The 144179-nt window shown below is 41.7% G+C and overlaps 1 protein-coding gene across 1 annotated transcript; it reads right to left on the bottom strand.

Moving 5' to 3' along the window:
- Window positions 1-24597: 24597 nt before the first annotated feature.
- Window positions 24598-122702, bottom strand: LOC123770238 (cytochrome P450 2L1). Its single transcript, XM_045761902.2, has 11 exons — window positions 122670-122702; window positions 94944-95040; window positions 94411-94510; window positions 72425-72558; window positions 68464-68682; window positions 58427-58626; window positions 46149-46263; window positions 41523-41703; window positions 30836-30953; window positions 25673-25817; window positions 24598-25408 (listed from the first exon to the last, which is right to left on the bottom strand). Exons 2-11 carry the CDS (start codon window positions 95026-95028, stop codon window positions 25224-25226), a joined length of 1482 nt encoding a protein of 493 aa, XP_045617858.2. The 5' UTR covers window positions 95029-95040; window positions 122670-122702; the 3' UTR covers window positions 24598-25223.
- Between the last annotated feature and the right edge of the window lie 21477 nt (window positions 122703-144179).

Below are 144179 nucleotides of genomic sequence, written 5' to 3'. Positions count from 1 at the left end.
CGTGATGTAATCCATCATATCTTGGGCCGTCTTTCCCCTGAGCTCTGTTTCCCATGCTATATCTGTTAGGAATTTTCTTATCCCCTCATAGTTTCCCTTTCGGTATGCTAACCTTTTGGTTTCGGTATCCCTCCTCGAGTTCAATAACCCTTCTTCAATCAAGTACTCAAACACCAGTACACTGTGGTCGCTCATTCCTACTGGGTCCTCAAAACCGATTTCTCTTATGTCGGAGTCGTTCAGAGTGAAGACTAGGTCGAGTCTCGCTGGTTCGTCATTGCCTCGCATCCTTGTGGGTTCTCCGACATGCTGGGTTAAAAAGTTGCTTGTCACCACCTCCAATAGTTTGGCTCTCCACGTATCCTCGCCTCCATGCGGTTCCTTGTTCTCCCAGTCAATCTTTCCGTGATTGAAGTCGCCCATGATGAGCAGGTGGGATCTATTTCTACAGGCAGCAGAGGCTGCCCTCTCAATTATAGTGTTAACTGCCTTGTTGTTGTTTTCATACTCTTGACTGGGTCTCCTGTCATTTGGTGGAGGGTTGTATATTACTGCTACTACTATTCTTGGTCCTCCCATTGTTATGGTGCCTGCTATGCAGTCTCTGAACTCCTCACAGCCCGGGATGGCCATCTCCTTAAAACTCCATTCCCTTCTCATGAGTAGGGCCACTCCGCCTCCTCCCCTACCTTCCCTCTCTTTCCTTATTACTGTATACTCCTGGGGAAACACGGCATTCGTTATGATTCCAGAGAGTTTTGTTTCAGTGAGTCCGATTACATCTGGGTTAACTTCCTGTGCTCTTTCCCTTAGTTCACTTGTCTTGCTTGTGATCCCATCTATGTTCGAGTACATCACCCTGTGTGTGTGTGTGTGCGTGTGTGTGTGTGTGTGTGTGTGTGTGTGTGTGCGTGTGTGTGTGTGTGTGTGTGTGTGCATATCACGAAAATAAAAACGTGATTAAAAATGTGAGTGTCAGACCACGGAGGAAAATTGAAACAGGAATTTCCTTACGTACTTTCGTATAATTATATATTGCTTTCGTATATATATATATTGCTTTCGTTTATTGCTGACACCTTCACTCCTTCTGAAGATGTATTAATATACGAAAGTACTTAAGGAAATTCCTGTTTCAATTTTCCTCCGTGGTCAGACACGGAGGAAACAGGAAAAATCTCACAATAGGAAAATCTCTCTCACAAAATATATATATATATATATATATATATATATATATATATATATATATATATATATATATATATATATATATATATATATATATATATATATGTCGTACCTAGTAGCCAGAACGCACTTCTCAGCCTACTATGCAAGGCCCGATTTGCCTAATAAGCCAAGTTTTCATGAATTAATGTTTTTTCGACTTCCTAACCTACCTAACCTAAATTTTTCGGCTACCTAACCTAACCTATAGAGATAGGTTAGGTTAGGTTAGGTAGGGTTGGTTAGGTTCGGTCATATATCTACGTTAATTTTAACTTTAATAAAAAACAATTGACCTCATACATAATGAAATGGGTAGCTTTATCATTTCATAAGAAAAAAAATTGAGAAAATATATTAATTCAGTAAAGCTTGGCTTATTAGGCAAATCGGGTCTTGCATAGTAGGCTGAGAAGTGCGTTCTGGCTACTAGGTACGACATATATATATATACGGGTCACTAAACGGAATACAGAATTATATATATATATATATATATATATATATATATATATATATATATATATATATATATATATATATATATATATATATATATATATATATATGAATGGGAGTAGGGTGGTGGGGATGTTTGAGTAGGAACAGGATGGGGGATGTGGTGTTTGATAGTGGATAGTGGAGTTTGAAGGTTAAGTGTAGTCAAGTGCTCCAGTAATCAGATAATAATTATAACTGAGCATATCTCAAATCAGGAGGTCAAAAATATATCAGTATAAGGCTTTGATTGATTCTTATTATTGCTGCTTGAGGCAGCAAGTTTTTTGTGCACCCCATACTCATCCTGTGAGCGGTAGCGCAAAAAGCAATCCAGAGGGCACAAAAGGTCTTTATCAGACCTAAACGGAGATTATTACATAGAATATTTCATGTATCCTTCACACCTTATAATTACAATGTCAACTAGTTACAGAGAATGTTCTATTTTAGGAGCTATATATTTACAGCAAGTCATTATACATTAATGGTAGGTCTCTGTGATATCTCATTGGAGATATCACAGAGTCATAGTCAGAGTATTACAGAGATAAACAGGGGAGTTGCTGTTTATTATTAGTCTTCTCAATACACTACTTGTTTCTTAATCTCATATGTCGTTTATATACTGAGAGCAAAATATGGATTCAGTGCAAGGGTTTCAGGTTATCTTGAGGTTATCTTGAGATGATTTCGGGGCTTTTTAGTGTCCCCGCGGCCCGGTCCTCGACCAGGCCTCCACCCCCAGGAAGCAGCCCGTGACAGCTGACTAACACCCAGGTACCTATTTACTGCTAGGTAACAGGGGCATTCAGGGTGAAAGAAACTTTGCCCATTTGTTTCCGCCTCGTGCGGGAATCGAACCCGCGCCACAGAATTACGAGTCCTGCGCGCTATCCACCAGGCTACGAGGCCTAATAAGCCAAGTTTAGTAATAAGATAGGTTGCCATATCATACAACGTGAGTTTAGATTTATCTCTAAATGGCTCCATTTTACTAGTCGAAGATAGAGTGTTCGAGAGTGTGTCCAGTATAAGGTATGACGGGTCATCCTTGCATGCTGAGTCAGGGGTAGTCCTTGTATATAGTCCTTACGTCTCTCTGTCTCTCTCTCTCTCTGTCTCTCTCTCTCTCTCTCTCTCTCTCTCTCTCTCTCTCTCTCTCTCTCTCTCTCTCTCTCTCCCCCTCCCTCCCTCTAACCTCCCCCTCCCCCTCTCCCTCCCTCCCTCTCTCTCGTTGTATGTAATGAAATGCCATTTTCAGGGTGAGCCCCAGAGGCTCCCTGATTCCCTCCGGTTGACAGTTTTCATCGTTCAAAAGCTGGGGGTGGAGTGCTGCCGGCTCGCCCTTCCCTCCTGAGGTAGTGCTAACGAATGGGAGTGCTACTTGCAACAAAGGATGCAACCAGACAGTGGTCTGTTTCGATTCGTCTACCATTCTGGACCCTTCCCTCAGATGATGACAACTATGACATACTGTACTTTAAATGTAAAGTTCTCACAGGCCATTGCTCCCTGCGGCTCCCAGATTTCTGGCCCGTGGTCCGCGGTAGGCATAAGGACTTCTGTGACTAATGACCCAAACTAATATAGTACACATGAGCTCGGATAGCTTCAGGGAGCCTCCAGGGCTCACCCAGGAAATGGAGTTTCATCACATTCAATGCTGATTTTTCATTGGGGTAAGTTACGAACCTGGTAATTACCTGGTTCTCACAGAGAGTATGTGTAATATATATTATTCATCCCATCTCGGTTTATCAAGTATATATATATATATATATATATATATATATATATATATATATATATATATATATATATATATATATATATATATATATATAAACGTTTGTGAGGGTACCACCTCTGGTGCCAATGTGGGGACCCATAGCCTCGGAGAAGATAATAAAAAGTATTCAGAGGAGACCTTGTGGTTTCTCACTGAACACTAATATTATCTTCTCCTACCACCCCCATTCTTTTGTATGTACACATATATATTTACTTTATTTGAACTTTGTTACAAAAAATGAGTTACATATGGGTTACAAAGATGGTTATCATAGGTTGTCGAGTTCCTCCAGCTCCTCAGATGGCGGGCAGGAACCCTGGATGCAGTGCGCATTTCCCCTCTGTATCGCCACACTGAGGCGCTGGAAAAGAAAGCTTGCAGCTCTCGGGTCCCTTGTTGTTTCAATGAGCCTAGAACCCAGTTCCTTCAAAAAACTGGTAGCACTTTTACCCCAGGCGCCGTGTCTCAGAAGCAATGGGGACAAAATTGTAGTGGTGATCCAGTTCTCTATACTTACGGGATTTGGCTGCTTCCCTGTGGGTGGCAGCGCCACCTGGTTGTGCAACACTGAGGTTAATGTAGGTGTTAGCCAGGGTTGATATGCACGTGTAGTCCCATACCAACTGCTTGCCATTCTTCCAGGGGTTCACTGTGATACCATCCGGGCGACCAATAAGAGCATCAGAGTTACGGGGCGTTAGGTAACGGGGCTCTCTTTCAGCTGGGCATCCAGCTGTGGTGAGGCTCCTCTTGATGATGTCGTTAACTTCACTGTGCCTCGAGTGCCATCCCCCTGTGCTTTGGCAGAGTAGGCCATGGTGGCCGTACCTGTCAGCCACCACCTTGCCGTAAATACACCTATATCTGGTGTGGATTGGGGCAGCAAGGCGGAGGGCCAATGCAATTCGGAGGGCGTGTGGTGTGAGACGCGTGCCAGTTGCCGACATTGGGGTTGCTAACAGGAAATCCCCTGCATGTGGTGCTGCTACTGCTGTGAGGCGAGCAATGTCGTGTTGTGTTGTTGCAGCACCCAGGCACTCTGCAGCAACTTGGTCTACAATGGGGCCATCCCAGCTGGATTGCTTGTGGGCTTTTGGGGATGGTGGTTGAGGTGATTGGCCTGCACGAGAGGCCCACTCTGTGGCACAGCGTGTAAAATTGGGATCATGTACACCTGCCAGCTGATGTAAGTGGGCAGGTAGAATTTCCTTCACAAGGTCGTCGGATGCTGATAAGGAGGACAGGAAGGCTGGAACAGCGATTTGCGTTGCTGTTCGAACTCCGAGGCCCCCAAGTCTTACGGGAAGAGAGGCTTGTTTCCACTGTAGGTCATCGAGAGAGAGGTTAAGGGCTTTTTCTAGCATTGATTTCAGTAACCGGCATACTCACTTAGTTTTTGGCGACTGTAAGATGGTGAACACCTCAGAAAGTAGGTTAACCTGGGGAAGGACAGACATCTGGTGATGAGGTAGAGTGCATCATGAGCATCAATATCCTCAATCCTCCCATCCATCCTCTTAAGGTCGGCGATTTTCTTATCAAGGATCTCATCGATGGCTTTCAACCCCAGGGGAGCTCCTAGGAGTGTGCTGTCTTCAGGTTTAGTTTTATGGATATTTGGCAGAAGACCCTCTATTCTCTCTACGATGCCCTGGTTGGAACATATTATTTCACATTTAGAAGGGTTCAGGGTGAGGCCTAAAACTGCACCTTGCTCCTGGATTTTTCTGATGTCCTCCAGGATTGAGTCTTGGGAACCAGCTAGGGTATCATCATCCAAGAACCAGATGTTATGCTCGCTGGACAAGACCTCTGTGACTTGTTTGATGACTAAGCAGAAAAGGAGTGGAGCAAGGGGGTCACCCTGTTGGACGCCTTCTCGCGAGTCAATTTCATGTTCGCCAAAAAGTAGCTTAAGATCCATACTGTAGCATGAATGTACAAAAGGGTAGAGGGAAGGGAAATGACTATGAACCGCATGGAGTACAGCATCCCTCCGCACCAAATTGAAGGCATTTTTGAAATCTAGCTTGATAAGGGCCTTTTCGTCTGTGATATTGGCGATGAAGGCTCGAGCTGCATGGGCTGCCGCCTCACACCCTTGTGGAATGCCAAACCCGAGCTGTTTTGGCTTCAGCATGTTGGCCGCTGCATCACTAACTGTTCTTGCAGCTGCCTTTGCGACGAGACGCCGGAGAGAATTGCCCACAGCTATTGGCCTGATCCCTCCATTATTTTTCTTTAGAGCACAGAGAGATGCTCCAAAAAAGATAGGTCTTATGGATGCTGGTATGTTGCCAGCTAGACATGTGTTGGTGAATCTGGTTAGTTCCACCAAGAGGTTCTTTGCAATGTCACCCAGTGCAGGGTTGAGCATTTGCTTGAGGTGGTTGGGTTTTAGTCCTGTGAACCCACCTGCTGATCCTGTAGGGAAGGACATGGCTGCTTTATGGACCACAGATTCAGCCACCCAGAGAGGTTCTGCTCCGGTAACCCCCACTTGTACAATGTCGTCCTCACGCGGAGCCCTGGGTGGGTGTTTCTCCCTTAGGGCTTGAGCTGTTGCGGCATCTCTGTCGGCAATTGAGTCCTCACTGGTGATGACTCGTATTGCGCCAATAGTATTTCCTTCTTCTATTTTCTTGGTGACATGTTCTGATTTTTGATGTCTCGGATATGCCACTGTTGCTCTTCCTGCGGTACGACTATATATATATATATATATATATATATATATATATATATATATATATGTCGTACCTAGTAGCCAGAACTCACTTCTATGCCTACTATGCAAGGCCCGATTTGCCTAATAAGCAAAGTTTTCCTGAATTAATATATTTTCTCTATTTTTTTTCTTATGAAATGATAAAGCTACCCATTTCATTACGAATGAGGTGAATTTTTTTTTATTGGAGTTAAAATTAACGTAGATATATGACCGAACCTAACCAACCCTACCTAACCTAACCTAACCTATCTTTATAGGTTAGGTTAGGTTAGGTAGCGGAAAAAGTTAGGTTAGGTTAGGTTAGGTAGGTTAGGTAGTCGAAAAACAATTAATTCATGAAAACTTGGCTTATTAGGCAAATCGGGCCTTGCGTAGTAGGCATAGAAGTGAGTTCTGGCTACTAGGTACGACATATATATATATATATATATATATATATATATATATATATATATATATATATATATATATATATATATATATATATACATTATATATATATATATATATATATATGCAACAATGATCACAAAAACACTGATCCAAGTATGCAGAATAACCACATATGAAAAATAGAAAATGGGAAAGTAGAAAATTTGATTCTACTTTGCTCTGATGAAGGCGAATTAGCCGAAAACGCGTTAAGCATTTTCTATTTTTCATATGTGGTTATTCTGCATATATATATATATATATATATATATATATATATATATATATATATATATATATATATATATATACCCATTTCATTATGTATGAGGTCAATTTTTTTTTATCGGAGTTAAAATTAACGTAGATATATGACCGAACTTAACCAACCCTACCTAACCTAACCTAACCTATCTTTATAGGTTAGGTTAGGTTAGGTAGCCGAAAAAGTTAGGTTAGGTTAGGTTAGGTAGGTTAGGTAGTGGAAATACAATTAATTCATTAAAACTTGCCTTATTAGGCAAATCGGGCCTTGCATAGTAGGCTGAGGAGTGCGTTCTGGCTACTAGGTACGACATATATATATATATATATATATATATATATATATATATATATATATATATATATATATATATATGTCGTACCTAGTAGCCAGAACACACTTCTCTGCCTACTATGCAAGGCCCGATTTGCCTAATAAGCCAAGTTTTCATGAACTAATTGTTTTTCGACTACCTAACCTACCTAACCGAACCTAACCTAACTTTTTCGGCTACCTAACCTAACCTAACCTATAAAGATAGGTTAGGTTAGGTTAGGTAGGGTTGGTTAGGTTCGGTCATATATCTACGTTAATTTTAACTCCAATAAAAAAAAATGACCTCATACATAATGAAAAGAGTAGCTTTATCATTTCACAAGAAAAAAATTAGAGAAAATATATTAATTCAGGAAAACTTGGCTTATTAGGCAAATCGGGCCTTGCATAGTAGGCTGAGAAGTGAGTTCTGGCTACTAGGTACGACATATATATATATATATATATATATATATATATATATATATATATATATATATATATATATATATATATATATATATATATATATATATGTCGTCCCTAATAGCCAGAACGCACTTCTCTGCCTACTATGCAGTGCCCTATTTGCCTAATAAGCCAAGTTTTCATGAATTAATTGTTTTTCGACTACCTAACCTACCTAACCTAACCTAACCTAACTCTTTTGGCTACCTTGTGGGAAAAACCTGCTGGGATTGATATAACAGGAGACTACCAGGGACTTGTACTGAACTAAATTAAAAATTTACTGTCTGCAATTTAATTCAATTAAAATCTCTAGCTAGGGTTGTAAATCCTAGCTCCTCTTTTCCTAATGGCAGATTGTGGGCTGTAAGGGACTGGTGGGGTGAATGAATTAGTTGACAGAAGTTCCAGTCCACCTGTAGACAGGGATTCTCACATCAGCTTGTATTTTATACAAGGATAAGATTTTATAAATTCAGTTATATGACTGAACACTGGCTCTGTTTAAATCAGAGATTTAAACATGTACTTAGTCTAGCCTAGCACCATAACTATTAACAGCCAATATATTCTTATACTATAAACAACAAATTAAATTGTAAAAGTATAATAAATGACTTTAAATGTAGTCTAAATACTGTTAACAAAGTACTAGAAATCATTCAATTGAATGAACTTATATGATAACTTAAAAAATAACTAAGCAAGCAATTGATAACTTAATTTATATATTCAAGTATATATGCATTGTATTTATATTCAATTTATATGAATAAGGTACAGTTAGCTTGACTGAATCTCTTCCAACACAATGGACACTTATGAGGTTATTTACTTATTGCGGCTGAATTCTTTTCTGACACAATGGACACTCATGATGTCCAGTGTTTGGATAAGATTCACAGCTACACTACAATTTTAATAAACTTACTGAAAAATGAGGCGTTGCCTCGCTTTATTACAGACAGACAGATTTATAGAATATTAAAGTTATACAAGCATACAATTGGCCAATTAATATGCTACTGTAATAACCTTCAATATACTTATCTGAAGCCGGGTGCCTGTCTGACAAGTTTGCCAGACTGATTAACTCTCTTGTCGCGAGTTTAGGCACGTTATTTTATTTCACAGCGTTGCTGTTTGATGTACTAGTAGCGTTGCTACTTCGATTTTTCTTTAACTGTGTTGCAGAAGAAGGATAGTAGTGAAGGTGGAGCCAAGTCACTCTATGCTCCACTCTACACTTACAGATATAAATGTTCTAGGGATTTTCCTTGTAAATATTGTCCAGGTACTCCCCCAGTTTTAGAGAGTATTCACTGGTGATAAAGATAACTAGATAAGGTGTCCTAAGCCAAATAATGTTCGCTAAGGATCCGTCACTGTTCACTGTAAACAAGCGCGAAGAGCCGCAGGGTGGGTTGGTCAGTGCTTCTCTCCCAGCTATCGCCCCCTCCCCCCATGCTCCCTGAGCACGGTAGCCTTCTATGAATATTGATTGATTATTTCTACAGTCTAGACTTATGATTGAAATAAGATGTGATTATAATATAATTAGATATAGGATATAAAGATTATTAGTAGTACTTGATAGTACCACTGATTCTTATTAAGGATTCAATTTTATCCCTACCGGATATTGAATAAATGTTTCAATAGTTTTTTAATTAACAAATCCTTCTAGAAGCTTCTGGATCCTTGAGAGATCATGCACAAAGTCACATAGGCATCAATAGGGCCCTGTAGCGTACGTGATCATAGTGACATTGTCATCTAGGATCAAGCTTTATAATGAATCTATAAAGATTCTAATATGATTTAGATACGATTTAGATATGATTTTGATATGATATAGAAATGATATAGAAATTATACATTTCTTAGATGATTATTAGATATGGTGGGTAAAAATTTCCCACATCTTCCAGAGGGAGAGAACTGGCACAGAGTCCAATACTAAGGACAATAGTAACCATATGTATTTATCTACTCTCCATTGGATTGATAATACAAGTGCAAATTTTGCTTGCACTTTTGTGCTGCTGTCCGTTGTGGACGATTGTGTCTGTTAGAAGTCTGTGGGTCATGTGTAGTTAGAGTGTCTTGAGGTCTCCCAGGATCTAACTGCAGCTGGCTCACTGATTCCATGTGGATGAGTTTGTCCAATGTCTTCAGGGAAGTTGTTCCTTTAGACAGGATTTTGACTATTCTCAAAATCCCCTGACTATCTGGATGGACTGAGACAACTTTACCTAATGGCCAGTCAGCCCTAGGGCCATCACTGTCTACCAAGACAATATCGCCAGGTTGGAGATTAGATATATTATGTGGGACATTGGCCCCATAGTGATGTTCTCGTAGAGATGTAAGATATTCTTTTGTCCAAACATCATTCCATTTTTGGATTATGCTGGACAGATGCTTATACCCCTGAACCAACTCGCTCTGACCCACATATGAGGGATCTCTGATCTCATCATCCACTAGAGATGGTACTGGAGTCAGAAGTGTTCCATACATTAGGTGAGCAGGACTTAATGGCTCATGTTGAGTAGGATCCTCAGACAAGTAAGTCAACGGCCGGTTATTCACCCTTGATTCTATTTCCGTGATTACTGTCTGGAGTTCTTGAAGATTGATTTTCTGACGGTGTAGAGATTTTCTCAAGGATCTTTTTACAGTTCCTATTAACCGTTCATAAAATCCTCCGTGCCATGGGGCTCTCGGAGGGATAAATTTCCATCTGCAATGACGCTGTTCCAGTGTGTAAGTAACCGCAGGATGGGAACAGATTTCCCGTAGACATGCTACCAAGTTTGCTCCGTTATCTGAAATCATCAGCTTAGGGCATGATCGGCGTGCTGCGAATCTGCGGAAAGCTTGAATAAATGATTGAGCAGTCATATCGGTTGTTACCTCTAGATGTACTGCCCTGGTGGTAGCACAGGTGAACAGACAGGTGTATGCCTTGATAGGTTGCTTATCTGCAGTCCCTGTTAGATATATTGCTCCTGTATAATCTACTCCTGTCGTTTCGAAAGGTTGTAGATGGACCACTCGTTCCTTTGGTAGGGGTGGTGGTCCTGGATAAGAGCAAGTTCTTGCATCGTACCTTCGGCATATCATGCAATTCTTCAAGATTGATTTGACTGACTGTCTTCCATGAGGAATCCAGTACTGCTGTCTGATTTGTGTGAGTGTGTCTAACACTCCTCCATGTTTGATGATTTGTTGATGTGTATGCAACACAATCAACCTTGTGATCCAATGATTTTTTGGTAAAAGCCATGGATGCACAGTATCTAGATTGATATCTGCGTGTTTAAGTCTCCCTCCACAAAGTAGAATGTTGTGATTTTCTTGGTCTATCCACAGACCGAGATTGTGTTTTAACTTATGCGGAAGATTTTCATAGTTATTCCCATAAGTTTCTCTCTGGGCTTGTCTTACCCAATAGATAAGTGCATCTGGAAAAGTGTATTTTATACCTTTTTTCCTGAGATAATGAAACACGTTCTGTGTTACATTGATTAATTTGATGAGGGAGGAGTAACGAGTACAATCCAAGACTGATATTTGAGCTTGCTGCCTGGTGGTAGTTATGGTTTGTGTCGTTATGACGTGTGGATTTTGTTCAGGCAAACTACCATTCACTAACCATCGAGGCCCATGAAACCAAATATCTGCCTTTGCAACTGTTTAAATGTCATACCTCTTGATAAGAGATTAGCTGGATTATCTTTTGTTGGTACATGCAACAATTGAAAGCCTGCGGAAATTTCTTTAATTTCCGAGACGCGATTTTTTACATATGGAGTTGGACAGTTGTCGTTTTGTACCCATTGTAAGACAGCTTCATTGTCAGACCATATAATGACATCTTTAATGTTCATGGTAGACAAGACTTGTTTGATATGCACTGCTAAGCGTGTGCCAGTTAGCAGTGCTGTTAGTTCCATCTGAGGCAAAGTCCTCTTTTTTAATGGAGCGACTCTGGCCTTAGAGGTGATAAGATATGATTAATTAGAAGTCACTAAGTAAGCACAAGCTCCAAAAGCTTTGGCTGACGAGTCGATGAATACATGCAGTGATACTTCTTCATTTTCCTCAACTATGTGTCTCGGAAAGATTATCTTTTCAACTAAAGTTTGTTCTTGAGCCACTTCCATCCAAGCTTTTTGTAACTGGATTGGTAGTGGATCATCCCAACCAACCTTAGTCTTCCAGGCTTCTTGCACCAATAAACGCCACTTGATAGTCAAAGAATTTAGTAGACCAAGTGGGTCGAATACTTTGCTAACTTGTGAAAGCAAATCCCTTTTTGTAGCAATGTAATACTTTACCAGTCCGGCTCTGATCGAGATCGTGTCCGAGATTAAATCCCACTCCATACCTAACACCTTTTGTGATTCTGGTACGTGATATTCAGGGTATTCTCTTGCTATTTGATTATTCAATGTTGCATTATTAGAGGTCCAAGATTGTAGTGGCATGTTGGCACCTTGTAGCTCCTTGTTGGCCTATTAATATAATTGTAACAGTTCAGTAGTACTGTTAACTGTCCCTTAAAAATTATCTACATATAGATTTTGACTGATTTCAGTCTTACAGGGACTTGATGATTTCTTCAGATGAGTATCTAGAGTTGCTTGCAACAGAAATGGACTTGACGTCGCGCCGAAAAGAACTGATGAGAATCTGAAAGTCACTATAGGACTATTGATATCTTCTGGGTTCTCTACCTATAGATACTTAGTGAAGTCTCTATCTTCTTCCTGCAAGCCAACTCTGAGAAAGGCCTTACTTATATCTGCTGAATGCGCCTATTTGTTAAGTCTAAACTTCAACAGTATGTCACACAATTTCTGAGTTAGACTTGGACCCGTTTGCAAACAATCATTTAGACTGGTTCCTTGGGGTCCAGATTTAGAGCTATAATTAAAAACTATCTGTAAATGAGTCGTTTTTGATTCTCTCATTACAGCCATGTGAGGTAAAAAATGGCCTTCTTGCTTATTGTCGTGTTTCACGACTTCGATGAATTTATTCTTTAATTGTTGAGCAATAATCTCATGATAGAGTTTTAAATGCTCAGGCCTTTTTCTTAGCTTTGCTAATTGAAATTTAAATTGACTGTAAGCCATGTGATAATTGGTAGGTAAGGTTTTATGGTTGATTTTCCATGGTAGCCTTACCCAGTACTGTCCATCATGGTACTGTACAGTTTCTAAGTACTGATTGTATGCACAGACATCATCAGGACTTGGTTGTTCAGGAATTATTCCTATGGCATCAAGTTCCCACAATTGATGTACAGATTCCAATCCATCATCAATCATGTGGGGGATTTTAAGTGGTGACTGTTCTTTGCCTAGTCATGCCACTATTACAGTTTCTGTATGATGTGATTTTTCAGGAGTTAAAGGTTCAAGATCTAGTATAGGTCCTGTCATCAATATGCCTCCTGCTGATTTGAGTATATTCATACCCATAGATTCTTCTGATCCCAGAATGAATCGATGATAGTAGTCAGCTCCAGTCAGGATTCCGATATCCCCTATGTAGTCAGAATCAAGCAGAGGATCTGCTAATTGTATTCCTTTTTCTTTTAGGAATTTAATTGTGGCTGCCAGACCAGTCACTTCCATATCAGTAGGAATTTTATCAACTACTATGGCTTCTACTGTCCTTTGGGATGTACCTAGACAGACATTGACTTTTACTACTGGAAAGGTTCTACGACCAAAATTAGTAAAAAAACCTGATATGGAGGTAGATACTTGCTTTGAAGATTTAAGTTGTAAATCTTCTGCCATTTTTTTACTGATAAAGGTTTTCTGTGACCCTTGATCAAAAAAGCCTCAAGTTGGAATACAAATTCCTTGATTGCATAGTTCTAGCTGTGCAGTAGGCAATATGGCTGTTGTAACGATTTCTGTATCCAAGTCGTTGACATTACTTATTACTGTACAGAATTGTATGGCTGTGGTGGTATTATCATCTTTGGGCTTTGCCAGAGATGCAGGTTGATTATTGGAAGTCTGTGATCTTGATTGAATGTTAATATCACCACAGAGTGCTGTGTGATGTACACTTTTATGACAATATTGGCAGTTCTGCAATTGAGTGTTACACTCACTTGTATCGTGCTTCCATAGACAACGGATGCACCTGTTCAGAGATTTCAGTCGATCGATTCGACTGGCACGGCCTTCATAAACTGTGCATTGATAAATGCTATGTGCTTCTTGACAGAATAAACATTTTGGGGCACTTGTAGCTCCTTTTGTCTTATCTGTCTTAGGAGCTTGATTTCCTACAGTTCTGTTAACTGTGGGGGATATAGCATAAGAGCCAACATTATTCTGTTTCCACTTTGCAGAAGAGGAGTTTTGTTGCCTTGATTTTTGACTGCCATTTTGGACATTTTTGTTTTTGTCCGTGGATTCACCTTTGGGGATTTTTTCTTGAGATCAAAGTTTTCCTCGGCTTCGTAATCTTTGTACGTAAGCTCGAGGTCCATCAAAGATTTGGCTTTGTGATAAGATGTTGGTGTTATAATGAGTGCATAGGCTGTCTATGACCTCATTAGGAAGTTTCCTTTGAATGATTAACTTTGTAAGCCACTCTGCATTTCCTATAGGTACTTTTGTACTGAGGGGTTTGATGATTGATTCTATAGACAATCGAAATGATTGTAGTGACTCATAACTTTTATTTGGAGAGGGTAAATCCAATAATTTGTATGAGAGACGGGCAATTGCAGTCTCCTTATCACTGTAGTTATCTTGTAACAACTGTAAGGCATGGTTGTAATCATCATCTGTTAATGACAAATTAGCAATGACCTGCCTTGCCTCTCCCCGTAACTGGCCTTGCAAATATTGAAACTTTGTCGCCTTTTTGAGAGAGGTCTTGGAGTTTACTATAGAATCAAAGGCTCTCCAGAAGGTATCCCAATCGTCTTCATCCTTGCCCTCAAAATATGGCAAATGTACGTTTGGGAGCTCTGTGGCTATATGTGTGATAGTTGCATTGCTCTGTTGAGTGGATGAGCTCACATTGGATTGGGTTCCTGCTTGAGATATTTGTTTGATTAAAGGATCAAGTTGATCTTGGATTTTATCTTCATGCATTGTCATTTCAACGACGATTTCCTGAAGTTCCTTTCGGCTTAAATCTGCATTAGCCATTTCTGTTAGATAAATCTCTGCATGGCGTTTGATTTGTTCATACTTATCAGCAGATGCTTTTACTCTGTTATTCAGAATTATTAAATCAGGAGATGGTTGTCTAGCCAACTTTTGACATTTGTCAATCAGTTGAGTTAGATGATTTTGCAGATCATTAAGTGTCCTCCTATTTCCTGTTTCAGCTGCTGGTGGAATGCTGTTAGCCATTTTGACCTTTTCCGAGTTTCGGAGATTCCGAGATTTTTCTCTTTTTTTCTGATGAATATGTATGATGTTAATGTATTTTGATAAATGAGCTTTCCTGTCTACTTAGGTAATGATTCCAAAGATCGTCCTTCATTTCCTCCCCGGAATCTGGTTGTAGCAGGTGTTCAATTATCAAAAGTACTGTAATAATTTGATTTGTGACCCGAATGCACGAATGCACCAAGTTGGTAAATCCTGTAATAATTTTTTAAAAATAGTAAATGGCACTATTTTTGCAAAGTTATTACAAGATCTGTTACCATAATAATTGTTTGAAAAATACAGTAGAATGCCTACTGGTTTTACCTGTAATAGGGTTTGATACAGTTGATTATGGTCAGATTGTAATGAATGCTCTTACAGTGATAAAAACACTTTTTAAAGAATATTATGTAATGAGCAGCTCTGAAAATCAGTAGATTAGAGATAATGCTAGATAATACACTTAAATATGTATGTAATGTTACCACAAGTGAGGTAGGTAATGGTATGATTAAGATGCAGTGCAGTGTCTGTGACACTGATATACTTAAGTACTGTGGTTTTTTAACACTGAACAGTATCAGTATGCTATGAATGCTTACTAGTTAATGGATATGGTAGCTTAAGCCACTGCAAACTATTTGTTTACTTAGATGTATAGCTATGATAAATATTGGCTGATAGTTAGGTTAGGCTAGAATATGTAAGAATTATTCCAATGCAAAATCAAGAAGTTTCTTATGTATTTGGCATTGAAATATCCGGTTCGAAGGACCAAAAATGAGGAAAAAACCTGCTGAGATTGATATAAGAGGAGACTACCAGGGACTTGTACTGAACTAAATTAAAAATTTACTGTCTGCAAATTAATTCAATTAAAATCTCTAGCAAGGGTTGTAAATCCTAGCTCCTCTTTTCCTAATGACAGATTGTGGGCTGTAAGGGACAGGTGGAGTGAATGAATTAGTTGATAGAAGTTCCAGTCCACCTGTAGACAGGGATTCTCACATCAGCTTGTATTTTATACAAGGATAAGATTTTATAAATTCAGTTATATGACTGAACACTGGCTCTGTTTAAATCAGAGATTTAAACATGTACATAGTCTAGCCTAGCACCATAAATATTAACAGCCAATATATTCTTATACTATAAACAACAAATTAAATTGTAAAAGTATAATAAATGACTTTAAATGTAGTCTAAATGCTGTTAACTAAGTACTAGAAATCATTCAATTAAATGAACTTATATGATGACTTAAAAAATAACTAAGCAAGCAATTGATAACTTAATTTATATATTCAAGTATATATGCATTGTATTTATATTCAATTTATATGAATAAGGTACAGTCAGCTTGACTGAATCTCTTCCAACACAATGGACACTTATAAGGTTATTTACTTATTGCGGCTGAATTCTTTTCTGACGCAATGGACACTCATGATGCCCAGTGTTTGGATAAGATTCACAGCTACTACAATTTTAATAAACTTACTGAAAAATGAGGCGTTGCCTCGCTTTATTACCGACAGACAGATTTATAGAATATTAAAGTTATACAAGCATACAATTGGCCAATTAATACGCTATTGTAAAACCTTCAATATACTTATCTGAAGCCGGGTGCCTGTCTGACAAGTTTACCAGACAGATTAACAATCTTGTCACAAGTTAAGGTACGTTATTTTATTTCATAGCGTTGCTGTTTGATGTACTAGTACTGTTGCTACTTGGATTTTTCTTTAACTGCGTTGCAAAAGAAGGATAGTAGTGAAGGTGGAGCCAAGTCACTCTGTGCTCCACTCTACACTTACAGATATAAATGTTCTAGGGATTTTCCTTGTAAATATTGTCCAGGTACTCCCCCAGTTCTAGAGGGTATTCACTGGTGATAAAGATAACTAGATAAGGTGTCCTAAGCCAAATAATGTTCGCTAAGGATCCGTTACTGTTCACTGTAAACAAGCGCGAAGAGCCGCGGGGTGTGTTGGTCGGCGCTTCTCTCCCAGCCATCGGCCCCCCCCCCTCCCCCCATGCTCCCTGAGCACGGTAGCCTTCTGTGAATATTGATTGATTATTTCTACAGTCTAGACTTATGATTGAGATAAGATGTGATTATAATGTAATTAGATATAGGATATAAAGATTATTAGTAGTACTTGATAGTACCACTGATTCTTATTAAGGATTCGATTTTATCCCTACCGGATATTGAATAAATGTTCCAATAGTTTTTTAATTAACAAATCCTTCTAGAAGCATCTGGATCCTTGAGAGATCATGCACAAAGTCACGTAGGCATCAATAAGGCCCTGTAGCGTAAGTGGTCATAGTGACATTGTCATCTAGGATCAAGCTATATAATGAAACTATAATGATTCTAATATGATTTTGATGCGATTTAGATATGATTTTGATATGATATAGAAATGATATAGAAATTATACATTTCTTAGATGATTATTAGATATGGTGGGTAAAAATTTCCCACATACCTAACCTAACCTAACCAATAAAGATAGGTTATGTTAGGTAAGGTAGGGTTGGTTAGGTTTGGTCATATATCTATGTTAATTTTAACTCATAAAAAAATTGACTCTATACATAATGAAATGGGTTGCTTTATCATTTCATAAGAAAAAAAGTAGAGAAAATATATTAATTCAGGAAAACTTGGCATATTAGGCAAATCGGACCTTGCATAGCAGGCCGAGTACCACGTTCTGGCTACTAGGTTCAACATATATATACATATATATATATATATATATATATATATATATATATATATATATATATATATATATATATATATATGTCATACCTAGTAGCCAGAACACACTTCTCAGCCTACTATGCAAGGCCCGATTTGCCTAATAAGCCAAGTTTTCATGAATTATTATATTTTCTCTAATTTTTTTCTTACGAAATGATAAAGCTACCCATTTCATTATGTATGAGTTCAGTTTTTTTATTGGAGTTAAAATTAACGTAGATATATGACCGAACTTAACCAACCCTACCTAACCTAACCTAACCTATCTGTATAGGTTTATATATATATATGTATATATATATATATATACACAAAATACAATAAATACTTTACCACTCTACCTTACGTTAAACTCCTTGAATCCACATAGGAGACAAGGCTTACTACAGCAAACTAGGGTAAAGGCCCCTTTTCCTGAAGGGACACTAGAACACATATGAGTAACTGAAAACTTTAGCACACGTGGGTCTCTCTAGCCACCCTAGAGTACACTTAGGGTTCCAAAGCACTGGCTTAGAGAAAACAAATAAATACACTGAAAACCTAGCTACTGGCACGGTATTACTATGATAAGATACTCAACTTTGTCACAGAATAAGGAGAGAGAAGAGAGGAGGAGAAGGAAAAGAAGATGTAGGAAAAATAATCCCACAAGGTCGGGAGCAACCGCTCAGAGCGCAGACCAGATAAGAAGAGAGAGACTATCAATTCTCCTAGCCTTCCATGATTGTTGCCGGATGGATACTCAACTGATCGTACAGTAGCAATCATCACAAGTTTTCCCAGACACTCATTTCATTGTTACTTTAACAGTTCTAAGAATAGCTAACAACTAACTCTATTTTATATTTAATAATCAACAAGCACAGAGTCCGCCTGCTTTGTGAGTATCAAGATTCTTCTTACGTCTGGCAAGGGAGACGGAAACAAAAGCATAACCAGGATATAACAAACCTTGAATGTAAATATTATTGTTAATTAAATATCCCACTCACATAATCCAATCCTATCAATTAATAATCTAATATCTATTTAATTAGAAAGCAACACAAAATCCCTAAGTCAAGGCCTATCACTATCAGAATACTTGAGTGACTGATCCCTGCATGAACATAAAAAATCCAATTTGACCTCAAGCTTCCTGGCAAAGCCAATTAGGAATCCAGGGTCATAACAGGAGCTCCTGCGGATCAAGACGTTTGCCTGTCGCAGACAGGGGGACTGCCAAAAGGAAGTTCCCTGCATGGGGAGCCTGCACAGCTGTGAGGCGTGCACGGTCACTGGGGGTTGTTGCTGTCTCCAGCAAACCTGTGACTTCATTGTCTACAATGGAACTGTCCCAGCTGGATTGTTTCTCGGTTTTCGGCATGGTTGGTCTGAGTGCTGGGTCTGCCATGGTATCCCATTTTGTGTCGCATTCCGTGTAGTGGGAGTCCTGTATCCCTGCTGAGTCACAAAGGTTGTCCGATACAATTTCCTTAACCAGGTCATCTGATGCTGGGGAGGAAAACAGGAAAGCTGAGATAGCAATTTGGGTGGTAGTGCGGACATCCAAGTCGCCGAGCCTGACAGGAAGAGTGGCTCTTTTCCACTGGCATTCGTTGAGGGAAAGGTTAACAACTTTTTCTAGCATGGTCTTCAATAACAGTTCATACTCTTCAAGCTTTGGGCTGTCGTAGGATGGGGCGCACCTCAGAAAGTAGGTTAGCTTCGGAAGGGATAGGCATTTAGTGAGGAGATATAAAGCATCGAGGGGGGCGTCGATGTCACCTATCCTGTCTTCCATTCTCCTGAGGTCTGTAATTTTCTTATCAAGGATCTCTTCAATGGCGTTAGACCCGTGGGGGGCTCCAAGAAGAGTGCTGTTCTCAGCCCTAATGACATGAGCTCCAGGCAAGGCAGACCTTATTCAACTCATGATGTTTGGGTTGGAGGAGACTACTTGACACTTGGAAGGGTTCAGGACGAGACCCAGGCTTACTTCTTGCTCCTTTATTTTTCTGATATCTTCCAAGAGGTAGTCTAGGGGGCCAGTTATAGTGCCATCATCCAAAAACCAGATTATATATATATATATATATATATATATATATATATATATATATATGTCGTACCTAATAGCCAGAACGCACTTCTCAGCCTACTATTCAAGGCCCGATTTGCCTAATAAGCCAAGTTTTCATGAATTAATGTTTTTTCGTCTACCTAACCTACCTAACCTAACCTAACCTAGCTTTTTTTGGCTACCTAACCTAACCTTATCTATAAATATAGGTTAGGTTAGGTTAGGTAGGGTTGGTTAGGTTCGGTCATATATCTACGTTAATTTTAACTCCAATAAAAAAAAATTGACCTCATACATAGAGAAAAGGGTTGCTTTATCATTTCATAAGAAAAAAATTATAAAAAATATATTAATTCAGGAAAACTTGGCTTATTAGGCAAATCGGGCCTTGAATAGTAGGCTGAGAAGTGAGTTCTGGCTACTAGGTACGACATATATATATATATATATATGTCGTACCTAGTAGCCAGAACTCACTTTTCAGCCTACTATACAAGGCCCGATTTGCCTAATAAGCCAAGTTTTCCTGAATTAATATATTTACTATAATTTTTTTCTTATGAAATGATAAAGCAACCCTTTTCTCTATGTATGAGGTCAATTTTTTTTTATTGGAGTTAAAATTAACGTAGATATATGACCGAACCTAACCAACCCTACCTAACCTAACAAAACCTATATTTATAGGTAAGGTTAGGTTAGGTAGCCAAAAAAAGCTAGGTTAGGTTAGGTTAGGTAGGTTAGGTAGACGAAAAAACATTAATTCATGAAAACTTGGCTTATTAGGCAAATCGGGCCTTGAATAGTAGGCTGAGAAGTGCGTTCTGGCTATTAGGTACGACATATATATATATATATATATATATATATATATATATATATATATATATATATATGTCGTACCTAGTAGCCAGAACTCACTTTTTGGCCTACTATTCAAGGCCCGATTTGCCTAATAAGCCAAGTTTTCCTGAATTAATATATTTTTTCTAAGTTTTTTCTTATGAAATGATAAAGCTACCCATTTCATTATGTATGAGGTCAATTTTTTTTTATTGGAGTTAAAATTAACGTAGATATATGACCGAACCTAACCAACCCTACCTAACCTAACCTAACCTATCTTTATAGGTTAGGTTTGGTTTGGTAGCCGAAAAAGTTAGGTTAGGTTAGGTTAGGTAGGTTAGGTAGTCGAAAAACAATTAATTCATGAAAACTTGGCTTATTAGGCAAATCGGGCCTTGCATAGTAGGCTGAGAAGTGCGTTCTGGCTACTAGGTACGACATATGTATATATATATATATATATATATATATATATATATATATATATATATATATATATATATATATATATATATATATGTCGTACCTAGTAGCCAGAACGCACTTCTTAGCCTACTATGCAAGGCCCGATTTGCCTAATATGCCAAGTTTTCCTGAATTAATATATTTTCTCAATTTTTTTTCTTATGAAATGATAAAGCCACCCATTTCATTATGTATGAGGTAATTTTTTTTTATTGGAGTTAAAATTAACGTAGATATAAGACCGAACCTAACCAACCCTACCTAACCTAACCTAACCTATCTTTATAGGTTAGGTTAGGTTAGGTAACCGAAAAAGTTAGGTTAGGTTAGGTTAGGTAGGTTAGGTAATCGAAAAACAATTAATTCATGAAAACTTGGCTTGTTAGGCAAATCGGGCCTTGCATAGTAGGCTGAGAAGTGCGTTCTGGCTACTAGGTACGACATATATATATATATATATATATATATATATATATATATATATATATATATATATATATATGTCGTACCTAATAGCCAGAACGCACTTCTCAGCCTACTATTCAAGGCCCGATTTGCCTAATAAGCCAAGTTTTCATGAATTAATGTTTTTTCGTCTACCTAACCTACCTAACCTAACCTAACCTAGCTTTTTTGGCTTCCTAACCTAACCTTACCTATAAATATAGGTTAGGTTAGGTTAGGTAGGGTTGGTTAGGTTCGGTCATATATCTACGTTAATTTTAACTCCAATAAAAAAGAATTGACCTCATACATAGAGAAAATGGTTGCTTTATCATTTCATAAGAAAAAAATTATAGTAAATATATTAATTCAGGAAAACTTGGCTTATTAGGCAAATCGGGCCTTGAATAGTAGGCTGAGAAGTGAGTTCTGGCTACTAGGTACGACATATATATATATATATATATATATATATATATCCTATATACAACATATGTATATATATATATATATATATATATATATATATATATATATATATATATATATACATATGTTGTACCTAGTAGCCAGAATGCACTTCTCGGCCTACTATGCAAGGCCCGATTTGCCTAAGAAGCCAAGTTTTCCTGAATTAATATATTTTCTCAAATTTTTTTCTTAGGAAATGATAACGCTACCTATTTCATTATGTATGAGGTCAATTTTTTTTTATTGGAGTTAAAATTAACGAAGATATATGACCCAACCTAACCAACCCTACCTAACCTAACCTAACCTAACCTATCTTTATAGGTTAGGTTAGGTAGCCGAAAAAGTTAGGTTAGGTTAGGTTAGGTAGGTTAGGTAGTCGAAAAACAATTAATTCATGAAAACTTGGCTTATTAGGCAAATTTGGCCTTGCATAGTAGGCTGAAAAGTGCGTTCTGGCTACTAGGTACGACATATATATATATATGTCGTACCTAGTAGCCAGAACGCACTTCTCAGCCTACTATGCAAGGCCCGATTTGCCTAATAAGCCAAGTTTTCATGAATTATTATATTTTCTCTAATTTTTTTCTTATGAAATGATAAAGCTACCCATTTCATTATGTATGAGGTCAATTTTTTTTTATTGGAGTTAAAGTTAACGTAGATATATGACTGAACCTAACCAACCCTACCTAACCTAACCTAACCTATCTTTATAGGTTAGGTTTGGTTAGGTAGCCGAAAAAGTTAGGTTAGGTTAGGTTAGGTAGGTTAGGTAGTCGAAAAAACATTAATTCATGAAAACTTGGCTTATTAGGCAAATCGGGCCTTGCATAGTAGGCTGAGAAGTGCGTTCTGGCTACTAGGTACGACATATGTATATATATATATATATATATATATATATATATATATATATATATATATATATATATATATATATATATATATATATATATATATATATATATATATATATATATATGTCGTACCTAGTAGCCAGAACGCACTTCTCGGCCTACTATGCAAGGCCCGATTTGCCTAATAAGCCTAGTTTTCCTGAATTAATATATTTTCTCTAATTTTTTTCTTAAGAAATGATAAAGCTACCCATTTCTTCATGTATGAGGTCAATTTTTTTTTATTGGAGTTAAAATTAACGTAGATATATGACCGAACCTAACCAACCCTACCTAACCTAACCTAACCTATCTTTAGAGGTTAGGTTAGGTTAGGTAGCCGAAAAAAGTTAGGTTAGGTTAGGTTAGGTAGGTTAGGTAGTCGAAAAACAATTAATTCATGAAAACTTGGCTTATTAGGCAAATCGGGCCTTGCATAGTAGGCTGAGAAGTGCGTTCTGGCTACTAGGTACGACATATATATATATATATATATATATATATATATATATATATATATATATATATATATATATATATATATATATATATATATATTTATCTTAAGTTTAAATATTATAAGTTTATACTTGTTCCTTGTTGAACAAGGACACTTGTTGAATATTTGTTCCTAGTTGTTCATACTTGTATACTTGTTATGCCCGAAACGCTATGCATACTAGTGACTTTAGGTATTGTATGTACTGCTCTGTCTATAAATCCAACATTATGTTTGTAAATCAACTATGTATGTACTTTCCTGAATAAAATTTACTTTACTTTACTTACTTGTGTTTGTGTTCCTCCCTCACAAGTAACTGGTGCCTTGTTTGGCTAAAACAGGGTTTTTCGGAATCGGACCTTTAGGCATGTTTGATATATGTTAGGCCTGGGTGATAATTATCTCTGTGTAGAAGGAACAAGCAGACCTTACGAAGAGGAATGATTAACAGGGTGCTGTTGTCCTGCTCCTAGATAATAGGAAATGGTGTAATATTGTTATTTTCTACTAACATTTCCTATGTCATTGTAAATATATTATTTTTCGTATTACAGAAACGTACAAAATAATAAGGAAGTGCATCAGAGGCTTGTAATTAACACCAACAAACAAGAAATCGTTACCTTTTTCCTTCAGTTATTTTGTTGCCACACAACCATAACTTATACATACAGTACTCCAGTAAAATTCCTCTGCTCACAACGAAGGTAATTTGTCCATTTGCTTGTCAAAGCAACTTTTACTTTTATTAATATGTTGCTAAATAAAGGTCTTTTCCTGTTATTAGTAAACCGCAGAATTGTGCATCATTAAGTTAAGGCAACGCTTCATTATTGATTCATTGCTGTACAATTTCTATACCTATCATCCTCTGACTTGACTATTATTTAGCACATTGGCAGCAACTATAAAACTTTCACTAATTAAACAATGACATATCGTCTTTTTTTAATAAACAAGAGTAAGTTTTTATCATATAGTTTATTATCCTTTTACTCAACATTCAATTTATGGAAAATTTTTTACCAAAAACAAGAACAATTAAATTTTGGAAGATGCATACAAAGTTATTAGTTTTTAACCCTTTATCTGCACATAGTAACTAGGGTCGCTTCTTTGGAGGTGAGCACCGTGACCTTTTAGCGCTTTTAGGTCTGGCATAAGATTTCAAACACCTGCGGGTACACAGAGCTTATGCCCGAGGTCTCCAGTTAACAGATTGCATGATAGGAATAAAAATCCTGGGCACATCTCCAGGGAGTGAGTGCCTCTGTACTAACACAGCGGTCATGGGCAGCAGTCCTATTGATGTTGCCAAAGTGAAACAAACAGCCACACCATACAGCCTTGGTTTCTTGCCTCACCACATCATGCTATTGGACTCAGTGTTTGTTTAGAAAAAGAATGAGAAAAAGATTCATATTCAGGATTTAGTGATTATGATCATGACATCTTCATGGCTAGATTCGGGACAACGATATCATGGATCGATTTGAGACAAGGTCTTCATGGCTGGATTGTGGAGAAAAATGATTGTGACTTTCCAGATTTGGCACCTTTACTTGATAAATTGCCTGCTTACTCTGCATCATTTTCTGTTGTTGATGATGATGTTGAGAGGTTTGGGAAAATTAAACAATACAGTTTTGGGATCCTTCTTCAAGTCCAGCTCATCTCCTTCAGGAACTGAGAAGGTGAAGTTCTGTAGAAGTGCTGACAGAAAAAGGTAGAGGTTCATACGGGCCAAAGCCTCACCAGGGCACACTCGTCGACCTGGAAGAGCATTGTGTAAGTTACGTAACAGTCAATTTTCAGAGGATTTCATTCTTTAGAAGCTACTATACTTGAAGAAACAAATTAATATTTTAGACAGCCATTGCTTAGAACCCTTTATGAACGTATTATTTCTGGAAAGTTTCCATTCAATACCTGAGAATCTTAGACAACGAATCCTTTTGTTTTATTGTTTCATGTCTTGGTTATTGGATAAATACACGAGAAATAATATTTTTCTTGTAATAACATTTTTTCACTTACCAATGGAGAAAGGAATGTAACTCTTCTTCTTGGTATCAAATTTGCCTTCACTATCGAGAAAATGTTCTGGATAAAATTCGTTAGGCTTCTCCCAGTAGGCTGGATCATTGTGGCACATTTCGATGTTAGGAACGATTATTGTGCCCTAAGAAACAATGTTATTAAAAGTTACTTCGTGAAGAAGGCAAGATCAAATTAAATAATAAAGTGAAATTGTTTTGACAACTTGATTAATAATTATTATTGCATCCAAAAACTTACTGGTACACGATTTTGCAGCAACAATTTAATTTTCCCATGTTAAATCTCATGATAAGCTGCACAACATAACTTCCCTTAACAGTAAGTGCAACATTGCTTGTAGTGTTTTTTAGTAATGGAGAACACAAAGAAGAAATTAGCATTTATGTTAAGAGTTATGCAGAGATATTCCTAGTCTTATATCAAAGGGATATAATCAATCTTTCTGCATCTCTGTCCCACATGTACCAATTTCTGGAACAGAGGGAATACAGTGAACATATACAGCATGCATCGACATGATAAAGTATCTAAATTATTAAGACTGTCTCAAAGCTCACAAAATGTACTCTCTAGAAAGAAGGTGTGAAAGAAGCAGCACTTACACTGGAAGACACTGGAGGGCCAGGTCCTAAATGTGTACAGTTACATATCATATTAGAGTAAACAGTATGGTAGGAAATGCAGAGTAGAGGTGCCGTACACACTACCAGAGGGCACTGCGGGAACATCAGAGGTCCACGGCTATTCAGTATCTTTTTAACACCAAAAGAAATATTGTTGGAACAACAGTAGAAATGCTCAAGAAACAATTAGGCAAGTTTCTGCAAGAAGTGCCAGACCAACTGGGCTGTAGTAGATGCAGGCCGCTTCAAGCAACAGCATGTTGGACCAAGTTGTCAGAAGCCAATCCCCAGGCCGGGTTTGGGGAGTATAACTCCCAGAACCCACTCCTATACCAGAAACACTCAACTAATCGTTAACCTTACCTAGATGGTCTTGTGTATGTAGCCTTAATATAGTGTGTTCAGCCGAGCAGTACAGACAATTATAGCATACCTGGTTGATGGGGTTCTGGGAGTTCTTCTACTCCCCAAGCTCGGCCCGAGGCCAGACTTGACTTGTGAGAGTTTGGTCCACCAGGCTGTTGCTTGGAGTAGCCCTCAGGCCCACATACCCATCTCAGCCTGGTTGGTCCGGCACTCCTTGAAGAAAACAATCTAGTTTCCTCTTGAAGATGTCCACGGTTGTTCCTGCAATATATCTGATGCTCGCTGGTAGGACGTTGAACAACTGTGGACCTCTGATGTTTACCTGGTTGATACCTGGTTGATGGGGTTCTGGGAGTTCTTCTACTCCCCAAGCCCGGCCCGAGGCCAGGCTCGACTTGTGAGAGTTTGGTCCACCAGGCTGTTGCTTGGAGCGGCCCGCAGGCCCACATACCCACCACAGCCCGGTTGGTCCGGCACTCCTTGGAGGAATAAATCTAGTTTCCTCTTGAAAATGTCCACGGTTGTTCCGGCAATATTTCTTATGCTTGCTGGGAGGACGTTGAACAACCGCGGACCTCTGATGTTTATACAGTGTTCTCTGATTGTGCCTATGGCACCTCTGCTCTTCATTGGTTCTATTCTACATTTTCTTCCATGTCGTTCACTCCAGTACGTTGTTATTTTACTGTGTAGATTTGGTACTTGACCCTCCAGTATCTTCCAGGTGTATATTATTTGATATCTCTCTCGTCTTCTTTCTAGTGAGTACATTTGGAGGGCTTTGAGACGATCCCAATAATTTAGGTGCTTTATTGCGTCTATGCACTGTTTATACAGTGTTCTCTGATTGTGCCTATGGCACCTCTGCTCTTCACTGGTTCTATTCTGCATTTTCTTCCATGTCGTTCACTCCAGGACGTTGTTATTTTACTGTGCAGATTTGGGATCTGTCCCTCCAGTATTGTCCATGTGTATATTATTTGGTATCTCTCTCGTCTCCTTTCTATTGAGTACATTTGGAGAGCTTTGAGACGATCCCAATAATTTACGTGCTTTATCTAGTCTATGCGTGCCGTATATGTTCTCTGTATTCCCTCTATTTCAGCAATCTCTCCTGCTCTGAAGGGGGAAGTGAGTACTGAGCAGTACTCAACACGGGACAACACAAGTGATTTGAAGAGTACAACCATTGTGATGGGATCTCTGGACTTGAAGGTTCTCGTAATCCATCCTATCATTTTTCTGGCTGACGCAATACTTGCTTGGTTATGCTCCCTAAACGTTAGGTCGTCGAACATCATTATTCCCAAATCCTTGACATGCTGTTTTCCTACTATGGGCAGATTCGATTGTGTTTTGTACCCTATATTATGTTTAAGATCCACATTTTTGCCATATGTGAGTACCTGGAATTTATCACCGTTAAACATCATGTTATTTTCTGCTGCCCAATCGAAAACTTTGTTAATACCTGTTTGTAGTTTATCAATGTCTTCAGCAGAGGTAATTTTCATGCTGATTTTTGTATCATCTGCAAAGGATGACACGAAGCTGTGACTTGTGTTTTTGTCTATATCTGATATGAGAATAAGGAACAGCAGTGGTGTAAGGACTGTAACTTGAGGTACAGAGCTTTTAACTGCGCTCGGACTCGATTTTACTTGATTGACTGTTACTCTTTGTGTTCGGTTCGACAGGAAATTGAGTATCCAGCGTCCTACTTTACCAGTTATACCCATTGACCTCATTTTGTGTGCAATCACTCCATGGTCACATTTGTCGAATGCCTTTGCAAAATTTGTGTATACGACATCTGCATAATGTTTTTCTTCTAATGCCTCAGTGATTTTTGTCATAGTGGTCAAGTAGCTGTGAGAGGTATGATCTTCCTGCTCTAAATTCATGTTGGCCTGGATTGTGGAGGTCATTGGTTTCCATGAATCTAGTGACCTGACTCCTAATCACTCTCTCAAATACTTTTATTATGTGGGACGCTAGTGCAACTGGTCTATAATTCTTTGCCAATGCTTTGCTACCACCCTTGTGTAGAGGGGCAATGTCTGCTGCTTTAAGCGCATCTGGTATCTTCCCTGTGTCCAAGCTCCTCCTCTACACTATACTGAGTGCCTGTGCTACTGACACTTTGCATTTCTGTATAAATATTGAATTCCATGAGTCTGGACCCGGGGCTGAGTGCATGGGCATATTGTTAATTTCTCTTTCAAAATCTGCTATGCTCGTGTTGGTATCAGTTATATTTACAGGTGTTTGAATATCATTCATACAGAAATTGTCCGAATTTTCCACTTTCATGCTAAGTATCGGAGTGCTAAACATGTCCTCATGCTGGGTTTTTTTAGGATTTCACTAATTTTTTTGTCATCCTCCGTGTATGAACCTTCATTAATACGAATAGGTCCAACACTGGCAGTGGTTTTCGCTTTTGATTTAGCATATGTGAAGAAATATTTTGGGGTTTTCTTTATTTATTGAATTGCTTTCTGGTCTAGTTGCCTTTCTTCAGTCTGATAGGAATGCTTCAGTCTCTGTTCGATTTCTTCAATCTCCGTGTTTAAATTATTTCTTCTCTGTATTAAGAGTTGTGTCTGCTTAAGCATTTCCGTTAATTTCTTCCTTCTTTTGTAATGTCGTCTGCGTTCTCTTTCTACATTGGACCTCTTTCTGGCTTTCCTCAAAGGAACATGTTTCAGACAGACTTCATATGCTTCAGAAGTCAGTTATTCTATTCCTTGTGTAGGATTTTTATTTCTTAGAACATTTTCCCATTGAATGTTTGTAAGTTCCCTGTTTATTTTCTCCCAGTCTATCCTCTTATTATTAAAATTTAATTTATTGAATAACCCTTCTCGCTTGTGGTTTCTCTTGGGCCTACTACCATTATTAATGTTAGTTTGCACTTCAATGAGCTGAGCTTGTGGTCCGAGTACGTTGTGTCCGAGACAGTAATGTCTCTAATTAGCTCCTCATTGTTCGTGAATATCAGGTCCAGCGTGTTTTCGTTCCTAGTTGGTTCTGTAATCTGATGACTGAGCGAGAAATTGTCACTGAATCTCAGTAGTTCTCTGACCTGTGGTTGGTTATTTCCAGGTTGATTTCCTGCTATAATGTTATTGTTTACTATTCTCCATTTTAAACTGGGTAGATTGAAGTCTCCAAGGAAGATGATATCTGGTACTGGCTTTCCTAAGTTATCAAGAATATTCTCTATTTTGTGGATCTGTTCAGTGAATTCCTCAATTGTTGCATCTGGCGATTTGTATATTAAAATAATAAGTAGATTCATATTTTCTACCTTGATTCCAAGTACCTCTACCACCTCATTGGACCAGTTCAGGAGCTCTGTGCATGCCAGCTCCTCTTTAATATACAGACCTACTTCTCCACTTGACCTAATTACTCTGTCACATTTATATAGATTATAATTCGGAATCCAGATATCCATGTGGTCTTTTGTGTGGGTTTCTGTAAATGCACCAAATATTGAGTTCGATTCTATTAGGAGGCCATTTATGAACTTAACTTTATTTCTTGATTTTGGTTTCAAGCCTTGTATGTTTGCAAATATGAATGATTCTCCACATTGCGTGTCACTTCTGGTGGGCTTTGGTAGTTCTCGCCCGAATCTACCCAGGTTCAGGGTGTGTTGTTTTGGAAGTGGTTCGTCCAGTTTTGGTAGTAGGGAGGGTGTTGTGTGGTGTAGTATCTGTGTGCGTGTTGATAATTTGTATTCCAGTCTTGTTGGTATCTCCCTTCCGCTCTGTAATCCTGTAGTGGTTCCATCTGACTGTTCCTCTCTCTTATATTTTAAACTCTGTTTCTGCCTTCCTCTAAAAAATTTCCAGTAGTGTCATATTGATCTTCCCGTCTATAACACTGTACCTTTCACGTGGAGCATAACACAACAAGTTTTCTGTACATTTAGCATGGTGAAGCTGGCCACTCATTAAGCATAAAAATTGATATGGTGATACTTCGTGTGAGTGTGTGTGTCTGTGTAAATTTTGTATGATAGAACTGGTATTCTAAGAGTGCGTATTTTTAACATTGTGATGCTGTGTACCTGTGGTATAATGATGTCAGCAGTACTATTAGTGTGTATTTATCGATTAAATGCAGTGCGAGTGTTTACCTTTGGTATGGTGTAGCCAGCAAGTTGGGTGTCAGTAATTGCAGAGTGAGACACTCCCAAGGGTACTAAGGATACATGTCTGCTCACCTCATTGATCACAGCTTCAAGGTAGGCTAGTCTGAGGGGCAGAGATGTGTTAAAGATGGTAATAATAAGTTATCAGCAGCATTATGTTGGATTCTAGCTAGAAAAACGTTGGTTTAGAATATAATTTGGTAAACACTAATTAGGAAATAAGGTTTAAGATGTATGAATAAAAGCAGAGGCATTATATAAGCAAATTCACTGGAAATATCTCATCGTGGGATGGATAAATATACGAGTGAAAATAGGAGTGTATTAACAAAATCTCTTCTGCACAGTCTCACAGGGGCTAATAAACTAAAGCTGTTGGATATTTCCAACATAATACAACACTGTTGTATTATTATTAATTATTACTAAACCTACTAATCATTGTAGTAATTAAAATTAACCAAACGTAGAGTTCACATGTACTAATAATTACATCTGTACAATAAGGCTAGAATTCTTACGTCACCAGACGCCAGTATTGCGTCAGATTCCATTATAATAAACACAACTATATCCAGTGTGTCTGAGAATTGAGTTTGATTCTCTATAAAACAACGGTGTTCTGTGTGATAATTATTTACAGATAAACTGATCCCAAACTAATGCCAAATAGAGCGTTAATAGTTATAACTGTTATCTGGTAATAAATTTAACGTCACGAGTGAATGCCCTGGAGAGACTTTAATTCCTCTCCATTGCTTGTTTACCATCGTAAAACAGGCGAATAATAATATTTGACTCTTCTGAATAATAAACCCGTCCTTATCGGAGCATTTCAACCACAACTGCGAGAGATGATATTATTCGTAGTTAATAATTTGTGTAGCAAATGCGGGACGCGGAGCGAGGCAGGGGAAACGCCAGTACACGAGGGGACACCACCGAGAAGAGATGCCATTACCCAAGCCACTGGGGTAGACGCCACCAAGAGCGCGAGACGAAAGTCGCCACTGTGAGGTGTAAAGAACCTTAGCAGACAACAACTTAGCTGGTGTCAGTGTCACTTTATACGTCGTGTTGAATTGTCAAGAGATTTAATTTGACATTCAGCCAGGAACCTGTTAATTTGTTCCGTGTAGCACAACGTGAACGGCCAGAGAAGCGCGTCAACATCTAGGCAAGGCTCAACACCACATGTTCGTTACTACGACGCCTGAACCTAGGACGCGAACTTCGGCAAGCCTTAACTTACACAGTGCCCTATTAGCTAAGTACCTTTATTCCCATTTGATGCATCATTTTGGAGGGGGTTATAGCTGGGTAGCTTGTCGTGACGCAGAGCGACTATAAAAAACCACAGGTTATTATCAGTCTCCATTCTCTAATTTAATTTTCTTGAACATAGATGTCTAGCAGCTTAATATGTTGCTACTGAATATAATTTGATTTGCAGCGTGTGTGAAGAATTCCACTAGCTGTCATTTCCCGTGTTAATCATCTCCCAGTGTTCCATGATGAGTTCTGGAGATTCCGAGGATGAGGCATAATCGATGTCTTGGAAAAGTCTTCAAGCTAAGACCCTTTCCGTATTCCTTAAATTACATTATCTGTAGTATTATTCATGCGGAACACTGTTTTCTGGATTAACATGTGTTTATTATAATTATTAATTTCTCATGTTCATAATCTATGTTCTTATTGGTGACGAATACAATGATTCTATAATTGGTCATAGGATTAGATTATTGCATAATGAACTGGTGCACAAACCACACTAGTTCCTGGACATATATGAAGTTCCAGTAATAACCCCCCAATGTAGGTGTTTGAGGCTTTGATTCAGTTAATTATACAGCCCATTAATTATATAAGTGATCATATTCTCTAGTATTTTATCCATAGTTACTGGTTCATCTAGGAATTTTCTAATGATCATATTTTCTTAGTTTCCCTCTTTACTATAAAAGCGGGTGGTCCTTCGTAATAGAATTTCATTACATTAATATTTAAATAAATAGAGTCAAGCCCCAAATGTCCCACATTATGGTCCTTCAAACCGGATGAACATAAATTATAATTATAAATACTAATTATTAATAACTAATCCTTGTGTGATGTAATCAAGACTAACCATTTAATTAATTGTGTCTGCCAACAGCGTAACACATAAGTTAGTCTAAGTCACACCAATACATTGCTACTTTCACCTCATGTATAAGGTAGCCCAAGTGGGACACAGTCAATTACCCACAACACTTAGACCTATACCTCATACAGAAGTAAGAATCTTTAAGTCACCAGGAGCATCAGCTCATAACCATTATATGTTTTCACTTGTGTGTGCAAGTACACACTTATAAACTATAAAAACAAAAAAAACAAAAATACAGCACAATTATATTCACCTTACTGCACCACAATAATCTTTACCAATCTTATTAGGTAGAATTTAGGCTGAGATTGTGCTGAATTTGGTACAAGGCCAGACTAAATAAATTTATAGTTCTTAGTTAGGAATTATCACGACTAGACTTAAGCTAGTCAGTAGTGTAGGTATTATACTATTTATGCTGACCCTATCCAGGGTGGGATTAAATTTTGAGATAACTCTGATTGGAGTGTCTCCATAATATTTCTCTTGTACTCATTATTTGTGTATCTATTTTGTGTATTGCTGAATGATCCCCATTACCTCTAATGGTGATATAGAAGAGCTAACCGGACGAGAACTAATGGTGAAGTTCAGACAATGCTCAAAATATCTAGCTACTTGTTGTTAGGTAGGTACATTTAACCTCAAGTGAGGTAGAGTATAAATTAGCCACCTTAAATTAGGCTACATTTAATGTTACTTGTCAACTAATGAACAAGTACCCAAGCTTCATTAGTAATACATATACTAATCCCATGAAGTTTGGACCCAAGCCCAACATGGCTACTCCTGAGCAATTAAGGAGAACCTATATTGGCCTTAAAGGTCATTTGACCAGATTAATTAACAAGGCTGAGGGCTTATCTAAAGATACTCCCATTGACTCTTATCACTTAGAGACATCGGTAAGAGTAGCTGAACTGAAATTTGATCAAGTTAGATCTACCAGTCAGTCTTATATTACTCTACTGAATACCACAGAAACTGATCCTGATGAAGTAAGTCAAATTGTAGACGGTATCTCCCAGTATGAAGATGAGACTCAAGATATACTTTACATGCTATCTAAACTAGCAAAACAATCTAAATCCAATACCAGTAACACAGGGTCTCAATTCAGTAACCAACTACCAGAGGTTCGTTTACCTACTTTAGACTTACCTACATTTTCAGGATTAGATACAGAAAATTGGGATAATTTTTGGACTTCATTTGAAGTTCATATACATAAGAAACCGTCTCTTGACAAGGTTTCTAAATTCTCATACCTACTTAGTCTTCTCAAAGGAGAGGCTAAAAAGGTCATACATAACCTAACTCTCGATGAGAGTAATTATGAGGAAGCTATAAAACTGTTGAAGTTGAACTATTGCAACAAAGAGTTGAGTATAGCTACCCTCTATTACCAATTGCTAGATCTGAATGCACCAAATAGTAGACCAGTGTCACTTCAAAGCTTCAGACTAGAAGTAGAGTCTCTAGTAAAGGCCTTAGGTACTAAAGTTGATATACCAGCTTCAGAATGGTCAATCAAGTTACTTTTGCAGAGGAAATTACCTCGAAATGTCTTAACAGAGCTCTGCTCACACTATAACACCGAATTTCTCACTCTTGACCAATTATTCGAGGGATTGAGAATAACGGTTAACAGGTTGAAGACTCATGATATAATTAAACCTGAGTCTAAACCAATTAATACTGACACTTCAGTCAAACCCAAACCGACTTTGAATAAGTCTAGTAAATATAAATCCAAGACTACTCCATCCACTGGGAAAAGAAGTGGAAATGTAGGTACTTATTCGGTGTCTCCTTCTGAGATAACCAATGACTTGTCTACTAAAGAGAACAAGTCAAACAAAGAGAGAAGGTGTCTGTTCTGTAATCAAGGACATACCATCTACCAATGCTCTGTTTATCCTACTTATAATACTAGGATTAAAAGGTTGCAAGAGATACACAAGTGCACCAGGTGCATGGGCTCTCATGATCCCCAAAAATGTGTAGTGCAGCTACGTTCCTGCAACCGATGCAACCAAGGTGTACATCACTACGCCTTATGTTGAAAATCTTCTACACCAACCATGACCACTGGGGAGAATTCCACGAATTCTACCGCAGTACAATATTGCAAAGTGCATCAAGAAATAAATGTACTTGCTACTGAGTCAGGCAATAATACCACTCTGCCTACAGCTCAACTTAGACTAATAAACCGAAGATCTAGAGTTAACACTAGAGGTCTTTTTGATCAAGGATCACAGAAAACCTTCATTTCACAACAGTTAGTAGAGCAGTTAAATTTTAAACCTGCCAAAAGTGTGAGGTTAAATATTTCTGGTTTCTTGACTAATAGTGGACCTCGTGAATACCAAGTAGTTAAGGTATTAGTGAGACTTGGTTCTTCCACTAGTCCAATACAAGCGGTAATAGTAGATAAACTTCCTACAGACTTGCAGGTCACCGGGTTAGCTCGCACTGCGAGACATCTTAGACGAAACCGCATGAGGCTAGCAGATTATAAAATAAATTCTGACTGCCTCACAGATGTTGGAATACTTATAGGTGCGGATCATTATTACAAATTTATAACTGGATGCACCAGACAACACGGAATGAATTTGTTGTCGTCTGCTGGAGGCAAATTGCTTACGGGACCGGTGCTTTTCCGACAAAATCCAGCGTCAACAAACCAACAATCTAATAACATAATAGTGGCGTGACTAGGCTTGGAACAGTCACTCCTACGTTTCAGAGAAATATCTGAAGATATTGAGTCTTATCCACCTGTACATCGTTTGTGGGATTTAGACACTTTAGGTATTATCCCTGAACAACCAAGCCCTGATGATATGTGGACTTACCAGCAATATCTGGATACAGTTGTCTATGAAAATAAACAATACTGGGTAAGACTCCCATGGAAGTTGAACCATCCTCAACTTCCAGTTAATTATTTTATGGCAGCCTCGCAATTGCAGTCTCAATTAGCACGACTACAGAAGCAGCCAGACAAACTGAACATGTATCATCAACTCATCCAACAACAACTTAACAGTAAATTTATTGAAGTTGTTGATAACGATGACCGAAAAATAGGTCATTATTTACCTCATCACGCTTTGGTGAAAGACTCATTGACAACACCTATTCGTATTGTCTTTAACTGTAGTGCTAAAGTAAAGCCAAGCAGTGTGTCTTTAAATGAATGTCTCCAAACGGGACCTAGCCTAACACAAAGGCTACATGATGTGCTGTTACGATTTCGCACTGGTATTTTCGCCTATACTGCGGATATCAGCAAAGCTTTCCTCCAAGTAGGTTTGCAGGAGGAAGATCGTAACTACACAAAAGTTTCTCTGGATTAAGGACCCACTGGATCCTAACAGTGATATCATCACATATCGTTTTGCCTCAGTATTATTTGGAGCTACGTCCTCACCGTTTCTTTTGCAAGCAACATTAGACACACATTTGAGGAAATCAAATGGCCCTTATAAGGCAGACATTAGCGACAACTTGTATGTCGACAATTTCCAGGGAACAACTAATGATCAATCTAATTTGGTAGAAATCTACCATGAGGCTAACCGTGAGCTATTAGGAGCCAATATGCCACTACAGTCATGGGCCTCAAATAATGAATTACTCAACCAGGTAATCGAGAAAGAATTTCCAGGTTATCAGGTACCCAATCAATTAAAGGTTCTAGGCGTGGAATGGAACACCAGTACTGACGAGATGAATGTCAAGTCAGTACAAACCGATAACTCAACCCTTACCATGAGAACATTGCTCTCGTTTGTCAGTCAACCATTTGACCCTTTAGGCTTACTTAGTTCTATATTAATAAGGGGCAAACTCCTAATGCAGGAGTGCTGGCAGAAACATATGGGATGGGATGATCCGTTACCAAGTGAGTTACAAGCTAAATGGCAGATACTCTCAACGGATTTTAATCAGTTAGGTTTTTTGAAATTTCCTTGTAATGCTTCAGGAACAAACTTACCCACCAATTTGCACGTTTTCTGCGATGCCTCTGGCAAAGCATATGGCGCTGTAGCCTACTTAGTTAATAGTGCACAATCAATTTTGCTCACATCTAAAGCAAGAGTTGCTCCCATTAAGAAGAGATCTTTACCTCAAATGGAGTTGACTGCATTGCTGGTGGGAGTAAGATTGGCTCATTGCCTGACAAAGACACTCAATAATATCCACTTTGGTGAGATTGTCGTGTGGTCAGACAACGAGGCAGTCTTACAATGGGTAAGAAACAACAACAACAAGACTCCCTACGTCAGTAATCGTGTTAGGGAAATTCATGAGTTATCTGCTGGATATAAATTCAGACATGTTCCTACTAAGGACAATCCTGCAGATTATTTATCTCGAGGGTTAACGATAAAACAACTTATCAAGTCTTCGCTGTGGTTCAATGGACCTTCATGGCTTGTTGGTGGTCAGTGGCCCAAACAAAAGCCACAAGTCATAGTGACCAATATCACCACTCCCATGAAAGAACCAGAACCTCAACGAATCTTAGCCATTGATCCTCACAATTATTCTAACTTAAGTAAGTTATTAAGAGTGACTGCACATGTGTTTGATTTTCTTGCTAAGATAGGAATTCGACATAAGTTTCCCAATCCTATCCTCTACTGGATCAAACGTGCACAACAAGAGACATATGGAAGCGAATATGAAAATCTTCCAGATAAATTAACTAAGTCTCTAGGTATCTGGTATGATGCCAACACTCATAATATACTAAGATGTGGAGGACGTTTGCTTCATGCAAAAATTGATCTGGACACAAAGAATCCAATTCTTCTACCTCGTCACCACATCATCACTAAACTTCTTGTTTTACATCACCATCAATATGGTACTTTACATGGTGGAGTGTTAGATACTCTCACCGACCGTAGACAAAAGTACTGGCTTCCTCAAGGTCGTCAGACAGTCAAGTCAATAATTAAATTCTGTGTAATCTGTAAAAGGTACGATGCTAGAGTATGTCCTTACCCAGGACCTCCACCACTCCGTGAAGAAAGAGTGGTTCATCTTCGTCCCTTTGAAACCACTGGTGTTGATTACACAGGAGCCTTACTTCTCACTGGCAACCCAGACAAGATACCAGTGAAAGCATACATTTGTCTCTTTACGTGTGCTACAACCAGAGGTGTACATTTAGAAGTGACTTCTGATATGAGTGCTGAAGCCTTCATCCAGGCCTTCCGCAGATTTACTGCTCGCAGATCTTGTCCCAAATTAATGATATCGGACAATGGTTCCAATTTTGTGGCAGGAGAAGCTTGTCTGCGAGAAGTCTGGAATCACCCAGATGTACAGTCAGTCCTGCAGAGACGACAATGTCACTGGAAATTTATAGCACCAAGAGCCCCTTGGCAAGGTTGGTTCAATGAGCGAATGATAGGCACAGTCAAGAAGTGTTTAAGAAAAACCTTACACAGACAAAAGGTCAGTTACTCCGAACTCCAAACCATTGTTGTGGAAATCGAGGCGCGAGTCAATAACCGCCCATTAACATACCTGTCTGATGATTTCACCCAGAGAGAGCCTCTGAGTCCCTCACACTTGATCCATGGAGGTCTACTGAGCCCTCTCATCCCTTTAGCCGAAGAGGACCCCGTAGACCCGTCACATGTGACCAGAGGTGACTTGGTGGAAAGCTACCAGCATCTCTCAAGGGTTATTAACAGGTGGAATGAGGTGTGGACTCGAGAGTACCTCACAGCTCTACGAGAGTACCACTACGGAGCTTCGAGTCCTTACAATAAAGTACAGCTTAAATCAGGTGACCTAGTACTAGTAGACAGTGATGGACCAAGGTCAGAGTGGCCCATAGGCAAAATTGTTGCCATTCATCCAGATCATTAAGGTGTCCTGAGAGTAGTGAAAGTTTTATACCGAGGCAACACTACTCTAAAAACTTTAGAGAAGCTGGTTCCTCTCGAATTGGCTGAACGAGAGTATCAACCAGAACTAGCTTCCCTAGTAGTTTCCGAGGACAGTAATTCTGATCCTCCGAGCAACCGCCCCACTAGAGCTGCGGCTCAACAATGTAAGCGGAAACTGCAAGCCTATTACAGCTCTGACCAAGAGTAAATCCCTTTACATCCAGTTTAAGCAACCATGATGATACTGTGGTGTGGTGTCAAGTAACAAACCATTACAAGTCACTATGACCCAGGACATTCTCATCGCAGTAGATTCTCTGTTGTTTGAATTGTTTGATTTAAATCTTTAATTGTTGTATAGGCTATAAATAACATTATTTATCTAGAGTACCTGAAAGTTTGCAGACGTTGAGATTTTGTAACATACACATTACATGTCATAGCGACACCAGTCACAGAGTTTATTGTAAGCTTTCTTAATTGTCAACTTTATGTAATTTTTAATAACATGTTCCATTTAACATGAAATCAGCAAGACTTAAGTTTCTTGTATGTCCTTGACAAATACGGGACATTCGTTATGTGTGTATTAACATACTAACATACTAATACACTAATATTAATATTAACTTCGGGATGGGTGTGTCAGTACTCCACATTACACTGCGACCCTAGAATTCTCCCCCTGGAGTTATGTTGGAAATTTCCAACATAATACAACACTGTTGTATTATTATTAATTATTACTAAACCTACTAATCATTGTAGTAATTAAAATTAACCAAACGTAGAGTTCACATGTACTAATAATTACATCTGTACAATAAGGCTAGAATTCTTACGTCACCAGACGCCAGTATTGCGTCAGATTCCATTATAATAAACACAACTATATCCAGTGTGTCTGAGAATTGAGTTTGATTCTCTATAAAACAACGGTGTTCTGTGTGATAATTATTTACAGATAAACTGATCCCAAACTAATGCCAAATAGAGCGTTAATAGTTATAACTGTTATCTGGTAATAAATTTAACGTCACGAGTGAATGCCCTGGAGAGACTTTAATTCCTCTCCATTGCTTGTTTACCATCGTAAAACAGGCGAATAATAATATTTGACTCTTCTGAATAATAAACCCGTCCTTATCCGAGCATTTCAACCACAACTGCGAGATATGATATTATTCGTAGTTAATAATTTGTGTAGCAAATGCGGGACGCGGAGCAGGGCAGGGGAGACGCCAGTTCACGAGGCGACACCACCGAGAAGAGACGCCATTACCCAAGCCACCGAGGTAGACGCCACCAAGAGCGCGAGACGAAAGTCGCCACTGTGAGGTGTAAAGAACCTTAGCAGACAACAACTTAGCTGGTGTCAGTGTCACTTTATACGTCGTGTTGAATTGTCAAGAGATTTAATTTGACATTCAGCCAGGAACCTGTTAATTTGTTCCGTGTAGCACAACGTGAACGGCCAGAGAAGCGCGTCAACATCTAGGCAAGGCTCAACACCACATGTTCGTTACTACGACGCCTGAACCTAGGACGCGAACTTCGGCAAGCCTTAACTTACACAGTGCCCTATTAGCTAAGTACCTTTATTCCCATTTGATGCATCATTTTGGAGGGGGTTATAGCTGGGTAGCTTGTCGTGACGCAGAGCGACTATAAAAAACCACAGGTTATTATCAGTCTCCATTCTCTAATTTAATTTTCTTGAACATAGATGTCTAGCAGCTTAATATGTTGCTACTGAATATAATTTGATTTGCAGCGTGTGTGAAGAATTCCACTAGCTGTCATTTCCCGTGTTAATCATCTCCCAGTGTTCCATGATGAGTTCTGGAGATTCCGAGGATGAGGCATAATCGATGTCTTGGAAAAGTCTTCAAGCTAAGACCCTTTCCGTATTCCTTAAATTACATTATCTGTAGTATTATTCATGCGGAACACTGTTTTCTGGATTAACATGTGTTTATTATAATTATTAATTTCTCATGTTCATAATCTATGTTCTTATTGGTGACGAATACAATGATTCTATAATTGGTCATAGGATTAGATTATTGCATAATGAACTGGTGCACAAACCACACTAGTTCCTGGACATATATGAAGTTCCAGTAATAACCCCCCAATGTAGGTGTTTGAGGCTTTGATTCAGTTAATTATACAGCCCATTAATTATATAAGTGATCATATTCTCTAGTATTTTATCCATAGTTACTGGTTCATCTAGGAATTTTCTAATGATCATATTTTCTTAGTTTCCCTCTTTACTATAAAAGCGGGTGGTCCTTCGTAATAGAATTTCATTACATTAATATTTAAATAAATAGAGTCAAGCCCCAAATGTCCTACAAAAGCTGCTTCACTTAGGCCAAACAGTAATGTATTTTGAAGTAAGAAAGGTCTGACAGTATTTATACAGTAAAGTAGTGAAGGAGGGTTTTTGTGACCAGTTATACAGTCTTGTACTGTATTGTTTGCCATAATAATTTGCATTTGTCGGTTAGAATGGCAATAAATTTACCAACTAAATAACTTTGCATATTTTTGTTTGTTTTTGTTTTTACCTAATACAACATGCTAAACATACTTGGGCTTGTCTTGGAGGGAGGGAAGGTGTGTCCTGGGCACCACCTCATCAATCTGGTGTTGAAGTTTGGCCTGGATCTCAGGGTACTTGGCCATGTACATTAGGACCCAACGAAGTGTCTGGTTGGTTGTCTCACTCCCGGCTGTGAACAGATCTGCTACTTGCACCCACAGGTCCTCCTCTGTTAGGGTACAGTGGTCAGGGTAGAGGGTTTAGTTAGGATTGAATGGTTGATGAAGATTACGCCAGCCAAGAGGTGACACGTTCTTGAATTGTGTCGGAAAACCCCCGACACCACTTACTAGTACATATACATATATATATATATATATATATATATATATATATATATATATATATATATATATATATATATATATATATATATATATATGTGTATATATATATATATATATATATATATATATATGTGTATATATATATATATATATATATATATATATATATATATATATATATATATGTATATATATATATATATATATATATATATATATATGTATATATATATATATATATATATATATATATATATATATATATATATATATATATATATATTGGTGTATACTGGCAGCAGGTTTTCTTTCAAACATGTTTCATTGAATATGACCGCATATTCTGTATTTATTATTTTCTGGTTTAGGGCTTCTATCCCTCTAACTATTTTCTTAGCATCAGGGCTTATTTGAAATAGGAGTTCTCCAAAACTCATTTTCGTACTTTTAAGGTGAAGAAAAGAAGTGATTTACTATAGAGTGTATTACACTTATTTGTATAATTTGCACGACGTTTCGAACCTCCATGGTTCATTCTCAAGTGAACAGATCTTACAATACTAGTTGATTTTATACCCGCATTAGGTCAGGTGATAATATAATGAAGGTGAAAACATGGGGGGATACATAAGGGATAAACATAGGGGCTGCAGAAGGCTTATTGGCCCATACGAGGCATCTCCTATCTAAACACAAAGATTAATCCAGTGTAATTGGCCTGTTATGTTGGACATTGTCTTCTGTGTTGGCATCGATATGTTCTTGTCTTGTCCTTACTCTCATGGTGGGTAGAGTAAATAGTTCCGTAATTTGGGTGTTCATGGTAGGTCGCTCTATTCTTATGTGAATTGCCTCAAGAATTTGTAATCTTCTTGAATCTTGGGTTTTGTCTTTTATGCAAGTATTCTTGTTCAACATTTCTCTTGTTAGAGTAATGTCATGGGCTTGTCTCATGTGATTCCTAGGGGCACCAGGAATCTGGTGCCCCTAGGAATCACATGAGACAGTACGTCCGACATATTCGTCCAACGTCCGACATATTCGACCTCGAGACACAAAAGAAGGTCACTACCAAAGATACCTTACAAGCAGAACTTATTGCAGAAGGAGGAAAGAATCGAGGCAACTACAGAAGCACCATACTGTCCCCCGAGCTTAAAGCGGCAGCTAAAAGCCTTCGTGAGAACAAGGAGATAGTTGTCAGGAGAGGTGACAAGTCGCCAATATATGTCATTCTTAAAAAAGACGAATATCTGGCGAAAATGAACATCATACTCTCTGACCAAACTAAGTTCCAAAGGGTAACGAAGGACACTACAGCCGAATTAAAAGCAAAGGTCAACAAACTGATCGAAACTGTGAACGCCAAGAAATCCGGACTCCACCTGCCAAAGATCATTGGGGAATATAAACCTGGATATGCGTATGGAAATGTCAAGACGCACAAGCCTGGAAACCCACTTCGGCCAATCATTAGCCAGATACCCACACCCACGTACAGACTGACGAAGCGACTCAACGGCCTGCTGACTCCTTATGTTCCTTGCGCCTTCAGCCTGAAGTCTCCAAAGGAATTTGTGGACTTACTGCGGGGCACACGGGCCACAGGGATAAGAGCCTCGTTGGACGTAGAATCGCTGTTTACCAACGTACCTGTGGACGAGACAATCGGAATGATAGCCGACAGAGTGTATCGTGATCCAGCCTGTACTCCTCTTGACATGCCAGAAAGTATTCTGAGGAAACTACTCCAAGCTTGTACTAAAGAGGCACCCTTCTTGAGCCCGGATGGGCACATGTATAAGCAAGTAGATGGGGTCGCCATGGGTTCTCCCCTAGGTGTCCTGTTTGCAAACTTCTACATGGGTACCATCGAGCAAAAAGTCTTAGTCGACATGAACTTGAAACCGGCCATATACTGCAGGTATGTTGACGACATTTTTACACAGGTACCTGATGTCAGACATCTGCAGGAGCTGAAGGAGGCATTTGAGCAGAGTTCCGTGCTGCGTTTCACTTACGAGACGGAAAAGTATGGGAAGCTGCCTTTTCTAGATGTAACAGTCATGGAAAAGGGCGGAGGTTTCCACACTGCAGTCTACACTAAAGAAACAAACATAGGAATGTGCCTAAATGCCAACAGCGACTGCCCTGACAGGTACAAGAGGAGTGTTGTTAACGCATACGTCGACCGTGCTCTCAGCCACAGCTCAGAATGGAAGCAAGTCGACGAAGAACTCTGTAGGGTAAGGCAGGTCCTAGTCAATAACGGCTTCTCCAATGGTTTCATCGAAGACATCATAAGAAGGAAAGTGAAAAGCCATGCAACCTCTGAAGAGACAACTAACACAACACCTATACCCCCTATTAGACTATTTTACAGGAACTTCTTTTCCACAGCTCATAAAACGGAGGAAAGGGTCCTGAAAGATATTGTTAATAGAAACGTTATCCCTACAGACAAAAATCAGAGGATACAACTGACGATTTACTATAAAACCAGAAAAACGGCCAGCCTACTCATGAGAAACTCTCCAGACACAAAACAGAACGCTTTAAAAGAGACTAACGTCGTCTATGCCTTCAAATGCCCACTTGGGGACTGTAAGCTCCAAAAAACCCAGTATATAGGCAAGACAACAACATCTCTTTCTAGGCGTTTAACGATGCATTAGCAACAGGGCTCCATTAAGGAACATATAATCTCTTCCCATAACCAAACCATCGCCAGAGAAATCCTAGTAAACAACACAGAAATCATCGATAGATACAGCGATAGCAGGCGGCTTGACGTTTGCGAGGCACTACACATCAAGAAGTCAACACCAGCAATCAACAGCCAATTATTGCACAACTATATTCTACCCACCTCAAGACTCCGCTCCAATATAGAAGCATCAAGAAATATGGACCAATAGGCTTTCTACAAACACTTCTATTCAATACCCATTGTTTCTGTTCTGTCTTGTGTTGATACTTTTAATACCCTATTAATATCCCCTCTTGTTCTGTCTTGTGTTAATGCCACATCACCCCTCCCACCTCACTCAAATGTAGATATAAAATCAGAGATACGTAAGTTCTAATCAGTTGTGTATTTGTGAAGTCTTTGAAAATGTAATAAGTTTTACGCAACGCGCCCGTGTCGCGTCAGACTAGAAATAAAAATGAATTTTGGAGAAGTGATTTTTGATTTACCTCCAACAGTGAAGCGTAATGTACGAAAGATTGAGAAAATTCGTGTTAGAATTATTAATCTTACTTTTTCGGTCATATTTAATAATATATGTCTACAGGAAAGACTGCTACCAAAATATACTAATATATATATATATATATATATATATATATATATATATATATATATATATATATATATATATATATATATATATATATATATATATATATATATATGATTCCGGCTTTACAACAAATGCCCTGTGACAGGAACAATTGAAGAGGAAGCAAGAATTAATTCTAGTAAACCAGTAGATGGTATTGATGCCAGCCTCATCTTCGAGGATTATTTGGTGTCATCATCCTTGTTTATACCTGGTGGACTAGGCTTACCATACAAGACCTCAAAATTTCAATTACTAATATATGTAGTTTAATACTGTAGTTTGATTGGCTGCATATATAAATTTAATATAAACCTCCCCTAATGTGCAAGGAGTCGGTTTGTGAGAATATTGCTGAAATACAGTCCACTAAACATCATACAAATAGCTATCGAAATATATAAATTAACGTAAATATAAACACTATAAATTCATATAAATTAAATCAATATAAGTCTCACAGGTCAGTTCCCCACAAGTAGCCTATGTCGTAAATATTTGGAGTGAATGTGATCTTTGATCTTTCATTATGAAGTTTAGTTAGGATAAAGTAGTACTTCAGGACAGTTTGTTAAGTCAGGGTTTATATCAACACGTGTTGTCGAGTACTGTATATCAATATGTATATACTGTTCATGTAAATATATACATGGTGAAAATTATTGGAAAAATGTTTGAGAAATACTCCAATATTTCAGTTAGTGCTTTGAGACTCTTTCAACTAAGAGTCCCTCTTGGGACTCTTAGTTGAAACTCGTATGCAGGGAAGATATTCAGTGATACTTAATCCTTTATGACTCGATGGATCTCGCCTGCCCAGGCGAGATGCATACCATTAATACCACACTATTTATTTACAGTGAAGTACTGTACCTTATCTCTGGTACTGTTAGAATGGGGTTACTAGTGCTGGTAACAAGCCAGCCATCAAAGACACAGTTGGATTAAACAGTTAAACATTAAGGTAAAGTTTCTCCACTCACTGCTCATGGTAGACTCTGGGTTGCCTTGCTGTGCTGCCATCTCCACCAGGTACTTGTCTATGTAGTCCTTAGGATTGTTGGGGTCTAGTTTGGCCTCGTGCTCATCCACCACTCTCTGTACTCAGGACGAAGAGTGCACATATTAGAGGTGAGTGCATGTGTTGTATAGTCAAGAATAAGTTCTCCAGATTCATGATGGTAATGCAAGTTTTTGTGTGTGTTTACCACACAATTGGTGTGGTAAACTGTGACGAGTTGGTCGCATGCCTAACTTAATAAGTCATAATGCTAAAATGTTCAGCAAGACCTATGTCAAGTGAGAGCAACTGTGGGATAATATCCTACCAGGAATTTGTTTGATTGTTACTCAATATAATTAGTCCATAATTTAATTTGAATAATTAAATATTGATAAATGGACTGTAATTTAAGTTATTTAAGTGGACTGTACGTTTAAGCTATGTTCCTGCCAAGTGTTAAACACTTCACACTATTTGGGGGGGTGGGGGTGGATTTCGTAATCTATACCACCTGTGGTGGATAACAAGACTGAAAGGATTAGTCGTCTACAAGTTAGTAATTAAACAGTTGACTTTTTAGCTTCAACGTAGTAATGGCCTGATCTCAGGTCCTAGAATTCCTTCCGCCATAGACACGTAATCAGGCTAGAAGGCAAGGCAATAACATCTGGAGTAACCTCGTGACACTACATGTGATCTGGCAAATCTTTGTGATACTACAGGAGATCTGACCATCCATCTCTGGTATATTACCTACCGAATAAATGTTGAGTAGTGCGCTATTATCAATACGCGAATATATTGAAGAAAAATGAGTAAGCGTTAGTTTTATGGCTTACCCAGTTTGTTTATAGCACCTGTATTATAACCGGGCATTGTCTTACTAATCATGCAAATGGCCACTATATAATTTACGACTAATACTCGGGTAAGATACTTTCCTTAATGTAGAGCTCGACGGTTGGGCGGAATCTTGTTGTTCCTGTATCGTAAGACTCGGGAAAGTTGTAGGTGTTAATTATGCGGAAATACTAGTACTTGACGCGATAAGTTACTTGGAGCATAAGTATGGCGTCAATTTTTTAAGAGAGCTAGTACATCTGTGCTGACTGGTGTGGTGGGGTGTGTGCTGACTGGTGTGGTGGGGTGTGTGCTGACTGGTGTGGTGTGTGCTGACTGGTGTGGTGGGGTGTGTGCTGACTGGTGTGGTGGGGTGTGTGCTGACTGGTGTGGTGGGGTGTGTGCTGACTGGTGTGGTGGGGTGTGTGCTGACTGGTGGGGTGTGTGCTGACTGGTGTGGTGTGTGCTGACTGGTGTGGTGGGGTGTGTGCTGACTGGTGTGGTGGGGTGTGTGCTGACTGGTGTGGTGTGTGCTGACTGGTGTGGTGGGGTGTGTGCTGACTGGTGTGGTGGGGTGTGTGCTGACTGGTGTGGTGGGGTGTGTGCTGACTGGTGTGGTGTGTGCTGACTGGTGTGGTGGGGTGTGTGCTGACTGGTGTGGTGGGGTGTGTGCTGACTGGTGTGGTGGGGTGTGTGCTGACTGGTGTGGTGGGGTGTGTGCTGACTGGTGTGGTGTGTGCTGACTGGTGTGGTGGGGTGTGTGCTGACTGGTGTGGTGAGGTGTGTGCTCACTGGTGTGGTGGGGTGTGTGCTGACTGGTGTGGTGGGGTGTGTGCTGACTGGTGTGGTGGGGTGTGTGCTGACTGGTGTGGTGTGTGCTGACTGGTGTGGTGGGGTGTGTGCTGACTGGTGTGGTGGGGTGTGTGCTGACTGGTGTGGTGGGGTGTGTGCTGACTGGTGTGGTGGGGTGTGTGCTGACTGGTGTGGTGTGTGCTGACTGGTGTGGTGGGGTGTGTGCTGACTGGTGTGGTGGGGTGTGTGCTGACTGGTGTGGTGTGGTGTGTGCTGACTGGTGTGGTGGGGTGTGTGCTGACTGGTGTGGTGGGGTGTGTGCTGACTGGTGTGGTGGGGTGTGTGCTGACTGGTGTGGTGTGGTGTGTGCTGACTGGTGTGGTGGGGTGTGTGCTGACTGGTGTGGTGGGGTGTGTGCTGACTGGTGTGGTGGGGTGTGTGCTGACTGGTGTGGTGGGGTGTGTGCTGACTGGTGTGGTGTGGTGTGTGCTGACTGGTGTGGTGGGGTGTGTGCTGACTGGTGTGGTGGGGTGTGTGGTGGGGTGTGTGCTGACTGGTGTGGTGGGGTGTGTGCTGACTGGTGTGGTGTGGTGTGTGCTGACTGGTGTGGTGGGGTGTGTGCTGACTGGTGTGGTGTGGTGTGTGCTGACTGGTGTGGTGTGGTGTGTGCTGACTGGTGTGGTGGGGTGTGTGCTGACTGGACTGCTTGCGCCTGCAACATACGTCCTGGACGTGTCCAATTGCTTAGATTTATTTATCAGTTATAGGAGGAAGAGGCTTATTTACTCATAATTTATTGTTATATCGAGTCTTGATAAATACTTTTCTTCGTATTTTAATTCATAGACTAGAAACATTATATTTATTGGGAGAAACATTAAGTAATTTGCCCACTGTGCTGACGCAACACTTTTGCCAGGGTTGCGTGGGAAGCATTTGGTTCACTTCTCTTGATAGATTTAATAATGGTAGTATTATTAGTAAATACTTGACATAACCATTTTAACTGGGAATGTCAGGGGGTCAGTAATTGATGTCAGAATTTCCGACAGCAACACTGACACAAAACAAGATCAACAAGAGGCTGTGGGCTAAAGATCCAGAAACAACAACTTTGTGAAGCACTTCTAAGCATAGAGCTGAACACTAGAACCTCCTGAAAATTGGCGTGCAATGTTCGCGGAAATGGTAAATAATAAAAATAAACAGGTCATTGATGGTGTATGTGTTCTAATACCAGTTATGATGGTGCATGTGTTCTAATACCAGTTATGATGGTGCATGTGTTCTAATGCCAGTTATGATGGTGCATGTGTTCTAATGCCAGTTATGATGGTGCATGTGTTCTAATACCAGTTATGATGGTGCATGTGTTCTAATACCAGTTATGATGGTGCATGTGTTCTAATACCAGTTATGATGGTGCATGTGTTCTAATACCAGTTATGATGGTGCATGTGTTCTAATACCAGTTATGATGGTGCATGTGTTCACATACCAGTTATGATGGTGCATGTGTTCTAATACCAGTTATGATGGTGCATGTGTTCTAATGTCAGTTATGATGGTGCATGTGTTCTAATACCAGTTATGATGGTGCATGTGTTCTAATGTCAGTTATGATGGTGTATGTGTTCTAATGCCAGTTATGATGGTGCATGTGTTCACATACCAGTTATGATGGTGCATGTGTTCTAATACCAGTTATGATGGTGCATGTGTTCACATACCAGTTATGATGGTGCATGTGTTCTAATACCAGTTATGATGGTGCATGTGTTCTAATACCAGTTATGATGGTGCATGTGTTCTAATACCAGTTATGATGGTGCATGTGTTCTAATGTCAGTTATGATGGTGCATGTGTTCTAATACCAGTTATGATGGTGCATGTGTTCTAATGTCAGTTATGATGGTGCATGTGTTCTAATGCCAGTTATGATGGTGCATGTGTTCTAATGCCAGTTATGATGGTGCATGTGTTCTAATGTCAGTTATGATGGTGCATGTGTTCTAATGTCAGTTATGATGGTGCATGTGTTCTAATGTCAGTTATGATGGTGCATGTGTTCTAATGCCAGTTATGATGGTGCATGTGTTCTAATACCAGTTATGATGGTGCATGTGTTCTAATACCAGTTATGATGGTGCATGTGTTCTAATGCCAGTTATGATGGTGCATGTGTTCTAATGCCAGTTATGATGGTGCATGTGTTCTAATACCAGTTATGATGGTGCATGTGTTCTAATACCAGTTATGATGGTGCATGTGTTCTAATACCAGTTATGATGGTGCATGTGTTCTAATACGAGTTATGATGGTGCATGTGTTCTAATACCAGTTATGATGGTGCATGTGTTCTAATGCCAGTTATGATGGTGCATGTGTTCTAATGCCAGTTATGATGGTGCATGTGTTCTAATACCAGTTATGATGGTGCATGTGTTCTAATACCAGTTATGATGGTGCATGTGTTCTAATGCCAGTTATGATGGTGCATGTGTTCTAATGCCAGTTATGATGGTGCATGTGTTCTAATGCCAGTTATGATGGTGCATGTGTTCTAATACCAGTTATGATGGTGCATGTGTTCTAATGCCAGTTATGATGGTGCATGTGTTCTAATGCCAGTTATGATGGTGTATGTGTTCTAATGCCAGTTATGATGGTGCATGTGTTCTAATACCAGTTATGATGGTGCATGTGTTCTAATGCCAGTTATGATGGTGCATGTGTTCTAATACCAGTTATGATGGTGCATGTGTTCTAATAGCCAGTTATGATGGTGCATGTGTTCTAATGCCAGTTATGATGGTGCATGTGTTCTAATACCAGTTATGATGGTGCATGTGTTCTAATACCAGTTATGATGGTGCATGTGTTCTAATACCAGTTATGATGGTGCATGTGTTCTAATACCAGTTATGATGGTGCATGTGTTCTAATACCAGTTATGATGGTGCATGTGTTCTAATACCAGTTATGATGGTGCATGTGTTCTAATACCAGTTATGATGGTGCATGTGTTCTAATGCCAGTTATGATGGTGCATGTGTTCTAATGCCAGTTATGATGGTGCATGTGTTCTAATGCCAGTTATGATGGTGCATGTGTTCTAATACCAGATATGATGGTGCATGTGTTCTAATGCCAGTTATGATGGTGCATGTGTTCTAATACCAGTTATGATGGTGCATGTGTTCTAATACCAGTTATGATGGTGCATGTGTTCTAATGCCAGTTATGATGGTGCATGTGTTCTAATGCCAGTTATGATGGTGCATGTGTTCTAATACCAGTTATGATGGTGCATGTGTTCTAATGCCAGTTATGATGGTGCATGTGTTCTAATGCCAGTTATGATGGTGCATGTGTTCTAATGCCAGTTATGATGGTGCATGTGTTCTAATGCCAGTTATGATGGTGCATGTGTTCTAATGCCAGTTATGATGGTGCATGTGTTCTAATGCCAGTTATGATGGTGCATGTGTTCTAATGCCAGTTATGATGGTGCATGTGTTCTAATACCAGTTATGATGGTGCATGTGTTCTAATACCAGTTATGATGGTGCATGTGTTCTAATACCAGTTATGATGGTGCATGTGTTCTAATGCCAGTTATGATGGTGCATGTGTTCTAATACCAGTTATGATGGTGCATGTGTTCTAATACCAGTTATGATGGTGCATGTGTTCTAATACCAGTTATGATGGTGCATGTGTTCTAATGCCAGTTATGATGGTGCATGTGTTCTAATGCCAGTTATGATGGTGCATGTGTTCTAATGCCAGTTATGATGGTGCATGTGTTCTAATGCCAGTTATGATGGTGCATGTGTTCTAATACCAGTTATGATGGTGCATGTGTTCTAATGCCAGTTATGATGGTGCATGTGTTCTAATGTCAGTTATGATGGTGCATGTGTTCTAATACCAGTTATGATGGTGCATGTGTTCTAATGCCAGTTATGATGGTGCATGTGTTCTAATACCAGTTATGATGGTGCATGTGTTCTAATACCAGTTATGATGGTGCATGTGTTCTAATACCAGTTATGATGGTGCATGTGTTCTAATACCAGTTATGATGGTGCATGTGTTCTAATGCCAGTTATGATGGTGCATGTGTTCTAATACCAGTTATGATGGTGCATGTGTTCTAATACCAGTTATGATGGTGCATGTGTTCTAATACCAGTTATGATGGTGCATGTGTTCTAATGCCAGTTATGATGGTGCATGTGTTCTAATACCAGTTATGATGGTGCATGTGTTCTAATGCCAGTTATGATGGTGCATGTGTTCTAATACCAGTTATGATGGTGCATGTGTTCTAATACCAGTTATGATGGTGCATGTGTTCTAATGACCAGTTATGATGGTGCATGTGTTCTAATACCAGTTATGATGGTGCATGTGTTCTAATACCAGTTATGATGGTGTCATGTGTTCTAATACCAGTTATGATGGTGCATGTGTTCTAATGACAGTTATGATGGTGCATGTGTTCTAATGCCAGTTATGATGGTGCATGTGTTCTAATACCAGTTATGATGGTGCATGTGTTCTAATACCAGTTATGATGGTGCATGTGTTCTAATAGCCAGTTATGATGGTGCATGTGTTCTAATACCAGTTATGATGGTGCATGTGTTCTAATGCCAGTTATGATGGTGCATGTGTTCTAATGCCAGTTATGATGGTGCATGTGTTCTAATGCCAGTTATGATGGTGCATGTGTTCTAATACCAGTTATGATGGTGCATGTGTTCTAATACCAGTTATGATGGTGCATGTGTTCTAATGCCAGTTATGATGGTGCATGTGTTCTAATGCCAGTTATGATGGTGCAATGTGTTCTAATACCAGTTATGATGGTGCATGTGTTCTAATACCAGTATGATGGTGCATGTGTTCTAATACCAGTTATGATGGTGTATGTGTTCTAATGCCAGTTATGATGGTGCATGTGTTCTAATACCAGTTATGATGGTGCATGTGTTCTAATACCAGTTATGATGGTGCATGTGTTCTAATACCAGTTATGATGGTGCATGTGTTCTAATGCCAGTTATGATGGTGCATGTGTTCTAATACCAGTTATGATGGTGCATGTGTTCTAATACCAGTTATGATGGTGCATGTGTTCTAATGACCAGTTATGATGGTGCATGTGTTCTAATACCAGTTATGATGGTGCATGTGTTCTATAGCCAGTTATGATGGTGCATGTGTTCTAATACCAGTTATGATGGTGCATGTGTTCTAATGTACCAGTTATGATGGTGCATGTGTTCTAATACCAGTTATGATGGTGCATGTGTTCTAATGACCAGTTATGATGGTGCATGTGTTCTAATGCCAGTTATGATGGTGCATGTGTCTAATGCCCAGTTATGATGGTGCATGTGGTCTAATGCCAGTTATGATGGTGCATGTGTTCTAATACCAGTTATGATGGTGCATGTGTTCTTAATGCCAGATATGATGGTGCATGTGTTCTAATGCAGTTATGATGGTGGATGTGTTCTAATGCCAGTTATGATTGGTGCATGTGTTCTAATACCAGTTATGATGGTGCATGTGTTCTAATGCCAGTTATGATGGTGCATGTGTTCTAATACCAGTTATGATGGTGCATGTGTTCTAATACCAGTTATGATGGTGTATGTGTTCTAATGCCAGTTATGATGGTGCATGTGTTCTAATGCCAGTTATGATGGTGTATGTGTTTCTAATGCCAGTATGATGGTGCATGTGTTCTAATACCAAGTATGATGGTGCATGTGTGTTTCTAATGCCAGTTATGATGGTGCATGTGTTCTAATAGCCAGTTATGATGGTGCATGTGTTCTAATACCAGTTATGATGGTGTATGTGTTCTAATGCCAGTTATGATGGTGCATGTGTTCTAATGCCAGTTATGATGGTGCATGTGTTCTAATACCAGTTATGATGGTGCATGTGTTCTAATGCCAGTTATGATGGTGCATGTGTTTCTAATGCCAGTTATGATGGTGCATGTGTTCTAATGCCAGTTATGATGGTGCATGTGTTCTAATGCCAGTTATGATGGTGCATGTGTTCTAATGCCAGTTATGATGGTGCATGTGTTCTAATGCCAGTTATGATGGTGCATGTGTTCTAATGCCAGTTATGATGGTGCATGTGTTCTAATACCAGTTATGATGGTGCATGTGTTCTAATACCAGTTATGATGGTGCATGTGTTCTAATACCAGTTATGATGGTGCATGTGTTCTAATGTCAGTTATGATGGTGCATGTGTTCTAATACCAGTTATGATGGTGCATGTGTTCTAATACCAGTTATGATGGTGCATGTGTTCTAATACCAGTTATGATGGTGCATGTGTTCTAATGCCAGTTATGATGGTGCATGTGTTCTGATGCCAGTTATGATGGTGCATGTGTTCTAATACCAGTTATGATGGTGCATGTGTTCTAATGTCAGTTATGATGGTGCATGTGGTCTAATACCAGTTATGATGGTGCATGTGTTCTAATGCCAGTTATGATGGTGCATGTGTTCTAATGTCAGTTATGATGGTGCATGTGTTCTAATACCAGTTATGATGGTGCATGTGTTCTAATGCCAGTTATGATGGTTCATGTGTTCTAATACCAGTTATGATGGTGCATGTGTTCTAATGTCAGTTATGATGGTGCATGTGTTCTAATACCAGTTATGATGGTGCATGTGTTCTAATACCAGTTATGATGGTGCATGTGTTCTAATACCAGTTATGATGGTGCATGTGTTCTAATACCAGTTATGATGGTGCATGTGTTCTAATACCAGTTATGATGGTGCATGTGTTCTAATACCAGTTATGATGGTGCATGTGTTCTAATGCCAGTTATGATGGTTCATGTGTTCTAATACCAGTTGTGATGGTGCATGTGTTCTAATGCCAGTTATGATGGTGCATGTGTTCTAATACCAGTTATGATGGTGCATGTGTTCTAATACCAGTTATGATGGTTCATGTGTTCTAATACCAGTTGTGATGGTGCATGTGTTCTAATGCCAGTTATGATGGTGCATGTGTACTAATACCAGTTATGATGGTGCATGTGTTCTAACACCAGTTATGATGGTGCATGTGTTCTAATACCAGTTAGGATGGTGCATGTGTTCTAATACCAGTTATGATGGTGCATGTGTTCTAATGCCAGTTATGATGGTGCATGTGTTCTAATACCAGTTATGATGGTGCATGTGTTCTAATGCCAGTTATGATGGTGCATGTGTTCTAATACCAGTTATGATGGTGCATGTGTTCTAATGCCAGTTATGATGGTGCATGTGTTCTAATGCCAGTTATGATGGTGCATGTGTTCTAATACCAGTTATGATGGTGCATGTGTTCTAATACCAGTTATGATGGTGCATGTGTTCTAATGCCAGTTATGATGGTGCATGTGTTCTAATGCCAGTTATGATGGTGCAAGTGTTCTAATGCCAGTTATGATGGTGCATGTGTTCTAATACCAGTTATGATGGTTCATGTGTTCTAATGCCAGTTATGATGGTGCATGTGTTTTAATGCCAGTTATGATGGTGCATGTGTTCTAATGCCTCTTATGATGGTTCATGTGTTCTAATGCCAGTTATGATGGTGCATGTGTTCTAATGCCAGTTATGATCGTGCATGTGTTCTAATGCCAGTTATGATGGTGCATGTGTTCTAATGCCAGTTATGATGGTGCATGTGTTCTAATGTCAGTTATGATGGTGCATGTGTTCTAATACCAGTTATGATGGTGCATGTGTTCTAATACCAGTTATGATGGTGCATGTGTTCTAATACCAGTTATGATGGTGCATGTGTTCTAATACCAGTTATGATGGTGCATGTGTTCTAATGTCAGTTATGATGGTGCATGTGGTCTAATACCAGTTATGATGGTGCATGTGTTCTAATGTCAGTTATGATGGTGCATGTGTTCTAATGCCAGTTATGATGGTGCATGTGTTCTAATACCAGTTATGATGGTGTATGTGTTCTAATACAAGTTATGATGGTGCATGTGTTCTAATACCAGTTATGATGGTGCATGTGTTCTAATGCCAGTTATGATGGTGCATGTGTTCTAATGTCAGTTATGATGGTGCATGTGTTCTAATACCAGTTATGATGGTGCATGTGTTCTAATACCAGTTATGATGGTGCATGTGTTCTAATACCAGTTATGATGGTGCATGTGTTCTAATGTCAGTTATGATGGTGCATGTGGTCTAATACCAGTTATGATGGTGCATGTGTTCTAATGTCAGTTATGATGGTGCATGTGTTCTAATGCCAGGTATGATGGTGCATGTGTTCTAATACCAGTTATGATGGTGTATGTGTTCTAATACCAGTTATGATGGTGCATGTGTTCTAATACCAGTTATGATGGTGCATGTGTTCTAATGTCAGTTATGATGGTGCATGTGTTCTAATGCCAGTTATGATGGTGCATGTGTTCTAATGCCAGTTATGATGGTGCATGTGTTCTAATACCAGTTATGATGGTGCATGTGTTCTAATACCAGTTATGATGGTGCATGTGTTCTAATACCAGTTATGATGGTGCATGTGTTCTAATGTCAGTTATGATGGTGCATGTGTTCTAATACCAGTTATGATGGTGCATGTGTTCTAATACCAGTTATGATGGTGTATGTGTTCTAATGCCAGTTATGATGGTGTATGTGTTCTAATACCAGTTATGATGGTGTATGTGTTCTAATGTCAGTTATGATGGTGCATGTGTTCTAATACCAGTTATGATGGTGCATGTGTTCTAATACCAGTTATGATGGTGCATGTGTTCTAATACCAGTTATGATGGTGCATGTGTTCTAATACCAGTTATGATGGTGCATGTGTTCTAATGTCAGTTATGATGGTGCATGTGGTCTAATACCAGTTATGATGGTGCATGTGTTCTAATGTCAGTTATGATGGTGCATGTGTTCTAATGCCAGTTATGATGGTGCATGTGTTCTAATACCAGTTATGATGGTGTATGTGTTCTAATACAAGTTATGATGGTGCATGTGTTCTAATACCAGTTATGATGGTGCATGTGTTCTAATGCCAGTTATGATGGTGCATGTGTTCTAATGTCAGTTATGATGGTGCATGTGTTCTAATACCAGTTATGATGGTGCATGTGTTCTAATACCAGTTATGATGGTGCATGTGTTCTAATACCAGTTATGATGGTGCATGTGTTCTAATGTCAGTTATGATGGTGCATGTGGTCTAATACCAGTTATGATGGTGCATGTGTTCTAATGTCAGTTATGATGGTGCATGTGTTCTAATGCCAGGTATGATGGTGCATGTGTTCTAATACCAGTTATGATGGTGTATGTGTTCTAATACCAGTTATGATGGTGCATGTGTTCTAATACCAGTTATGATGGTGCATGTGTTCTAATGTCAGTTATGATGGTGCATGTGTTCTAATGCCAGTTATGATGGTGCATGTGTTCTAATGCCAGTTATGATGGTGCATGTGTTCTAATACCAGTTATGATGGTGCATGTGTTCTAATACCAGTTATGATGGTGCATGTGTTCTAATACCAGTTATGATGGTGCATGTGTTCTAATGTCAGTTATGATGGTGCATGTGTTCTAATACCAGTTATGATGGTGCATGTGTTCTAATACCAGTTATGATGGTGTATGTGTTCTAATGCCAGTTATGATGGTGTATGTGTTCTAATACCAGTTATGATGGTGTATGTGTTCTAATGCCAGTTATGATGGTGCATGTGTTCTAATACCAGTTATGATGGTGCATGTGTTCTAATACCAGTTATGATGGTGCATGTGTTCTAATGTCAGTTATGATGGTGCATGTGTTCTAATACCAGTTATGATGGTGCATGTGTTCTAATACCAGTTATGATGGTGTATGTGTTCTAATGCCAGTTATGATGGTGTATGTGTTCTAATGCCAGTTATGATGGTGTATGTGTTCTAATACCAGTTATGATGGTGTATGTGTTCTAATGCCAGTTATGATGGTGCATGTGTTCTAATACCAGTTATGATGGTGTATGTGTTTTGACATCAAGCAGGTGAGCACAGATGATCTGAAGTCATTCATGACTGTGAGAACAGGAACTCTGCTATTCTAGTGGTACAGTATAGAGGTAGGTGATAGTAGTAGCAGATACTAATAGTACTGCTACTACTATCACCATCATCGCTGTTACTACTCCATCTATTACTGCCACTACTACTACTACTACTACTACTACTACTACTACTACTACTACTACTACTACTACTACTACTACTACTACTACCGCCACCAACTGAGAGAAGGTGCAGAAGTAATTATCCCAAGAAAGCTCTAAACCAGAATAGATAAGCAGCATGTTATAGGACATTCAAAGAGTTCTTAGGATACCAGTACAGAGAATAATAATAATAAGGTGGCCTATGACAGTCAAATTCACTGAGGATTTTATCGAGACACATGTGTCATATAGGGGCAGTAAGGAACAAAATTTCATATCATCCAGAAAATCAGGACATTCATCCATGTAAAATGCATACAAGGGGTATCATTTGAGGCAAATTAGACACTACACTCACCAATACATAACTTCTGATCTCTGAAAATGAACGAAGCATATCTTCTACTCCAAGACGTCTTTTGAGATAGGTAGGAGCAATGGGTATAAGCCAAGGGTACATGTCGAATATTATATTGCCGCCTTGCGACAGGTCAAAGGATCTGTTGATAAGCTTGTTGAAGTAATGAACTTTGGGGTCGTCCACATCAAACCGGATATCTGCAGGTGGTTGAAAATGAAGTTATAATGGTTGCAAGTGGTTGGTGACGAAGATGTAATGCACCCTGGTGGTCAGGGACGAAGATATAAGTAGTGGGAATGGCAGGTTAGTGGTGATATTTGGTTTTGGAAAATATCACTGCTGATCTGCCAGTGGTTTTCGGGTGACATTTAATTTTGGAAAATATCACCGCTGACCTTGAAGTCCTTGCAATATATCCATATTTCGCTTCTAGTAGATAAACGACATATGAGATTAAGAAACAAGTAGTGTATTGTGAAGACTAATAATAAACAGCAGCTCCCCAATGACTCTGTAATATCTCCATTGGTCAAACAATTATGCATTAACGATAAGACCTACCAATAATGTAAAACGATTTACTGTAAATAAATGCTCATGAAATATAATATTCTCTGTAACTAGCTAATATTGTAATTATGAGGTGTGAAGGATAGATGAAATTGTTTATGTTATAATCTCCGTTGAGGTCTGATAAAGACCTTTTGTGCCCTCTGTAATGCTTTTTGCGCTACCGCTCACAGGATGAGTATGAGGTGCACAATAAACTAGCCGCCTCCAGCGGCAACAATCAAAATGACCTGTCACCTGTTTTCGGGTAAAAAAAAATCAGAGTCCAATTTTTTTAGTTAAAATCGTATCAAGTCCATTTTTAGAAATATATGTTCATAGAAGTTTGGTTAGGAATTCATATAAGGGAAAATCAAAGTCCCAACCCATCTCTGGATTATAATTGAAAATAAACTCTACGGTCATAAACAGATATTTCCCTCATTCTAACTAACAATCACCTTATTCTTTGGGGCACACGTGAGGAACACAAATGCGAACAAGCCTGAATGGTCCCCAGGACTATAAGCAACTGAAAACCAAAGAATGAGGTGATATGATAAAATACTATGCCCAAGATTGCCATCAGAGAGCCGGAGGGCTGATGGGCAAAAGAGCCTCGGCTACCATTAGCTTTTGACTAGTCGTGATGGTCGAGTGGATTAAGGTGTCCTGTACACACCAGTGGCATTGCTCCTGGCAGTATGGGTTCGAGTCACTTCTGGAGTGTGAGTTTTCAGTTGCATATAGTCTCGGGGACCATTCAGGCTTGTTCGCATATATATATGTCGTACCTAGTAGCCAGAAATCACTTTTCAGCCTACTGTGCAAAGCCCGATTTGCCTACTAAGCCAAGTTTTCCTGAATTCATATATTTTTCTAAATTTTGTCTTATGAAATGATAAAGCTATCCATTTCACTATGTATGAGTTCATTGTTTTAAATTTGAGTCAAAACTAACGTAGATATATGACCGAACCTAACCTACCCTACCTAGCCTAACCTAGCATAACCTAACCACAACTAACATAACTAAGTCAATAATTTATGTTCTTAATATAATATAAAAATAATAATTCAAATAAACTAATTAGAAACAATTTGTAGAAAATAAAGAAAATCACTCGGCCTGTTAGGCAAATCGGGCCTTGCATAGTAGGCCAAGAAGTGCATTCTGTCTACTAGGTACGACATATATATATATGTTGTACCTAGTAGCAAGAACGCATTTCTCAGCCTACTATGCATGGCCCAATTTGCCTAATAAGCCAAGTTTTCATGAATTAATGTTTTTTCGACTACCTAACCTACCTAACCTAACCTAACCTAACTTTTTCGGCTACCTAACCTAACCTAACCTATAAAGATAGGTTAGGTTAGGTTAGGTAGGGTTGGTTAGGTTCGGTCATATATCTACGTTAATTTTAACTCCAATAAAGAAAAATTGACCTCATACATAATGAAAAGGGTAGATTTATCATTTCATAAGAAAAAAATTAGAGAAAATATATTAATTCAGGAAAACTTGGCTTATTTGGCAAATCGGGCCATGAATAGTAGGCCAAAAAGTGCGTTCTGGTTACTAGGTACAACATATATATATATATATATATATATATATATATATATATATATATATATATATATATATATATATATATATATATATATATATATGTCGTACCTAATAGCCAGAACGCACTTCTCAGCCTACTATTCAAGGCCCGATTTGCCTAATAAGCCAAGTTTTCATGAATTAATGTTTTTTCGTCTACCTAACCTACCTAACCTAACCTAACCTAGCTTTTTTTGGCTACCTAACCTAACCTTACCTATAAATATAGGTTAGGTTAGGTTAGGTAGGGTTGGTTAGGTTCGGTCATATATCTACGTTAATTTTAACTCCAATAAAAAAAAAATTACCTCATACATAGAGAAAAGGGTTGCTTTATCATTTCATAAGAAAAAAATTATAGTTAATATATTAATTCAGGAAAACTTGGCTTATTAGGCAAATCGGGCCTTGAATAGTAGGCTGAGAAGTGCGTTCTGGCTATTAGGTACGACATATATATATATATTGTGACGATAATCTCCTTCAAGAGATTGAGCCTGCTCTTCCCTTCATAATTACGTCTTCACAACTATATAAAAGACTATGGAAGAAATGTCCAACAACGACAACAACACCAGCACCAGCAAGGCTTGCAAGGGTGAGCAGAAACGTATGCAGCCCGCCACCTGTTCGGACCCAAATCACCAAACTACCCGTTGATCGCTACGGCTCCGCTGATTGGTCGCCGGTCTGGCTGCACCTGCACTCGCCCCCCAATACTACCCGATGTCTGGGGTCGCCCCAACATCAGTCTTCAGAATGTTCCGTGCTTTCGTAGCCAGCACACCTCCCAGCTAGACTCTAGAGTGTACTGAGAGAGGTGGTGGCTTTAAGCCAATATTCCAGCACCTCCCACTTACTGTTGTATTGCACTTCTTGTTATTTTGCCTTAACGTAACTTTTCATTTTGTCATTTAATTATTCTTATTATTTTGATTGATTTTATTATACATATTTGTTTGTGCATTATTTTCATGTTTTGATTTATTTAACGTAATTAAAATTTCATTGTTAAAGTTTACTTGTGTTTTGTGTGTCTTCTCCTTACCTTACCACAGACGAAGTTCCAGTTTTTCTATTTTTTTTTTATAACTATGTGACGAGGCCATACCCCTAGCCTTAAACAGCCGAACACCAACGCGTTACCGTCACAAGTTATATGGGGGCCTGTCCGGGAGCTTCACTCAGGTACTGGTGCCAAGTGGTAATTTATGGTAAGCGTATTTAACTCTGTTAACGTAGCTTTACTATTTTTCATTCAATTTCATTTTTTATAAGGTGCGGTGTATTGTGCATTACGAGAGTAACATATAGTGAAGGTGAGACAACTTTGGATTACGTGGTGACTGTAGGCCGCAGTCATACTCTTAATTGGTCATCTCTCCCTCCTTGTTATTACTCGTATTTACCATCTATGTCCCTTGAATATTTCTCATTCTGACAGATCATCATATTGGTACCCTGGTACTGTGGTCTGCCCCGGGTCAAGAGTACCCAATCTTCTGCAATCTGACTGTAGGAGGACAAAGAGGGCCATAGTTCCTCTAGCTCGAACTTTAGTTGCTGAATTGGGACCTCAGCAGCAGTTCTCGTCACCAGTTGACACCTCGCACCCCTACACGTCAGTCAGAGATGATGATACATACAACGGTAGGGAATTAGCTTATTTTTTCAGAGCACAAAAGTTCGCTAATTCTGTAAGTATCATATTAAATTCAGTAGGAAAAACTTGCTTTATGTCCTATAGAGACTTGGCAAGGTATGCCTACATCCTTGGACTACCAATTTTACTTTTGAAGCATTTAACTGTTTCATTTGTTTTAGAAACTTTGTTTCATTTGTTAGTAGGATTTTCTTGCCCTTATCCTCTTACATGAGTACCGGGTACAAGATTTCCTGCGCCCTTGATTTCATTTAATCATTTAATATCTTTCACTTAACGTTAATTGTTAAAGATCACACAGGATAGGTACCAGTTGCCACGTTGTCCTGTTTCTGACATTTCACTACTGAATATTCGTGTACCTTTATTTGCTAATTTCACCATGTTTCGTCTCCAAACTTTCCGTGCAAATCCAGCAGGTGAAATAGGGACTTTAAGTCGTGCCAAGAGGACTGAACTACAAACTCTTGCACATGAGTATCAACTAGAAGTTCCCTACCAAGCCAACAAAAATGACCTACACAACCTGTTGCTGGATTACTATTTAGAGCAAGGTAAGATAGACTCTGAAACTCATGAAACTTACTATATTGCAGATAAAACTGATTTGGCAACGCTGAAACTCAAACTAGAGCTGGCCAAGATTGAACGTGAGCAGCAAAGGGAAGCCCTCGAACAACAAGAACGAGCTGCTGCCATACGAAGAGAAGAACAAGAACGCGGACTCGCCCTCCAGGAACGTGAGGTTGCACTACTCCAGGAGCGGGAACGCGTACGGCTTGAAACCAAACAACGCGAGTTGGAAATGCAACGTGAACATGACAAGCAACAAGCGACTCTGGCTCTTGAGTGTCGTCAACGGGAATACACGTTGGAAACTTCACACCTCGCTCAACGCCAGCAAGCTACTGCCAATCTTCCCATCAGTTTTAATATATCACATGCAAGTAAGTTAATGCCATCCTTTGTAGAAGCAGAAGTTGATGTTTTTTTCACCACCTTTGAAACCCTTGCTAATCAACTCAGTTGGCCTGTCGACCAATGGGCCACACTTCTCAGAGTCCATCTTACAGGTAGAGCTGCAGTCACACTCAGTACTTTGGCGTCTGAGAATGACTACTACACTCTGAAACAAGCAGTGTTGGACGCCTACCTCCTCTCTACTGAAAGTTATAGAAGGAAATTCCGTGACCACCTGAAGGCAAGTACCACTACCTTCCTTGAGTTTGCTAACACGAAACGGAGGTATTTCATGAAATGGCTGGAAGCAGCACATGTCTCTACTTTTACAGAACTCGTCAACCTGATGCTTGTTGAAGAATTCTTGAGACGTGTGCCGCCTCCTGTCCGCCTCTACTTAGCAGATAAAGAAGAAACCGACTACCTGAAGTGTGCTAAGTCGGCTGACACTTACAGCCTCATCCACCGGCTGACACCTGAACCATCCTCCAGTAAGAAGTCGTGGTACAGTTACGAGAAGGTGAGCCCCGATCAAGCTGGTTCACAACTGTACTGCAAGTATTGTAGACTCTATGGACATACCATAGACAAGTGTGGTAAGTCTCAATACAAGGGAACCACTGACCAACAACGACCCAAACCAACTCCTCTTAAGTCCGGTAAGCCTGTGATGAATGTTGGTGTTGATGTTAATGATCTTTCTCTTTTCAGTAACCACCTGTATACTGGAACTGTCTCTGCCAACGGTTCAAATCCGGAGGGACGTTTCAAATTGAAGATCTTGAGGGACACAGCGGCTCTACAATCGATCATCTTGAAGTCGGCTGTGCCCAACATAGTCTACACCGGGGAAACAGTCTTCATCACTGACCTCACTGCTACCACTCCATACCCTCTCGCCAGAGTCCACCTGGATTGTCCCTACGTGAACGGGGAAGTCCAAGTCGCCGTCAGGGAAAAGCCTTTTCCCATGCCTGGAGTGCAACTTCTCCTAGGCAACGACTTGGCAGAAGACCTGCAACCGACCAACCTGATCGTCATGGACAAACCCCAGGTGTGTAACTCTGTGCCAAGTAACCCTATTCTTGAGTATGTTCCAGCAGAGGTTCAAGAGAGTGATGAAGTTTCTCCTCCGGTTCTCGTGACCACCCGTGCACAAGCCGCACGTCCAAAGCCAGCTGACTCTACTGCTACCGCTGTCCCTCAAGACCCTCAGAAACTACCCCCGCATCTGACCAAGTTGGAGTTCCGTAAGTTGCAGAGGGAAGATCTTACTTTAACACCATTGTTTTTCCAGGCTGAGACTCAACCCGACAGTATTCCTGGGTTCTTCCTAGAGAACGACTTGCTCTACCGCAGATATAGACCCAGTAAACTGAAGGAGGACGATTGGGCCAACATCGAACAACTTGTGATTCCCACCAGCCTGCGGCCCACTATTCTACACCTGGCCCATGGAGCATTCTCCCACTACGGCTTCAACAAGACTTACCATGGGATTCGTCAAGACTACTACTGGCCAGGTATGGTAAATAACGTCAAACAGTACGTAAAACAGTGTCATACATGTCAGATGGCAGGCAAACCGAACGTCTCCATTCCCAGAGCACCACTGATTCCCATACAGGTGCCTGCGGAACCTTTCCACAGACTCATAATAGACTGTGTTGGTCCTTTACCTCGGACCAGTTCAGGTAACGCCTACATCCTAACCATCCTGTGTCCTACCACCAGATTTCCCATAGCAGTTCCAGTGAAGAACATCACGGCTGCTACGGTTATAAAACATCTATTGAAGATCTTCACTCAATACGGATTTCCCAGGGAGATTCAAAGTGACTGTGGCACCAACTTCACCAGTGATCTCTTCAAAAGGACACTGGAGGAGTTCAACATCAAACAGGTATTGTCCAGCCCCTATCATCCTGCTTCACAGGGTTCTCTTGAACGTAGTCATCAGACCATCAAAGCACTCTTGAAAAAGTTTTGTAGTGAAACCTCAAAGGATTGGGATAAGCAGATTGACCTAATAATGTGTATTTTCAGAAGTCTCCCCAATGAGTCCCTAGGAGTATCTCCTTATGAGATGCTCTACGGCCGTAAGTGCCGTACTCCCCTTAAGGCTTTCAAAGACTCTCTCAGAGATGCCACCTTCAGTGAGCATCAGAATGTGCCCCAGTTTCTTCAAAACCTTCAACACATTCTAGAGAGAGTCCACCGCTTTGCCCATGATAATCTATTGAAAGCCCAGGTGAGAATGAAGACTCATTACGACCAGACCAGCAAAGTAAGAAAATTCAAGCCGGGAGACTTCGTCCTTGCTTATTTCCCTATCCCAGGTTCACCTTTACAAAACAAATTTTCAGGACCCTACTGCGTCAAAGAGTGCAGGAATAATAATAATTATGTGATAGAGACTCCAGATAGGCGGCGGAAGACCCAGCTGTGCCACGTCAACCTCCTGAAGCAATATAATGGTACTCCTCCCACTGTCTTGATTAATTGTTCTACCTTCACAGAACCCTACATCCACAGTGAGACCATCCCGGCTTCTTCTCCCGAAAGCACTGACAAGGAGTCGGCGCTTTCTAATTCCAAAATCCTTCATGATCTTCCCAAATGCTTTCAGGATAATAATCGTGCTCCTATGCCCTCTTCTAATTCCACTCTCACCTCGTCAGATAAGCCCTTCATCCTCCATGTCGACGCCAATGGTACCGACGTGGGTGGTGTCGTGATGCAGCAACGAGGCGAGAAGAATACACCTGTCAGCGACTACTGCTACAAGGAACGACGGAACAATTGGCAAGGAGCTACTCTTCCTCATCCTGAAGCTTCAGCACTTCACTCCACACCTGAAAAGTGCTCGGTCCACCATCAATACGGACCACACCACCCTACACCTCCTGCAGCACGCCCACTTCTCATCTCAACGTCTTCTACTATGGGCTTGCTACCTGCAGAAATTCAACCTGGAGACACGCTATACCAAGAGTCTGACAACATCTTAGCCCATGATCTCTCCAGAGTTTATGAAGTAGAAGCAACTCCATCCATTACTCCACCACATAACGACGTACTTCTTCCAGAACCGCAGGCTTCGGGGGAGAGTTGTGACGATAATCTCCTTCAAGAGATTGAGCCTGCTCTTCCCTTCATAATTACGTCTTCACAACTATATAAAAGACTATGGAAGAAATGTCCAACAACGACAACAACACCAGCACCAGCAAGGCTTGCAAGGGTGAGCAGAAACGTATGCAGCCCGCCACCTGTTCGGACCCAAATCACCAAACTACCCGTTGATCGCTACGGCTCCGCTGATTGGTCGCCGGTCTGGCTGCACCTGCACTCGCCCCCCAATACTACCCGATGTCTGGGGTCGCCCCAACATCAGTCTTCAGAATGTTCCGTGCTTTCGTAGCCAGCACACCTCCCAGCTAGACTCTAGAGTGTACTGAGAGAGGTGGTGGCTTTAAGCCAATATTCCAGCACCTCCCACTTACTGTTGTATTGCACTTCTTGTTATTTTGCCTTAACGTAACTTTTCATTTTGTCATTTAATTATTCTTATTATTTTGATTGATTTTATTATACATATTTGTTTGTGCATTATTTTCATGTTTTGATTTATTTAACGTAATTAAAATTTCATTGTTAAAGTTTACTTGTGTTTTGTGTGTCTTCTCCTTACCTTACCACAGACGAAGTTCCAGTTTTTCTATTTTTTTTTTATAACTATGTGACGAGGCCATACCCCTAGCCTTAAACAGCCGAACACCAACGCGTTACCGTCACAATATATATATATATATATATATATGTTGTACCTAGTAGCCACAACGTCGTACTCGGCCTGATATGCAAGGCCAGATTTGCCTAATAAGCCAAGTAGTTTTCCTGAATTAATATATTTTCTCAAACTTTTTTCTTATGAAATGACCAATTTCAATATGTATGAGGTCAATTTTTTTTATCGGATTTGAAATTAACGTAGATATATGACCGAACCTAACCAACCCTACCGAACCTAACCTATCTTTATAGGTTAGGTTAGGTAGCCGAACAGTTAGGTTAGGTTAGGCAGGTTAGGTAGTCGAAAAACAATTAATTCATGAAAACTTGGCTTATTAGGCAAATTGGGCCTTGCATAGTAGGCTGAGAAGTGCGTTCTGGCTACTAGGTACGACATATATATATATATATATATTACCTAGTAGTCAGAACGCACTTCTCAGCCTACTATGCAAGGCCCGAAATGCCTAATAAGCCAAGCTTTACTGAATTAATATATTTTCTCTAATTTTTTTCTTTTGAAATGATAAAGCTAACCATTTCATCATGTATGAGGTCAATTTTTTTTATTGGAGATAAAATTAACGTAGATATATGACCGAACCTAACCAACCCTACCTAACCTAACCTAACCTATCTTTATAGGTTAGGTTAGGTTAGGTAGCCGAAAAAGTTAGGTTAGGTTAGGTAGTCGAAAAAACATTAATTCATGAAAACTTGGCTTATTAGGCAAATCGGGCTTTGGATAGTAGGCTGAGAAGTGTGTTCTGGCTACTAGGTACGACATATATACACACACATATATATATATATATATATATATATATATATATATATATATATATATATATATATATATATATATATATATATGTGTGTGTGTATATCACGAAAATAAACACGTGATTAAGAATGTGACAATGTCAGACCACGGAGGAAAAATGAAACAGGAAATTTCCTTAAGTACTTTCGTATATTAAATACATCTTCAGAAGGACCTTCTGATATATATATATATATATATATATATATATATATATATATATATATATATATATATATATATATATATATATATATATATATATATATATCATGGGAATAATGGAAAAACAAGTACACTTAAATCAGGATTGGATACACATGTGTATGGGAAAGTCTTACAGGTTCCAGAAGAAGAGAGGAAATGTCAACACTGTAGAGAAATGTCTGACAGACCACTGGAACTTTATCTTACACAGTACACAGTTACAAACCAAATAAGATTTCCAACTGCGATTTAACACCGCAGTTGTTAATATTGTACATAAACTTTTTGAAGCCACAAGTCATGAATACTCATACACCGCTGGAGTAAGACAGAAACGAGTAACACTCATTGCAGGCCAGCCAGAGACATAGGGCCTGCGTAAGATTTTCTCCACAAAAATACCACCTTAGACCACCACTCACCTGAGACAATCTTCCATATAACATTGAGGACAGCACAATTGAGTGACCAGGGGATGGGTTGTGGCGTCCCTGTGTGCTTCCCAAAGTCTGCTACAAGTACCTCGGCCTCGTTCTGGATGGCCTCCATCAGGCTGGACTTGCCCATTCCCAGGTCCTTGAGCTGACGCAGGGAGAACCTCCTGTTGTTGTGCCACGTCAGGCCGGTGCTGTTGGCCAAGCCTGGTCTCCAACACATTATATTAGTAAGAGTATGTAGCACGCAGTAAAGAATTATATATATAAATATATATTATATAGAATGTAATGAAATACCACAAGACAAAGTTATCATAGGTTGGTTCTTTGGTTGTAATAGCCAAGGGTGGGGGATGAGGGGTAGTGGAAATAAGCTCCCTGAGCATGCAAAGTGCCCCTCATGGTGTACATGTTAAATAGCCTCAGACATCCATGTCCAGCTCCTGACCTGAACGTGTGGCCTAGCCTCTAAGCCCAGCAGAACTACTTTTACTAACAGGAGAAGGGGCGAAGGCGGGCTTCTGATGCCTTAAAACCAATTGCTTTGAGCAGATGGGACTTGTGAGCCTGGGAAGGCAGCATGGGAAAGGAAAACTCTGGATTCAAACCTCCACTGTCTTGCGGCTAAATCCCCTCATGGGTAAAAGACTTTACCTTCTTCTGGCAGGGAAAACCACCAGAAGAGTTAAGGTAGCATGGAGTTGGCTTCACCGTCAGAAACAGGTTATTAGGGTTCATATTACCGCCCACTGAGGGCTCTGCAAGGAACCTCAAACTCCAGTTTCTCACAGCCTCAGGAATGGTCAGCCTCATCTACGCCTTCGCACCAACACTGTCCGCTTGGCCTTCCTGCCTGGGTCAGTTTGAATTTGGGAAGATGAATTAGAATGGGTAGCGCCTTCTGGAGTTCAGCTGTCGTCACGATCTCTGCGTCACCAATTACTTCTTCGACACCAAGCCCCAGCTTCGTTTCCGGGAGACACCCCAGGTCTAAGCATTGGCACCAACTCGACCTGGTGCTTATGGGGCATAACAATTTGAGAAGCGTCAAACTGACCCGTAGCTTTCAGAGCGCAGATTGTGACACCGACCACTCTCTCGTCGTTTGCAAAGTTCCAACTCCGGAAAATCCACAGATCAAAGAAGGAGGGAAGACCATGCATTAACGTAAACAAGACCGTGATCCTCACAAGGTGGAGGAGTTTACTGCTGTGCTGGAAAACGCTCTTCCTGGACCACTCTGTGATAGCGCAAGTGAGAAGTGGTCACACCTCAGGGGCACCATTTTCAACACTGCCATTTCCACCTTCGGTAAGAGGCAGAACAAAGTCAGCAGACTGGTTCGAGACTAGTGAAGAGGAACTGTTACTCCTCGTTGAGGAAAAGAGACGAGTTCTCTCAGCCTACAAGGACCTGCCCTCAGAAAGAAACCTACAGGCTTTGCCCGCAGTAGAGTTCAACAAACTGCGAGGCGTTGTGCTAACAATTACTGACTCCGACTCTATTCCAGCATCCAGACTGCGGCCACGGTCGGCAACATAAGAGACATGTATAAAGGGATCAATCAGGCAACAGGCCCTAGACAAAACAGGACGGCTCCTCTGAAGTCAGCCACCAGAGAAGTCATTAAAGACCGTGATCAGCAGATGAATCGCTGGGTAAAACATTACTCCAAACTCTACTTCAGAGAAAACTTGGTCAGCGTAGAGGCCCTGGATGCAATTCAGTGCCTGCCCACTATGGAAGAACTTGACCTTGAACCGACTGGAAGAAGTTGAGAAAACACTGGATTCACTTTCCTCGTGGAAGATCCCAGGAGATGATAGCATTCTGCCTGAAGTTCTCAAGTGCGCTCGAGGAACACTTAAAACTGAGCTTCATGAACTTCTGTGCCAGTGCTGGAAGGAGGGCTCGGTGCCACAAGATATGATATATACGAGCTTCGTCACTCTACAAAAATAAAGGTGACAGAAGCGATTGCAACAACTATCGCGGTATCTTGCAACAACTATCGTCGGCAAACTTCGCCAGGGTAGTCTTGGTGAGGCTCCAGATTCTTGCTGAAAAAGTGTACCCAGAGTCACCATGCGGTTTCAGAGCTGAGAGGTCGACCATTGACACGGTGTTCTCCCAGAGAGAGACAGCTTAAAAATAATTGAAGGGAGCAGAGAAAAGCTCTGTACATCGCCTTCATCGATCTTACAAAGGCCTTTGACCTCGCGAGCAGGGACGGACTCTTCAAGATCATGGCCAAAATTGGCTGCCCACCCACCCTACTTAGCGTGATACAATCGTTCTACGAGGACATGAAGGGCACGGTCCTGTACGACGGCTCACCTTCTGAACCATTCAACATCAACTGAGGTGTTAAACAGGGATGCATCCTTGCTCCAACCCTTTGTTGGATGCCTGTTCGGCATCTTCGCAATTCTCGTCAAGCATGACTTAGGAGCAACCAAAGAGGGCATTTATCTCTGTACAAGATCTTATAGAAAGCTCTTTAATCTATCCAGACTCTGAGCGAAAACGAAAGCACAGCGAGAATTCTCAGGGACCTCCTCTTCGATGACGACGCAACGATCACCACACACATAGCAGAAGGCCTGCAGCAGCTACTCGACAGCTTTGTCGCAGCGTGCTCCGCATTTGGGTTGACAATCAGCGTGAAGAAGACACGGGTGATGGGACAAGACGTCAATGAGTTACTCTGTATAAACATCACAGACTGCGAGGTGGAGGCGGTCCACGAGTTTGAGTACCTGGGCTCCACAATCTCAGACACCCTTTTCCTGGATACTGAGCTCAACAAACGTATCGAGAAGGCCACAACAACACTGCCCAGGCTCACAAAGCGCATTTGAGCAAATGTCAAACTGAGAGTGCACACCAAGGTACAGGTCTACATGGCATGTGTGGTGAGCACGCTCCTCCACAGCTTAGAATCCTGTACCCCTGCACTCTCGCCAGGAGAGACGGCTTAATACCTTTCAAATGCAGAATCTAAGAGGCATCCTTGACATTACGTGGAGAGACCACGTCACTAACAACGCAGTTCTCGACAGAACAGGAATCCCTTCAATATTCACTCCCCTGCAGCAGAGACGCATGCAGTGGCTGGGACATGTCACATGCATAGAAGATGGACGCATACTAAAGGACCTTTTATATGGGGAACTGGCATCAGGAAGGAGACCCACTGGAAGACTCCAGCTGCATTTCAAAGACGCCTGCAAACGCGACCTCAAACAGCTGAACTTCGACATCAACACTTGGGAGGCAGCAGCTGCGGACAGATCTGCCTGGAGATGCAAAGTGCGGAAGGGACTCCAGCAATTCAAGGGCGAACTGAAGAGGCAGGCGGAGGAAAAGAGACTTCAGAGGAAGTCTCGACCATTGACAGACGTAACCGCTTCAGCGTTTATCTGCACTCGCTGCGGTCGGGACTGCCGTTCTCGGGTTGGACTTAACAGCTACACACACATTGCCCCCAATCAGACACACAGGGCACAATTCCATAACTCCACGAGATTGACGGATGTCTACTACTACCACAAGACAGTTTGAGTACTGAGACAAACTGGTACTCACATTAGCAGTGACACAACAACGATAGAGTTAGAGGTAAATAGGCTCAGTACAAACGAGTATGGAAGCCAGGACCTGTGCCTAATTATCATCAGATTTCCCCAATTATTATCACAATGGAGTTTACAATGAACTGAGTACAAAAGTATCATATGCCATCCCTGAAGTTAATAAAAACAAGATGGTGGGAGCATTAGTGTTTAAAGAGTGCATGGTACGCAGTACCAGTTACACAGGTTCCACTTACCTCTCGATGGTGAGCTCTAGGGGGGGGGGGGGGGTCAGTGTAATATAAGGTGAGCGAGAAGGTTGGATTCACCTTTTGACATTATAAGAAAATGAAATGATGGTATAACTTTACCGATCTTCTTGAAGCTACTAAAGGAGTCGAAAGTGTAGAAGTCAGGTCGGTCTTGCAGGCTTAGGTTGGAGAAGGCTTCCTTGATCAGCTGGAAGTTGTTAAGAAAGACCATGGTTCGACTCCCCAGCCGCCACCTGTAAGTATTTTTATCATTCATAGGGATAACACTTCTTCCCCATAAACTGTACTAAATCGCTTAAGAACGGCAGAGTTGGCCTTATCGAATCGAATTCAAGACCCTAGGGGGTGGAAGAATGGGGCGAGGATGCAGACAACTTGAACAGGAAACAAGGTACAAGGCGGAGGAGAGGTAGGGGGGAGCACAGCTAGGTGGCCCAACCGGCGTGTGTTATTTATTATTTTGTTTACAGGAGTTCTTACATTCTTGTACAGCTACTGGCACGCATAGTATTTCCAGCAAGTCCTTAATCCTAATTTTCACACACACACACATTCCCAGGAAGTAGCCCGTAGCAGCTGTCTATCTCCCAGGTACCTATTTACTGCTAGATAACAGGAGCATAGGATGAAAGAAACTCTGCCCATTTGCTTCTGCCGTCCGTCGGGGATCGTACCCGGACCCTTAGGACTGCAAACCCCGAGCGTTGTCCACTCAGCCGTCAGGTTTAACTTGGCAGTGATGCTGTACGCCGTTCTCGCTGTCCATTTACATCCATGGGCGTCACACAGGGGCTCAGTTCCTAGGCAGCTGGTGGTAGTGGCCAGTTTTGTTGGTCATTTGTTGTAATAGACTTAAGGGCAGCATTAGAGAGGCGTCAACATGTACAGCATAATACTGTATTATGTCTGCGGTTTCTAGCACATATGACCATAAAAAGTCTTTGTAATATGAATAATTATGAATTTGAAGAAATATTGGTCGTGCTTCTTTTCCCCATTAGGGAAACTAGGGATAGTGACTTCATTTATATTTAATTGAATGAATTATATTATGTTGTTCAGAAAGAGAGGACGAGGTGCAGGGGAGAGTGAGAGAGGACGAGGTACAGGGGAGAGTGAGAGAGGAGTAAGAGAGGATGCAGAGTGTTGTGACACAAACAGGCTGGCAAACCCTCTCGAGGGTGGGGGGGGTTAACTCAAGGACTCGCCCTTGTATAGCTCTCTAGAGAGGCTACGTGCTTGTCCTGCACACTCTCTATGTTCAACTCTTTGCATTTGTACCTATTTGTGCTTGCAGGACCGAGCAGTTTGCTCTTGGACCCCGCCTTTCTAACCGGCAATTTGTTTTATTTTTATTTTTTTTATTTTTACCCTGAAGGGTGAGTTTATTGGGCAGCGCCACTCACCCTGCGAGTGGACATACCACCATATCAGCATGTACGTCACCCCCCACCCACCCCTAATACGAAGAAAACCCGCTGGGTTGTTCATCCTGCCAACCGTTAATTGTATAATATACTGACTCGTATTCTACTTTTTCTGTCAATATTTATAATGAACTATTTACCAACACACACACATGAGGCTTCATGTGTGTGTGTGTGGTGCACATGAGGCTTCATGTGTGTGTGTGTGGTGCACATGATGTCACACAGGACAGCATGAGGCTTCAAGAAGTCCTGGACAAACTGAAGGAATGGTCCAACAAATGGTTGTTAGAGTTTAACCCGAGCAAATGTAATGTAATGGAGATAGGTGAAGGCAGCCGGAGACCAGATACAACGAATCATTTGGGAGAGGAAATTCTTCTAGAATCAGAGAGAGAGAGAGAGAAAGACCTGGGCGTTGATATCATGCCAGACCTGTCCCCCGAAGCCCACATCAAGAGGATAACCTCTGTGGGGAAATCTGGTTCTAGTTTAATATTAATGAATGTATAATTCTATGAATGCAAAATAATAACTAATTCTAAGAAAGCTCGAAGGACCAGAATATTATGTTAAATGAGAGAAACAGTGATTTATGGATCTCTATGATTAAATGTAAGAAATGTTATTATTCTACTAGCTGTACCGGCCACGCGTTGCTGTGGCTCAGTCTGGTTAAATGAAAAAAATATAAAGGAGAAAGCGCACGTTTCAAACATGTTTAATTTCACAATGCTTGTGGGTATACAATATGTTTTGTTGTTCCATTGTCTGTGGAGATATAGAGATTGTCTGGTTTGCCGACTGTAGAACACGCAACATATAATTGTCCATGTGAGAAGCATTCGGTGTCTAGATATAAACTGTACAATTCTAAAGATTGGGCCTGAGCTTTGTGATGGTGATTGCAAACGCAAATCGAATTGGAAATTACAATATCCTTAATTGAAATGGCATATCTGTTGGAATCATAGGAATGCGAGGAATGAGGACATCTTCACCTTTGAAAGGTTCTGTCAAGATTGTTGCTTCTACGACGTTACGGATTATTTTTTACTGCAAGGCGTATGGCGTTGCAAAGCTTTAACTGTTTGATATTTCGCAACATAATAATTTGCACGCAGATTTTCAATTGCCGTACGTGTGATGGTATCCCTGGCAGATCGAGTGAATTCAAAAATTCTGTTGGAAAACTAACCGCTTCACCTGCTTTCTCAACAGTGTCGACGGACTTGTATCGAGGAATTACAGGTAATGTTTGCCTGAAATCTCCTGCAAGCAATATTAATGCGTTCCCGAACGGTCTGATGTTTCCATACAAATCTCGCAATCTTGCAAATCAATCAAGAGCCTCGAGCGATTTTTTGTGAGCCATTGTGCATTCATCCCAAACGATAAGTTTATATTTCTGCAATACTTTTCTCATGCCGGATGTTTTGGAAATGTTGTACGTGGTAGTTTCCATGAATTGCATGTTCAATGGCAATTTCAAAGCCGAAGTTCTTCCACCTGGTAACAATGTCGCAGCTATTCCGGACGATGCAAGAGCTAAGGTTATGCCATTTTGGGATCGAAATGCTTCCAGAATCAATCTAATTAGGAAGTATTACAGTTCCTCCTGGCGCATCTAAGAAGATTTCTCCAAATCCGTTATTGACAGTTTGAATTATTTGATTGTAAATGTCTTTTTGCTCAAGCGTTAGCTTAGGAATAATAGATTGCACATACGACAACAGATCACCCGTGTTGTAATTTTGTTCACGACGCAATTCTACATCGAAGGAAGCAGCAGCAGATCGATTCGGTGATGACATTTCCAATTTATTTAGAACTTTGTTCGCGAATTCTAAGCACAAATCTTTAATCATTATCAACGCTTCGTTGTAGATTTCTGCTGTGAAATCCATGTTCATATTTGAATTTTCCTTCATATTCAATGGATAATATCTTCAGCCATGTGCAATTTATATTTCTCCCATAACTCTGTTGGAGATGAATGAGAGCATGCGGTCAATATGACGAAAACAATGCATAAATTTGATTTGGATGTGACGTGTTGGACGCGTCATTAATGGATACATCCTAGTGTCGGTCGTTCTCCAATTAATTCAGAGCTTGACATGCACTACGGAAAGTGGCATATGTTACGCCGCTGACAAATCCTAGTAGCTGGAAAGAAGTTGGACCGGGCACATTTACCAACAGCATGCAAAGAAAGAAGCATTCATCTTGACTGGGATGGATACATCCTAGTGTCGGTCGTTCTCCAATTAATTCAGAGCTTGACATGCACTACGGAAAGTGGCATGTGTTACGCCGCTGACAAATCCTAGTAGCTGGAAAGAAGTTGGACCGGGCACATTTACCAACAGCATGCAAAGAAAGAAGCATTCATCTTGACTGGGATGGACGGTGTACAGTTTGCCTATCGTAGTTTATTTCAACATGCCAAGTTGTCCGTCGACTCGGTTCTCCTCGTTTGCGCCGTTCAAATAATTTTCTACTGGCATTCCATGTGTAATACGTAGGCACTTCCGAATACAGCAGTGTTTTCGCAAACGCGTCATTTTGACATAACGTGAAGAAAGCAGTTAACGTTGTAGCCGGTGGATTCATATCTGTTTGTTGTACATTTTCAGCTGTGAAATAAACGTATTATCCATTTTTTGTTTTCTAAACAAAAACTGGTGAGTCTCACTTGAGCTGCCGTGCGGTGTAGAAGTGTCGTTTGCCCGCTCTAGCAGTTTTGGGGTAGTTGCCGTTTTCGCCGACAGGGGGTGTGGGTGTTTCTACCCTCCCTGCTGTTTCTGGTGGTGGGGACGTGGCATGTTTGCGATGGGCAGCCATATTCCAGCTGTCGTGAGGGTAAACTCCATAGGTTTGGAGTTTACTGGCCGTGCTGGTTACCCGCTTGTAGACTTGGTCTTGAGTGACATGCTCAGGGTCCCGGTCCAGGACGTATATGGTGTCGAGCTGGTCACTGCTCGCCGTGTCATCATCAAGTTTATGGGTGAGGCAGTGTACCGTGATTTTCTCCGGAGGTACGAGGGGCGTACTTTGCAGCTGCAGGACGGCACCGGGTCTGTGACCATTTCAGACCATAGTGGTGCTGTGACATATGTAAGTGTCCATGGTGCCCCCAAGGAGTTTCCTGAGACTCTCCTCCTGCATTTCTTCCAGAGGTACGGCTCCGTCGTCAGTGTGCGGATGAACTCGCTATCGTCTGGAACGTATTCAGGTGTGAAGACCAACATTCGAACCCTCGGGATGCGACTGAGGTCGGACATTCCGTCATCTGTCCGGCTGTTAGGGTACTACGTGTGGGTGTTTTATGCCCGACAACCCCGTACTTGTTTCCGGTGTGGCTTGTTGGGGCATCAGGCTGCCGGGTGTACTGCTGATCCGGTCGCTCCCGTGAATTTGTTCCGTGAAGAGGATTTCCCGCCGCTCCCTCTGGAGGAGGACTCCGGGGGTGAGGAGGTGAGTGTCCCGTTCACTGCTGAGGATCTCCCAGCGTCGCCCGTTGTTCTCCCGGTTGTCGCCGGCCCTCCTCCGGATGTTGCGGTGCCGTCGGATGTTACTCCTGCTCCTGTCTCTGGCCCTGCTGCTCCCGTAGGTCTTCCTGGTACTCCCTGTGGGGCGTCGTCATCTGCTTCCTCGTCTTCGGCTGCTGGACCTGGCCCTGCAGCCTCACCTCGGGTCCCTCCTGTGCTGGGGTGGCTGCAGAGCCGTGTGTGGTCCGGTTCCCCCCTGTGGTAGAGGCTACTGCCGTTCTGCATCGGGCGTCGGTTCGTCCGGCTAGTGGTGCCTGTGTTACGAGGTCAGCTTCCGGCTCTGACGATATCCGGCCAGAGCCCAAACGTTCCAGGCATTCGTCTACTGCCTGGGCCGATGTTGGGGACTTTAGTAGTGACTGTGGGTCTTCAGGTGTTGACGGCGTGGATCCAAATGCGTCGTTCTCTCCGAGGGTGGTGGTGGCAGCGGAGGTACATGTGCCTGCTGGTGCTGATGGCTGTGTCTCGGGTGTGCCTTCTGTTCCTTCCCCGCCAGGGGGCTCTGCAGTGGGGTGTGATGGCTTCCGCTGCCAGGGATAGTGCGGATGCTGGTGCTGGGCGTGGCCTGATAGTAACTTTACGGAAGGATGCGCGCCGCCCTGGTTCCCTGCGGTCGTCTGGTGGGGTGCCTGTGGCCGCTGGGTCCCCTGTGGTGGTGTCCACTGCCCAGCCCATTCCTAAGGGGTTGCGACTTGAGGCTCTGGAGGACATGGTTGCCGAGTTCCTGCGGTCTGAAGTACCGGAGGACTTTCATGATGGGCGGGTTCCCGATGTATGGTGTAGGGTGGCGGTTATTTGCCTCCGGTGTGACACCGTCTGGGTTCCCTGTATGCAGGTGTTTGTTGCCGGGGTTTCGGATAACATGGCGACCCCGGTGGAGGGTCAGACCACTTGGGAGAATTGGCTGATTTGGGAGGCGTTCAATGTGCGGTTCCCCCTGGTCTTGTTCCCGGTGAAATATGCCAGCTGATTAAATGTTACTGTAGAGTTGTGTGCCCCTGTGGCCTTTTGTTTGCCCTATTGTCTATTGTACCCGTGCCCGTTTTGGTGAGGGTGTTTTTATTCTTGTATTTGCTTTTGTATTGTTACTTTGCCATGTGTGTTCTACTTATGCATTGCTACATTGTGTTTTTTTGTTTGTTTTTATTTTTATTTTGTTTTATTGTTTTTTGTTTTTATTTTTGGCTTGTTGTGTGCTGTGAGTTTTTCTTGTATCTATTTTTCATGATGTCCTTTATGTTGTGTTTTTGTTCCCGGTCCTTCAGGCCGGTGCTTGTTTGTTTGTTGTATATGTTACTATGTTTCGTTTCTTGATTGCATGGAGTGCTAGTTTGTAATTATTGTCTATTTAGGGCATCTTCCTTTGTTTGTTGCGAGGCGGTTGGTGTGGTGTGAGTGTTTTTATTCATGTCTTGTTTCTGTGATGTACATTTGCACCATTTGCACTGGTGTTTTCAGCTTGCATTACAAGTTGTACTTGTTTGTTATTTTTATTCTGTTTTGTTGTATATTGGGATTTTCTTGTTATATTTTATATTGTTACTCCTGATGTTTGATTTGTTTTGTGATGTTTTGTTTCGTACTGTTACTGTGATTGCTTGTTTGACATTGTTTTGTTTTTGTGTCTTGGTGTATGCTAAATTTCTCGTGCATTTACCGTGTTTCTAATATGTTGTACAGTGCTGTCGGCCCTTCTGGCCGGTGGTTTCTTGTTTTGTTTTGTTATGTTTTCTATGTTCTTGTCTTGTTTTTTATTGTATTTAATGTCCATGCTATGCATGTAAAAATAAAAAAAATGTGTGATATGTAGGAACTTCTGAATACAGCAATGTTTTCGCAAACGCGTCATTTTGACATAACGTGAAGAAAGCAGATGAATGTAGCCGATGGATAACGTGAATGTAGCCGATGGATTCATAGCTGTTTGTTGCACATTTGCAGCTGTGAAATAAACGTGTTATCCATTTTTTGTTTTCAAAACAAAAACAAAAAATACTAACGAAATATATCATTCCAAACACAGATCAAGTGACACAGCTCAATTTCACCACCAATTGCACGGAAAAATAAGAAGAACAGTTAAAAAATTAAATGAAAAACAATGAAAAAAGAAACAAATAAGCTATACCCTCAAAATGAAAGGTATGGTAAACAACACAGCTCATTTCGAATGCAACGTCACACAAAATAATAAAATCAAAATGAAAATAAATCAAAATCTATGAAAATTCAATTTATCAATGCAATGGGAAACATTGAAATGGAATGGTAACATATTTTGTATATCGTGTGTTGCTCTTACCTGCAACAGATGGTACTGTTTATCAAAAAATGCATGTTTTTACCTGTCACAGGTGTGGCATCTAAATAGTAGGTATATAAAAACACACACGTATGCGAATGGAATGTTGTGTCAAAATTTCAAAGCAATTAGTGAAGAACTTTTGGAGATTACAGCGTAAGTTGCTCTTACGTCCTACAGATGGCGCTGTTTTTCAAAAAAGCATGTTTTTCCTGTCACAAGTGAAACATGTATATAGTAGGTATGTAAAAACACTCGCCTATTCGAATGCAATGTTGTGTCAATATTTCAAAGCTATCAATCAGGGGAGCCGGTCGGCCGAGCAGACAGCACACTGGACTTGTGATCCTGTGGTCCCGGGTTCGATTCCGGGCGCCGGCGAGAAACAATGGGCAGAGTTTCTTTCACCCTATGCCCCTGTTACCTAGCAGTAAAATAGGTACCTGGGTGTTAGTCAGCTGTCACGGGCTGCTTCCTGGGTGTGGAGGCCTGGTCGAGAACCGGGCCGCGGAGACACTAAAGACCCGAAATCATCTCAAGATAACCTCAAGATAGATCAGTAAAGCGGTTTCGAAGATTTCCCCTCACATGAAAAACTCCCGAAAAACGCAGCTTTAAAAAAAAACATGTTTTTTCCCGTCACAGATGTGACATCTATATAGTATGTATCTAAAAACACGCTCGGATGCGAAGGGAACGTTGTGTGAAAATTTCAAGGCAATCGGTGAAGAACTTTCGGAGATTAGCGATTTTGAACAAACGAACATTTCCATTTTTATTTATATAGATTATGCAATGAACGGTAAAATTCTATATATTCTAGAACGTCTTCCCATGACACATTTTGGGGGGGTCTTCTATGATGTTAGTCTACATAATGCATATAATGTATAATGATAATAAGCATACACATTGATTATAAGGATTATGAATTATATAATAGTAAAATGCAACGTTCTACTAGAAACGTGAAAGATGGCTTAGCTGTAAAGCAGACTTCACAGAGTGCATCTCGCAAATTGTATACTCGTAAAAGTTAACTTGTTGCACAAGTTACTGGAGGAAACATGTGATCGTGGTAGACGCTACGGTCTCCCATACGCTGGTACTCCAGCTGAAATACAAATATTATGTAAATTCCACTCCAAACCCTAGAATCATTCCTTTAATTCTAAAATCTAGATGAATTTGGGGACCTGTAGTATAGTTACGTAGGCTTCTGTGTCGCCAAACATCATAACGAACAAGGAGAAAACCTTATTAAATTTTAAAGGCCTCTAAAACCATTAAAGGATACTTCTCTTCCCTGCCGAACGTGGTGTCCGTAAAATTGAAGTTGTAGAATCAGTCTGGAGTCTGTACATGGCCAGATGCTCCAAATTAAGACCGATGTTGATAAGCAGACTTCAGAACACCTATGCAATGGCGGTTGTCGCGTGTCTCTCTCCTTCCTGTTCGGAGGTGGCGCATGCGCCACCTCCCAGTAGGTGCTCCGAGCATAAATTTTATGGAAGGAAATGCCTTATGACGAATATTTACATCATAATAAAGGTATTATGTGGCGACAGTTATTTTCTCGTGATGCAGTAAATTAATTTAGACGATATTAAATGAACGAGAAAAGATCTGGAGTCGAGATACAATTTATCATTCTATTCACTGATAAAGCAAATCCTGGTTGCATACATTAATTCCAGTAAACATTATAGACTTAATAGAGATTAATATTAATAAATGATTATCCTTAATAAAGAGGACAAAATAAGGCAAGATTCTACTCGATATGTTAATATGAAATAATTCCTGTGGCCAGCTGACTGACGTAACATTTCCACGATTCTAAGGAAAAATACACGACACTCCACATCCTAATGCAATGAATTCTATATCACTAAACTACGGATTAGTAATGTTAGTTAATTATGGCGCTTAATACAGGAAATACATCTCATTGTACTAAGGATTAGTAAATGAGTATTAAATGATTATGATGCCTAATACTGGAAATACATCCTATTGTATTAGGGATGAGAATAACTGTTGGAAATTTTCAACAACTTCAGCGGCATATGCTAGACTGGCCAACATAAGAACGGCCTTTAGAAACTTGTGTAAGGAATAACTCAGAACCTTGTATACCACATATGTTAGACCAATCCTGGAGTATGCAGCTCCAGCATGGACTCCATATCTCGTCAAGCATAAGACTAAATTGGAGAAGGCTCAAAGATTTTCTACCAGACTAGTGCCCGAGCTGAAGATAATGAGCTGTGAGGGGAGACTACGAGAATTAAACCTCACGTCACTGGAAGACAGGAATAAGCGGGGACATGATCACCACATACAAGATTCTCAAAGGGAATGATAGAATAGACAAAGACCCCTATTTATAACACAAAGGGCACACGCACTAGTAATGGAAATTTTCAACAATGGTGGAGACTGAGTGCCCAAATGAGCCATAAAGACATTAAAAATAATTTTTTTAGTGTCAGAGTAATTAATAAATGAAATGCATCAGGATGTAATGTGGTGGAGGCTGACTCCATACACAGTTTTAAGTGTAGATATGATAGAGCCCAATAGGCTCAAGAGCCCGTATACCTGTTGATAGACGGTTGAGAGGCAGAATCAAAGAGCCGAAGCTCAACCCCCCGCAAGCACAAGTAGGTGAGTACACACACACACTCACACAAGGGAGACATGATCACTACCTACAAAATTCGCAGATTACTTGACAGGGTAGATAAGTGTGAGGGAATGGTTTCACCAGCTAAACTTCCACTGGTTTTACATGCCTGTAGCGGCCGATGCACGGTAAGTGCACGAGCCTGGTGTTGTTAACCTGTACCAGAATCATCTTGAGTTTGGGCTCACTTGAGAGTCCCAGTCATCAGAAATCCAAATATGTTACAATGGCCGTTGTGACGCATTTGTGGACAGAGTTAGAGCGAGCAGCATCTTTTACTGTGTAGAGTTTGAGAAAGACAGAGGTTTGGGACGGAAAGGCCAGCCAAGCGTGGAGGAACGCTGGTGGCTCGCGCCACGGCAACGCCGCCAGTCATCTTGGGAAGCCATCTTAGGCGGCCGTCTTGGAGTCCCCTGGAGCCATGGTACACCGTCTCTGATTGATTGAGAGGGATAGGCCGCTGTGTGCCTCCCTCTGATAGGTTCTTTTGAGGAGGACGCGGGAAGTCGCTGGCATCTCTGCCTCAAACATCATTCTGCTCCGGCCGCCAACTTGACCTGACGCTTCCTTTGCTCAATTCGGCCAGATTGAGTAAAAAGACGTCGTGGCGGTTGGCTATCTCTACAACTCCAGTCCTCCACTCATCTACAACGGGCCTCCGTGTACCGCAGAATCCGGGAACTCATGAGATTGTGGGGAGAGAAACAGGGAGTAGCATATGAGCAGCAACGGACTCGCTAATCCCTAGTCCACTGTTTAAGTCAGACGATCTGACTCCTGCTAGTGTTCTATAGCAGTCGAGTGAACGGGGAAATATCTTGCCAGGGTTCAGGGCAGTTTTCCCATAGAAATTCGTGAGACGCTAGGTGTGAACCGCCAACCATGTACGAATGCACCGCTTCACTCGGTGGGTGTACGAACCGCGCCGTGTTTTGTGTGGGAGATTACGAAAAACGCGTCGAGCCATCCACGTACAAACGCCACCATGCGAGGCTATACCAGTTAGCCTAGCTGCCGTGACCAACACCTACAGGCAAGTGGACTGTGCATGGTGGAACACTTAGGTGTATGAATGAGCCGGCAGTATAAATGAAGTAAGTACCTTGTGTGTGTTTTGGTGATTATTTATATTTTACCCTGAATTTGAGGTCAGGTGTTCCGTCCCATTGTCTCCAAGCACTCGGATGAGTGAGGTGAAGTGGGGACGTGTGAGATTTTCACCCTTATTGACATTTATGTCAGTCTCAGAGGGACTTAGCCTAGTGTAGAGAGGTGTCCCTGTATCTGTATGTGTGTGGAGGTGTAAACACGGGAACAGACTATACATAGATTAGCCAAGGACTGTGAGGGATGTCCAAGTAATATTTATATTTCATTCTGGTAGAATTTATAGAAATTCATTCACGATGTTTATCTTGTTCAATGTGGTATAATGAATTGCAGGTGTGGAAGTCCAGTACTGTTCATAAGTGCACAGGTAAAGTGTCAGTGTGTAACACCAGGGATTCCTGCCATTTGATTATCGTGGAGTGATACCAGAGTGTAGTTATTTCTTATGTTGTGCTCCCCCAGGGCTGTGATAAGTGTGGTTACATATACGTGTGGTTCCGGGGCTGACGTGTTAACGTAATATTGGTAGATTCTCGTGGTGAGTGACGAGGCTGTCGGGAGTGACAGCCGACTGCTCGGTCGAGTAATGTAAATTCTCAGGGTAATTATCGATCCGTGAGATCGCTAATCACTCACCCAAGTTGATTTAAGGAGTGTGTGAAATCTCCTTAGTGTTCCCATAAACGTTTGATAGCTGAAGGCTACAGGTGTCAGCAGTGATATCTATATAAATAAAAATGGAAATGTTCGTTTGTTCAAAATCACTAATCTCCGAATGTTCTTCACCGATTGCTTTGAAATTTTCACACAACGTTCCATTCGCATCCGAGCAGGTTTATATATACATACAATATAGATGCCACGCTTGTGGGTAAAAAAATAAAACGTGCTTTTTCTGAAAAAACTGTGTTTTTATGTTTTTCATGTGAGGGAAATCTTCGAAACCTCTTTACTGATTGCTTTGAAATTTTGACACAACGTTGCATTCGAATAGGCGCGTCTTTTTATATATCTACTATATAGATGGCACCCCTGTGACAGGTAAAAACATGCGTTTTTGAAAAACAGCGCCATCTGTTGCACATATGGCAACATGCACGCTATACTAAATATGTCACGAATTGCATTTAAATGTTTCCGATTGCATTGATATATTTTGTTTTCATAGATTTCGATTTTTTTTATTGAATTATTTTGTGTGAAATTGTGTTGGAATTGAGCTGTGTTGTTTAGCATACCGTTCATTTCGTAAGTATGAGTATACAACCCGTTCTCGCACTTTCTTACAGTCAATATTGACTTATTAAATACGTGCATGTTACGGCCCTCTCGGGACGCAACGGGGTTCTTACTCTGATGTCGTTAGAGGAAGATATATATCCGACCCCAAGCCAGTAGAGGCTTTCAAGGGATGCGATCCATGACGCAAGTAACTTAAAGGGAGTAGGGAAAGAAAGCTAAGAACTTAATATAATATAATGTTCACCTTCACCGTTTAAATATATATAATAAAAGAGTACACAAGGGGGAGGGGTATTAACACTTTACAAGGGGATCAACACTGTAGTCTTCTGCTGGAGACTATGGATCCTCGAAGCTAGGTGCTGAGTCCGCGGTGCTTTCTTCGTGGCCTCAAGACGTGTCCTCTGAGAACGCCGAGCCTACCCTGGCCACAGGTCAGCCACAACACAGGTCCACTGGGGGCACCGTCGTGGAGGCCGTCAACCACACGTCCAGCAGGTCTGCTGGCAGGTACTGAGCCACCAAGGCTGGTACGGCCACTCCACAAACGATAAAAGGGGTATGCCCTAGACAGGAGTCTCGTGTGATATCACCAATCACCCTCCTGTCCTCAATACCCCAGTGGATTATCGTCTCCAACCGTCGGTCCCGGGTAAATCCTTCCACTGCCACTCCACTGGCAGGCTTAACACACCACAGTGTTCTTCCGGGGGGACGACGTCACAACAGCTGCAGCAAACTGGACAGTATGGAGACTGGCTGCCTCGGGTAGACTGACTTCACCTTCAACACAGTGGTCCCAGGTCGGCTCTGTAAACAGACACGTCATCAATAACCGGGACACTAATACACCACACTCACAGGCTCAGATACAAACGCCCGACATATCCACTCCATAGATGGCGTTGTCGTCGGAGCACCACCTCACCAGAGGTCAGGAGCGGCGGTGTTGAGCGCTGAACCAGACTGGAAACTGGTCCTCGAGGCCAGTACACGCTGTCCTCACTAGGTGTCGTCGTTCGTTGGCGGGGGTTTCGGGAGCTGACCCACAGATGGCGTGTTTGTCACTGCTCCAGGCTCGGACGTTGAATCCGGGTTCGTAACACCTCCCCACCAAAAAGAATTTGGTTTGGGGTTCTATAAAAAGAAACACAAACCAAATTAGTACGACGACACAACTCCAAATGGACACACATGCTTTATGATCTGGAATAGCGAGGCTGTCTCGTCCACAGAACTGTCCTACTGGGCAATTCCGGCTCAATGGGAACTTTAAAATTGAAGGCGATGACCTGCCTGACATAATCTTCCACACCTCCTCTGCGATGGCAAACAGGGGCATCATCTCACATCTCTCGAGTAAGGATCGGTGTAGACACGATCTGGGGCGACTCGACACTTCCCTGTGTAGTGGCATCGATGATGGCTGATCACAGACGGCATTTCTGGTACCGGTCCGATGGTCCTTCAGGGAGACAGGAACCTGGAATACAGGGGTCTGATAATTCAGAGTGATAGCGACCGCGAGTAAAACAGTACTTACAGCATACTCTACTAGGTCCACACCTAGTCCCAACGGGGCTGTTCGTACGTCGCAGGTGGCATTCGCTCTGCCACCGTCAGGTCGACCAACGTTCCACATAACGCTGCATTGAGGCTCAGCAGTCACGCGGGGGGTGTCAACCTGTCGGAAACAGTCACTCATATTATCACATGTCGTACCTCCAGTATCAATTATCACCTTCCAGGTCCCTCCTTCAACTGCAACCCTTGCAGTACAAATCTCCAATCCCTGGGACCTCTTCACGATGTTCATGGGAGCCATCATTCTTCGGGTCGTCCACTGATCCTTACTGAGAACACACATGAGCATCAAACAAAATATCGCTAAGAAACATGGGGCCAATTGAGGGATACGCTTCCTGAACTTGTCATGTCCATAGCCGGCAACATCCACAAGCCTGGCTTGGACCGAAGAGGGCTCTAGACCTTTTGAACACACCTCACATACCTCTGACGTCTGGGGAATCTCTGGCTGGTCCACTACACGCTGTAACTTGCCATACCGCAAGTACACCTCAGCCTTCGTTCCAGACTCGTTGGTATCCGTGGGTGTCTGCACACAAGGCCTCTCTTCTAGCTCAGGTACTTCTGCTATCGTAACCTCATGTTCCTTGTCGAGAGAAGAATCAGGAGACACTGCTAGATAACTGTCGATCTGCGGGGGAGAGGACAAATTAGACATGTTCAAATCCGGGTCTGTCTTTACCTGGACATTACCATTGCCTGTTACCTCAGACCGTGCTGTTCCGGTAGACTCGTCCGCAACCTTGGGACGATTGGTGCTCCAATCGGTCACCAAGTCGTTGGCTAGTACCACGTCAATCCCAGCCACAGGGAGGGTATCGACTACTGCCAACGCACATGTGCCGCTGAAATAAGGCGAGTCGAGATGTACTGGCACTAAGGGGGCGATGTACTGCGTCCTTGGAAACCCAACCAGGACAACCTCTTGTCTCCCGTCCACACTTACTCCCTCGGGTATCGAGCTCTTCATGATCAGGGACTGGGCTGCTCCACTATCTCTGAGCACTACTACAGATCTACCAGTATGATCACTCGATACATACCCGCCTGAAGTGTGAGGGGAAAACAATCTGGGTTCTTCCTGCGTCGCCGTCGACTGGCTTCCTGCTGGTGATGTTCCACAGCTCATCAACATCACCTCCCTTCGTGCGCTGTCACCTCTTCTGCCTCGGCACCTAGCAGCTATGTGCCCTTTCTGCCCACAAGTCCAGCACACCATATTCCTCCTCGGGCTCCGGTGTTTCGGACTGCTAGGACTTGTTCTTCGGGGGCTACTTGGGGGCGTCTTCTTAGCACTTCGTGGGACGGGTCTTTCTTCTTCTTCGTCGTGAGGTCTGTCAAACCGGCGCTGGTAATTCCTCGGGACGTACTTAGCAGACGGCCTATGAGTCAGGATATACTCTTCAGCCATGGTGGCTGCTGCACTCAAGGTCTCCACCTGCTGCTCTTCTAAGTATGTCTTGAGGTCTCCAGACAAACAATCCTTGAAGTCTTCGAGCAGAATCAGCTGTTCGAGGTCTTCCCTGGTCTCCACCTTCCGAGAGGCACACCATTCCTGGAAAAGTCGCTCCTTGATCGTGGCGAATTCGGTAAAAGTGTGCTCTGAGGTCTTCTTCAGGTTTCTGAACTTTTGCCTATAAGCCTCAGGTACCAATTGGTACGCCATGAGCACAACTTTCTTCACCTTGTCATAATCGCTGGAGTCGTCAAGGGATAACGTAGAGTAGGCGATTTGGGCCTTCCCAGTCAAGACTGACTGTATCATGATGGCCCAATTCTCCCTTGGCCACTCCAAAGAGGCAGCGACTTTCTCGAAGGCTGCAAAGAATTTTGACAATTCCTTCTCATGGAATTTGGGGACCATTTTGATGTTGCGTACCGGATCGAAGCTACTGGTGTCCGTTGTTTGCCTCCGACCACCGCCTAATCGCAAAACTTCTAGTTCATGTTGTCTCTCTCTTTCCTCCCTTTCTCGCTCTCGTTCTTCTCTCTCTCGTTCTCGTTCTTCTCTCTCTCGTCTCTCTTCTCTTTCTCGTTCTTCTCTCTCTCGTTTCTCTTCTCTTTCTCGTTCTTCTCTCTCTCGTTCTCGTTCTTCTCTCTCTCGTTCTCGTTCTTCTCTCTCTCGTCTCTCTTCTCTTTCTCGTTCTTCTCTTTCTCTTTCTCGTTCTTCTCTTTCTCTTTCTCGTTTCTCTTCTCTCTCTCTCTCTGCTTTCCTTTCTTCTAATTCTAAACGTCTCATCTCTAATTCTTTATCTTGTCTCTCTCGTTCCATTTCTAATTTCTTCCATTCTATTTCACGATTGATCTCTAGGGCACGCATCTTGACTGTTAGGAAGCTGATATTAAGCTCGCCTGCATCACTGTCAACGTCGCTGCCCTTATCTTCCTTTTCCGTGGAAGCTATGTCTGCACTTTCCTTTGTACTAGGAGTCTCGCCTTCCTGTTTCTCTTCTGCCTTCAGGTGCCGGTGTACCTTGGACAAGATCTCCACACGGGAATCACTGGCACGGATCTTTATCTCCAGGTAGGCGCTCACTAGTACAAGCTCTGGTTTACTCAGATATTTTAATCTGGCAAGACAATCTTCTCTGTTCAGAAAAGCTTGAACCTCGTCCAGATCATCGATGGTGGCTTTGTCTGCCATTGTCACAGATGGAACACTTAGCACTTAACACACTGAGCACTGTTCTACGCCAATATTGTACTTTATCGCACCAAACACTGCACTTGCCAATATTGCACGTAATCACTCCGGGCACCGCACTACCCAATATTGCACTGAGTCCAAGCGAACACTTCGCTCTACAATATTGCACTGAATCACTGAGCACCGCACTAGTCAATATTGCACTTAATCGCTTAATCCCAGCGAGCACCGCACTGCACAATATCGCACTTAGTCACTGAGCACCGCACAGGACGTATAACGTCACAATCGTCACACACAGGGGGAATTATATACAGGGATTACGCCACTTCACCACCCCTGTCAAACATACTTAACAAGGGGACGGATCCCGCTGGGGATGCCAATTATGTTACGGCCCTCTCGGGACGCAACGGGGTTCTTACTCTGATGTCGTTAGAGGAAGATATATATCCGACCCCAAGCCAGTAGAGGCTTTCAAGGGATGCGATCCATGACGCAAGTAACTTAAAGGGAGTAGGGAAAGAAAGCTAAGAACTTAATATAATATAATGTTCACCTTCACCGTTTAAATATATATAATAAAAGAGTACACAAGGGGGAGGGGTATTAACACTTTACAAGGGGATCAACACTGTAGTCTTCTGCTGGAGACTATGGATCCTCGAAGCTAGGTGCTGAGTCCGCGGTGCTTTCTTCGTGGCCTCAAGACGTGTCCTCTGAGAACGCCGAGCCTACCCTGGCCACAGGTCAGCCACAACACAGGTCCACTGGGGGCACCGTCGTGGAGGCCGTCAACCACACGTCCAGCAGGTCTGCTGGCAGGTACTGAGCCACCAAGGCTGGTACGGCCACTCCACAAACGATAAAAGGGGTATGCCCTAGACAGGAGTCTCGTGTGATATCACCAATCACCCTCCTGTCCTCAATACCCCAGTGGATTATCGTCTCCAACCGTCGGTCCCGGGTAAATCCTTCCACTGCCACTCCACTGGCAGGCTTAACACACCACAGTGTTCTTCCGGGGGGACGACGTCACAACAGCTGCAGCAAACTGGACAGTATGGAGACTGGCTGCCTCGGGTAGACTGACTTCACCTTCAACACAGTGGTCCCAGGTCGGCTCTGTAAACAGACACGTCATCAATAACCGGGACACTAATACACCACACTCACAGGCTCAGATACAAACGCCCGACATATCCACTCCATAGATGGCGTTGTCGTCGGAGCACCACCTCACCAGAGGTCAGGAGCGGCGGTGTTGAGCGCTGAACCAGACTGGAAACTGGTCCTCGAGGCCAGTACACGCTGTCCTCACTAGGTGTCGTCGTTCGTTGGCGGGGGTTTCGGGAGCTGACCCACAGATGGCGTGTTTGTCACTGCTCCAGGCTCGGACGTTGAATCCGGGTTCGTAACAGTGCATATGTGACATACTAAACAAACTAGTTTACCTTGAAAAGCTTCATAGAAAACACCGACCTTACCTAACCTTCTTAGTATGTTAAGATAAGCATCTTATTGCTTCGTAATTACAATTATTACTTAACCTATACTTATAATAGGTTAAGTAATAATTGTAATTACGAAGCAATAAGATGCTTATCTTAACATACATAGAAGGTTAGGTAAGGTCGGTGTTTTCTATGAAGCTTTTCAAGGTAAACTAGTATGTTTAGTATGCCACATATGCACGTATTTAATAAGTCAATATTGACTATACGAAAGTGCGAGAATGGGTTGGAGTATAGATACCACACCTGTGACAGGTAAAATTATGCTTTTCTTGGAAAACAGCGCCATCTGTTGCATTTAAGAGCAACAAACATGCAATACTAGATATGTTACAATTCCATTTCAGTGTTTCTGATTGCATTAATAAATTGAATTTTCATAGATTTTGATTTATTTTCATTTTGATTTAATTATTTTGTGTGAATTGCGTTGGAATTGAGCTGTGTTGTTTACCAGACTGTTCATTTCGTGAGTATCTTGAGGTTATCTTGAGATGATTTCGGGGCTTTTTAGTGTCCCCGCGGCCCGGTCCTCGACCAGGCCTCCACCCCCAGGAAGCAGCCCGTGACAGCTGACTAACACCCAGGTACCTATTTTACTGCTAGGTAACAGGGGCATAGGGTGAAAGAAACTCTGCCCATTGTTTCTCGCCGGCGCCTGGGATCGAACCCAGGACCACAGGATCACAAGTCCCGCGTGCTGTCCGCTCGGCCGACCGGCCGAGTATAGTTTATTTTTATATTTTTTCATATTTTCATTTAATTTTTTAACTGTTTTTCCTATATATCAGTGATGGGAACATCAGATCACTTCATGTTCCCAATTTTCTAATGGGAACATCTGACCATTTGAGAAGGCATCGGACGAGGGAGTGGGGAATGGTGGGGATGACGAGGGGACGGAAGTTAGAGATGGTGGGGAGGACGAAGGGACAAGGGAGGGGTAATGGTGAGGGATTTGAGAACCCCCCCCCCATAATTTGTTCTTTAACAATTTGAGTAACGTAAGATACGTTTGGGTTAATTATTTCTTAGGAATAGCTGCGTTAGTCTCCCAGGGAGCCTAGTCACAGCCGGACATGAATTGTAGAATTCCGGGAGGGCTGAATCCTCCATTTTGATTATTGTCTGTTGTAATTATTGGTCAGTGGGCAGGTAATTAACGGGTTCCAGGAAGTCAAGGTAATTAACTTCGATCAGTGTAGATCGACTCACACAAAGGCTCCATTGTTCCATTAACGTAACGTTGGTTATTGATCTGTCAGTGGACAGGTAATTTGATTGACTCGTGGGTAGTGTCATCATTGTAAAATAACGTAAACGTGGTGATTAATTATTGTTATTGGCCACCTGAATTGGTCTGAGTATGGAAGGCTCAGACGGATTTCATGCCTTTAATGTATATTGTTGAGCCAGTGTGAAACTTTACGTATTTATATTAATTAATTATTGATCTTCGGGATAGAAGTTAATTGCTCAAGGGTAATCACGAGTGATTACCGTTCTCTTAGCACTTTGGACATTGTAATTTGAGTTCACTATCGTTGGGTGATAGTAACCGATATCGTCGTTAACGTAACTAGTACAGAGATTAATCAGCTGTCTGTAAGTAAAGAGATTAATGGGGATTACTGGCTGAATGCTCGACAGGTAGAGTGTTTGTATTATTTCCAAGTTACCAGTGACAGTCGCAAGTTTGATTTGTCTGTGAGAAGACAAGATTAAGTTAACGTAAATGTAACTTTGATATTAACGTAATCAATTTGTTATTGATTGTTGAATTGTCCGAGAGACATAGTGTTAACGTAAAGATTTAATTGAGGAGGGTTGCTGGAGTACCAGTAACTCCATTAGCCATTGTCATGTCAGTGATAGGCAAATTAGTAACCATTGCAGAAGTGAGCATCAAGAAGCGTAGAGTACTGATAAGAGGTCGTTGGAGACGTGTCTCATAACCTACCTTGCTGATGTTGCGTATTTATTATAGATTAGGATGTTTTGCTTGCTTGATTGATTCATGTGTCTTCACTCAGTATGTTCGAGTTAGTTCATTATGCAGCCTCGGGGCTGGTGTCTAGCTAACAGTGAAAGTGACACAGGAAGGATTTTGAGTAACGTCATTGATATTTCTTTCGTTGTTACAGTAGTTAGTACTTTATTGAATAAATTTTATTGTTATGTTGAACACTGTATTTTTATTACACCCCACACATTTTATTGCACTACTTAAGTTCTGCCACTTTATTATTAATTTTAAATTGAGACTGCCTCATGGGGTTAGAGCTGAATTCATAGCACTATACAACATAAATTCTGTTGTGAGAGCCCAGGACCTACTCGTTAGATTCGCTCCTGCGAGTGACGAAGGTCAACGGCCTAAGTGGGGGGATTTCAACATTTTGAGGTCTCGGCGTTTGCTCGCGTCTAGTCAATTATTCTTATATGGTCCCAGAGTGAGGAATGAGCTGCTTACTACACTGGGTGTATTAGCTAAGCAAGTCCTTCCTCAGGCGACCCATCTAGACTTTCAAGTAAAGTCGACGGATGTATATTTCAATATCACGACAGGAATAAGGTTAAAGGAGTTAAGGATTTTTTTTTTTTTTAGAAATTATCCAAAATTCAAAACCATTTCATTAATTCCATCCTCAAACTCTCACAATAAGGATAAACTGTTTAACATGGAAGGTACGCGAATAAGGGGACATATGTGGAAACTGAGTACCCAAATGAGCCACAGGGACGTTGGAAAGAACTTTTCAGTGTCGGAGTAGTTAATTAATAAATGGAATGCATTAGGCAGTGATGTGGTGGAGGCTGACTCTTTAAACAGTTTCAAATGTAAATATGATAGAGCCCAGTAGGTTTAGGTATCTGTACACCACTTGAGAGGCGGGACCAAAGAGTCAGAGCTCAACCCCCACAAGCACAACTAGGAGAGTACACACACACACACACGGACTGTGTGTGTGTGTGTACTCTCGGACTGTGGGGCTGTGTACGTACTGTGGGGCTGAGCGAATAGCGCTTGGGGGTCGTAGTCCTAATGGCCCAGATTCGATTCCCGGAAACAATTTTTTTTCGGGACATTTCCCGGAAATGTTCATGTTTTATCCTACCTCCTTTTCCTTATCTGATTCCGCAAGATGCCTCATTTCTCTCAGCACTGGTTCTCGGGTCTCCTCAATACTGCTCCTACCCGCCATTACTACAATCATCTCTCGGGTGTGTGATCACACTCTATTCCATATTCCTAAATACGTGCTCACTTATCTGTACACGCAGTATCCAGCTTCAGCTCCTAGAGTATCTGTTACAATTGTCAGTCGTCTAACTCAAATGCAATGACTTCCTACCTATATGCCTCCTATCATGTCTAGTTTAGAAGATGTGACTGGAGTTGGCATCTACTTCCTTCTCGCCTATTTCATCCCATTTTCATGCTCTTCTTATTATGCAAAAGAAGTATTTTCTCACATCCCTTTGATTCATATATGGCTCTTGCTCACATGCCTGTAGCTCATCTCTCTCTCTCTCTCGGTCCAAACCATCTTCCTAATAGCACGTCGCATTTTGACGTATACTTTAAGGCCAAAAACGTTCGTACTAGAAAACGGTATTGGCTGGCGAAATTGACGTGATGTCCTGTTTTGGTCCGAGTAGGTTAGGTTTCTTAGGAATTTAATTAATTTTGCCTCGAGGGACTAGTTTATTGGACAGCGCTACTCATACTGTGAGTGGACATATTGGCATAGCAGAATGTACAACAATTACCAAAATCTTGCTTAAAAAAGACTTTCACCAACTCACGCTGTATGAGCGTGAGTTGTAGGTCCGGGGGTCCGGTGTAGGTGGGACTTTCCTAAGACATCGTAGGATAGGATATCTCTTTCTATTTGTAGCGACTGTTGCTGACAGCTGACTAATGTATGTTAATGCAATGTACTTATAACATAGACAAAACCGATATAGATATACTGACCATCATTTACCAAAGACTGCCTGAAACTTACGTGAAAATGTCGCCGTACTTCTGCATGAGGTTGGTGGCGTGTTCCTCCATGGAGATCCCAGAGGGCATCAGCGCCCCCAGCACCGGCCAGCCCCACTCACCTGTCAACACACACATCACTCCCTATATTTACCTGCCCCACACACACACACACACACACACACACACACACACACACACACACACACACACACACACACACACACACACACACACACACACACACACACACACACACACACACACACACACACACACACACACACACACATCCACACACATACACACACACGCATCATTAAACAGTTCAGATCTTTATAAATATGTTCAATGGAAAACCGAGAAAAAAGAGAATGATAAAAATAAAAAAATCTGCCATATTTCTGAACTATTCTCACATACGTTAAATTTAGTAAACTGTTTACTGTACAACCTTTTGTCTGTAATTATGGAGTCTCCAGTTTGCATTCCACTTCTGACAATCACAAGTCTGTACATATCTTACCTTAACATTCTCACATGAGTCTTACGCACCTGGAGGAAGACCTTTGGGTCTCCTGTTGAGCACTAGAGCCAGCAGCACCAGCAGCACCACCCCCAGCAGCGCCTCCGTCACCATCTTTGTCCTCACCTGGCCGGGCAAAGGTTGGGGAGGTGATCAGATGTCATGTTCACGAGAGAGAGAGAGAGAGAGAGAGAGAGAGAGAGAGAGAGAGAGAGAGAGAGAGAGAGAGAGAGAGAGAGAGAGAGAGAGAGAGACACACAGACAGACAGACAGACAGACAGACAGACAGACAGACAGACAGACAGACAGACAGACAGACACACAGAGAGACAGACAGACAGACAGACAGACAGAGACACAGAGACACAGAGACAGATACAGAGACAAAGACAGAGACACAGAGACACAGAGACAGATACAGAGACAAAGACAGAGACAGACAGATAGACAGAGAGACGCAGTGATGGTTAAACGTTTGGAGTCTGTGTATACGTTGCTCACTGTGAGAGAAAGGGATCTCTCAGCACAAGCTCATGACCACTCATTTGATGAGATGTGTTTTCAGGATGCTTGCAAGGCATAACTTCCTTAGAATTGGGCAGAGATGGGGCAAGTTTGGTGTCGACGGTCTCTCTGTGGTCCAAGAAAGATAGTGATATTGCCCCTGTTGACCTAGGTCATCTAATTGAGCCAGAATAAATTGAGTAGTTAGTTGCTGCTACGGTGCAGGGGCCTGGCTCTGGCAAAGGAAGGGAGTTGGTGTGTTGTGTGGAAAGGGAGGGTCAACTCGGTGAAGACTGTTAGGTAAACCTTCCCCCCCCTCTCCCATACCTTACCCCACCCCACCCATACCAGTGAGCCTCTGTTGTTAGCGAGGGAGAAAGGCCTCCTCGCAGGTTGCTTGAATCTGGCACAGCGGCCAATGAAAACGTGAGCGACTCAGGAGTTAAGGCTCTGATTGGCTGATCAGAGGGGTGAGTACCTCGAGGTAGCTGCTAGCGCCTATGAAGCCATTCGGAACTATACGCTACTGAGGAAGGTTGTCCTTGGTGCAGCTAACCAAGACAACCCTTTTTCCTGGAGTATCAGTTTAATGCCCATGCCCTTCCACCACCCATAGCTCTGCTATTCAACAAATTTCTGGAGTGTCATACATTCCCTGATATCAATAGAAAAGCACGAGTAGCGCCTATTCATAAAGGAGGCGATACGGCAGACATAAACAATTACAGACTAATGTCTATTCTACCTAAATTATAAAAAATATTAAAAAAAAATTAGTTATAAACAGCTCTACTCCTACCTCATAAAATTCAACATACTAATTCCCAGTTAGTTTGGCTTCTGCTCCCAAAAGAGTACTAATAATGCAATTATTAGTCTGCTTGATATAATCTATACAGACCTGGACAAAAATTGGACTCTCCATTGACCTGAGAAAGCCTTTAATATTGGTAATCATCTGAAACTCTTCCTTGACAAATATAATGGAACCTGTCATCACCCCACCATAAATAGATATATCCTTGATATTCCCAGTTTCACACTAAATCTGTGTAAACACTCTATGCAAATAAAGGGACCTAGTCTATGGAATTCACTCCCTAACGAATTTAAAAGCTGTCCAACCTAGCCATTATTCGAAAGTAACACCAAAAAGTACCTAATTTCATCTTCATATTTTTCTACCTAGTGCTTCACACTCACACTGTATCGTGTGCTAACCCAAAATATGTGCCTAAGCCATCTAACTTATATAGCCATATAACTACCAACGATGCAATTATTAGTCTCCTTGATATAATATACTCAGCCCTTAACAAAAATGACTTTCCGATTAGACTCTTCATTGACCTGAGAAAGGCCTTTGACACTGTTAATCACAATTACCTCTTACGTAAACTCCATCATTATGGAATCCGAGGCCATGCACTGGACTATCTCCAATCCTATCTTAGTGATAGACACCAATGTGTAACCATCAATAATATAACCTCTCCCACTCTACCAATAACCGTTGGAGTGCCACAGGGCAGCATTTTGTGACCTCTCCTATTTCTTACATACATCAATGATCTGCCTAATGTCTCTAACATTCTGAAACCTATTTTGTTTGCTGATTATACTACCTTCATCTACTTTAACCCCAACCCACATACACTAAATGTTGTTGTTAATAATGAACTAAAAAAAGTCCACTTATGGATGTCAACCAATTAGCTAACACTTAACATAGAAAAGACCTACTACATCTTATTTGGAAGCAAATCTACAAATGCAATTCAGCTTCAGATAGATAATGTAAACATTAGCAATAAAAATTATGGAAAGTTTCTCGGCCTATTCCTAGACAAGAGACTCAACTTCAGCACCCATATACAACACATAACTAAGAAAGTCTCTAAAACAGTTGGGATACTCTCCAAAATCAGATATTATGTACCTAACTCTGCTCTCATCTCTCTATATTATGCACTAATGTATCCCTATCTTAATTATGGTATCTGTGCATGGGGTTCAACCACTGGAAACCATCTCAAGTTCATCATCACCCAGCAAAAATCTGCTATCAGAATAATAACAAATTCAGCTTTCAGACAACACTCCGCCCCCTTGTTTAACTCCCTAAACATGCTAAACATAATCTCACTCCACAAATTTTCTTGTCTCAATTACATTTACAAAACCCTGTTCTTAAATGCAAATCCTGCTCTGAAACTATCCCTGGACAGATGTAATAGGACCCATTATCACCACACCAGAAATAAATATCTCTTTGATATCCCCAGAGTCAAACTTAATCTGTGTAAACACTCTATGCAAATAAAGGGACTCAGTCTATGGAACTCACTCCCTAACGAATTGAAAAGCTTGCTTGCGATGGGAGGCCATCTTTCCCCTGTTGTGAGAGTGAATTCTGTGGGCCTGGAGTTTACAGGCCGTGCTGGTTACCCTGCAGTAGAGCTTGTTATGTGTGACATGCTCCGTGTCTCGGCGGATGCCATCTACGGTGTTGAGCTTGTAACTGCTCACCATGATATTATCAAGTTTGTGAGGGAGGAGGAGTACCGTGAGTTCCTCCGACGATACGAGGGGCGTTCCTAGCCGCTGCCGGATGATGCCGGCTCTGTGTCTATTAGGGACCGTAGTGATGCCCTAAGTATGTCAGTGTGCATGGAGCGACCTTGGAGTTTCCCGAAGACCTGCTACAGCGTTATTTCCAGAGGTTTGGAGCTGTCGTCAGCGTACGGATGAACACGCTGTCCTCGGGGAGGTATAACGGCATGTGGACGACTATTCGTACCATAGGGATGCACCATAGGTTGGACATTCCATCTCCAGTCCGGCTTCTGGGATACTACGTCTGGGTGTACTATGCCAGGCAACCCTGAACCTGTTTTAGGTGTGGCCTGTTGGGGCATCAAGCTGTCGGGTGCTCTGAGGCTGCAGTCGCTTCCGTGAACCAGTTCTGGGAAGAGGATTTCCTGCTGCTCCCTGTGGAGGTGGACTCTGTGGGGTGAGGATGTGGGCATCCCGTTCGCTGATGCGGCTCTCTCTGCCTCGCCCTGCGTGCCTCTGGATGTTGCTGGGTTGTCGGATTATTTTCCTGCTCCCATCGCTGTCCCAGCTGCTCCCGAGGATCTTCCAGCTGTTCTCTGCGAGTTGTCGACGTCTTCATCTTCCTCGTTTCCTGCTGCTGCGCCTGGCCCTGCACCCTCGCCTTGTGTCACGGCTGTGCTGGGTGATGGGCCGGCTGCGGTGTCTCATGTTGTGCGCGGCCCAGTTCCCCCCGTGGTTGAAGCTGCTGCCATTCTGCGTCGAGCGTCGGTTCGCCCGGCTTGTGTTGCCCGTGTTTCTGGGTCCACCTCCGGCTCCAATGATGTACGGCCGGAGCCCAAGCGTCCCCGACGTTCGTCTTCTGCCTGGGCGGATATGGGTAACTTCAGTGACTGAATCTTCGGGTGTCGACGAGGTGGTTCCGGGTGCGTCGCACTCTGTGCAGTTGGTGGTGGCGGAGGTCCAGGTGCCTGCTAATGCCAGTGCCCGTGTCTCTATGTGCCTTCTGGTTTTTCTTCACCTGGAGGCTCTCTGCAGTGGGGGGTGGTGGCTTCACCTGCGGTGGATGGTGCAGATGTTGGTGCGGGCCATGGCCTGGTGGTGTAATTAAAGAAGGATGCTCGACGGAAGGGGTCCCTGCCGATGCCTGGTTGTGTGAACGTTGCAGCAGGGGCTCATGGGGTGATGCCCTCTGCCATGCTGTCTCCTATGAGGAAGTCCGTGGGGGGTCCCGCAGAATGTGTGTTGCCGGCGTCTGAGATGCCGCCGGGTCACTGGCGTTGGATTGCCCTGATTCCATTGTCTGAACATGAGGTGGAATTTAGTGCTCCAAGGCTTCCCCTCGTATGGGGGCGCGTGGCGACCACTCACATCGTCTGTGATACCATTTGGGTCCCCTGTTTGAGGGTATTCGTTTCCGAGGTTCCAGATGCTACGGATTTCCTGGTGGATGGAAACCATGCTTTGGAGTGGTTGATCTGGGAGGCGTTAAATGTGGGATTCCCAAGGGAGAGGTTTCCAGGAAAGTACGTGCATTGATGTACTATCTATGCCCTGGTTTGTGTGGTGTTCAGTGCCCCTTTGGATGCTTGCCTGTCTCTGTATGTTTTTGTTAAATTTGTTAGGCATTGTTATTTGTTATTTTTCTCCATGTTACTGTGTTTCATATTTTTTTTTTCTAATTACATGTTCTTTGTTTCATGTGTTTTATTGTCCTTATGTGTTAGTGCCTCTCCATTTGTTCACTAAGGGGCTCGGTAGATTTGTTATGCTTTGTCCTGTTCAGGTGCTTGGGATGTTGGGTTGGGGTTTTGGGCGTTTTTGTATTGTACTTTTGTATTGTATTGTTGGATTGTGCTTTGTGTTCTTGTATTGTTGTAAACTGAGTATGTAATGCAATGTGCTTGACGTTTCTGTTGTCTTGTTGTCTGCCCTTCTGGCCGGTGATTTTGTATTTTGCTATGTTTAGTTTTGTTTTCATTGTACTTATTTGCATGCTTGCATGAAAAAATAAACGTAAAACGAAGTACCAGAAATAATCCTCAAATTATGCTGCAATGTACCTGTCGATAATCCTCGAATTTTACTAAAATGTGCCTACTAATTTTCTTGAAATTTTCTTACAATGTACCTGTTAACTTTTTAAAATTTTGCTACAAATTACTTAATTAAAATTATCTGTTAGATTTAGGACCTGCCCGAAACGCTATGCATGTTAGTGGCTTTACAAGAATGTAAAAACATCAGTGCTATGTACAGTTATAAACCTATTGTACCTTCTTATAAATAAATAAATAAATAAAAAATAAACAAATCATCACCAGAAAACCTGCCAGTACCAGCACCGAATCACTGGTTACTGTTGGTGGGTCTGGATAATCGAGCATTTGGCATTGTGGAGACTTCAAGGAATGGGACGGGAGAAGCCAGCTCCACTGGAGTACACAGTGCAAACGGATTAAGTAGAGTGCCACAGATTCAGTGCACAGGACAGTGACAGTGTGTCCAAGTGACCCATGTGTGTGTGAGTGAAGGTACTTTCTTAAGAGCCAATGACAAGAAAGTGGGTCTTAATCATACAGGTTCAGTGTATCGGGGTCGAGGAAGGGGTAACATCACCTCGCCCAACTCTGAAGAGTTACTGGTTAGTGGCACCGGGCAGCAACGCTTGTGTTCGTGTACACGCCTCTCTATGTGTGTGGTGGCAGTGTACGACGGCAGACCAGTGTACAGTACAAATTCAGTGAATTCATCTCAAGAGCCACGGGGCGGTAACGTCTCTGTACCCACCAAATTGTGATCTCGGGGGGGGGGGGGATTGTGCTTTAGCTCTTGGTCACGCATCTCAGCTATATATTTTTTTTTTTTTTTTTTTTTGAGATATATACAAGAGTTGTTACATTCTTGTTCAGCCACTAGTACGCGTAGCGTTTCGGGCAGGTCCCTGGAATACGATTCCCTGCCGCGAAGAATCGTTTTTTCATCCAAGTACACATTTTACTGTTGCGTTAAACAGAGGCTACAGTTAAGGAATTGCGCCCAGTAAATCCTCCCCGGCCAGGATACGAACCCATGACATAGCGCTCGCGGAACGCCAGGCGAGTGTCTTACTACTACACCACGGAGACTGCATGTCGATATGTCGTATGTTCGTGTACACGCCTGTGTGTGTTGGCACAGCAACTCAATGTAACAAACTAGGCTGGTTGTATGAATTTTCCAGAATGTTTTATCTACAAGGGAGAATGGGAAGCTGGACCCGCGTGGTGACCCGGGACCTGACCCCAGGGAATTCGCGGTGAAAATAATTGACGCCATATTCATAGTTTCGTATAATGAATCATCCTATAGTATTCACCTATTTAGAGAAATTAGCCTTCATTCATTTTGTATTCAAATGATATTGTATAGTATTACTGGTTACAATATCAAGAGTATTCTAATTATTGAGTTAAGTCACCATCAGTGACGTCACGAGCCGAACTACTCTTTATTGCGGAGTGACCTGGCGGTCACAGGTCAGAGTTCCCACATTCAGTAATTTGTCAAAGGTTAAATAGCAATTTTTTGATCGGGAATAGCCCTTCCTTAAGAGGCTTGTGTAATTTAACTTCAGTAAAATATTTCAACCAATCTGGATCAATTCAGTACAAACAGAGGTTAATTGTTAAACTTAAGCCTTGCTAGTAACTCGGTAAAACTTAGACTATGCGGAAGGATACAATGTTCTGGTCTGGGTAGGACCAGACGAGGCGAGGAGAGATTAGTGTGGGATCGAGATCAACTGCGGGAGGTCAACCATCTCACCTCTCCCCCCAAGACCAGCACTCCACCCAAGCTGGTCAACATAGAGGTATAGTTGCTATGGTTATTTATAGGGATAGCCAATTCATTGCCAAGTAGGGAGTGTTAAATTGATAGGGAGTGCTCCTCTTTAGATTTTGTTTTAGATTTTGAATAAATTAATTAGCTAGTAATTTGTCTTTTTATTAATTTCCATGTGTTTGTTATATTTATGTGAATTGGTCCTTGTCACGTGGTCCCCACGAGGCAGAGTTGAATTGGACGCCGATTCTAACACCAAATCGGATTTCATCATTACCGTTGATTTTTAATTAATTCCACACTAAGAGCCAAAGGGTATATGTTACTTGTGGGGATCAAGCCCCAAGGTTGATTAATTAGCATGATCGATCCAGACCTCGATCATTGCTCAGTGTTATTGGTCTGGTGGTGGCGGCGGAGGCGACTCTAGGGTTTTGCTCAAAGCCTATGTCACGTCATACTGGTTGTAGAATCTTAAGTCGGTAAATCGTCTTAGGACCACGTGGCGTGGAGTCGGCTTTAGTAAAAGTTTGGAGTCCCGGGGTATAGAGAACTAAAATAAGAATACGGGTAGAGGGAGAGAAAAAGGAGGAAAGATGTTTCGAGAACCCCCCCCCCCCGCCCCCCTGTGTTACATCAAGGAGTGAGAGACTTTAACTTGTACTTAACATCAATCAGGATTTCCAGTGTGGTAAAGAAGTGATTTGTCAATTATATACGGGACTGTGTGAGGCCTTGTTCCCAAGCTGTGTGAGGAACAGTACAGTGTCTCTCCGATGACTGTGAGTGGACGTTCGTCAGAGCGCCGGCTGGAGGTTGATGGCGATACCTCCTGGCAATAGGGAAGCTAGGTCGTGCCACCCCTCGCCGTGCGTGGAATACGTGACGCGACGTTTCATCATGTCATCAACCATCAAACATATGCAACACCTGCCTCATCATCAAAGGAAGACACTAGCGGCGCTGCCGAGGACACCATCGTCGATGTCCAAGTGTGAATGGATGTACGAGAATTAATGTAAGTTCAGGATCATATTTATTTACATTGTGCATATCTCGTGTGATGATTAAGAAGCAATCATCCAACACTTGTATCAGCAGAGTCAATATCATAACGATTCCTCTGTGATCAAGTCGAGATTGTGAAGTGTTTATCACCTCACTCTTATCTGAGTGCTGGTGGTGACCTTCAACGTGTCATGCCGCTGTAAGGGTGACCATGCATTGCTTGATGATACACATGTCAGATTAGGATTGTCACCAGCATTATTTAGTATTTGTCTCAGTGACAAAAGTATAATCATAAATTGATTGTAGCATTATTATTGTCATTTTAATACTGCAAGCTGCTTCCTGGGGATGTGTAACAAAAAGGAAGTCTGGTCGAGGACCGGGCAGCGGGGACGCTAAGCCCCGAAATCATCTCAAGATAATCTAAAAAATAAGAAGAAGTGTCAAGCAGACAGACTGACTGAAGCATTGGAATGCAGTAATTGCAAGAGTGTTCACCAATGCCAAGATTAGTTCACTTTGTGTGACTCATGCAAGAGAGTCGAGAATCCTTATACTAAAGCGGTGGGAAACGTTTCTTGGTGGGTATTATTTTTACAGATAATTGATGTGATACTCTTAATTAAATTAAAGGATACCCATGTGTTGTACTAGTTGTTAAGTAGTAAATAAGGTTGTTAAACGTTACACCATCTTTCCGTTAGACCTGACTCATGATATCGACTATTACCTAATTTACATGACCCCATGTTAACTCTCATCAACTTTCAGTCAAATTGATGTGAACCCTTAACATTCAGTGCATCTCAGTACACATAGTGAATGGCACGACCAAAGTGACTCGCAGTCATATATGGGTATTCTCTGTCTTGAGTAGGCCACTCACTGAGGAGTCATAACTCGACAGAAAATACTTGGGAAAGTGAGGCCTAGTTCTTTAGGCATTTCTTGAATACCTGATAGTTCTAGCTCATGCAAGGGAGTCTGCATTGCACCTAAGACGAATGCTGCAAGCAGAACAGTCGGTAAAGCAAAAAAAATCTCACACTCTCTTCCCAGTGTTGTTCCTGGGCGACTGAACATGAAGTGTTACTATGTGGTGCTCGTCACGTATAATGTAATGATTTAGTTAAAGTGTCCTTAATAGTGCGAGGGAACCAAAGCGGTGTGAGGCGAGCAGTGCCAGCGAGAGTCACAAGTACGCTCCGTTACGTTAATGGAAAGAATCCTTTTCTAAGCTTGTCGAGTAAGCCGGACGATTCAAACAGAAAACGGGACAGTACGTCACTTTTGGGAGTCGATTTCATTTTAAATTACGTATAAATTTGGCCATAGCGCGTATACGAGCGAAAAGTGACGTTATTTTTAAGATGACGGGTTGCCTTTCCTACCCCTCCCCTGCGAGTCACACGTGCACACTTACCCTGCAACCCGTTCTCGCACTTTCGTATAGTCAATATTGACTTATTAAATACGTGCATATGTGACATACTAATTTATTGTGAATATTTTAGTTTACCTTGAAAAGCTTCATAGAAAACACCGACCTTACCTAACCTTCTTAGTATATTAAGATAAGCATCTTATTGCTTCATAATTACAATTATTACTTAACTTATTATAGGTATAGGTTAAGTAATAATTGTAATTACGAAGCAATAAGATGCTTATCTTAACATACTAAGAAGGTTAGGTAAGCTCAGTGTTTTCTATGAAGCTTTTCAAGGTATACTAAAATATTCACAATAAATTAGTATGTCACATATGCACTTATTTAATAAGTCAATATTGACAGTAAGAAAGTGCGAGAACGGGTTGTACCCTACCCCTCCCCTGCGACCATCCATGTCCCTGACACCCTTCGCTCCATGTGAGATTTTTCTATTATATGTAATTACTATTAAGTGAATTCTGTCAGAAGGACTGCACAAGCCAACTCGGTAAGTGCCAGATGTGTAGATTATACTTCGCAAGACTGAGAATGAAAGGCGAGATCAGCGCCGGGGTCCAATTGCTTGGTTCATCTATCCACTAGGTCGTTAAGCTCCTTAATTGCCTATGGCAGTTTTAAGGGTAACTAATGGGTCCTCACACCATATTTGTATTCAGTGATAATAGCTATGAATCAGGTTCGAATCCAGAAGCAGGCCTTCATTAAGTACAAGGGTTAGTCTAGTTGGTTGCAGCATGAGCGAGGGGTAGGTGTTGTTGAATGGTGTTGACATAAGGACACTTCTCTTGTTAACAATAACCATTTATTTCAGAACTTAATACTAATACAAAGTACAGCAATTTATCGTTAAGTTAATTGTCCTCCGAGTGACGCTAATGACAGCTAATCGAACAACCCTTAATACTCCTGTCCGTACCACTCTTGTCTAGTATAATGAACTACACTGAACACTACTGGTGCTCACTTTGCACTCAAGCTGCAAATCAAAACAATTTACAGCAAATCACTAACAACAATGCAACCACAGCAAGACGGGTCACTGAGACCTCCGGTAACCCTTACATTAACACACGTCATTAAGGACGGCAATCAAAGCAATTACTTAATCAAACCAAGTAATTACTTAATCGTTCTATTCCACTGAACCAGAACATTTGATTCTCAATCAGTTTAATCAAAAGAACAAATTGGTAATAACGTTAATTAATCTCGTTAATTAATTACGTTAATTACTGTGTCCTGGACAGTCAACAATTAAAGGTCTACATCACTCAATCACTCAGGTCCACATCAATTACAACCTGTCACTCAGACAGTTCAACAATCAAAGCAATAACTCACTAATAGTAATTATTCTGTATCCAAGATAATTAAACAATCAGTAAGTAATTACATTAATTTCTGCAACACAGACAGCTAATTAATCAAGACGAATTACGTTAATACAACGCTATCACTTAAGACAGCTTGCCAATCAAGAATTTGTCACTTCACTTGATTACTATAATTACACTGCCTCAGCGGACAGATAACACAACAACTAATTAGCTTCACTAATTCTTCAATTACCAATTAAAGATCACATAATTTCCTTGTCACGCAGACAATCAACCACTGTAACACTAGGCTACACTTCGCAGTGCTTAATCAAAATACAGCACCAAAAATCACCACGCAACACGAATCACAACAGCATTAATAATCACTAATGACAAATAATCAAATAAACACAGTAATTAATAATTTAGGGTATCACAACAGATCACCAGTTACCTCTCTGGACTCACGGGTTTCTTCTGAAATAATAACACAACAAACACATTTGAACCGAACTTCAACCTCAACACAATCGTACAATCTTAACTATATGTGTAAATACGTGTATCACATACACAATCAGAGACTGAATTACAGTAATCCCACAGACGCATTATAACCGTCCATTACATGTGTGTTTCCTCGACTATGCTTACCCTACCTGTACAGGTGCTAGTGAAACAACGTCAAGTTGGAAGTTGATTTACAGTTAACACTACGAACCCAAGCACAAACAACCCAGAGATAATATTATGAGTACTCCCATTAGACCGGCCTTCTCATTCAACCTCTCCTCATACATACGGCGACGAATTATGCAGTTCACTGAAAATCTACCACCTCACTGCGTGGGTGGGTGGCTCTAGAGGAGAGTCTTACTCGTAACGGCATATGGACGCGTCGTGAGAGTCAAAGACTGGAAACCAACTTGCCAGCATTAGAAAACAGGATCAAACAAAGGACAGCCACCATAACAGTAAAACTTGTTGGAAGCACCGCCAGACTGTCAATCAAAGATAGCATACACAGATCGCTTCAGAGAAACCTTCAATATAGGACAAGTGCATGGACGAATACTTTGGTCAAGATTCTATAGAAATTGGACTTGAAATGGACCATTAAAAACAAAGGGGGAGATAGACCATATCAACACTTTCGGCAGCTTCCTTCATGAGAAGAATCGAGTCTAAAGATAATCATTGAAGGATTACCAGTTAAAAAATCTGCATGTGACTCGCAGAGGCTAAAAGCAGTCATAGAACAATAAATGGAAACCGTCTAAAGACCTACAACGACTCACATCTTCACAGACGGATCTGTTGATGAAGAAAGAGGTTCTGCTGGAGCAACAGTTTACAATAACAACCATGAAGTTTACTGGAGCATGAATAGTGGGTACTCAACATTGCAAATAGAATTATATGCCCTGAAGGAGGCCATAAACTGAGAATATGAGAATAATTTGAGAATAATTTACATGATGTCATCATTCATACCGACTCTAAATCTTCGCTCCAGGCATTGTTATCCAGTTAGCACAGAGATAATATACAACTCCTCACAGAAATCCAAAATATAGGAAAAGAAGCCCATAATCTAGGGCTGTCAGTCACCCTAAATTGTATACCAAGTCACATTGGCATAGATGGTAAGGAAAGGCAGATTCACTAGCTAAAATTGCCACTGCTCTACCTGTTGTACAGGTTCAAATATCTCCAAGTTTTTCACAGATTAAGGAGCAAATCAAGAAGAAAATACTCCCAACTATCAAAAGTTACCACTGAGCCAAAGTAGCAGAAGGAAGATCCACTGCGATATGGTATGAACAAGCCACTCTTTCAGGCCTGACAAAAAGATATCCAGAAACATTGCAGTAGCCATACACAGACTCAGACTTGGTTACAAGTGCTGCTGGGAGGTAATAAACCCAACAGTTAAAGAGTGTCCTATCTGTGGAACAGAAGCAGAGGCGCCACTATTGCACTACTTACTGGAATGTGAAGCTACTGAAGTCCTGCGCATCAAACTCAACAGTAATCCAACGACAGCAGCTGCATTAGATGCACATTCCACAGCGAATACAATGATTTGAAAAGCCGTTGAGGAATGGGACTCACTAGTGAGCATTCTGCATCTACATCCGCCACCAAGATAATGTTATTAAAACAAAACTAAAACCAGTGAACTAAAACAGAAGCGAAAAAGAAACAAGGAAAAAGGAGAAATCCCCACCTCCATTTAAAAACTTTGACACAAATATCACAGTAACAAAGTTATCGTGAATAAGCGAACTCAATTACGGGGTCACCATAGCCCGTGCTACATGGACATTTCGTTCTGAGTAGCTAAATCTAAAACAACAACAACATGGCAAGGGCGAGATTAGCGCGCTCCTGCCTAGAGGGCGAGCTGGACGTTCGGTGACTCAGGTGGTGCAGACACGTGAGCACACAGGGTGAGCACGTGTTGTAGGTGACACAAGGTGGTGACCACGTGTTAAGGTACACGGAGTGACGGCGCAGTTTGGCGGGAAATATTCTCTGTTCACAATGGTGACCGTAAATTGATTTAATTTATTCGGAAAGAATCACAGAACACTAGGAAACCTTTTCTTATTCCTTCCAAGTTAGCTATCGTAGCAATTGGTTGACGGATCACTACGGATGCTGACGATGATGATGAATCTTAACACTGCCGTCTGCTTTACTCTGCCGAGATCGCGTGGTGGTACTTATCTCTCTATCTCTCATTTCGCTCGTAATACCAATAATCCGATCTTCACGACAACGGATTCTGATGGACGAAGCCGTGAGGAATGAAATGATGATAACGAGTTTACTTAATGTCACGTTAGACAATTTTTCCCAGAGTTTTGGCCGGAACTATGGAATTCCACGTCCTTACAAGATTAGCGATGGATTCAGAATGCCCGGTCCCCCCGAGAAGCCTTGGTGCCCTGTCCTTTGAAAGAGCCAATCAGAGAGTAGGCACAGGATGCCGTACACGAATCACATGTCTTCCCTGAGTCACGTGGTGCCATGTGGCGCCACTTGAGTAGGCTTGGTGTTTATATCTAGTCAAGCACAAGACGAAGCTGGAAAAAGTTCAGAGGTATGCCATTAGGCTAGTGCCAAAACTAAGAGGCATGAGTTATGAGGACAGACTACGTTAACTGCACCTCACGTCGCTGGAAGACAGAAGAGCTAGGGGAGACATGATCACCACATACAAAATTCTCATGGGATTTGACAGGGTGGACAAGGATGGATTATTTAACAAGGGTGGCCCACGCGCAAGGGGACACAGGTGGAAGCTGAGTACCCAAATGAGCCACAGAGACATTAGAAAGAAATTTTTCAGTGTCAGGGTAGTTAGTAAATGGAATGCACTAGGAAGTGATGTGGTGGAGGTTTACTCCATACACAGTTTCAAATGTAGATATGACAGAGCCCAGTAGGCTCAGGAATCTGTACATCAGTTGATTGTCGGTTGAGCGGCGGGACCAAAGAGCTAGAGCTTAACCCCCGCAAGCACAATTAGGTGAGTACAATTAGGTGGGTGAGTACAGAGGTGGGGAGAGCCGTTAGCCCTACCCAACCACAACAACTCCTGCCAGTATCTCGCAACTTTATAAGTTAGTTTTTCATCCTTAGAATTTCTACTGTAATACTCATTACAGTGGGTAGTAACTTCCTTATCAAAATTGCTATGGCGGGCATCGTGCTATTTTCTGACAGTTGGTGTCATTCACTATCCAATGACATCCAACAATGTAGGCAAACGGTACATACTAGTAGAGTTATCTTTGGTGCACACTCTGTGTACTATTGAAAGAAACCTAAATGGTGGTATGCACTCACTACCATACAACTGTATGTTTGGGTTCCAAGGGGTTGTCATAGCCAGGGGGTGGTAATGGGGGATGAGCTCCCATGACCTATAAAATACTCCTATACGGCATGCGTCTCAAACAGCCTCTGACAACCAAGTCCAACTCCTGGCCTGCACGGGTGGCTTAGTCTTTAATTCCGGCGGAACTGCTTTTACCGACAGGAGAAGGAGCGAGGGCGTGCCACTGGTGCCTTAAAACTTGCTGCTCCGGGTAGATGGGACTCGATAGCTTGCGAAGGCAGCCCATCTAGGGGAAGGAAAACCCTGATTAACCTCCGATTAACTGAAAACCTCCGCTGCCTTGCGGCCATACCACTTTTTTTGGGAAAGGCTTCAGAAGTCAACCTCGAGGAAAAATCCGGAGTTGGAGACCCTAAGACAGTTCGTTGTTGACTTCGACCTAGTTCTGGCAGCTCCTGCAACGGTGCTGGAACCATGTGAATTGGCATTTGCCCTTCCATTGGATAATTTCAGCAACGTGGAGTGGGGGGACCTGCTGCATAGGTAACAGCTTCTCCTCCATATTTACCTACCCAGGCTTTGCGCCCTGGAGAGGACACTCCAGTTTCGCCTCACAGCATCGAACCAACACGGGAAGCGACAGTCTACCGGTTTTATGTCTTCTACTCGATTGGCAAAGAGTGTGACGCCAGGTGTTGCTTCTGACGGTGGGAGGGGACATCGCACCCCACTGGGCAGCTACCACCCGCCTCAAGCTGGGTAAACCCCAGCCAATAAGGTGTTGCCTCGCCCTGGTCCCTTAACCTCACTGGGTGTGTGGGGTTTAGGGTGAAAACCGACAAGCGGCCCGACAACTTTGCACCAAGCAATACCAAACCTAAAAAGAAAATATCAACTGCCCTAAAGCTGGGCACATGGAACGTCTGGACGCTGTCACCATGTTTCTTTGACGACCTGCAAGAAATCAACGACGCACGAAAAACAGCAATCATCGATAGGGAGCTGAGCAGACTGCAGATGGATATTGTTGCTCTCCAAGAGACCAGGCTTCCAGGATCAGGATCTGTGAGAGAGAGAGAGAGAGGGCCTTCTCTTTTTTCTGGCAAGGAAACCGTCCAGACGAGACCAGAGAACATGGTGTGGGATTTGCCGTCAGGAATGTACTGTTGGGACGCATTATGCCACCGACGGGGAAAACCGAACGAATTCTGTCTCTGCAACTGCACTCCCACACAGGACCAGTCAATGTAATTAGTACATGTTCACCAACCCTGACTTCTCCAGCAGAGGCAAAGGAAAATTTCTATGATGACCTCTACAGAGTCATAGCGAGAATCCCTGTAAAGGAGCCACTGTTCATCCTCAGCAACTTTAACGCCAGAGTGAGTGCTGATCACAACTGTTGGCCCACTTGTCTGGGTCAATTCGGCATAGGGAGGATGAATGAGAACGGGCAACGTCTGCTAGAACTCTGCTGCCTTCATGGTCTCTGTGTCACCAACACGTTCTTCGGCACAAAGCCTCAACACCAAGTCTCTTGGAGACACTCCAGATCCAAGCACTGGCAGCAGCTTGACCTGATTCTTACCAGGCGTGCAAGTCTACCCAGCGTCAAGATTATGTGTAGCTACCAGAGTGCTGTCTGTGACACCGACCACTCCTTGGTATGTAACAAGTTCAAGATGCAAACAAAGAAGATTCATCACTCAAAAAAGGAGGGCAGACCTCACATCGACACCACCAAGACCCGCAACCAGGACAAGGTGGAAGATTTTGCATGTGTGCTCGAGGAAGCTCTCCGTGGCCCAGCCGGGGTCACCGCCTGTAAAAGATGGGAGTACTTCAGGGATGCTGTGTTCAACACTGCCATTTCCACCTTTGACAAGAAGACCAGCAGGTCGGCAGACTGGTTCGAGGCTCACTCGGAAGAGATGACACCTGTCATCGAAGAGAAGAGAAACGCCTTGGCAGCCTACAAAGCCTGCCCAAGTCAGCGCAACTTACAGATCCTTCGGGCCGTCCGCTGCAAAGTGCAGAAGAGTGCCAGGCGATGTGCCTACAACTATTGGCTCCAGCTCTGCTCCCAGATACAGACTGCAGCGGATACAGGCAATGTAAGGGGAATGTATGACGGCACCACGCAGGCCCGCGGCCCAATCCGGAAGAAGACTGCTCCTCTGAAATCTGCGACAGGGGAGGTGATTTAAGACCAGACACTGCAGCTGAAGTGCTGGGTCGAGCACTACTATGAACTATACGTCAGGGAGAATGTGGTCACCGAAGATGCCCTGAGCGCCATTGAGTGCTTGCCTGTGTTAATGGAGCTCGACAGCGAACCGACCCTCGAAGAACTCAGCGAGGCCCTAGACTCCCTTGCTTTTGGCAAAGCTCCTGGAAAAGACAGCATTCCTGCTGAGACCTTGAAGTGCTGCAGAGGTAGCCTGCTCATGGAGCTGCATGAAATTCTCTGCCTCTGCTGGGAAGAAGGAGAGGTGCCACAGGACATGAGGGACGCCAACATCGTCATGCTGTATAATAATAAAGGTGACAGGGGCGACTGCAACAACTACCGTGGAATCTCCCTCCTCAGTATTGTCGGAAAGCTGTTTGCTCGAGTCGCATTGAAGAGGCTCCAAGTACTTGCTGAGAGAGTCTATCAAGAATCACAATGCAGATTCAGAGCTAACAGGTCCACCATCGACATGGTCTTTTCCCTCAGACAACTGCAGGAGAAATGCAGGGAACAGAAGCAGCCACTCTTTGTAGCCTTCATAGATCTGACGAAGGCCTTCGACCGCGTCAGCAGGGATGGCCTGTTCAAGATCCTCCCCAAGATCGGATGCCCACCCAGGCTCCTCAGCATCATCAGATCTTTTCATGAGATGATGAAGGGCACCGTGGTCTTTGATGGCCTAACATCAGACGCCTTTGACATCCGAAGTGGAGTAAAGCAGGGCTGCATACTGGCTCCAACCCTATTCGGGAATTTCTTCGCAGTTATGCTGCAGCACGCCTTCGGATCTGCCACGGAAGGCATTTACCTCCGGACCAGGTCGGATGGAAAGCTCTTTAACCTCGCCAGGCTGAGTGCCAAGACGAAGGTTCGGCTGAGGTGTCTGCGCAACTTCTTTTTTGCCGGCGACGCAGCAGTCACTGCCCACTCAGCCGAAGACCTCCAACGGCTCATGACCCGCTTCAGCGAGGCCTCTCAGGCTTTCGGACTCACCATCAGCCTGAAGAAAACACAAGTCATGGGACAAGGAGTGGACTCCCCACCTGACATCGGCATCTCCGATTCCAAACTGGAAGTCGTTCACAACTTCATGTACCTGGGCTCCACAATCTCTGACTCCCTCTCTCTTGATACGGAGCTAAACAAACGGATCGGTAAGGCATCTGCTACCATGTCCAGACTGACAAAGAGAGTGTGGGGCCAACAATAGGCTAACTGAGTATACTAAGATTCAGGTTTACAGAGCCTGTGTCCTGAGCACTCTCCTATATGTCAGTGAGTCTTAGACACTCCACGCCCGTCAGGAAAGACAGCTGAATGCCTACCACATACGCTGCCTTCGACACATCTTGGACATCACCTGGCAGGACAAGGTGACAAACAACAACGTCTTGGGGAGAGCAAGAATCACCAGCATGTACACAATGCTGAAACAGAGACGAATGTGCTGGCTCAGGCACGTTGTGCGAATGAGCGACGGCAGGATCCCCAAGGATCTCCTGTATGGAGAGCTGACACAGGGAAAGCGTCCAACAGGCAAGCCCCAGCTATGGTACAAAGACGTATGCAAGAGGGACCTGAAAGCCATGGACGTCGATCTTGATACGTGGGAAACACTGGCCGCAGACCGTTCAGCCTGGGGGCAGTCTGTTCAAAGAGGTCTCTCCAAGTTCAAGGAGTCACTTGCCCAGAAATCGGAGGTAAAGAGACAGAGAAGGAAAGCCGGCAGCCAGGAAGACAGACCAGAATCGGACTTCATTTGTGCTCAGTGTGGGATGGATTGCCATTCTCGAATTGGCCTCATCAGTCACACTAGACGCTGCACCAGGATTGACAACCAGGGCGCAACTCCATAGTCTCCCGAGACTGAAGGATGCCTACTACCATACAACTGTAAGCTAGCTGGTATTCCATTCTCTCACACTTTCTTCCTTCCTTCCCCTACTGCCCCTAACACATCTACCTCCACCCGTTGTGTGTGGCCTCATACCTAGAAGTGATCACGGGGAGGTGAAGTCTAGCCCTGCATGTTCTGACTCCTAGCCCTCCTATGCTTTATGCACTTGTTTCAGCCTTACTGATGTCCGAGTTCTTTGTCGTGTTTGGCTTTGCAGGATGGTTGCACGACTTTTTTGCAATGTATTTAATTGGTTGACTTCAAGCTGGGCGCCAGTATTTTCATATATTTCTTCAACTACTAACCAAGAATTCCGCTGATCAGCTTTTCAGACAAAAAAGTTTCAGTAGATGTAGTTCCATAGACTTTTCTTATTTACCTGAGACGTAATTTAATAACGTTCCACATGAAAGATTGGCAAGGAAATTACAAACAAATGGAATAAATGGGAGAACACTAGAATGGATAAAACAATGGTTAAAAGAAAGAAAACAATGCGTAATCCTAAACGGAAATCAATCTGACTGGAGGAATGTGGTGAGTGGCCGGGGTGCCTGAGGCGTCCATTTTGGGGCCAACCATTTTTGTCATTTATATCAATGATAAAGATGAGACTATTATTAACATCATCAAATTTGCAGATGGCACTAAGATTTATTGTAAAATGGGAATTGAAAATGATATTAAGGCCTTACAAAAATATCTACATGCACTCCACAAATGGTGGGAAGAGTACCCCATTCACTGTTGGATGAACAGAGGCTACAGTTAAGGATTGGCACCCCAGTCAATCCTCCCCGGGCAGGATATGAACCCAGACCAAAATGCTCACCTAACGCCGGACGAGTGCTTTACCACTGTGCCACGGGGTCTGCTAAATGCAAGACCTTGCAAGGAGGTTTAACAATGCACATCACATTTAGCAACATTATGTTGGAGCAGATTGACGAAGAAAATAACCTTGGCGTTAGAACCACCTAGTCATTGAAAACAGCACAAGTGGGAGCTGTAAAAAATATGAAAAAAACTCTAGGAATAGTCAAGCGAACCTTGACTTCAAAGAAAGTAAGGAGTTATTCTACTGTGTAAATCTCTGTTGCTCCCCCCACCTGGGGGGGGGGTAGGGGGAATCCATGATAACCAAACTACACATCATAGGATGGAGAAACGTCGACGTTTCCACTTGAAAATAGTTCAGAACGGATCGAAATGTCGTCGTTTCTCCATCTTTTGATGTGTGGTTTGGTAATCATATCTTCAGCCGCGTTATTGTGGCTCATCGTCTACTACATCCACACATGGAGACCTCATCTTCAGAAAGACACAGCTGCTTTAGAGGACGTTCAACACCGAGCGACAAAAATCATTCCAGAATTAAGTGGTCTCTCGTACCAGGAACGGTTGCAACCCATCCTCGACTCAAGTCCATTACATCCAGCGGTCAACCCCACAGACGCATTCATAAATTTTAATATGCTGTTCATTCAAAACGGGAATTTTCTCAAGTATAAATTAATATTATAATATATTAGCATATTGTGCATATATAGGCATAGGTTAGGTTAGGTTAGGTGTTTAGGTTCCGTTGGCGATTATTTGTATTTGTAGTACGTGGGTGAAGCATTTACAGCGTTGTGGTTCGAACAAAACTTGTCAGTGAAGCACTTGTTCCGGATTTGTTCGAAGGTCAGCAGTTGTGAGTCGTGTGTAAACCGCTTTTCATTCATAAACAGGGGGTTTGGCGGGTGCATGGAATCACTTTTGGATCTTTGTTTGGAGGACGGGCTGAACTAGGCATGAGACGGCCGATCTCACTGAAACTTAAAATACTGAACAAGTAAAATACTGATCCAGACTGATCCAGGTTTAACAATGCACATCACATTTAGCAACATTATGTTGGAGCAGATTGACGAAGAAAATAACCTTGGCGTTAGAACCACCTAGTCATTGAAAACAGCACAAGTGGGAGCTGTAAAAAATATGAAAAAAACTCTAGGAATAGTCAAGCGAACCTTGACTTCAAAGAAAGTAAGGAGTTATTCTACTGTGTAAATCTCTGTTGCTCCCCCCACCTGGGGGGGGGGGGGTAGGGGGAATCCATGATAACCAAACTACACATCATAGGATGGAGAAACGTCGACGTTTCCACTTGAAAATAGTTCAGAACGGATCGAAATGTCGTCGTTTCTCCATCTTTTGATGTGTGGTTTGGTAATCATATCTTCAGCCGCGTTATTGTGGCTCATCGTCTACTACATCCACACATGGAGACCTCATCTTCAGAAAGACACAGCTGCTTTAGAGGACGTTCAACACCGAGCGACAAAAATCATTCCAGAATTAAGTGGTCTCTCGTACCAGGAACGGTTGCAACCCATCCTCGACTCAAGTCCATTACATCCAGCGGTCAACCCCACAGACCAACCCGTCCTCGACTCAAGTCCATTACATCCAGCGGTCAACCCCACAGACGCATTCATAAATTTTAATATGCTGTTCATTCAAAACGGGAATTTTCTCAAATATAAATTAATATTATAATATATTAGCATATTGTGCATATATAGGCATAGGTTAGGTTAGGTTAGGTGTTTAGGTTCTGTTGGCGATTATTTGTATTTGTAGTACATGGGTGAAGCATTTACAGCGTTGTGGTTCGAACAAAACTTGTCAGTGAAGCACTTGTTCCGGATTTGTTCGAAGGTCAGCAGTTGTGAGTCGTGTGTAAACCGCTTTTCATTCATAAACAGGGGGTTTGGCGGGTGCATGGAATCACTTTTGGATCTTTGTTTGGAGGACGGGCTGAACTAGGCATGAGACGGCCGATCTCACTGAAACTTAAAATACTGAACAAGTAAAATACTGATCCAGACCACGTCTTTAAAAGGTCAGATACAACACACGAGAAGCAATGGTCCCAAGCTCAGCAAGGCACAGTTATGTAGGACTAAAAACAGGAAATGCGTTTTCACCCATAGAGTTATAAAACCGTGGAACCGCCTACCCGTAGAAGCCGTAAATGCCAAAACAATGCTGAAGTTCAAAATACAGCTAAATAAAATTATCAGGGAAAAATGAGGTGACTGGACAAGTCGCCGGATTCCTGTCCTCGTCGGGGCTAATATAGAGATGGTGACTCTCAGGTAAATTAAAGTATATGTATGACTAATTTGTATTTCGAGTTTCTACTGATGTCCTCTTGGTCTATTTTCTATTATATTAAAGAGGATGTGCTTGGCCACCTTGCATATTCCCTTCACTATCTTTCTACTGCTCACTTCGACTCTCAACTCCCCAACAATTCCTTGACGCCTCTCTCGCTCGCCTGGTGTACACAACTATGGCGCCTCGCACTAACAAGAGGTTTTACAAATTAATTTCATCTCATGGTTAACTCTGACGGCTATTAAACATCAAGAAAGATCAAGAACTCGTAATTACAACCAAGAGCACCTGTCCTAAAGCCTGTCATTCATGTTAGGAGGACTTTCCTTGTCCCCTGCGGTCTGACCTTAACGTGACAGTGACTGTCTCACTAACACAGTGAGTTATGTGACAGTGACTGACTGACTCATCAAACAACAAGACAGTACTGGAGTTAAAACGAAAATGCCGAAACATTGCTTCAATTCAAGATCCAGTTGGATTAAATCAAGACAAATGGGGGACATTTAACAAGCCACCGGCTTCCTGTCCTCGTCGAGGTCACTTGCAGTCCCCGTGGCGTAATGGTAAGACGCACGCCTAACGTTTCGCGAGCGCTCTGTCTTGGGTTCGTATCTTGGCCGGGGGAGGATTTACTGGGTGCAAATCCTTAACTGTAGCCTCTGTTTACCCAACAGTAAAATGGGTACCTGGTTGTTAAACTATTTAGCGGGGTCATATTTCGGGGAATATTAGAATTAAGGATATGCCCAAAACGCTATGCGTGCTCGTGGTTGTACAAGAATATAAGAACTCTTGTATAAAAAAAAGTAAGATTGTGGCCCTCAGGTAAATTCAAGAAAATTAATTAATCAAAACTCCACAGACCAACATGATACTCTCAGTGCTTGACTCTTTCTCATAAGATTCTTCAGCACCGATAGTTACTAGTTAACCTGTGGGGGAGTTTAGTGACTTGTACACTGCCATCGTAAAGGTCATCACGCACCTATATCAAAATACACCGAATGGTTGCACAAAAGCTGAGGAGGTTGGTAAGGCTTGGAACCCCTCACATCGGAATCAAGACAAAAACAAATTTGGTCTTTCTACTCTACAGACAATTAGAACCAATAATGCCTGCACCAAAAATGTACTTGACAGTTTTTCAGTCACGACTGTTGCGTCAAGCACTCGCCAGTCTTCCACCAGAACACAGGGCGCTCACACATGCTTAACACCACTGGCCCACTACTCTGATACATTGATTACCTCAACACCAGGGTCTTCTCCACCTGCTACCTTAGCTGGCACTCAAGCAACACTCACGGCACCTGCACAGTTGTCAGTCCAATGCAATAACAGCTATGGTGAAATTATTAGAAATGCTGGGCGTGGACGTGACCGACATCTGCAGTATTTTGGGCCAACATATACCGGGGCACATTATACCCAAACCCCCACCACCTCTCCCAAGCTCTTTAGACATTTGAATTCGAATTCAAATAGCCGAGCTGTGAGAGGGTAGATTTTGCCAGCTGTTTTAATGAGTGTAAGTGAGTGCACCGCGACAATTGAACTCTCACGAGTGCACAGAGTGTGTGCACAAGGTCGAGTTTTGTTAATACAAGACTTAGCTATGCCTTGTTGGATATTGGTGGATAGCTCACGTCAATAGGAAGATATATGTATCACGAGGGTTGTCGTGTGCCTCACCGTTTGTTAATTAGAGCAAGGAGAAGTATGTACAATTACTTAACTCCATGGAGTTAAAATCCAAAATCAGTGTCAAAAGGAACTTTCGAAATGTGCGGGTAGAAAGGGTCCAGCAGGTCCCAACTGACTCGCAAACACTAGGCCCTCTCTCGCGACGTAGTTATGACATCATAGCCTGTCGCCACCTGGAGAAAAGGCTTTGATTGGTCTAGGCCTCAGTGCTCAGTTTGAATTCATATATCGAGAAGGAGAGAGTTGAGGGAGCCTCGAGTGCCCCAGCAGAGCCTGCCAGCGTCATTCTGACAAAGTCGCCTGTTACTCTAAAACGAGAGTTGTGTACGCTGCCGGCCACAGCAAGAATCCCCGCCTAACGCGAAGTTAATTAATATCTCGTCATCTAATATTTCATCTAATTTCATCTAGCGCGATTCGCTGCAGAATCTGGTTTGCGATATTTACTAATTAACTTGGGTATGAGTTATTTAAGAGAAGAAAGAAATATATAGTATACCACGTGACCACTTAGCAAGAGGCAACAGGACTTGCCAGTTTTAATCAGTGAACATTCGTGAGTAAATCGTCACGAGAACGGGATTTCCATACTGTACAGGCAATCCTTTGATTGCCTGTAATTTCTCGGAGAGAAATAGCTTCAATTTCAACGGAATTGGGGCTTACAGAAATTTTCCACTAAAACGCGCCATCCTACAAGTGCTACACTGTGAACTCGCTTCTCACTAAGTGTGGTCATTGCTTGAGTTGTCTGCACCTGCCACCCATTGGCAAGCGACCATGTACCGAAATTGCTGGAGTATTTCATCGGAACATCTACAGTTCAACGTAGAATGTATGCAAAGTGTGAGTGACAGGCCGGCTTTAAAGTAAGTACAAAATATTATCTTGTTCTAGTGTTTCTAGTGTTGATCTTGGATCAGCCATCCGACCTGTGTTATATCGTTATCACCTGGTACAGGTAAGAGTTGATCTGGTCGAGGTAACAATAAGTCAGTCGCCGGTACAACTGTTTGAGTGACACTGAATCCGTGACTGTCCTTGGTATAAGTGTGCCACACGCCACACATCTAGTATTTCTAATACTTTTGTGCATTTGAGTTGTACGGTGTTATTATTATTATTTCATCATTAGTTATTCATGTGTCTGTGTGATACATTGCACTTTTTATTCATACCAGACACCAGTGGAAGAGTAAGTCATTGAAATTGAAATTGAAATAAGTTTATTGAGGTAAAATACACACAAAGAGATGAGGTAGCTCAAGCTATTCTCACCCCGTTCAGTACATCGTGTTAATACATACATAGACACACATCACAAACAATAAACATATTACCGAACATTCTGAGAGATAAACATATACATTTCCTCCTTTGCACAAGTAGTATGGTATCAGACGTACACACAAATACTTTTATGACCTCGGTATACTGTATAGAGAATTTGCAAGAGACACGCAGATAATTCAACAAAAGATTACAGTCTTAGTGCAAAATTCTTATATCTCTCAAGAATATCATCAACTTTTCCGTTGTGACACATCCAGGCTATTTGTTCAGGAACAGTCCTTATCTCCGTGTTTCTATATACATTAATCAACGGACAATCAAGAACATAATGGGCCAGGGTGTGAGACCTTGCCCATTATGTACTTGATTGTCCGTTGATTAAAGTCATTGAGTGTTGTGTCTAGATGACACCTGTATATTATTATAATTTTATCATTCATTGATTATTGAGTTGAGTTACATCGCAGTGTTGTACTCGTGTGTTATCGTACAGTGTTGAGTCTAATTATTCATCTTGGCTGTGAGACAGAAGATTTAAAGTAAACTAATAATTAAATTGTTCATTGATGTGTTGCAGTCATTAGTGACAAGTGTTAACGTAATTAACTGTTTGATTGAAGATTGTCCAACGGACAACAGTTCTCTTTGTGAGAAGTAGTAATATTGATATTGTTTTGTTTCCATCATTGTTGATTGCCACTGTAAGAGTTGAGTACAGTTGAGTCCGAGTGTTCACTAGTGTTGAGTTAGTTCACATTGTTCCTCTTGCCTATGCAAGAGGGCTTGAGAGGAGGTCTCGTGATTACCAGACAGAGTGGTGGGAACGTGTCCTGCTGTACAGACAGAGTGGTGGGAACGTGTCCTGCTGTACAGACAGAGTGGTGGGAACGTGTCCTGCTGTACAGACAGAGTGGTGGGTGTCCTGCTGTACAGACAGAGTGGTGGGTGTCCTGCTGTACAGACAGAGTGGTGGGAACGTGTCCTGCTGTACAGACAGAGTGGTGGGTGTCCTGCTGTACAGACAGAGTGGTGGGTGTCCTGCTGTACAGACAGAGTGGTGGGAACGTGTCCTGCTGTACAGACAGAGTGGTGGGTGTCCTGCTGTACAGACAGAGTGGTGGGTGTCCTGCTGTACAGACAGAGTGGTGGGTGTCCTGCTGTACAGACAGAGTGGTGGGTGTCCTGCTGTACAGACAGAGTGGTGGGTGTCCTGCTGTACAGACAGAGTGGTGGGTGTCCTGCTGTACAGACAGAGTGGTGGGTGTCCTGCTGTACAGACAGAGTGGTGGGAACGTGTCCTGCTGTACAGACAGAGTGGTGGGAACGTGTCCTGCTGTACAGACAGAGTGGTGGGAACGTGTCCTGCTGTACAGACAGAGTGGTGGGTGTCCTGCTGTACAGACAGAGTGGTGGGTGTCCTGCTGTACAGACAGAGTGGTGGGAACGTGTCCTGCTGTACAGACAGAGTGGTGGGTGTCCTGCTGTACAGACAGAGTGGTGGGAACGTGTCCTGCTGTACAGACAGAGTGGTGGGTGTCCTGCTGTACAGACAGAGTGGTGGGTGTCCTGCTGTACAGACAGAGTGGTGGGAACGTGTCCTGCTGTACAGACAGAGTGGTGGGAACGTGTCCTGCTGTACAGACAGAGTGGTGGGTGTCCTGCTGTAGCTGGTACTGCTTAGCTGTAGGAGTGACACTCACGAATTAACGTAATATTACGTTGTTATTACTGCGTATTTAATAAGTTTTGTTGAATATATTGTTGTTGTTGTTGTTGCAAAAGTGTCTTTCGTCAACAACCTTTGATGATTACTGCCCCGTTATTTTGCTTTGATATAGCTACTTCTGAAGTCTTGAATTTAACAAGTTTAAGTTCTGGAATGAAGCCTAAAGCATTAAACACTAAATACTTAATTTGGTGTGACCCCATTTGCTACCCTCTAGACTGAGCATTCAATTGAGAAGCTAACGACCTAGGGATTGGAGGACAAAGTAGTTGGACTTCCGTGTTTGCTATCGCCTCCTAAATTACCACTATCAAATCTGTCACCCACTCTGGGGCTAAAAAGTCGAAGTCTGTAAAGTAAAAAGGAAGTTTTTACATTTGCCGCCCAACGCAAAGCCTTTGAAAGTGATAGGTCAAAGGATATATATTTCTTCACATCTGGCACCCACTGTCGGGCGGAATTGTGCAGGTAAAAATAGGTACAATCACACCAGCTTGGCTGGAGGTTAAATATCTTTGACAGGAGAATTGGACTATAATCACTACTAGCCTGACAGCACCGAGGGCAGCCACTATACACAGCTGCCGTATCAAACAGCGTGCAACCGTGATGAGCCAATCCAATAACATAATGTCTGATAACATAAAGGGCTTCACTACCAATGTTGGCGATCTTCCACAAACTGTGTTTAAGTCCAACATGTTCATCGTCCACATCAGGGCGATGAACACTCCTCGTCCTGATGTGGCTGTCCTGCTGGAAATATTTAGTGATGATAAGACTCCTGAAAACTTTGCTTAGATTCAGGATATATTTTACAGATGAGTCGCGACATTCGGGATCATTCAAGAGTTGCAGTTTCCTCTTATAAATTCGTTATCAGGTCTTATCAGAACCCAGCAGGAAATTTTTACATTAACATTGTCATCTAATGTGCGCACCTCATCACAGATGGTTTCAATCCTGATCATCTGCAATTATATTAAAGTTCTGCGTGAACTTCCGACCCTCCATACCAGAGTGAATAAGATCTCAAACTCCCGCTTAATTTACATTCCCGATTTTTGTTCCAAGATTACCATAGCTACACTACACCACCTGGATTACTCAAGACCACACCACAGGCCTGTTAATAAATATTGCTCTAAAGACAGTTCCACTGACATCAACAACACTGTGTTGTGCAGCAGGCAAGAGGCGCCCCACACACACCTACCTCTCTGGCTTCTGACCTTCAACTGATACCCAACAACAAGGGTGGTGATCACTTGCAACGGGGCGCCCAGGGTGCCGCTGGCCATGAGCTCATGTTTACTGTTACACATCTCATCGCAGAAGCCACTCCTCTGCAATGAAGAAATTGGCAACGTATTTCAGCTCTGCATTGTCTATGGTAGCGTTGTTAAGCTAAGAAATGTAGGTTTGGTAATAGAGGACTCCCATGCCAGTGGCCTCCCATGCCAGTGGCCTCCCATGCCAGTGGCCTCACATGCCAGTGGCCTCCCATGCCAGTGGCCTCCCATGCCAGTGGCCTCACATGCCAGTGGCCTCCCATGCCAGTGGCCTCCCATGCCAGTGGTCTCCCATGTTAATCATGCCAACTTGCAGCTCTCTGATAAAGTTCCTACTCCCTGTAGTTGTCATGACTCCGCCACCATGTGCCACAATTAATGTATTTCGGTGCATCACAAAACGTCACGGTAAGGGTTATGATGCCTCACAATGCAGGTATTAGAGTTTCCTGTTGCATATTGGCTTGGGTACCATTCAAACTTCTTCTCATTTGTGTTTCTCAAGTGGCCCATAACATCGAGGTGATTCGATGAAATATCTGTACACTAAAATTGATTATCGAGTGCTGTCGGGTATTGGGTAAAAGTCTCACAATTTCCAATAATTTCTGTATATATATATATATATATATATATATATATATATATATATATATATATATATATATATATATATATATATATATATATATATATGTCGTACCTAGTAGCCAGAACGCACTTCTCAGCCTACTATGCAAGGCTCGATTTGCCTAATAAGCCAAGTTTTCATGAATTAATGTTTTTTCGACTACCTAACCTACCTAAACTAACTTTTTCGGCTACCTAACCTAACCTAACCTATAAAGATAGGTTAGGTTAGGTTAGGTAGGGTTGGTTAGGTTCGGTCATATATCTACGTTAATTTTAACTCAAATAAAAAAAAATTGACCTCATTCTTAATGAAATGGGAAGCTTTATCATTTCATAAGAAAAAAATTAGAGAAAATATATTATTTCAGGAAAACTTGGCTTATTAGGCAAAATGGGCCTTGCATAGTAGGCTGAGAAGTGTGTACGACATATATATATATATATATATATATATATATATATATATATATATATATATATGTCGTACCTAGTAGCCAGAACGCACTTCTCAGCCTACTATGCAAGGCCCGATTTGCCTAATAAGCCAAGTTTTCATGAATTAATTATTTTTCGACTACCTAACCTACCTAACCTAACCTAACCTAACTTTTTCGGCTACCTAACCTAACCTAACCTATAAAGATAGGATAGGTTAGGTTAGGTAGGGTTGGTTAGGTTCGGTCATATATCTACGTTAATTTTAACTCCAATAAAAAAAAATTGACCTCATACATAATGAAATAGGTAGCTTTATCATTTCATATGAAAAAAATTAGAGAAAATGTATTAATTCAGGAAAACTTGGCTTATTAGGCAAATCGGGCCTTGCATAGTAGGCTGATAAGTGCGTTCTGGCTACTAGGTACGACATATATATATATATATATATATATATATATATATATATATGTCGTACCTAGTAGCCAGAACGCACTTCTCAGCCTACTATGCAAGGCCCGATTTGCCTAATAAGCCAAATTTTCATAAATTAATTGTTTTTCGACTACCTAACCTACCTAACCTAACCTAACGTAACTTTTTCGGCTACCTAACCAAACCTAACCTATAAAGATAGGTTAGGTTAGGTTAGGTAGGGTTGGTTAGGTTCGGTCATATATCTACGTTAATTTTAACTCCAATAAAAAAAATTGACCTCATACATAATGAAATGGGTAGCTTTATCATTTCATAAGAAAAAAATTAGAAAAAATATATTAATTCAGGAAAACTTGGCTTATTAGGCAAATCGGGCCTTGCATAGTAGGCCAAAAAGTGAGTTCTGGCTACTAAGTACGACATATATATATATATATATATATATATATATATATATATATATATATATATATATATATATATATATATATATGTCGTACCTAGTAGCCAGAACTCACTTCTGAGCCTACTATGCAAGGCCCGATTTGCCTAATAAGCCAAGTTTTCATGAATTAATTGCTTTTCGACTACCTAACCTACCTAACCTAACCTAACCTAACTTTTTCGGCTACCTAACCTAACCTATAAAGATAGGTTAGGTTAGGTTAGGTAGGGTTGGTTAGGTTCGGTCATATATCTACGTTAATTTTAACTCCAATAAAAAAAAATTCACCTCTTACATAATGAAATGGGTTGCTTTATCATTTCATAAGAAAAAAAATAGAGAAAATATATTATTTCATGAAAACTTGGCTTATTAGGCAAATCGGGCCTTGCATTGTAGACTGAAAAGTGAGTTCTGGCTACTAGGTACGACATATATATATATATATATATATATATATATATGTCGTACCTAGTAGCCAGAACGCACTTCTCAGCCTACTATGCAAGGCCAGATTTGCCTAATAAGCCAAGTTTTCATGAATTAATTGTTTTTCGACTACCTAACCTACCTAACCTAACCTAACCAAACTTTTTCAGCTACCTAACCTAACCTAACCTATAAAGATAGGTTAGGTTAGGTTAGGTAGGGTTGGTTAGGTTCGGTCATATATCTACGTTAATTTTAACTACAATAAAAAAAATTGACCTCAAACATAATGAAATGGGTAGCTTTATCATTCCATAAGAAAAAAAATAGAGAAAATATATTACTTCAGGAAAATTTGGCTTATTAGGCAAATCGGACCTTGCATAGTAGGCCGAGAAGTGCATTCGGGCTACTAGGTACGACATATATATATATATATATATATATATATATATATATATATATATATATATATATATATATATATATATATATATATATATATATATATATATATATATACATACATACATATATAAAAATGGAAATGTTCGTTTGTTCAAAATCGCTAATCTCCGAAAGTTCTTCACTGATTGCTTTGAAATTTTCACACAATGTTCAATTGGCATCAGAGCAGGTTTTTATATACATATTATATTGATGTTACATCTGTGACAGAAAAAAAACATGCTTTTTTTTTAAACTGTCGTTTTCATGGGAGAGAAATCTTCGAAACCTCTTTACCGATTGCTTTGAAATTTTGATACGACGTTGCATTCGAATACGCGCGTGTTTCTATATACCTGCTATATACATGCCTTACTTGTGACCGGAGAAAACATGTTTTTTTTAAAAAACAACTCCATCCGTTGGATGTAAGAGCAACACACGTTGTAATCTCCCAAAGTTCATCACCAATTGCTTTGAAATTCTGACACAACGTTCCATTCGAATATGTGCGTCTTTTTATTTACCTACTACATAGATGCCACCTCTGTGACCGGTAAAAATATGCAATTTTGAAAAACAGCACCATCTATTGCACATAATAACAACATGTACGCTATACTAAATATATCACGAATTCCATTTGAGTGCCGGCGAGGGGATGGAAATAGCCTCTGCTATCATCCTCTTTTGTCCAGTCGTGTTGGTCGAGCGGGAAAGGGATCCTGTACACCAGCAGAGTGCTCCTGGCAGTATGGGTTCGAGTCACTTCTGGGGTGTGAGTTTTCAGTTGCATATAGTCCTGGGGACCATTCACAGGCTTGCTCGCATTTGTGTTCCTCACGTGTGCCCAAAGAATGAGGTGATTTGATAAAATACCATGCCCAAGATTGCCAACCGAGTGCCGGCGGGAGGGGGATGGAAATAGCCTCGGCTACCATGCTCTTTTGTCCGGTTGTGTTGGTTGAGTGGTTAAGGTATCCTGTACGCCAGCAGAGGGCTCCTTGCAGTATGGGTTCGAGTCACTTCTGTGGTGTGAGTTTTCAGTTATATATATATATATATATATATATATATATATATATATATATATATATATATATATATATATATATATAAATATATATATATATATATATATATATATATATATACATATATATATATATATATATATATATATATATATATATATATATATATATATATATAAATATATATATATATATATATATATATATATATAAATATATATATATATATATATATATATATATATATATATATAAATATATATATATATATATATATATATATATATATATATATATATATATATATATAAATATATATATATATATATATATATATATATATATATATATATATATATATATATATATATATATATATATATTATTAAATATGAATGAAAAAGTAAGATTAATAATTCTAACACGAATTTTCTCAATCTTTCGTACATTTCTTTTCACTGTTGGAGGTAAATCAAAAATCACTTCTCCAAAATTCATTTTTATTTCTAGTCTGACGCGACACGGGCGCGTTTCGTAAAACTTATTACATTTTCAAAGACTTTAGTTCACAAATACACAACTGAACATACGTATCTCCGATTTTATATCTACATTTAAGTGAGGTGGGAGGGGTGATGTGGCATTAACACAAGACAGAACAAGAGGGGATATTAATAGGGTATTAAAAGTATCAACACAAGACAGAACACAAACAATGGGTATTGAATAGAAGTGTTTGTAGAAAGCCTATTGGTCCATATTTCTTGATGCTTCTATATTGGAGCGGAGTCTTGAGGTGGGTAGAATATAGTTGTGCAATAATTGGCTGTTGATTGCTGGTGTTGACTTCTTGATGTGTAGTGCCTCGCAAACGTCAAGCCGCCTGCTATCGCTGTATCTATCGATGATTTCTGTGTTGTTTACTAGGATTTCTCTGGCGATGGTTTGGTTGTGGGAAGAGATTATATGTTCCTTAATGGAGCCCTGTTGCTTATGCATCGTTAAACGCCTTGAAAGAGATGTTGTTGTCTTGCCTATATACTGGGTTTTTTGGAGCTTACAGTCCCCAAGTGGGCATTTGAACGCATAGACGACGTTAGTCTCTTTTAAAGCGTTCTGTTTTGTGTCTGGAGAGTTTCTCATGAGAAGGCTGGCCGTTTTTCTGGTTTTATAGTAAATCGTCAGTTGTATCCTCTGATTTTTGTCTGTAGGGATAACGTTTCTATTAACATATCTTTCAGGACCCTTTCCTCCGTTTTATGAGCTGTGGAAAAGAAGTTCCTGTAAAATAGTCTAATAGGGGGTATAGGTGTTGTGTTAGTTGTCTCTTCAGAGGTTGCATGGCTTTTCACTTTCCTTCTTATGATGTCTTCGATGAAACCATTGGAGAAGCCGTTATTGACTAGGACCTGCCTTACCCTACAGAGTTCTTCGTCGACTTGCTTCCATTCTGAGCTGTGGCTGAGAGCACGGTCGACATATGCGTTAACAACACTCCTCTTGTACCTGTCAGGGCAGTCGCTGTTGGCATTTAGGCACATTCCTATGTTTGTTTCCTTAGTGTAGACTGCAGTGTGGAAACCTCCGCCCTTTTCCATGACTGTTACATCTAGAAAGGGCAGCTTCCCATCCTTTTCCATCTCGTAAGTGAAACGCAGCACGGAACTCTGCTCAAATGCCTCCTTCAGCTCCTGCAGATGTCTGACATCGGGTACCTGTGTAAAAATGTCGTCAACATACCTGCAGTATATGGCCGGTTTCAAGTTCATGTCGACTAAGACTTTTTGCTCGATGGTACCCATGTAGAAGTTTGCAAACAGGACACCTAGGGGAGAACCCATGGCGACCCCATCTACTTGCTTATACATGTGCCCATCCGGGCTCAAGAAGGGTGCCTCTTTAGTACAAGCTTGGAGTAGTTTCCTCAGAATATTTTCGGGCATGTCAAGAGGAGTACAGGCTGGATCACGATACACTCTGTCGGCTATCATTCCGATTGTCTCGTCCACAGGTACGTTGGTAAACAGCGATTCTACGTCCAACGAGGCTCTTATCCCTGTGGCCCGTGTGCCCCTCAGTAAGTCAACAAATTCCTTTGGAGACTTCAGGCTGAAGGCGCAAGGAACATAAGGAGTCAGCAGGCCGTTGAGTCGCTTCGCCAGTCTGTACGTGGGTGTGGGTATCTGGCTAATGATTGGCCGAAGTGGGTTTCCAGGCTTGTGCGTCTTGACATTTCCATACGCATATCCAGGTTTATATTCCCCAATGATCTTTGGCAGGTGGAGTCCGGATTTCTTGGCGTTCACAGTTTCGATCAGTTTGTTGACCTTTGCTTTTAATTCGGCTGTAGTGTCCTTCGTTACCCTTTGGAACTTAGTTTGGTCAGAGAGTATGATGTTCATTTTCGCCAGATATTCGTCTTTTTTAAGAATGACATATATTGGCGACTTGTCACCTCTCCTGACAACTATCTCCTTGTTCTCACGAAGGCTTTTAGCTGCCGCTTTAAGCTCGGGGGACAGTATGGTGCTTCTGTAGTTGCCTCGATTCTTTCCTCCTTCTGCAATAAGTTCTGCTTGTAAGGTATCTTTGGTAGTGACCTTCTTTTGTGTCTCGAGGTCGAATATGTCGTCCAACAGAATTTCCAACTCTACTTTCCGGGCCATCTCACTCGGTCTGGACATAACATGACAGTTTATGCCCAGATTTAGGAGAGTGACTTGGTCCTCAGTGAGGTTAATTCCTGCAAGGTTCAGGAAGCCATCTCTTGGTCGTGGAATTGCCATAGGTCCTCCATATAATGTTGTTAGTTTCTTGATAATCCTTGTTTCAGTGCTGAGGTGATGTTGGTCTGTGAGGATGTCGAGGTGTTGTTCAATGCGGGTACGGATACTATGGTCGATGTTGCTATTTCTCCACTCGTTTGTAGCATGAAGTAGTTGCGTTTTGTTGTCTTTGATTTCATTCTAGTAAACAACACAGAAATCATCTATAGATACAGCGATAGCAGGCGGCTTGACGTTTGCGAGGCACTACACATCAAGAAGTCAACACCAGCAATCAACAGCCAATTATTGCACAACTATATTCTACCCACCTCAAGACTCCGCTCCAATATAGAAGCATCAAGAAATATGGACCAATAGGCTTTCTACAAACACTTCTATTTAATCCCCATTGTTTGTGTTCTGTCTTGTGTTGATACTTTTAATACCCTATTAATATCCCCTCTTGTTCTGTCTTGTGTTAATGCCACATCACCCCTCCCACCTCACTCAAATGTAGATATAAAATCGGAGATACGTATGTTCAGTTGTGTATTTGTGAACTAAAATCTTTGAAAATGTAATAAGTTTTACGAAACGCGCCCGTGTCGCGTCAGACTAGAAATGCCCGAAACGCTTTGCGTAATAGTGGCTTTAGGCATTGTATGTACTAGCTATACCTATAAGTTAAACAATCCTTGTAAATATTTATTGTATGTATGTACCTTACCTAAATAAAATTGTATTGTATTGTATTGTAAATAAAAATGAATTTTGGAGAATATATATATATATATATATATATATATATATATATATATATATATATATATATATATATATATATATATATATATATATATATATATATATATATGCGAACAAGCCTGAATGGTCCCCAGGACTATATGCGAATGAAAACTCACACCCCAGAAGTGACTCGAACCCATACTCCCAGAAGCAACGCAACTGGTAACTACAGGGCGCCTTAATCCGCTTGACCATCACGGCCGTCAAAAGGAAGTGATAGCCGAGGCTATTTGAGCCACTTCCCCGACGGCAACTCGGATGGTAATCTTGGGCATAGCATTTCACCAAATCACCTCATTCTTTGGGGCACACGTGAGGAACACAAATGCGAACAAGCCTGAATGGTCCCCAGGACTATATGCGAATGAAAACTCACACCCCAGAAGTGACTCGAACCCATACTCCCAGAAGCAACGCAACTGGTAACTACAGGGCGCCTTAATCCGCTTGACCATCACGGCCGTCAAAAGGAAGTGATAGCCGAGGCTATTTGAGCCACTTCCCCGACGGCAACTCGGATGGTAATCTTGGGCATAGCATTTCACCAAATCACCTCATTCTTTGGGGCACACGTGAGGAACACAAATGCGAACAAGCCTGAATGGTCCCCAGGACTATATGCGAATGAAAACTCACACCCCAGAAGTGACTCGAACCCATACTCCCAGAAGCAACGCAACTGGTAACTACAGGGCGCCTTAATCCGCTTGACCATCACGGCCGTCAAAAGGAAGTGATAGCCGAGGCTATTTGAGCCACTTCCCCGACGGCAACTCGGATGGTAATCTTGGGCATAGCATTTCACCAAATCACCTCATTCTTTGGGGCACACGTGAGGAACACAAATGCGAACAAGCCTGAATGGTCCCCAGGACTATATGCGAATGAAAACTCACACCCCAGAAGTGACTCGAACCCATACTCCCAGAAGCAACGCAACTGGTAACTACAGGGCGCCTTAATCCGCTTGACCATCACGGCCGTCAAAAGGAAGTGATAGCCGAGGCTATTTGAGCCACTTCCCCGACGGCAACTCGGATGGTAATCTTGGGCATAGCATTTCACCAAATCACCTCATTCTTTGGGGCACACGTGAGGAACACAAATGCGAACAAGCCTGAATGGTCCCCAGGACTATATGCGAATGAAAACTCACACCCCAGAAGTGACTCGAACCCATACTCCCAGAAACAACGCAACTGGTAACTACAGGGCGCCTTAATCCGCTTGACCATCACGGCCGTCAAAAGGAAGTGATAGCCGAGGCTATTTGAGCCACTTCCCCGACGGCAACTCGGATGGTAATCTTGGGCATAGCATTTCACCAAATCACCTCATTCTTTGGGGCACACGTGAGGAACACAAATGCGAACAAGCCTGAATGGTCCCCAGGACTATATGCGAATGAAAACTCACACCCCAGAAGTGACTCGAACCCATACTCCCAGAAGCAACGCAACTGGTAACTACAGGGCGCCTTAATCCGCTTGACCATCACGGCCGTCAAAAGGAAGTGATAGCCGAGGCTATTTGAGCCACTTCCCCGACGGCAACTCGGATGGTAATCTTGGGCATAGCATTTCACCAAATCACCTCATTCTTTGGGGCACACGTGAGGAACACAAATGCGAACAAGCCTGAATGGTCCCCAGGACTATATGCGAATGAAAACTCACACCCCAGAAGTGACTCGAACCCATACTCCCAGAAGCAACGCAACTGGTAACTACAGGGCGTCGGGGAAGTGGCTCAAATAGCCTCGGCTATCACTTCCTTTTGACGGCCGTGATGGTCAAGCGGATTAAGGCGCCCTGTAGTTACCAGTTGCGTTGCTTCTGGGAGTATGGGTTCGAGTCACTTCTGGGGTGTGAGTTTTCATTCGCATATAGTCCTGGGGACCATTCAGGCTTGTTCGCATTTGTGTTCCTCACGTGTGCCCCAAAGAATGAGGTGATTTGGTGAAATGCTATGCCCAAGATTACCATCCGAGTTGCCGTCGGGGAAGTGGCTCAAATAGCCTCGGCTATCACTTCCTTTTGACGGCCGTGATGGTCAAGCGGATTAAGGCGCCCTGTAGTTACCAGTTGCGTTGCTTCTGGGAGTATGGGTTCGAGTCACTTCTGGGGTGTGAGTTTTCATTCGCATATAGTCCTGGGGACCATTCAGGCTTGTTCGCATTTGTGTTCCTCACGTGTGCCCCAAAGAATGAGGTGATTTGGTGAAATGCTATGCCCAAGATTACCATCCGAGTTGCCGTCGGGGAAGTGGCTCAAATAGCCTCGGCTATCACTTCCTTTTGACGGCCGTGATGGTCAAGCGGATTAAGGCGCCCTGTAGTTACCAGTTGCGTTGCTTCTGGGAGTATGGGTTCGAGTCACTTCTGGGGTGTGAGTTTTTCATTCGCATATAGTCCTGGGGACCATTCAGGCTTGTTCGCATTTGTGTTCCTCACGTGTGCCCCAAAGAATGAGGTGATTTGGTGAAATGCTATGCCCAAGATTACCATCCGAGTTGCCGTCGGGGAAGTGGCTCAAATAGCCTCGGCTATCACTTCCTTTTGACGGCCGTGATGGTCAAGCGGATTAAGGCGCCCTGTAGTTACCAGTTGCGTTGCTTCTGGGAGTATGGGTTCGAGTCACTTCTGGGGTGTGAGTTTTCATTCGCATATAGTCCTGGGGACCATTCAGGCTTGTTCGCATTTGTGTTCCTCACGTGTGCCCCAAAGAATGAGGTGATTTGGTGAAATGCTATGCCCAAGATTACCATCCGAGTTGCCGTCGGGGAAGTGGCTCAAATAGCCTCGGCTATCACTTCCTTTTGACGGCCGTGATGGTCAAGCGGATTAAGGCGCCCTGTAGTTACCAGTTGCGTTGCTTCTGGGAGTATGGGTTCGAGTCACTTCTGGGGTGTGAGTTTTCATTCGCATATAGTCCTGGGGACCATTCAGGCTTGTTCGCATTTGTGTTCCTCACGTGTGCCCCAAAGAATGAGGTGATTTGGTGAAATGCTATGCCCAAGATTACCATCCGAGTTGCCGTCGGGGAAGTGGCTCAAATAGCCTCGGCTATCACTTCCTTTTGACGGCCGTGATGGTCAAGCGGATTAAGGCGCCCTGTAGTTACCAGTTGCGTTGCTTCTGGGAGTATGGGTTCGAGTCACTTCTGGGGTGTGAGTTTTCATTCATATATATATATATATATATGCACAGACTTCCTTATAATCACAAATTGAAGTATGTAACTTTTTAGACACTCAACCCACCAGGGGACTCGAACACTGGTCATCAAGGTGGCAGGTATGCAATGTATCCACTGCACCATACTTCAGAGCCCTAAAGAGGTAGGAATTTTGGGGTATTTAACCAACCAAAACTCCATTCCTCTCCAGGCAATGAGATTGTGAGGGACCTCTCGCATTCTTTCATCAAGCCCTGTTATGTGGGCTGATGAAAGAATGCGAGAGGTCCCTCACAGTCTCATTGTCTGGAGAAGAATGGAGTTCTGGTTGGTTAAATACCCCAGAATTCCTACCTCTTTAGGGGTCTGAAGCATGGTGTAGTGGATACAGTGCATAACTGCCACCTTGATGGCCAGTGTTCGAGTCCCCTGGTGGGTTGAAAGTCTAAAAAGTTAATTATGAAAGTTAATTATATTTTTAATTATTAAGTTAATTATATATTTAATTATATACATATATATGTATATATATATATATATATATATATATATATATATATATATATATATATATATGTATATATATATATATATATATATATATATATATATATATATATATATATATATATATATATATATATATATATATATATATATATATGTGTGTGTGTGTGTATATCACGAAAATAAACACGTGATTAAGAATGTGACAATGTCAGACCACGGAGGAAAAATGAAACAGGAAATTTCCTTAAGTACTTTCGTATATTAAATACATCTTCAGAAGGTAAAGATGTATTTACCTTCTGTATTTACTGAAGGTATTGTATTTACTTTACTATTTATTTATTGAAGATGTATTTACCCTATTGACCTTCTGAAGATGTATTTAATATACGAAAGTACTTAAGGAAATTCCTGTTTCATTTTTCCTCCGTGGTCTGACATTGTCATATATATATATATATATATATATATATATATATATATATATATATATATATATATATATATATATATATATATATATATATTGATCACCAGCTCATAGAGGCATCTTGTTCTCTATTGTCTCAAAATCTGCATCTGCCTCATTTTGGGAAGACAACAAATGTAGTGTTGCTGGCCAGTCCTCTCCTCTTTCTCTTGTTGGTTCTGTAATATGGTGCATTAAGCAGTGCTTGTCTGCCATATTTACCAGTTTTGCTTTCCATGTCTCATCAACCCCCCCCCCCCTCCATGAGGTCCTTATTTATCCAGTCTGTTTCCTGTTGGTTAAAATCTCTCTAGTATTAGTAATTTAGCTTTGGTTCATCTAGCCATTGTGGCTGCTATTCCTATTCCCTTTAAGCACTTCTTGTTGTCGTATTCTTCCAAAGGCTTTCTATTGCTTGGTAGAGGAGGGTAGGGTGGGGGTGGAAATGGTCGGTGAATGGGTGGAGGGAGTAGGGTGGTTAGGATGTTTGGGTAGGGGCAGGATGGGGGATGTGGTGTGGTGTTTGATAGTGGAGGTTGAAGGTCAAGTGTCGTCAAGTGCTCCAGTAATCAGATAATACTTAGAGCTGAGAATATCTCAACCCAGGAGGTCACAAACAAATCAATATAAGGAAATAGGACATTATATCCGTAACTATACATGTTTTCTTTTTGACCAATTGTAACACCCAGGGAATTCCTAGTCGTTCTCCTGGGAGAGATCAGGTGGCCGAATGCGACCTTTACCCCAATGCTTGCTTTGCAGGGCTCGTGCTGTGGCACAATTTCTGGGAACAGTTTTCGTGTCACTGGTGAGGACTCGAATAGCACTTCTGGTATATATCCCTCTTCAATTTTCTTGGTGATTTGTGCTCAGATTTTGTGAGATCTGTCACTCACACATACATGAAATTATAGATCGAGTTAGCCCAACTAGAAGCTGCTGTCGATGAACACAAACGGGAAATGAGACAAGATGCAGCATTAGCCCGTGAGCGTCAAGAGCAAAAAGCTGAACTTCAACGCGAGCGTGAACAAGAACAATTCCGGCTCTACGAGCAAAAAGATGAATTAGAACGTGCATGTGAACAAGAGCGATTCCACATACTTCAACAAGAAACTGAACTACATCGTCAACGTCGAGAATAAGAAGCTAAACTACAACATCAACGTCAAGAACAAGAAACTGACCTGCAACGTCAACGTCAAGAACAAGAAGCTAAACTACAACATCAAGAAGCTGAACTACAACGTCAACGAGAAGTAGAAACACTGCAAAGCCTAGCTCAAGAGCTTCAACTCAAGAGACAGCAAGAGGAAGATGAAGTTGCCAACACACTGCTTGGAACAAGGTAAATCAGTCACCGCGCTCGAGTTCCGGCGTCAGGAGATAGAACTGAAAGTACCCACATCTCCCAGCGCCATGAAGCAGAAGCCGACTTACCAGTACGTTTTAACCCTACTCAGTGTACTAAAATGATGCCGCCTTTTGTAGAGGCAGAGGTAGATTAATTTTTTGTGTCTTTCGAGGCCTTGGCCACTCAGTTACTCTGGCCTTGGAATCAATGGTCTATTCTGCTCAGATGACACCTTACAGGAAGAGCTGCCTTGACCCTCAGTACTCTTGCTAACGAGACTGACTGCGATGTACTCAAGCAAACAGTCCTTGACGCCTATCTCCTTTCTATGGAAAGCTACCGAAGATGTTTCAGGGACTATGTCAAGACTCAGTTTTAAACCTACTTGGAGTATATGCAGACCAAGACAAGGTATTTCTTTATATGGCTAGAATCAGCTCAGGTTACCACCTTCAAAGAACTAACTAACCTAATATTGATGGAAGAGTTTATCCGCAGAGTCCCAACTCCCATACGCCTATTTCTTGCAGATAAAGAAGAGACGGACCTCAGTAAATGTGCCCACTTAGCTATACTTACAGTTTAATCCATAACTCTTTTGATTCATATTCCAGAAAACCATCTTGGTCCAGTCATGCTTCATCGAAAGTAAGTCGTAAAGACATTAACTATGCACTTTACTGCAGGTACTGCAAAGCTCATGGACACCTTATAGACCAATGTCCAAACCTTAATTGTAGAACTACTAGCACTGCTTCACCTCAACCCAGCTTTATTTGACAGACATGTATATCCAGGAACTATCGCTGCCAACAGTTGAGATTCTGATGGAAAGAGCCCAATACGCATCTAGAAGGACACATCTTCACTGAAGAGTATTCTACTAAAAACCGCTGCACTTCAAGTCTCCTACACTGGAGAAACCGTTCTGATCACTGACCTCACTGCAACTACACAATACCCGCTCGTCACAGTTCACCCCGGAGTGGCCATTCATCGGTGAAAAGGTCCAAGTCGCAATTAGGGAAAAACCTTTCTCTATGCCAGGAATTCAACTTCTCCTGGGCAACGACTTGGCCAACCAACAAGACTCCACCAATTTGGTCATCTGCGACAAAACCCAGGTATGTGACTCAGCCACGGAAGACGATACTGCCATGACTTTTGCTGCAAAAGAAAAGGAAACCGCAACAGAAGACTCTGCAGACATCTCCCTGCCTGTTCTAGTGACTACCCGTGCTCAAGCCGCTCAACCACCACAAGTAGCAACAGCTGTCCCTCAAGACGTGCAAGTCCTCTCACCTAATATCAACCAGTTGGAGTTCCGTAAGTTACAACACTGATATTTCTGTAACTTTTTTGTTTTATCAAGTACAGATTAAGACCGATGCCATTCCAGGGTTTTATATTGACACTAATAAACTTTTGTATAGAAAGTTCAGACCCAATAAACTCAAGGCAGAGGATGATTGGGCTAATGTGAATCAGTTTGTGGTTCCAACATCTTTAAGAAAAGAGGTTTTCTCTCTAGCTCATGTCCCGATGTATGGTATCAATAAAACCTTTAATGCCCTTTTACAGGACTATTTTTGGCCAGGCATGGCACGAGATGTAAAAGCCTTTGTTAATAATTGTCATACATGTCAGGACAGATAAACCTTATGTTTCTATTCCAAATGCATCACTTATCCCTATTCCTGTGCAATTAGTAACACTTTCTAGGCTCCTTATAGATTCCATTCGACCCTTACCAAAAACCCACGCAGGCAACATCTACATCATCACTATGATGTATATAACCTCTAGGTTCCCAATAGAAATTCCCATCAAGTACATTACGGCTGCTACAGTTGTCAAGCATCTGTCGAAGATCTTCACTCAATATGGATTCCCAAAAAGAGATACAAAATGACTGTGGAACTAATTTCACCAATGAGTTGTTTAAGAAAGTTCTTCAGGAATTTAACATCACACAAGTTTTGTCTAGCCCATATCATCCTGCTTCACAGGGATCTCTAGAACTTAGGCATCAAACCATTAAGTCTCTGTTAAAAAAATTTTGTATTGATACTGAGAAGGATTGGGATAAGCAGTTAGACCTCCTTATGTGCATTTTCATAAGTCTTCCTAAAGAGTCCCTTGGAGTATCTCCATATGAGATGCTCTACGGTCCTAAGTGCCACGGTCCTCTTAAAGCTTTTAAAGATTCTGTTACGAATCTAGCATTGATTCTAACATTATCATGATAACGATGTATAGCAATTAATACTTTCCCTGTTCTGTTCTGTTCTATTATTAGTATAGTATCCATTTGTGTTCCATTTAATATTATATGATTTATATAATATTGTATGATGTATATTGTAGCATGCTGTAGGGTGCCTGAGTTGCATTATTTTTGATAGGCTTGTGCAAGTTATTTCTTGTTGGAGGGAGTGTGGTTTCTCCGTGTGGCGGGATGACCATATTTGGATGTGTCCAGTGTGCGGCTTGTTGTCAAGCTAGCGTTTATATTTCAACCTTGATTATTTCCTGTTATTGAGTGTAATAAATTTGTGTGATTATTGTAACAGTATTATATACTCTTAAGATTACTGAATATATGGTTCTTAGTACTACACTTTGTTAGTAGAGTTTTGACAAGAGTTCATGTGGATGCTTAGTTGATGTTTTGGTAGGACGCCTGCTTTGCTAGCGGGAGGCTAGGTAGTCGCGTGGGTGAGCTGCATGGGAGGAGACATGTAATGAAGTTAAGTCGGTGGATATTGTTTATTTAGCTTGATATTGTTTATTTAGCTTATTACTTAGTTAATTTTCTTGGTAAGACTATTTTGTGATACCCCATTTATTAATTCATGTGTTTAAGAGATTAGCTGTGCTCATTAAGGATTTTATGATATTGCATGCTGAAGAATATTTCCGGCTGTTATATTTTTACCATTTATATGTTGATATGTTTGTCACCCTTACGTACATTATATTGTTTGTCCCTTTTAAAGCAGTGTTTTTCTTATAATACCCTTTTACATATTACTATCCCCTAGACGAAAATTTAAGATGAGGCCAAAACATATATAGTTGATCACTGCAGGCAAAGAACCATACCAAGGCATCATGGGCTGTAACAAATGTGGGACACTGTCCGGGAGGTTAAATTTTAGTTCCATGTAATGTAATGTACTAATTGACAGTGCAAATTACTAATATCAATTGCCTTCCTAGGTACTCTGTGATTATCTAGTGACACCTAATCAAGCCTGTATACATATTCTCTGTTCGATCTGAGCTGCTGTGAAAACTTCTCAACGCTCCACGATTGAGGTAAGTGTTCGGCTTGTGCCAGGGGCCAAGCATAATTTTCAGTGTTGTTTTAAGTGCTAAGTTGTGATAATTGAGCCAACCATGGAGGATCAGGTTGTTGTACTGGTGGAGCAGCCAAATTTTGGTAAAATTAAAGACTTGAAGAAGTCTGGTTTGTTGTTTCTGGCTGATAAATTGAACCTAGCAGTTTCCAGTAAAATGTTAAAGGCTCAAGTGTTAAGAGTAAGTGTCACACACACTCGGTGGAGGAGGAGAAACTTGACAAGGAGTGTTTAGGAGAGTTAGAAGAAGAGACAAATGACCAGGTGGCAATCTTAAAGTTGGAGATGGAGACTAAATTAGAAATGGCTAGGCTGGCAGCAGACAAACAGAGGTTGGAAGCTCAGGTACAACCAGCAGAGCAACAAACTAATCAATTAGAAATTCAGCAGAGTATGGCTGTAACAGGTTGGAACAGCAGAGAATTGCAGCAGGGCAAGGTAACACAAGTAATAATCCAGAGAGTACAGTTAGTTCTTCCAAGTACAGTAAACATGTAGATTTACCTAAGTTCAATGAGGAAGATCCAGAAATATTCTATTTACATTTTAACAAATTAGCAGTCAGCATGAATTGGCCTGTGGATCCCTGGGTTGCCATTATGCAAGGACAATTTAAGGGTAAAGCTCAGGAAGTTTTTGCATCTATTCCTGCTGAGAATTCTTTCGATTTTAAATTTGTTCAACAGAGCATCTTGAATGCATACCAGCAGATCCCAGAGGCACATAAACAAAAATTCAGAAGTTTAAAAAGAGCACATGACCAGACTATTTCTGACTTTGTACGGGTTAAATTAAATCATTTTGACAGATGGATTAAAGCACTTAATATTGCAGAGTTTGAGACTTTGGGAGACCTCATAGTAACTGAGGAAGTATTGGGATGTCTACCAGAGAAATTAGCTTTGTTTATGGCAGAAAATAAACAAATCACTGATCTTATGAAACTAGCCAAGCTAGCTGATGAGCATGAATTACTTACTAAGGTGCCTTTTCGAGCACTAGTTAATCATTATAATGCTAAGCCTAATTATCATGCTTCTAAAAATCATGTTTTCCAGACCCGACCAGCTACCTCACCTTCCCTGAACCCTTCTCCTGTAAAGCCTAAAACTGAGACACAACAGACAGGGTTGTCAACCTCAAGTAATGTAGTGATTAAACCTGCAGTTGGTTCAGCTGTTTCGACCACTGGCAGATATTGCACGCTTTGCAGGAGAAGAGGTCATGTGGTAAATTCATGTTATGCTTTGCACCCTGAGTTGAGACCAACTGGTCTGATTATGAGTAGGGGTTTGCAAACCTTTAATGCCAATGTTGCTCCAGTCATGCCCAAGTGAATGACTAATTTTGAACCATACCTACATTCAGGTACCTTATTATGTACTAGTGGAACCTGGAAGCCAGTGCAGTTGTTAAGGGACACTGGTGCTTCCCAGTCTTTAATTTCTCGCCGTGTTCTTACTGATGTTAGCACAGAATACACTGGAGAGGTAGTGTTATTGCACGGACTTGGAGGTCATGTCCAGCGTGTACCATTAATTAAAGTTAACCTGAATTCTTCTATTACACCGGGTTGGTGCACTGTAGCAGTTAGTGAGCAGCTGCCCATCCCTGGGGTTGATATTATTGTAGGTAATGATTTTGATAAGTGTCAAGTTAGTGGGACAGATTGTCCTGTCATGTTTGCTAACCCTAGTGCAGTACTGGCTCAACCAGATGCGGATGATGGTGTCATTTATCCAGCCTGTGTTGTGACCAGATCCATGGGTAAGCAGAATGTGGTAAGTCCTGCTACTACCAAGGTGGATGTTCTCGAGGCCAGGACCCCTTCAGACAGGGAGGTGGAGGTGGACCTTGAGGATACATTCTTAGCTCACGTGGATGTCGAGAGTGACCGGTGCCAAAGCCCTAATTTATTCTGACCCAGATGGTCTGGAAGAGGTGGCCCAGGTACCAGTTCCTTGCCCGCTCGCTCCAGCTGTAGAGTTCCAGACCTTGAGTGAGCTGCAGAGTACTGATCCCAGTCTAGCTGAGTGTTATGCAGAATCAGCCGACTCCATTGAAATTTGGAGGAGAGTACGGGTTGTTATTTCAATGATCGATGTCTGATGAGAAGACGGAGACCATCAGGAACTCCCTCATCAGATGATTGTGAGTCTAAAACCCAGCTCGTTGTGCCAACAGAGTATAGGGAGCAGATATTGCACGCCGCCCATGATGACCTGATGGGAGGTCACCAAGGCATTACCAGTATGTATCATAAGATATGTAAATTTTTCTATTGGCCAAAACTCAAAAAGGATGTGGTCAGATATTTTCACAATTGTGTTGTGTATCAAACTGTTGGTAAGCCTAATCAGACTGTGCCACAAGCACCATTATACCCTATTGTAGTGCCAGAGGAGCCTTTTACTCATGTGGTACTGGATTGTGTCGGACCTTTACCCCGTACCAAATCCGGAAATATGTATATGTTTACAATTTTATGTATGACCACCAGGTTCCCTGAAGCATATGCCTTACTATGAAGCATTAGAGCTTCTACAATCATAAGGCAGTTGGAACGATTTTTCTCACTATTTGGTATGCCCCGTATAATTAAAACTGATAATGGGAGCAATTTTTGTTCCACCACATTTAAAATCTTTTGTAATTTATTTGGTATTCAGCATAATTTGTCCAGCCCTTACTATCCTCAGAGTCAAGGGGGAATCGAGCGGTTCCACCAAACTCTCAAGAAGATGTTGAAAGCAACTGGGGAAGATTCACCCAGACATTGGGATGATAATTTACCATTTGTTCTATTTGCTGCCAGAGATGGATTGCACAGTGCCCTAGGCTGCTCTTCTTTCGATCTTGTGTTTTGACATCAGGTGAGAGGACCTTTAAAAATGTTGCAGGAGAAAATGTTAGGAGATGTTACAGCTAGACAAAGTGAGCGTTACCTGACAGATGTAAAGAGCAAGCTGTCTAGAATGAGGGAGTTGGCCTTACGACATCTAAGTGAACACAACAACAGGTAATGAAGGAGAAACATAACAAGAGGTTCAAGGCCAAACTCAGAGTTTTTGAACCAGGAGATTTGGTAATAGTCTTGAAGCCTCGTATGGATACTTCCATGTCACATAAATTTGCAGGACCTTATCAAGTAGTGAAACGTCTTGGTGAAGTTACTTACAAAGTTTGCAATCCCCAACAGAAACGTCAAACCATGAGTGTACATGTGAACAGGTTGAAGGCTTATTGTGGGCCCTGTATTGTGGCTTGTTGTGTTACTGAGGAGGTAAATCCTGAGGAGTCGAGTGTTGTAGGGGAAGATGGTAATCCTCTTTTTATCTGATTCCAGTTCCGAGGAAGAATTGTTGTGTCATTTGCAGGATGAGGAGAGAGCAGAGTTCCAGGACCTGTTGAAGATGTTCTCTAACTTGTTTTGGGAGGTCCCCACTCAGAGGTCTCTAATTACTCATGACCTTAAACTGACAGATGTAACTCCAATTCGGGTACACCCTTATCGAGTGACACCCGAGAAACGACGTATCATCCAGGAGGAAGTTGATTATCTTCTTCGACATGGGTTCATTAGACCCAGTCAGAGCTCCTGGAGTTCACCGTGTTTAGTGGTACCAAAACCAGAGGATAAATGGAGATTAGTAGTGGATTATAGAAAACTCAACCAGGTAACTGTAGTTGATGTATATCCATTACCTTTATTGGAGGACTGTATTGACACTATAGGTCATGCTCAGTTTGTATCTAAAGTGGACTTATCTAAAAGGTATCACCAGATACCACTTACAGATTTTGGAAGGGAAGTGACAGCATTTATCACTCCTGATGGAGCATTCGAGTTTAATGTGATGCCGTTTGGATTAAGGAATGCTCCAGAAACTTTTCAAAAGTTAATGAATTCTTTGTTGAAGGATGTGCCACATTGTAGGGCATATTTGGATGACATAGTAATTTTCAGTAAGAGTTGGGTAGTATTATGATCTCAGCCTACAGGAGAAACGAGTATCCCCCTTTAGAGTTATTCAACAAGCCTGACCTAACTAGAAAGTATAGGAAATATAGAGGTGATAACACAGATGTAAAATAGTTTGTTGGATTCAATGAATAATTTAAGATTATGGGCAGTGAATAAGAAAACAGATAAATGACTGGTTAGGAGATGTGGACAATTTGCTGGAGGCGTGAGGCTCGCTTCTGGAGGGCTTTGACCTCACTTGAGGCCAGACATCGCAGGGGAAAAGCCGCGCTCCTTTTGAGCTCCCGTCAGAAAGGAACCCCTAGTGATATATCTCCAAGAGAAGAGAAGTGTGCAGACGTGCCAGCTGTGGAATTGAGCTGAGAACGTTGTGGTCTCAAGTCCTGGACGGCGAGGAGAGTTTATTAAGCTGCTCAGAGACATTTTCGTTGGCTGTGTGGAGCGCCCTGACCAGATGCCGTCAGAGGGATAGCGCCCTTGACTAGACAATTTTTGTTTTGTCTTTGGGGAAGAAGTTGCTGAGAACTTTGAAGCCAGCACAGAGGGAGTAAGTGATGAGACTCCAAGGTAGTGGAGGAGAGGACCTCGAGCTGTGAGGAGAAGCAGTGAAGAGGAGTGTCACATGCTTCTGTAGAGGTGGTGAAGCAACATAGTTGCTCGAGGGAACTTCATGGTGTAGCAGCCAAGAGAGCTGTGGAGGAACCTAGCAGAAGGGTGAAGCACCGTAGTGGCTCAAGGAAAACTTCATGGTAGCAGCCTGGAGGAGCTGCAGAGGATCCTGGTAGTTAAACCCAGAAGAACCTGAAGAGATCAGGGTAGTGAACTTCCAGATGTGGAAGGGAAGTTCTAAATGATTACTTGTAGGGAAGTGGTAGTGTTTGGTTGTCATTAGCGTGCAAGACGCAGTGAGAGGTGAGTGATTGTTTGCATTCTTATGTCAAGGAGTGTTTTATACAGAAGTATAGAGTTACAGTCCTAGGCTGGATTACCTACAGATGTATGTGTTCTAGGAATGATAGAGTGATCGATTGATCATTGTTGTGTATCAAGGAACATTTATACTGATATATATATATATATATGTTATTGCATTCAATGCTGATTTTCCTTGTACATCTTTAAAGATATATTCTCTT

The sequence above is a fragment of the Procambarus clarkii genome, chromosome 42 (genome assembly GCF_040958095.1).
Source record: "Procambarus clarkii isolate CNS0578487 chromosome 42, FALCON_Pclarkii_2.0, whole genome shotgun sequence".
In the NCBI taxonomy this organism is placed as follows: Eukaryota; Metazoa; Arthropoda; class Malacostraca; order Decapoda; family Cambaridae; genus Procambarus; species Procambarus clarkii.
Note: the sequence above shows the minus strand (reverse complement) of the source record. Positions and strands in the feature narration are given on the sequence as shown.

Coding starts and splice junctions, on each gene's coding strand:
- LOC123770238 (XM_045761902.2), bottom strand. CDS start 95,028: ATGGTGACGGAGGCGCTGCTGGGGGTGGTGCTGCTGGTGCTGCTGGCT. Junction 72,559..94,410: donor AAGTACGGCGACATTTTCAC/GTAAGTTTCAGG, acceptor AAATACTTACAG/GTGGCGGCTGGGGAGTCGAA. Junction 41,704..46,148: donor CCCAGAGTCTACCATGAGCA/GTGAGTGGAGAA, acceptor GTACCCTAACAG/AGGAGGACCTGTGGGTGCAA.